The sequence below is a fragment of the Gouania willdenowi genome, chromosome 12, assembly GCF_900634775.1.
Source record: "Gouania willdenowi chromosome 12, fGouWil2.1, whole genome shotgun sequence".
NCBI lineage: Eukaryota > Metazoa > Chordata > Actinopteri > Blenniiformes > Gobiesocidae > Gouania > Gouania willdenowi.
In genome coordinates, this window is record NC_041055.1 from 27,733,394 (window position 1) to 27,861,112 (window position 127,719).

The window sequence follows — 127,719 nt, forward strand, 5'->3', positions numbered from 1 at the left end:
AGTGGCCAAAAAAATAAAAAATCATCAAATAGAACTTGCAAAAATGGACAAAAAATAGGAGAAAAAGGGATATTTATTGGCAAAATAACTTTTTGAAAAGGGGCAAAAATGAGACAAAGGAGGTTGTAAAATGGAAATAGGTAAAAAGGTTCAAAAGTTCTCCCCTTTTTAAGGTTTTATGGGTGAATAATAATGAAAATTAAGACATTAAGAGCCACATGTTGAGCATCACTAACTTAATAACAGCTGGTCTGGACAGAAAATGCCAGGGCTAATTTCTGTCCCAGTCCAGAACTGAAATGAACTGTTTGTATGGCTTTCGTTCCCATTATGGAAACTACAACTTGCTAGATCGCGTGAATTAGTGAGATCTCCTGAGTTCTTGCTGTGGTGGGAAATGACGTACTGCGGATTACGCAGTAGTTATGCAAAAAAGACGTTACGGAGCAGTTACACATCCAGTGGAAATCTGGCTCATCAAGGGCTGTGGTTTGTTAAAAACTAATTTAGCCAATTATTAATTGTACTTGTGATTCTAGATGATTTGTCATTTTGCTTGGAAAAAAAAAAATGGTCATCAAGGACTTTACTATGGGTAACTGAAGTTGCCAATAAAGAGCAACTCAAGCATAGTCCTGGGACAAACAAGCAGCCACGGGTGGGAAAGGCTGTAGTAAATCAGGACATTGCTGTGAACCTATGTGACTTTTTCTGTGATGTAATACCATGTTTATAAAAAAAAAGGGGACAAACCCAGAATAACCTCAAACACCATCTGTGAGTAGAAAGAGTTAAAAGCCAGAGTCTTTGACTAGCATCCATATAGAGAGAACTTAATCCTCTTCCTGAAAACGCCAAAGCCCAGAGTAAAAGTGAAAGAAATCTATTCATTTCCTGAATGTGTCTCTCTGGGAAATGCATTTACGTCCTGTTCATATAGTCCTGGACAGAAAATAGAGAGTCCTGTTTCAAACCTTTTGGATGTAATGAAAACTGAGCCGTGTTTTTGGCAGATCATCAAAGATTCGACATTAAACATGGCCAATGGTGTCTCCAGTAAACCCACGATGGCACACGTTGCTCACATCCCACCATTAAACAATTTATCATGTTATGATTCCACATAAAGTATGACGTACTGGGTTACTCACACCAGTGTGGTTCATATTACTTTACTGAATTATTTGCAGCATCATGCATTTACTGTCAGTTTTGTCAGAAAAAGAACTGCTTCTGTCTTTCATTAGCGCATTGATGAAGTAACTGAGTACAGTAATGAATTACTCACGTTCCTGTAACTGCATTGCTTTTATGGGTACTTGTACTCTTTTGAGTGAATCAATAATTTTACTTGTACTTGAGTATGTTTTAAAAGAACGAAAGTAATTTGTTACATTTCTGCACCCAAGAGTCACTGAGTAAATTATTATTTTTTTGTTTTAAAATGATCACCAGACATTGTGAATCTACAAAAAATGACCAGACAACAATCAAATGTATCACATCCGAGCCGACCACTCGGGCCCTTGGGTGGCCAAAAATGGCCCTTTAGAGCATGGAGCAAGTAAAATGACAGAGAAAACATAAATTATTTTGTAAATTACCAAATAATCCAGTTGTAGATATCTCAAATTCAGCAACTCTACATATATTTTCAGGGTCTTGCATTTTTCCTTTGTTTATATCACATGAATGAAAAGAACTTTCAATTTTACCACCAAATCTTGCAATTTCACACAAACCAATTCCACAAAATTCCTCTAAATCACACAAAAATCGGTAACAATATAATAATTTAAAAAAATAATTAAAACTATTGAAAACTAGGGCACAATAATGTTAGTTGTTCTTTTTTCCCAACCTAAAATCTACGGCCCATGACACCCCTGACTTAGAGCCTGAGACTTTTTTTTTTATTTTGAATTATTATTTTCTTAAATTGTACATTTCTAAAAACCTTTTATTTTATTCAGATTCCTTTGTGGAAAATAAATTAAGTTCCAATTGTGCAAAATTTTCTTCCTTTTTAAGTTTATATATGAGATGTTTACTGTATGCAAGGGAACCGTGGAAAGATTTATTACCAAAAATAAACGTGGGGGTGAAAGTAACTATAGTAACTTTTACTTTGAGTACTTTTTAATTGAGCTACTTTTTACTTGTACTTGAGTATTTTATGTATTAGTTACTTTGAGTATAATTTAAATCAAGTAAAAGTACTTCTACTTGAGTAGGATATATCAGTACTCTTTACACCTCTGATACCATGTAGCCTTAGTCTGCCACCTACTGACATGGAGGACTATCTAAATACTATGCATTTGATAAAAAAATTACTCATAATAATAATAATATAATTTTACGATATCTTCAGACCACTCCAGGCATATTTAAATCCAAAATTAAACATTGCAGAGCGATGCCATTGGCCCTTCAGTTTACTAGATACTATCTAAAGTGTATTTCTCTGCAGTAATTTCACATTTCAAACTAATATTTCCCAACATCTAAATGTAACACAGGCTGGAAAGAGGTTTCTTCGAAGCATCTATATTTACTTTTCTGTCATGCTCTCAAACATGTGCTTGTCCTCTTGTATCTGCACTGGCAGATTGCATCACAGGAAAGGGGAAATAATTGCTTCCATGTGCAATCTTCTTCCCCCTCCTCCTTTGCACGTACCTTATTTTTTCACTCTCATTTATTACAGTAATCACTGTCGGAAGATCGTGGCACAGATGTGGACCCGAGACATTTGGTTCCTTTGAGAAAAGAACTGAACCTATATGCCATTATATGCTATTTTCCTGCTTAATGGGAGCACCTGGAATAAGACTGAAGGGAGCACAAAGCTCTGCTGTTCATGCTGTGAAAACAACTACTATACACCCTGTCTGTTGAGGAGCGATTTGTTGTGACACCTTGAAGAAAGAGCGTGTTTTGCCGTGACACATTTGTCACAGATTAAATGAGTGGATGATGGTTTAAATTAGGAGCTGAGATCACAACAAATGCTTCCAATGCACCAATTTTTTTTTCCCACACCACATTGGTGAATCAGATATTTTCCTGTCGCACCTTTTCAATGTCACTTTGTGAAAGAGAGGCTTTGGCGAACATTTGCAGCAACTTTTCAAAAACTACCCTTTGACATTCACACCAACTTTCTCGCCTCGGATGATCGTCTGTGCAAAAATGAGAGTGCAGTGTGAACTTCATTTCAGCTCACATTTTTGGTCCATTACACAAGCATGTCACCTCAGAACATTTAGTCTTCCACTAAAAAGCAAGAAATGCATCGTGAATAACGCTTTAAATATAAGGTACAACCGTCACATTTTACACCTCATATGGTATCGCACCACTTACCCTATGGAGTGATTAACATACACACTCACACACACCAAAGGTAAATGCAAAACAACCACTCCAACAAGGCTCAAAATGACAGGAAAATATACAAAGTCACAACAAAAATACACAAAATGACTCCAAAAACACACAAAACAACAAAAACATACAAAATGAGAGAAACATTTACAAAACAAACACACAAAATGACTCCAAAAACACACATTATGACTAAAAATACTCAAAATGAAATGTAAATATATAAAGTCACAACAAAAATACACAAAATGACTCCAAAACACAATGACTACAAAGATGGACAAAATTACAGGCAAAAAACACAAGACTCCAAAAACACACAAAAACACACAAGAAGAGAGAACACTTACATGACAAAAATACAAACTATGCAAAATGACTTTCAAAAACTAACAAAATGAAAGAAAAACCTACAAAGTGACAACAAAATTACTCTAAAAACACACACTATGACAAAAGTACTCAAAGGAAAAAGGAAAAATATATAGTCACAAGAAAAATACACAAAATGACTGTAAAAACACAAAACAACAAAAACACAAAATGAGAGAAAAATGTACAAAACAAAATACAAAACAAGCAAAATGACTCCAAAAACAAACAAAATGACAAAAAAAACACAAAGTACTAATAAAACTACTTAAAAACACACTGACAAAAATACAAAAAATGACTAAAAACACACAAAACAACAAAAACCCCAAAAATGAGAGAAAAATTTACAAAACCAAAATACTAAATGCAAAAATGAGTCCAGCAACCGAAAACAACAAAACGCATTCTGGTACAAAGATCTGGCTTCCATATCTGTAGGTAATTAATTAGAAAAATTGATACATGTTTGAAACACTGTTCATGAAGTTAAAAACGTAACACACATTCCTGCGAGCTCCTTTAATAATGAATATTCTGCTAATATTCTGTATATGAGATCAGATAATGAGCGCATACAGTATTTAAATCCACCCCCTAAGCTTAAGGTTCTTTAACTCTAACGTTAATTTACTCTCAGAACAAGTTGGAAAAACAGTCAGACTTTTTGATCATTTTTGTCAGAACCCAAAATAATAAATAGGTCTGGTTGTAATACTGTGTCTTTTTCAAGGAGAATTTAAAAAGAAAAGGAAACCAGCTGGTTCAGTCTAAAAAGTTAGTGACATTACAGCGGCTCACGTGGAGTGGACAACACAACAAACAAAACCTCATGACATTTGTACAGACATGGAATAACAGTCATTACTCAGATTTAAGAAAAGGGAATTATGCAACTTTTGTTTGACGGGAAGACTTTTTTATTTCCTAAGTTAGTAATAAATATAAATGATGGCAGCTTTGTGAAATCATAACAAAAGCTTTGGATATTAAATCCTGTGGTAAGCATGACTGTCTTTAGGAAGATTTAAGGGCCTTTGCGTGGATGATCAGGGACATTACTAACGTCACTGGATAAACAGTTGATAGACATTACAACACCATCATTGATCAAAAATGTGTTTCAGACCAACAACACTCTTAATCTGTAGCAGTTTTGCACTATAGACGTGTGGAGGAAATGCAGAGGTGACAAGTAACGAAGTACAAATACTTCTTTAATGTACTTAAGTAGTTTTTTTTACTGGTATCTGTACCAGAAAAACTAGTGACTTTTTACTTAAACTTCTTACATTTTTAAACAAATATATGTACTTTCTACTCCTTACATTTTAAAAATGTGCTCGTCAGTGTTGGGAACGTTACTTTAAAAAAGTAATTAGTTATAGTTACTCACTACTTGTTCCAAAAAGTAACTGAGTTAGTCATTGAATTACTCTATAATAAAAGTTACTCATTACCAAGAAAAGTAATTATTTCTTAACTATACTGGCAAAAAAAAAAAGTTGCTATATGTCAAAGAATTCAGATTTTTTAGATGCGTGTGTCGTTGTGAGGTGCTTCATTAAATTTGAGTTGCTTACAACGGATGTGGACAAAGTCTTCACTCGTGGATATAATGAACACTTCACATGCACGTTGTTGCCTTTGACCACAATTCATTTAAAGTAATGTTTGTATCGCCACCTTAAAAATTGCTAACTTTTCATCAGACTGCTCCCTTTGTTCCTATTTTGTGTATTTCTTGTAGTTCTTTTTGACATCTTTATCCAATTTTTGTCCGTTTTTAATTTTTTTGGCCACTTTTCATCCAAATAAGTTAACTTTTGCCTAATAAATACCACTTGTTTCCTTTTTTCCCAACATTTTGACTCTATTTGTTCTATATTTTTCACTTTTATTTATTGATTGCCACATTTTGCCCATTTAAGCTATCCTTTGCCATTATATACCACCTGGTTCCTCTTTAATTGCCCATTATTTGGCAACACTTGACTGCTTTAGGCCAATTTTAGTCACTTTACACTCTTTTCTTGCCACATTTGTGCCACTTTTGAACCATTTTAGACCTTTTTTGGCCACCTATTACAATGTCTGCCTCCACTCAAAAAAAAACGTACCGGACCGGCCCGCTTCAGGTCGACGGTCCTCCGGAACGATGCCCAATATGCCAGATGGCCAGTCCACCCCTGCTTTTACAAGTCACTTTCTTTTCAAGTATCTATACTTTTACTTGAGTACTGAAGACTAGTACTTTTACCACCTCTGAGGGAAATGAATAAGGTTGTATGTTCTAATATTTCGGAGAAATCCGATCAGGTGTAGGTGAGACGTTGAGTCAGATGAAAGAAATGAAAGTAAAACCCATCCAGTTGTGAGTGATGGAAAAAGCAGCTGCATTGTCTGAACTGATCCGAGTGCGATGATCCCACAGTTGTACACATGGTAAAACCATCACCATTGACTTCCAATGGGGGCTTTACTGAGATGTTCAGTTACACTCCCTCTATAGACACTGAACCGCATTGTTGGTTTTGAAAGCGATAGGCTCCCGGTGTGACAGAAGATATTCTGAGAAGTGGTCTCTGCGCCCACCATCAATCTTCTTGCATAAGAACACCAAATTCCAGTCAGTGTCTTCAAGAGAAATGGCCTTGAGGGATTTTTAAGGATGGTAGGAGGTTGAAATACCATTTTTTTTTTGTTTTTGCAAGTTTGTGAGCCAGTTTGGAGTTAAAAACAAATCCTTATGTACAGCTGAGACCAGTGGTTCTCAAACTTTTTTGGCTCAAGTACCCACTTTGTCCGACTACAACATTTTGCTCAGAATTCTGTGAAAAAACAACTATAGAGCATAATGATGGAATGAACAAGTGATAAAACACACATTTTAAAGAATCTCATTTTGTAAATAAGTGAATGAAACAGTATGTACTGCCTCCTTAATATATTTATTTTTATAGTATTTATCATGTATGGTCATTTCCCTCCTCATGTGGGACCAGTTTTATGTCGTTTTGTGTGATTTTGTGCATTTTGTTGTTTGTTTTTTATTATTCAGCATATTTTTCTCTTATTTTGTGTGTTTTTGGCATTTTTTTAATTATTCTATGTCAGTGTGTGTGTTTTTGGTGTCATTTGGTTGTTTCTTGTGTTCGTTGATGATTTTAAATGCTTTTACTGACTATTTTAATGTTCTTAAAACCCCATCGTTTTAATTCTCTCTCTCTCTCTCTCTCTCTCTCTCTCTCTCTCTCTCTCTCTCTCTCTCTCTCTCTCTCTCTCTCTCTCTCTCTCTCTCTCTCTCTCTCTCTCTCTCTCTCTCTCTCTCTCTCTCTCTCTCTCTCTCTCTCTCTCTCTCTCTCTCTCTCTCTCTCTCTCTCTCTCTCTCTCTCTCTCTCTCTCTCACCCAAAATGTGTTCCTGTGAACAATTCCAGGGCACTTGAACACTTAATCCACTGTGACAACCCATTTGGCTCCAGGGTTTTCCAACTAAACATTTTTAGGGATGTGAATCTATTTATTAAGCGTCTGCCTGAGGTTGGGAGTTAAAGTCCGTCTAATACCAAAAAATCATACCACTTATGCTGTAATTTTGGGTTTGGAGCAAGTCCTGAGGCCAGGTTTTTATAGATGCAGCAGATTTAATGAGGTGTTGAATTAGACCCCTCTGACTCGCTGACTGGCCTCTGTTACATAACTTCATCAGGTAAGACAGTGTAAAGCTTGTAAGGTCCAGCGTCCCATGGTGTAATGAGCACTTAAGCACTCGGTGCAGAGGCAGCAAGACGAATGTTTACCTCCAGCTATGGCAGTAAAAGTCTGTGTCCACTTCTCAACCATGAGACCTCAGAGCTAAGCGTTTTTTATGAAAAGAACATCTTGTGGGAAACAGCATACAGTGGTGGGAAAGATCTGGAAGGAAATAAGACGTATCCAATAGACAAAACTCATAAAAATCACTTGAAACCATCATGAATCAACAATGTGCGAAGGAACAAACTGACTTAGATGTTTATTTTTGTAACATTTTTTAAATTGGATCTTAAAAATAGTTTTAAATAACAAACCCTGTTTCTGATTTTGTCAACTAAAATCTATAGACTGTAATATTAATTGGCCATTAAACGGGAGAGTCCCAATTCCCAATGTCCAACTTCTGATTGGCTGATTTACTGTATCACCACTTCTAGCCCTTTTTACACCAACATTCCCCTTCCTCAAATTTAGCAACAAATATGGTGAAATTAGCGTAGCTTCAATTTAGTCTTAGTCTAGTTTTTGGTCAACAACATTAACAAATCATCATTAGCGAATAACAAAGACGACAAATTAGATTATTCGACAAATTAGTAAGTCTTGTCTTCAAGAAAAAATTAATCTGAATTCAGGTGAAACCTCAAAGTAACCATCAAAGGCAATCAGCAAAACTTCTCTGACGAAGACTGACAGTTGAAACAATGTCAGAAGGTTAAAATTTCCTGAAAAACTTTTTCTGAATAAACAAAACCTTAGCTTAACATACTATTAAAAAAGAAAACTAAATGAATCTTGCTCAAACTATTACACAGAAGTCAAGTGAAACTTCAAAGGAATCATCAAAGGCGATGGGCAGAACGCCTCTGACGAAGACTGGCAACCTTGTCTGAATAAATATAACCTTACATACTATTAAAAAAAGACAAAATTAATCTTGCTGGACCTATTACACAGAAGTCAGGTGAAACTTCAAAGGAAGTATCAAAGAAGATTAGCACTTTTTACACCAACTTTCCTCTTACTCAAATTTGGCAAAAATTAGGTGAAATTAGCGTGGCTTCAATTTAGTCATTCTGCTTTTTCTTATATTTAGTCTTAGTCTAGTTTTTGTTCAAAAACATTAACAAATCATTATTAACAAATAACCAAGATGACAAAATAGATTATTCGATGAAATTGTTAGTGAGTCTTGTCTTCAGGACAAAATTAATCTTTTGTCTTCAGGACAAAATTAATCTTGCTGGAACTATTACACGGAAGCCAGATGAAACCTCAAAGGAATCATCAAAGGTGATCAGCAGAACTCCTCTGACGAAGACTGGCAAATGACAGTCAAAACATGTCAGGAGTTGCTGAAAAACCGTGCCTGAATAAACAAAACCTTAGCTTAACACACTATTCAAAAAGAAGACAAAATGAATCTTGCTGGAACGACAACCAATGCAGTAAATGAGGGTGAATTTCCGCAGCAGCGGTTAACTCAGATCCTCCTTTCTGCCAATGTGGCATGATGAATATTGTAATCTTCTATAAACATTGGCTATTATCATATTTCATTAATGATCCAAAGTTATATTTAAAATTACAGGCATAACTAAAACCACATGAGACCAAAAGTAATCCCCAATGACGTTCAAACTTAAGATGAAATTTTTTTTTTTTCTTTTTGTAATGAAAACGACTTCCTGTTTTAGCAATGTTGGTTTGGTTTTGCTGTTTAACTCAACTAAGCAACAACATTCTCATGCTTTTTTTTCTAAATGTTTTACACAATCACATGTCCTTCTCTCCAATGCATTTCTCATTAGTAACACAAGATGTTTCATTATCGTTGTGGTTACGGCAACGCTATAATCTTTCCTGCATGTTACAACATTAAATTGGACTGAGTTGCGGTCTCTTTCACTGTTTTGGCTTCTACCGTATCACTAATAAAAATAGTCAAGACATAGTGTCAGACACGTTTGGGGTTTGATTTTCTTATCTCGGTGCCAAATGCAACTGTTCACCATGGTGACCTCATCAACCACAGCATAATGTGAGCGTTCTCAGGTCCTGCTTTAATCTGATTGGGTCAGCTGAGCCCCAGTCCTGACCGCAGCTGCCAGCTCTGCACGGAGGTCTGCGGGGGCTTTTTGTCTTCAACAACCTTCAATGCCTGTAAAAAAGATCTTTCTGAAAACCAATCAGGGCGCAGAAAAACCCTAGACTGGATGAAGTGGCTCTTAGCGCATACAACAAAACACAAAAGGCTGTAAACAAACCAACTGCAAAGAACACCTGTGGTACTGTGGAAAACGTATGGAAACTATGACTCATTTGTTGCGGTTTGTTACTATTTATACTCTAGTGAAGTGGTTCTCAAACTTTTTCAAGAACCCCCTTTTTCTCATTTCTGAATCCAAATAACCTCATTTAATGTGTTTGTGAATTCAATTTGTATTTTTTTTTTTTTTGTAGTCATTTTGTGTGTTTAAGCAGTTGTTTAGCGTATCTTTTTGTCATTTTGTGTGCTTTATGACTCATTTTTTGTATTACTTTTTATCTTCTTGTGAAGTTTTTTGTTACTTTTTGTACTTTTCTTGACACTTTGTGCATTTTACTGTTATTTCCTGTGTTTCTGGAGTTATGTGTATTATGTTGTTACCCCCATTTGAGAAACAATGCTCTTTACCAGTGGTTCTCAAACTTTTTTGGCTCAAGTACCACTTTCTTTTCTTTCTGAATCCAAGTACCCCTTTGGCCAAACTACAACATTTTGCTTATAGAAAACTATTTAAAAACAACTATAGAGCATAGCTGAGTGATAATAACACACATTTGAAAGAATCTCATTTCCTAAATAGGTGGAAAGAAACAGTATTTATTGCAGTGGTTCCCAACCTTTTTTGGATCGTGACCCCATTTTGACATCAAGAATTTCTGGCGACCCCAAAATTTTCTGGAATTAGTTTTTGATATATTTGAACTTAGAGAATTTTTTTAACTGCGTTTTAGTTGAACTAAATTTATATTTCACAAAGTGAAAATATAGAAAACAATTGTTTAAGATTGTCTATTTAAATGTTTTTGAAATTTCAGGCAACCTGATTTAAACTCCAGGTGACCTCACATGGGGTCCAGACCGCAAGATTAAAAAACACTGATTTAGCAGCTCCTCAATAGATTTATTTCTATAGTTTTTTATCATTTAGACCAAGGGTGTCAAACTCATTTTTGTTCAAGGGCCAAATACGGACCAGTTGTGATCACATGTGGGCCACAGGTTTGAGGTTAGAAAACAAACAATCTCAACTTTAATGTGCCCTAGTTTGCACTTCCAGTTATAAATTAGATATAAAGTATGGAAGGCATCAAAAATATCCAAGCAATAATTGACAGATACTTAGATGTCCTTTGATTTATTTATTTTCTCACCATTTTTTATTTAATTTGGAGAAAGTTTGTGTAATAATTTGCACGATTCTGAAAAAAAAAATGAGTTCTGTCAACAACAATTTACAACTGAATTATTTGGTAATTTACACTATGATTCATGTTTTCTCTATGGGCCGAATCGGATGCTCTGAAGGGCCGGATTTTACCCCCAAGCCTTGAGTTTGACACAAGTGATTTAGACTGACAGTTTATTTGTTCATTTTACTCTCTCTCTATCTCAAGTACCCCCTCTGGTGCCATCGCACACCCCTAGGGGTACACGTACCCCCATTTGAGAAACGCTGCTCTAGTATGTCATCTTGTAGCGATTAAAGCATTAACAGAAAGACGAATGGAATGCAAACCAAATGAATGCATGTTCTGTGACGTTTTTAACCACCTGAATGGTGTTCAAAACTTGCAACAAGAATGGAAAAAAAGTGGAGGAAAAGAAAAAACATCATTAAGAGCCGTCAGGACATTTCTGGCAAAAAAGAAGCAAGTTGAATGGTGCCAGACATGCTGACGACCAGGAAGCCGAGCGAGGCAGCAGTCTGTCTGAATCTTTGCGAGCCGGAAAACATGGCAGTAAAGACGCAAGCTCGTTTCCTGAGTTGAATTCAGGGGAAAAAGAAGAAAGAGCACGTGGGAAGGTGTTTTACCTCAACCCCAAAAGAGAAAGGAAAGAAATGCATTGTTTGTTTTGGCAAAACCTTTGGAAAATGAAAAAAAGATGGCTATTGCTGTAGGCATGATGTATATTTTAAACCATGTAATGTAGCGTTTACTCAGAATCAGAATCAGAAATGTTTTAATGGCCAAGAACAGTTTTAAGGACAGTACAAGGAATTTGTCTCGGTAGTTGGTGCACGAAACAAAAAACAAAGAAAAACAAAGAACAAAAAACAACCCAGCAACAATAATAATAATAAGGATAAATAAATAAAGGATAAATAGAAAATAAAGGATAAATAGAATAAATAGAAATATATATACTATATATATATATATATACAGTGCAGCAGATAATGTCATCATGGAGGTGGTGATCGGGTGGTGGTGGTGGTGGTGGTGGTGGGGGTGTCAGTGGGTGACTGGGGGTTGTGTTCATGTGGATGGTGGCAGAGGGAAAGAAGCTGTTTTTGTGTCTGGAGGTTCTGGTCCCGATGGACCGAAACCTCCTTCCAGAAGGGAGAGATTGAAACAGTTTATGACCGGGGTGGGAGGGGTCGGCCACAATCTTTCCTGCCCGCCTCAGAATCCTGGAGGCGTACAGGTCCTGGAGGGAGGGCAGTTTGCAGCCGATGACCTTCTCTGCTGAGTGGATGATACGCTGCAGTCTGGCCTTGTCCTTGGCCGTAGCTGCAGCGTACCAGATGGTGATGGAGGAGCAGAGGATGGACTGGATGATGGAGCTGTAGAAGTTCACCATCATCTTTGTTGGCAGACTGAACTTCTTCAGCTGCCGCAGGAAGTACATCCTCTGCTGAGCTTTTTTGATAAGGGAGCTGATGTTCAGCTCCCACTTGAGGTCCTGGGTGATGATGGTCCCCAGGAAGCAGAAGTACTCCACAGAGCTCACTGTAGAGTCTCCCAGGGTGAGGGGGGTGAGGGGGGCTGGGTTCTTCCTGAAGTCTGCTATCATCTCCACTGTCTTACTAGTGTGCATATCTCCACGGTTGGGGTCAATCATAATTGTAATTGCGTAATTGATATTGAAATACAATGATGTGATTATAACTGTAATTATGATTGAAAACATGCTGTTGTTCTCGTAACTGAATTGAGTTCAGATAATTGACTTTGTGATTGTAATTAGTATAGAAATAGACAAAACTGAACTAACACAAAACTGGGGAACAACGTTACCGTTCTATAGCTTTCACATGTGTAGTTAACAATTGTGAAAATGTGTTTCAGGTCAACTTTTCCCACAACATGTCACTTCTCTAGAGGATAATCTTCCCTTTAGAAAAAAAATAAAAATAAAATCAAGGGGTATACTGACAGAAAAAAGGCTCAAATGCCCACACCAAAAATATTAATACCAATATTTACATTAATTAGGAAGACTAACAGAGAGATGAGAAACAAATTTCATGATAGATGATATATTTTAGTGTATTTTACAGTTGATTCAAGACATGGGCCACAACCGACCCGTTACCATATGAGATGCTAACAGAAAGCTAACACAAGGGGAAGGTAACATTTTATGAGATTTATTTATTAAAGGCTCAGTAATTGTAATTAATTGAATTTGAACTTTAGTAATTGAGAACATAATTGTAATTGACTTTCAGGGGGAAAATGATTATTGTAATTGGAAAAAATGCTGGTCTAAGTAATCATAATTGAGCTGAAATTGACCATGGATAATTGAAGTTGTAATTGTAATTTGAAAATGTAATTAACCCCAACCCTGGTAAAGACGCAACCACGTTTGCTGAGTTGAAATCAGGGAAATTAAAAAGAGCAGGTGGGAAATAGGGCTGAGCGATATATCGGGAATTAAGATATTTTGACTTTTCTATTTTGGCGACATAGGAAATCGCCAATATCGATATACATATTTTTTATCGCTTATTTTGTTTAAAAATACTCACTGCTTTCACTACTTCTCAGAACATCATGTAACCAGCCACACTACAGAACTCACTCACACATGCTGTCCCTTATAGGAGAAAAAGCCAAAAGTGGCACAAATTGTGCAGCTGTTTGTTAATAAATGTGCAAATTTAACCTTGAATTGTCCTTCTGGTCAGAATTCATTTGAATTAAAAATAAAGATTTATATCGTACATCGGAATATCGCCATTTTATGGAAAAAATATAGAGATATGAGTTTTGGTCAATATCACCCAGCCCTAGTGGGGAGGTGTTTTACCTCAATTCAGACATGCATTGTTTGTTTGGCTAAGCAGTTGGAAAATGAAAACAAGATGTCTAATTGCTGTAATGTAGCGTTTATAGTTTGCCTATCTCCATCAAGCGCTAATCACGTAATCTTGTGGTGGGGGGGGGGGGGGGGGTTAGTAGCAGCCAGAAGGAGCCAATGCAAAGAGTTTCTCCAGGTCACTCCTTTCGATGCGTGGGGCCGTCTGAGGAGGCTCTTAAAGGCAGGTTGTGGCCCTAATGCTCCTCCTTCGATCCCTTCCTAACATTCACACACACAACTTCAGACCCACTTCCCAAAAAACAGCCATAACAGATTCTTTTGGGCTTAACATGACAGGTTCGTGTTAGCGTTCATAAAAGAAAAACAAGGACACGGATGAAAGCTCCAAGGGCAGATTTTGGGCAAAAGATGGAAGTGTGGACACTCGTGGTTCTTATTTCACAGCTGCTGTTAAAACTCTGCTCACGAGTAGAGGCTCAGGCTTTGGGTGAGTGTCGTTCAAAGTGTTTTATTACCATTTATTCCAAATGTGATTAAAATCCCAATGCATTAGTAATGATATAAGAGATTATTTTAGCTGATGATGAAAAGCCGAATGATAACACACACACACACACTAACACACAGACAGAAAAAGAAAGATATCTTTCATTCTCCTAATGTGCTGCTTTCTCTGATATTCTGCCTGTGATGTAATCCTTCATTTTTATTATCTGCCAAAAAGATCTAATGTCTCCAGGAGTGAGGGCTTTTTTTCTTAAACAAAGTATGTATGGGTTTAATGCATAATGGAAGAAGCAGACACAGTGAATGAGAATATCATAGCAGACCCAAAAAAACACAAAGGATTAGGCACAGTGTGTGAAACTCACTGAGGTATGAATACATTGAATAAATATTCCTTTCAGTTGAAGGAAAAAAAGGGATGAAACACAGGGATAGTTCTTTGTATCCATCTATTTCTGTGTGTCTGGAAGAAAAGAAAAAGATAAAAGCTGGCAAAATGTAGATTTTGAAGTTTACTTTCTTGCTGAAGTAAAGTCAGCCTGTCCGTGTAGTTTGATGGGCCTGATTACTGCGGGAGGTGCTCGACTTTAAATCCAAAATTAAAGCCTCAGCCTGGTCGCACACATGGGAATAATCAGCAATCAACCCTCTCCCTCACTGCTTCCCAACCACACGCACATTTGTTCAAGGTCACGCTTTAAACAAACGAGAAATAGGGGTGTTTCGAATTTATCAGCGTCTTTCAAAACAGCACCAGAGGATGGATGGCATGGCTTTCAACCCCCCCCCCCTTCCCCCCCAATCTTTTAGCAAAAGGCACCTTATGTTATCTATAAAACAAGTCTAGATTAATAGAGTTCATCATTTATCATTCCCTCTGACAAATGGCTCGTTGGCTGCATGAGTGGAATTCACTGCGACTCTCTTAAAGATGAGATTAAAATGGATTTTAAAGGCAGAACAGCCATCATACCATGTCACGATTACAAGCATTATTGATCAATTTGACAAATAAGGGTCTTAGTGATGACTTCACTTAGAGAGTCACTATCTGCTAAGTGCAAAGACAGGAAATAAATGGCATTAACTGTATCACTCTGTGATGCCTATTGAAAACCACAGAAACAATGATGTCTACATGTTTAGTCTCATAATCACCTAATCTCTTCTTTTGGGTGAGATACCAAAATGACTCTTTGTCAGGCAACTAACAGCAATTCCTCACAAAAATAATGTGATTAAATAACAATTATTATAATGATAATCCCATCCCATTTTATGTGCCACCCCATGAATCTGATTGACCACCCAAAGATTCTCATTAGCCACATGAACATGATTTTATTGGCCACCCCATCTGATTAACCACCCAAAGAATCTCACTGACCACCCCAATAATCTCATTGGCCACCTCAAGAATCTCATTTACCACCCAAAGAATCTCATTGGCCACACCAAGAATCTCATCACTCAAAGAATCTCATTGACCACCTCAAGAATCTCATTTACCACCTAAAGAATCTCATTGACCACCAGGGGCCACTCCTAGCACAGACCCAGCTCTGATTTGTAGTTGGTTGAGTCCATCAACCTGGTAGCAACTGAATAGTAACATGGGAGGCATGACCGCTCAACTGGGCCATCACTGTGAGATGTTGAGCAAGTCCCTTAACCCTAACTGCTCCCTGGGCGCTATACCGTGGCAGCCCATTGCTCTTCAGGGATGGGTCAAATTTCATGTATGTAGCTCTACATTGACCCTTGCTTATCCTTATCCTTATTCTATGCCTATGAAAGTTGGTGATGCGCAAGAATCCAAATAATCCGACTCAGCAAATAGCAAAAATCAATTGTAATAGCCGCCGTTCAACTCGTAGAGGAACTAAATACGCAAAATTGTGTGTCGAAGTGTCCTTAGGCAAAACACTGAACCCTAAATTGCTCCCAGTGGTTGACCAGTGCCTTGCATGGCAGCTCAGTACCATTGGTGTGAGAATGGCTGAATGAGCTGATATTGTAAAGGGCTTTGTGACTACTTCAGTAAATCAAGTCCATTCATCTAAATTAAAAAAAAAGTTTAACTAAAATGTTAAAAGTTGGACAAGGATCCTTCAACAGCACTACATAATGACCAAATACATTAGATTCAGAAGAAAAAAGTGGGTTCATGGTTTGGTATTTCTTTCTGTTTTCTTTAAAAAGCAACTAAAGTCATTTGTTACTTTAGATCAGACCTCTAAATTGGGAGGAGCAGTACTTCATAGTGCTTGGCTATGTTTTCAGCTTTTTGAGCATTTTGTCTTTGCCTTTTTTAGGTTTCATCACCGAATAATTCTACAATTCATTGTCTGCCAACGAGAGCTGAGTAAAAAAAAATCAATCTCATTGGATTTTTACAAATCAATTCATAGGTGCTAAAATCTTTTTTTTTCCTTACACTAACCCCAGTAGTCTCGCACTATAGTGTGGTGTTGGCAAACAAAGATCTGCTGGATAAGCTGCCCCAACTTAAGTCAGAAATGTGGAACCATCTTATTAATATCCAAGTAAAATTTTAAAAATCAACAATGAATCAAAATCGAATCATGATTAATCGATTCAAAACCTTAATAATCAAAATCGAATCGATTCAGGGAATTGGCCATGATACTCAGCCCTACTGCCAATAGTAACCAATTTCAGTTTACATACAACAGCTTCTCAAATGGGCTCCTAAAATGACTATAAAAAGTCATCTCATCATTATTTTGGGAAACTTAAACTTTAGAGTTTAAGTGTGAAACTTCAGCACAAAATAAAATACACAACAGCATTTGGCAAACTTTGTCTCAATCTCACTGTGACAAATGTTTTGGTGGAGTTAGATAAGGGATTATTAATCTTTGGTTTTCAGATCAACTAGTTTATGACACAGGGTGTTAATAAGGAGGTGCAGAGAAACCCATCTCAGGGTCCTGTTGGCCTTCTAGACCACACGTGTCAAACACAAGGCCAAATCCGATCCTTTAGAGGATCCAATTCTGCTCGCAGCAGAAAACAAACAAGTCAGAAAAACCATGAATCATTGTGTAAATTACCAACTAAATCAGATATCTCCAGATGAATACCAAAATTCAAAGAAACTCCATAAAAATGGGTCACAAAATCAAATAACATGAAAGTGAAGATCCTGTAGAGACTGATATCTGTCACTTATTGCTTTGACATTATCAATGCTGTATATATTTTATCATTAATTTATAAGTGGAAGTGCAAACTAGAGTACAATAATGATTACATAACTTATTTCCCACCTAAAATCTGCGACCCACTTAAGATAAACTGCTCTGTAACACTAAAATGAGTTTGACATCCCTAGTACATTTGTGTATATGTCTTTGACAGCATGAAGCATGTGTATAAACTCAGCTTTGTTTTTGGTGTTTTGACTCTCAGATTATTATCCTGATGATGATAAATTAAAACATAAACTGTCTAGAAATTGGGGTGAAACTTCACTTAAAAGCAGAGATTTTTGGTGGCTTAACCTCATTTCAGTGCTCATTCATGGGGAGCTACAATGTTGAGCCTGATGAAACAAGAGGGACCACAGACAGAGAAAAGAGACATTAAAGAAACAAAAAGCGATCTCATCTTGGGCAATCTTGGCTAAAAACAGCCCTTCTCTGCTAGCATTTGGGACCAATCTTTCTGGCTCACGGCAGAGGGTAACTGCACGATACTTGAGGAATACTTGTGCATTCATGATGTGTTCAGATGGAGCGCTGAGCTACACATTCCCTGCACATCCTCCTGTGAATCGCAGCTCCCAAGTCACTTTATTATAGTGATACTTAAGGAGCGTGCCGCTTCCTTTCCAGAAGCAGGCTGTTAGTTGATTCAATGTGTCGGAATACTGACAAGCACATTTTAGCTCAGATTTAATGAGAGTATGTACGCAAAACAGGCCTTTGATTCACTCAGAAACTCTTCAACGCTGCCAAGTGAGTGACTCAGGGCTTGGCAAGGCCAACATCCTCTGGGTCAACATCATCATCGTCATAATTATTTTCCTATTTCTTGATGTATTTCCTCTGGGAAATACCGGTACGTCAATAAATACTCATAACACCTCTCTCTCTCTCTCTCAACAGTATACAATCTGCTAACATCACCTGATTGCCTCCCAGACCTGCTGCAGGGGGGTCTGGCTGAACAAGGGGTGAATGAAGCTTTCATCCTCACCACCTTCAAGTTGCAACCCAAAACTGGAACCACGCTGTTTAGCCTGTACAACCCCCGGGACAACAGCAAGTACTTTGAATTTACCGTGATGGGGAAACTCAACAGAGGTACGACATGAAAGAGGCTCTTCAAAGCCAATCCGGTCCATAATGTTTACATATTTGAACTGTTGCTTAAGTATCCCAAATAAATCTGGTAGTTCCACGCAGCATGTTTTCAGCACATTGTTTTGTTTTTAAACCTCACATCTCTGACCAATCTGGCCTCTCATCACAGCTTTTCATTAACTGGTGAATATAATAAAGTACTCAGATATTGTCCTGTGTTTCTGACTCAAGCCAAAGTGAAACCAGATTTAACTTAATCATAATTCACTAGTAGAGATCTTTTTTTCTCTACTAAACTTAAAGAGCCGAAACAAAATAATGGCATGTTGTCTCTAAAGTAGTTTGAAATGTCTAATTTTAGAAAGATAATCTGTGGATTAGAGTGGAATGTGGTATTTCAGTCCTAGCATTAAAGACGCTACCTCTGCCAAGGACGGAATGTACTAACTGGTGTTTATTGATTTGTTTGTTTGTTAGCAGCTCCATTCTTTTGTTCTTTATTGTTTGTCCCAAACTTCACAACAAAACAAAACAAATACATGTGTTCTAATCACTATACAACAAGAAACAAACAAGAAATAAATTGAACACAAATTGTACAAATGTATTCTTCAGTTTGAGAAGTGGCCGGGTGAAGCAAAAGCTTATCTAGTCCTGAGTCCTGACCCTCCTTACTATCAGTGACCAACTCTCAACATAAAATGGTCAACTCATGTCCATTCCAGCCAAATGCATTCTAACATACAGTAAACAATATTGTAACACACACACAAATAATAATAAGATAGGGATCTCCTTACTTGGTATGTTCGTATGAATCAATTACAATAGTTTTGTTTTTAATTATGTATGTAATTTGTAATGTTTTTTAAATATCACTGAGTTTTTACAAGACTTTAAACCATAATCACGTTTGTTCCGTAATTTTATACAACAAACAGAAGTGCACAAGGTTTTTGAAGTTGAGTGGACTTGTAACCATTGTCTCTTACTTTGAACAGCTTTTGTAGATTATTTGGTAATTCCGTAGAGCACAGCTTTAAGAATTAATAACACCGATTAAAAAGGAACTAAATCGAAAGATTTTACATCAAGAACTTTCAAATAAATTTTGACAAAATTTTAACCAAAGGTGGACCTTACGCCATGGAAGACTCCATAAATATTTGGCGAGTATCTGGATCAATACTGATTTTAGATCATTCAAAGAATCTCTATCTCATCACTGGTTAAATTTAAAAAACTATCTCGATTTGTAATTGACCGATCTTTATGGAGTTTGACTCAGTTGTGTCGAGTTGGTTCGTCAATTACTCCACCGAGTTTCTTTTGAATCAGAACTGGATTGCATATTTTATTTCTATCTTTTGGATGTACTGTTTTGTTAATCATGGGGATAGAAATGTCTTACAAGCCTTTAAAGTGTGATTGATCACGGTATCATCATTAGGATCATTGATCCATAAAACTGCCAATATCTGGCAAAAAGGAAATCAGCAACATTTTTGTAGATGCTCACCTACTGATTGAATTATGGTCAAAATGCTGCTGACCTTCAAACTTCCTTATCATGACACTGCAGCAGATTTGTGTGTTTTCTGAGTTCCTGTCTTTCCCCTCCAAAGCTGTGCTACGGTACCAACGTACTGACAAGAGAATGAGCTCAGTTACCTTCAACAACCTGGTGCTGGCAGACGGCCAACCACACCGCCTGTTGTTTCACCTGAAGGGGCTGCAGGGCCAGGGGCCAGCCGGGGTGGAGCTGCATCTGGACTGCAGGATGGTGGAGACGGTCAGAGATCTCCCCGCCGCCTTCCAGGGTTTGCCAGCAGGTTACGGTACCGTGGATCTGAAGACCATGCAAGCCAGAGATCAGGTGAGCCTTCACTTACAATATATCCATACAACAGTGACAATCCTATACTTCCTCTCCCGGGTTACAATGACTCTATGAGTATTCAAATGGTAAACTTTGACTGGCTTCATTTCAACAGGAGACTTTAGATGAGCTGCAGCTGGTGGTTGGAGATTCATTTGAGAACGTTGCAACTTTGCAGAACTGTCATTTCCAGCAAAGAGATTCTGTCCAAACTTTGGGTAAAGCTTCTTTTTCTTTCTTTTTTAAACATCTAGAGATGACTGATCTTCTCACACATTTATTGCCTTGAGCACAGGTGTAAATAGTACTGATATATCCTACTCAAGTAGAATGTCTGTTACTTGATTGAAATTGTACAAGTAAGCCATACATCAAATACTCAAGTACAAGTAAAAAGTAGCACAATTAAATAGTACTCAAAGTAAAAGTTACTAGTTACTTTCATCCCCCCCCATGTTTATTGTTGGTAATAAATCTTTCCACGGTTTCCTTGCATACAGTAAACATCTCATGTATAAACTTAAAAAGGAAGAGACCAAACCTTTGTTTATTTTCCACAAAGGCATCTGTATAAGACAAAAAGTTTGTCAAAATGTACAAATCTTTTTAAACTAAAATAACACCAATAAATTCAATTCAAAATAAATAACTTCTGAGGCTCTAATTATAACTACATTTATGAACTCTAAAACTGAGAAAATAACCTCCGTTCAGTACGGTTTTGGTGCGGTGCATTACAATTTACGTGTAATCTGATTGTTCGGCTATGATGTGATGCATTTTGATTGTTTTCTGGTAATTTCATTTTTTAATAAAGTGTATAATAATTTACTCAGTAATGGTTGGGTGTAGAAATGCAACAAATTACTTTACTTCTTTTAAAATGAACTTGAGTTCAAGAAAGATTGCTGATTTGATTTAGAAATGTACTCAAAAAAGTTGAAGTACCCATAAAAGCAACTCAATTACAATAATGTGAGTACATGTAATCTATTACTTTCACCTCTGGCCTTGAGAAATCAAAAGTTTGTGTTAATTTGGCGCAGGACGAACAATAATAGGTTGTCCCCCCCACTTCTGTTTAACTTCAATAAAACAACCGTCTCTTTCTCTCAGGCGTCAACACAAAGCAGCTGTCCAATCAAATGCTAGACTTAACAAAGGTGATAAACGAGCTCAAAGACGTTCTCATTCAGCAGGTAACGATTCCTCCGAGGCCAATTCATCCATTATTCCTCAACCCTGACCTCCCGCATATAAACATGTCACTGTTTGACCTTCTCCAGGTTAAAGAAACGTCCTTTCTCAGAAACACCATCTCAGAATGTCAAGCCTGCGGTAAGACGAACCCCCAATACCAGCAACTCAGCGTCACAACACTTTATTACTCAAAAAGCAAAAAAATTCAATGGAAAAATATTGTCTTTTATGTAAAGGTCTAGGTGGTGCCGAGGTGATAAAACCAAGGTGTGGTCCGGGTGTTTGTTTCCGTGAAGGCATGTGCATAGAGACACTGGATGGAGTAGAATGTGGACCCTGTCCTGATGGATACACAGGGGATGGCTTCAACTGTGATGATGTGGATGAGGTAAAATAAAAATAAAAACATGTAGGTCAAAAGTCATATCTCAAAAGGGCCTTATATGGGGGAAATACCCCTCACCAAGGTAGAACTAAACACAACTGTATTTTTCTCAAAGTATGATACATAAGAAGTCAGAAAATGATTATTGTGGTCACTGGAATTGGTGCCAGGAGTGTTTTGAGCACATTTTAATGATATACACTGTGGAAGATTTTTGCAATTTATCGAAAACACATAATTGTCAAATAAAATTGAAACATGTCAGGAGATCAAAAAAGTATATTTTCAGAAAATAAGTTGTCTGAATAAATGAAAGTGCAACATATTATTCAAAAAGATGATAAAATTAACGTCAACGACAGATCAAAGCCATCAGCAGATGCCTCTGAAGAAGTCTGACAGTTGACAGTCAAAAAATGTCAGGAAATCAAAGTACATTTTCTGAGAAAATGTCTGAATAAATGAAACCTTAACATATTTCTTAAACTTTGCCCACCTATGTAGGCTACCATAATGTTGCATCCACCTCTACCACAGTCAATCTAATAAAAAGATATCCAAATCAAGCTGATTTGATGATTGGAGAAGAACATTATTAGGTCTGTTGTCAGTACCAGAAAAAATAGATACATACCCCACCCCATGATAGAACAAAACACAACTGTATTTTTCTCGAAGTATTATATAAGAAGTCAGAAAATTATTTTTGCCCCCCCGCAAAATTGCATCGTCAATATACATGGCAAAGTATTATTTGAGGTGTTAAAATCATCCAAGTCCATTCCCCAAGCTCATGAAATAATACTTTCGGCAAGAAGAAACAATAATTGGGTGAATACAATTCCCTAATAAACATTACCCCTTAATTTACCAACAAAATTAACCAAAGTTAAGAAGTGTGTTAAGGTTTCATTTATTTATTATTAATTTTTTCAGGAAATTGACTTTGATCTCCTGACATGTTCCGACTGTCAACTGCCAGTCTTCTTCAGAGGCATCTGCTTATCACTTTAATATGTCCTTGACTTTCGTGTAATAATTCCAGCAAGTTCATTTTGTCATCTTTTGGAAGAATATGTTGAGGTTTTATTTATTCAGATAACTTATTTTCAGGAAATTCACTTTGATCTCCTGACATGTTTCGACTGTCAACTGCCAGTCTTCTCCAGAGGCGTCTGCTGATCGTTTTGATGTGCCTTTGACTTCTGCGTAGTAAATTCATCAAATTAATTTTGTCTTCTTTTTGAAAAATCATGGAAGTTTTCATTTATTACAGACTTTTTTCAACTTTTTTTTAGGAAATTTACTTTGATCTCCTAACATCAAGATCAAAGTAAATTTTCTAGGTCTGCTCCTAGAGCCCTTCTTGCTCGCTGAGTGAGAAGGGATTGCTTATTGAATGATGCTGCAGGTAGTCCTGTCTACTTATAGTAGACAGGACTACCTGCGGCGGATGAATACTTATCACCAGCCAATCAGGATTGGTGTGATGAGATAGGGCTTCTGAGATATGACGTGGAGGCGTATATCCCATAGTGAGACATCTCACTCATATTTCTCAGAGAACCGGGGTTATGTAAATAACCTACAGTTTTTGGGATGAATGAGTACAAGGCCATTGGACATGTATTTGAGCACTTGTGTCAGTAATGGTAGTGTAAGTTGAAAAGGCGAAAGTGGAAGTTAAATTATGGCTTTTTGGCACAATAACTGATATAAATCAAATAATCTACATATCAAAGTGGTCTCCCTTAAACAATTTCATCACTGTATCCCTTATTTTGTATTTTCAATGTTGTCCTCACACCTGAAGGCTTTTCAGGAGAATCCTGAGAGTTAAAAACAGCTTCTTTAAAGCTTCTGTTATTTTTTCTTCTGCAGTGTCAGTTCAATCCCTGCTTCCCTGGAGTCAAGTGCGTAAACACTGCACCGGGTTTCCGCTGTGAGGCTTGTCCTCTGGGATACTCTGGCCTGCCGATAGAGGGCGTGGGCGTTTTGTTCGCTCAGACCAACAAACAGGTAAAAGTGTTTGAATGAACCAGGAATGAATGATGAAATCAAAGTGTGTGAATCCAAGTATTACTTTGTATAATCATAGTGTACAATTGATAATGTACAATTGATAATGTACAATTGATAATGTACAATTGATAATGTACAATTGATAATGTACAATTGATCATGAGTATAAAATAATGGTAACCAACCAATAAGGCTTAGAATGCACTTGTGCAATTTGTTTTTCCAGCAGAATTAATAAGAACAACTTAGCATGTTGATTTTAATCATGATTTGTTAATCTTTTGCCAGGAATACAATTAGTTTCCCCTTTGTCTACATGTAGGAAGAGAGTATCGATTAAATACATTGATTTAGTTTCCTTGTATTTGAGGTAGATAATGTTGTTTTAAAAATGCATATAACTTTCTCCTTCATTACCTTAAAGTTAAGTCTGTAAACTAAAGTTAAATCAAATTACTAGATTAAATCTGAGCTCACCGACACATAATATAAGACCTTTTAAAACCTGACATCTTAGAAACACTACCACTAAAGGTGGGAGGGTCTTTGCCTCAAGAAAAACCTTAGAGTGACCAATTAGAAACCAGATCCAGATTCTGATGAAATCAAACTCCATTTGACCAACCCTCCACAACAACACGAGGAATGATGTAATTTAGATGTAATTCAGACAGATACATCAACCAAATGGTTTGTAATGAATACCTAAATTACATTTACCAGGACAAACAACAGATTTCAATCTCACTTGTATCATATTTGTGGGGTGGGAACCTCAGCGCCTTCTTATGATAAACTGGTGGATATTGTATTATCAGATGAAGATGACCAAGGATACAAACCAAAACTAAAACACTGTCCAGGGTTGGGGTCAATTACATTTTTCGATTACAATTACACCTTCAATTATCCATGCTCAATTACAACTCAGTTACAATTATGACCAGCAATTTTTTCCAATTACAATTAAAATTTCAATTATTATTTTTCCCCTGACAATCAATTACAATTAAGTTTTCAATTACTAAAGTTCAATTGCAATTAATCACAATTACTAAGCTTGAAATAAATAACACAATAGAGCTTAACCTTCCTCTTGTGTTAGCATTCTGTTAGCATCTTATGTCTTAAATCAGCTGTAAAATACACTAAACAATATTATCCATCATCTAATTTGTTTGTTTTTTTTATCTCTTGGTTAACTTGTTAGGCTTCCCAATCAATGAAAATATTGGTATTAATATTTTTTGGGAAATTATATTTTTTTAAAAGATAAAATGACCCTGAAGAGAAGTGATAGTGGGGAAAGATTATATGAAATGTATTTTAATAACTACGTATTTGTAAGACATAACTGTAACATGGTTTACCAGGTTTGTGTTTAATGAAATAGTAATTGACATTTTTTTTATCATGACAATTACACAATTATAATGTCAATTATCTGAACAAAGTTACAATTCAATTCTGATTATAATTATGTCATACTCGTAATTAATTATCACTTACACCATTACAATTATAATGGACCCCAACCCTGACACTGACCGACTGAGTGAGCACATTTTAAACACTTGTGTATTTCCATCAAAACAAGCTGAACTAAGTGTTTGATGCAACAATCCAAAAAAATAATTTTTTTAACCAAACAGTATTCTTTCCCCCATTGAGTTATATGTCGTACTATACTTGACTTGCTTCAAACTTCAACTTAGTCACCAATCATCCTAATACAAACCATTTACAAATGCCTGTCTTTTTTATAGTTTTTTTACACTCATGGGACCATTTGCTGTTCTACAAAGTTTCATTGTTATTAGCAAATGGTTAACAAACTATTAATAATGGAGGTGTAAAGTGTGAGCAATACATAATTTTAGTATTAGTAATTAACTTATATATGTTATTGGGACATTATTCTAAAGTTGCAACTATTCCTCATTAACTAGCTGTTAGTAAATGAGGAATAGTTGCAACTTTAGAATAACGTCCCAATAATGTATATAAAGTTTTAACTGACACAAGTCATTAGTAATTAGTTTACTAATGGCTAATTCATGATCTATTACTAATTTATAAAGTATAGTTGTAAATCATTAACATACAGTTAACATGTAATTTATAAATTGTTAACTAACAGCTTGTAAGTTATCTATTAACTATCTACAAGGCACAGTTATAAATCCTTAACAAACTGTTAGCAAATACTCAACAAGCAATTTACAACTCATTAACTAACAGTTTATTAATGATCTAATAACTACTTATAACGGATAGTTATTATAAAGTGTTACCGGGGAAGCTAATGAGGATCCAAATAACAAATATCTGTGTGCTTTGGTTCAATTCAGGTCTGCGATGACGTCGACGAATGCAAAGGTCCCAACAATGGTGGCTGTGCTGAAAACTCAATTTGTCACAACTCAGCGGTAAGACGGATGTAATAAATACCTGTCTAATAGCTACACTGCTGCTACAGGTGGGGCTTATTTCATTTAGGGACTGTTTTAAACCTGTTGCCAGGGTTCCTACCACTGCGGCAGCTGTAAGACAGGCTTCACAGGAGACCAAGTGAAGGGCTGTAAGCCTGCCATCAGCTGTGGGAACAGCCTGACCAACCCCTGTGATGTCAACGCACTGTGCAATCTAGAAAGAGATGGGACCATCACATGTCAGGTAGGGGTTCACACCATAAATTGAAACTGATATATAGTAGTTCCTTAAATGTTTTCTAAAAGTAAAGCTTTGTTTTCTATGTCAGTGTGGAATTGGCTGGGCTGGAAACGGATACCTGTGTGGCAAAGACACGGATATTGATGGATATCCTGATGACAAACTCAAATGCAAGGATCCGATATGTAAAAAGGTGAAAATAAATACATAAATAAAAAAAGCTATCTTACTATGGTAGACAGTGCGGTATATCTAACCTACTCTTCACAGGACAACTGTATATACGTTCCTAACTCTGGTCAAGAGGACGCTGACAGGGACGGTCAGGGAGACGCTTGTGATGATGATGCCGATGGTGATGGGATATCAAATGAGCAGGTGGGTAGATATAGGAACACTGTGTTGTTAAGTTAATAGTCAGAACTTCTGCCCACTCCCAGAGTGAAGAACTCAGACCAGTCTGTGTGGAGTTTGCATGTTCTTCCCATGCTTGAATGTGTTTTTACTGGATACGTACTGTAGATTTATACGTAGGCCAGTTTTTTATCCCTACAACCCCTAAACAGAAACAAAAAGTTACTATTTACATTTTTACTGATATTACAGTTGTGTAATTACACTGGTCACAGTAACATTGTTTGGTATGTTCTCCATTTGATTTTGCTAAGTTAGGTGGAGTTCCCATGTAAAAGTGAACACTGACCAAATATGTCAGCTGATTAGCTGTTCATAAATTTCCTACACTATTAACTAGGAATGTAACGACATTTAAAAATGGCAAAATACAATTCAAAGGTGCACGAAATAAAATCAAGTAAAAGAAAAATTTCATGAACGCAATGACATTTGATCCTCTTCCTTACCGTAGTAGCTTACACACTGCAGTGTTTACAAGATGGAAGACAATGTTGCGATAGTAAACTTTAATGTTTTTTTTAAACAGATTGGATTGGTATTTCGTATCGTATCGGGAGCGCAAATCGTATTTTGTATCGTGAGTTGATTATTTCGTTACACCCCTACTACCTTAACAATTTAAATCTCATTTGTGGTGTAGTGTGGTTTGTCTGATTAGTGTGTAAATACTAGTGTTATGTGATAATGCAGTGTGCATCAGCAGCAGAATCTGGTTTCAGTCTGTCAGCACTCGTTTCTCAGAAACACTATTTACTACATCACAACGGTACTTGGTCCGCGTTATAAAGATCATTACTTACTGGAATTAAACCAGTGTGCACAAAAAATGATGCACACTGCAATCAAAGCACACATAGACTTTAATGCACTTTGTGTTTTAATAAGAACATATTTAATTTGACTCTCTTTCAGTAGCTCAGTCAATTATCAGCCGGTACATGATTATTTAATGTATGAGTGGGGTCAAGTTTTATATTGTGCAGTGTTGGAATGTCTGTGCGATTTTTAATTGATGTATTCTTTGAAGTATTAATATCAAGCAAATTAGTAAACATTCAGAGCCATAAATGCAATGGGACTAATTTCATTTCATTTATTATTATTTTTTTTTTTTTTTTCGAGCAGGGACAAGAAAACAAAAAGGACAAGAAAACTCAACAGAGAAAAACAATCAGAGTTGTTCAAAATAATATATTAGATCCATGTACTCTTACAATTGCAATAATATGTCTGCTAAAAATGGAGTTCATTTATTTTATTTCGGTGTTTCAGTTTTTGGCCTTGGTTTTCTCATTTCGGTTTTGGACAAGATTTTTATTTCGATGAATCTTTAGTTATGACGTCCGTGCACAGTGGAAAGTCTGACCAAAAATTACCAAATGACACCAACAAAAGGATGCAGCTTTCTCGTTCTGCCTTACATTTTGCATTGTTAAAATAATGACGAATGTCTCGAGGAAGCAGATGTGTTGAGGTGTTCATTCAACAACTCTGTGTTGTTTCAGGACAACTGTTGGTTAAAGCCCAACGTGGACCAAAGAAACAGCGATAAGGACGGCCACGGTGATGCCTGTGATAACTGCCGCATGGTGGAGAACCCCAGCCAGAGGGACACTGACGGTGATGGCAAAGGGGATGCCTGCGATGATGACATGGACAACGATGGTATGGCTTTAAATGAAATCCCAAACAGTCCCAAACAGTGATACTTTGGTTATATAACTAGTGCCACTCAAGGCACTGCAGCAGGTTATGGCTTCTTCTGCTCGCTCTCCTGAGTGTGTTCAGCCACCTCTCACAGGAAATTATATAAGAGCTGCAGTCATCAATCTTTTTAGATTGTGCTGTTTAAATTTAATACTGTGTAGTAGTGTGAAAGATTTTTATGAACTAGTTGAAGCTTAATTAACAGCTTTTCCAACAGCATTTTTTATTTATTAATTTTTTTAAAGGAAAAGCCAATATCTGTCTGACCCATGAGCAAACCCAAGCTTTGATCATTCACCGACATGATTACAACTCCACAATCCCCACAGGACAGAAAAGTGTTTTTTTTTTCTCTTTCATATCTGCTTCTTGACCTTTATTGATTCATCGTGCTTTCTGCTGCTGCCTCCAAGTGATTAATAAAAAATACCATCTGTGCACAGGCTGCCCTCGCCTGCACCGAAATGCAACAGTGCAACCTAGTGGCCACATAACAAAGGACAGGCCTGATTATATAATCGTGTGTCTTTCGGTCAGAGGTGGCCAAAGCATTAGTCTTCAGTACTCAAGTATAAGTATAAATACTTGAATAAAAAATTAATGGCATTGAAGTTGCTCCCTCACTCCAGTAACAGTAAAAAAGTACATGATTCTAAATGTACTTAAGTAAAAAAGTAAAACAAACACCCCTTCAATAATAAGACAGGGTATTTAAATCAGCAAATTGCATATTTTTTAAGAACTTGTAGAATACTGGCACATGGAAACAAGTTAAATCTGTTACCTTTGAACACCTGAAGAATTTAGCACTCATAATAAATACAAATTGTAAATAAAATGTCAAAAAAAAAAAACACACAATAGAATCATGTTTTCCAGGTTTCTGGAATGGAGACGTGCCCTTTTTGGTCTGAAAATGAGTCGTGCTGTGCTGAAAAGCCATTGACTAGCACAAGCTTCTCCTCCAGCTTTGTGGTTGTTGGTTTGCATATTTTTACTTTGTGATGTCATCTTTGAAGGTCTTAAAAGTAACAAACTATTTTTTTTTAAATGTAAGGAATAGAAAGTACAGATGTTTGTTTGAAAAAGTAAGGAGTAAAACTTAAAAGCCACCAAAAAAATAATACTCAAGTACAAATAGCAGAAAAACTACTTAACTCATTGGCTGCCAGCCATTTTCAGAACAGATACCCCTCACTGCCAGCCATTTTACAGCATTTTGACTGATTTTTAAAGACTCTCAGAATATTTTGTACCATGACTATGTATTTGTTCTACTGTAATCAGCAGCTGAATATAGGTAAGTTTCACACAAAATGCCTGTTTCTGAACAAAAAGCTGCGAAAACAGCTTTTTTCTGAAAGAAACCTGTCAGTGACTTTGAGGCTATTTTTTTTTTTTTTTTTTTTAGTACCACCTCAACATTGGTTTCCTTCTATAAAACAAAAAAAACAACACTGGGCTTTTTATAGCAAAATTATTATTATTTTGCCATCTGGGTCAGAGTTGTATGGTTCCCTTACCACATTTTGTCCTTCCTCCAAGTCTCCCCCACCCCAGTCTCCACATATGCAACTTCCTCCTACTCCTCGACATGCCGAGTCTCGCCGTTTGGCCTGGATTGTTGATCGTCTTCTCTCACGATCGCGACAATCGACTTAGGTCCACACATTCTCTGCTCAAGTGTGCACTGCTGTGAGCTTCACAGTCTTCTCTTGTAGCACCATTTTCTCCCTGGTCAACTCTTTTCCTCTCCCTCTGACCTCTGCTCATTAAGGCTAATCTCTCATCCAAAGGTGCACTACTGCCACCTATATGGCACCAGTTAGTCACTACATCATAGTACTAGGCTGATATTCATGCGAGACCTCCGTCACAGTGTCTCCTAGCAACCCTCAATGAAAAACACATCTGATGTACATATACGTCAATGGCAGTGAACGTTTGTATTTGAAATGACGTCAACGGCAGGTCAGTGAGTTAAGTACAGTAATGAAGTATTTGTATTTTGTTACTTGTCATCTCTGCTTTCTGTGATGAACGTAGAATTGGGTAAGAGAATGAGATGAAAGGGATTTATTAGGGATTTAACGATTCACTCAACTCCCCATACGATTTGATTCACGATACAATTCTCTCACGATTTATTTTACAAAATGGGACTGTAGACATATGACTGAAAAACATTCCTTTATTTTTTTTGGAAAAAAAACTAGAAAATACTGTATTATTTTCCTTTTATTTTTCATTGTCAAAAGACTCCCTTGGTAAACTATTCAAAACAATGCAATTTAACTAAAAATAAATCTTGAATGAAATATATAAAGGAATAATACAAATGAAGAAGAAGCATATTAATTAAAATTCTGGTTCTATAGTAAACAATGCAAAACTGCATAATAGTTATTTTTCTTTTTAAAAGTGCAACTGAAAATGTATTTTGTTCCTTAACAATAGAAGAAAAAAAAAACGTCATTGCACTGATTTACATCAGATATTTGTTTGGACCAGCAGAGGGCGCTGGTATCCCAGTGGTCAGTTGGCATGGAGAAATTCTTGCAGTGAAGAAGAGATGCTATGCTAGCAGACAGAGCTAACAGAAAAACGTAACTTTTACAGATATTCACGTAATATTACAGATATTCTTTCGGTGCTAAAGGAGTAAGGACAAGAGAAGGGATAAATATATAGCGCCCTCTGCTATTTAAAAAAAGTACTGCGATTCAATTTTCAAAGTATCAATGTCAATCGTGATACCTATGAATCGATTTTTAACTGCCTTACGATTAATCGTTACATCCCTAGGATTTATTATCATTTAATTTTCCAAAGACAATTTTTATATAACAGGAATGTTAATTAATGTTCTTCTTAACATGAGCCCACTAAGTCTATTATTTGGTTTCAGGTCTGAAAAACTTCCTGGACAACTGTCAACGTGTGCAAAACAGAGACCAGAGAGACCGGGATGGAGACGGAGTGGGAGACGCCTGTGACAGCTGCCCAGATATTCCCAATCCTAACCAGGTTATTCCCAGACACATACAGATGACAAGTGCAAAAGGAGCATATTCGGAGTTGGGATGAATAACAGACAATTTATTTCCAGTGGGTTTAGGAACTACTTCCTTAACCCACTGGAAATAAATTGTTTGTTATTCAGGCTTTTCACATTTCTTTAACATTTATATATATTAGGGTGGTCCATCAAAGCATGGGGGAAAAGTTCCAGATAACCTTGATTAGAACCCTGCATTTGGTTTTGGCATTCAGAAGAAGACTGAGAATACATTTGAAAGAAAGAGGAGATTCTCCCTGGAAATTGACTAATTACATATACATTATACACAACATTAAGGAAAATGAAGATTCAAAAATTCCACCAAGGCATTGTGATGCCCTTTATCAAGCAGATTATTAAGGGAAGCAGATCAGTGATTTTGTCTTTGAAACTCTGGATCTACCGCAAGCATTCTTAAGAATTCCTCCAGTAGAATCAACAAAGCCGCAGTGGTTGCTGGACTTTCTCATTCCTCATTCCTTGTAACATTTTTATGAAAGTTTCAGTTTGTTTTTGAAGAACAAAACCACAAATTATTCCAATATGCCTTTTTTTTAATTTGGCTGGCTATATTATAGTATGGAGCAATTTTCAAGTGTTTTACACAACCTCTAAATATTAATTAATTTGCATAAAATCTGGACCTGAATAATTGGGCCAGATATGGAACCAAATGCAAGGTTCTAATGTAAAAATAATGTAAAAACTTTTTTGGACCACCCAAATATATATAGCTCCAAATGTGTGTGTATATATATATTACAATGTGAAATGTTCAGCCACCTGAAATTGGTCTTCTCTTGTTTCAGTCTGATATTGATAATGATCTGGTCGGTGACTCATGTGACACAAACCAAGACAGGTGAGGACAAGGTTAACAATTAAATGTTATTAAGCTGCTACTTCCTGTCCACGTCTCACATCAACATGTCTCTTCCACTGCAGTGACGGTGATGGACATCAGGACACTAAGGACAATTGCCCGTTTGTGATAAATAGCTCCCAGCTGGACTCTGACAAAGACGGACAGGGCGACGAGTGCGACGATGATGACGACAACGATGGGATCCCAGACACAAAACCACCAGGTCCAGACAACTGCAGGCTGGTACCAAACCCAGACCAAGTTGATGATAACGGTGAGTCTCCCTTTCAGATATTCGCGCTTGGTATCAATGTTAATTTTTACAGCAAATTGAGATTTAGTCAAAATTCGGTCATCAGGACTATTTCAGATATAGCCTGAAATCATTTAGTCAACTAAATGACATTAAGATTTCAGTCAAATTTATATGTTATAATTCCAGCAACATTGTTTTTGTCTTCTTTTTGAATAATATCTTAAGATTTAATTTATTTAGACAACTGTTCCTCAGGAATTCCTCTATGATCTGCTGACATGTTTCGACCAGTCATCTACTGATCTCTTTGATGTTTCCTTTGATTGTTCCTTGGCTTGCTGGAATTATCATGCAGAAGTAGGCCTGGAAGTTAAAACAATAGCAATATGTACCGAGATAGATCTGTGATCAATATCAATAGAAAACTTTTGTGATAGAATTCAATGAACTCCGTTAGAAAAGAAAACAGAAACATACCTGACCCAGAATCACAAGGCATTCTGGGGGATGTAGGCAGAAAAAGGCGGCACATTTTAGTTTGATTAAACATTTAAAGTTTATATTTGCACATTGACCAGTTTGTTTATTTAATAGAGGTTCTTAAAAAAACGAATCAATAATTATCGATATCGACTGATATGAAGCACTTTCATTGGGATACATTTTCCAAGCATATCTCCCAGCACTACGCGGAAGTCAAAAAAATATCAAAGCGTTCAGCAGATGCCTCTTAAGAAGACTGGCAGTTGTCAGTCGAGATCAAAGTGGATTTCCTGAGGAACAGTTATCTGAATAAATGAAACCATAACATATTAAATCTGTTACAGATATAGTTGACAAAAATATGCAGTTAAGGCATTTTTGCTTGGATGTCAAGGAAACATCAAAGCTATCAGCAGATGCCTCTAACGAAGACTGGCAGTTGTCAGTCAAAACATGTCAGGAGATCAAAGTGGATTTCCTGAGGAACAGTTGTCTGAATAAATGAAACCATAACATATTGTTACAGATATAGTCGACTAAAACATACAGTTTAGGCATTTTTGCTGAAATTATTTTGTTTTTATTAGTTAACAAAAATATTTATATTATTTTGATATAGTTTTTGTTCCCGTGGATTTCTTTTTAAATTAGTCATAGTCGACAAAAAGTATGACAAATATTTTTTTGTGAAAAAAATTATACCTGCTTGGTATCCTGCAAGAACAACAGCTTGCAGTGAACATATACCTGATAAATTTAATTTAAACGTCTGGGTTTATTGTGAACTGTGACTGTGCAACATTTATCTGCATCCTTTGTTTTCCTTGAGTAGAGAAAGAGCCCGTTTTTCAAAAAGCGTAAGCATCTATTTTCTGTGACCTTGTTTGGCTATTTTATGACTCATCGTGGTGATCAGTCTCTCTCTTTAATGGGAGCCAAGTGTGAAGTGGGGGGAGGCAGTTGGAGTTCAGTGGTGCAGAGCAGACAGACACCTTCGGGCGGTCATTAAGATGTTTATTACAGTTTTATCTTCTGCTACCACCTAATGATGTGTTTTCAATACGTACTCCAATAATCAAAGAGAGAGAAAAGTGGCCTTGGACAATTTTTAAATGACTGTACATCTGCATGTAATCTCTGCTTGTGTGAAAAAATATTAAAGAAACCCAAACCCACGCACAATGATGGCATTTATCAAAATGAGACAATTAAAGCAATAATCACATTTTTAATACTAAGAAGCACAAATTTGTGACCTTTTCAGATTGCTGTTTCTAATTAGACTGCGAGGGATGGGGGGAAATATTGCACACTTTGATGATAAACAGCCTCACAATTATTCAGAGCAGCAGGATGCAGAACACGCTGAGCTTCATTAATTCAGCACATTTAAACACAGTTTACCAAACCTAAAAAGCCATTTGACTGCAGGCATCGTTTGGGGCAAAGCAGAGCTCGGAGTTCATGAACAAAAACTCTAGTTTAGTCCCGCTTTGGTCGCTATAAATCATTCTTTGACAAGGTGGGAAAAACAAAATAAAAGGTTGGTCATTACCTGCATCCACAGCTTGTTTATCTTCATCCCAAAGCAATTGGTCACTCTCTTTATCTCACTGTTTCCTACTCCTCGTCTGTCACTCCTTAGGTCACACGAGTCCAACTCAAGGCCCGGGGACCAAATCTGGCCCATTGTAGCATCCAGTTCTGGTCACAGGAAAAAATTTAACATGACCAAGAAAACATTAATCAGTGAGTAAATTACAAACTAATTCAAATGTAGATATCTCAGCCTCTCCAAGTACACAAATTCAATAAATCTCCCCAATATTGGCAAATATCTCATAATGGCAGTCATTTTTAATCGCAAACTGTTGAAAGACCTTAAAATGTTCCCAAAATATGGCAATTTTCCCCAAATTATTCCACAGATCTCCCCAAATGTGGTCATTTCCATGTAATAGTTCCAGCCTCTTACATGGAAGTCAAGTGAAACTTCAAGGTAACCAAAACTCCTCTGACGAAGACTGGCAGTTGACAGTAGAAACATGTCAGGAGATAAAAAAATTCCTGAAAAACTTTGTCTGAATAAACAACACCTTAACTTAACATACTGTTTAGAAAGAAGACAAACTTAATCTTGTAGGAGCTATTACACGGAAGTCAGGTGAAACTTCAAAGAAACCATCAAAGACAATCAGCAGAACTCCTCTGACAAACTGGCAATTGACAGTCAAAACATGTCGGGGGAAAAAAAATTCCTGAAAAACCTGAATAAACGAAACCTGAGATCAAATTGATCCAAATTTGGCCTCTGAACTAACTTGAGTTTGACACCCCTGCCTCAGGTGATGGCATTGGAGACATCTGCGAGTCGGACTTTGATCAGGACAAAGTGATTGATCGGATCGACAGCTGTCCTGAGAACGCAGAGATTACCTTGACTGACTTCAGGGCCTTTCAGACGGTGGTGTTGGACCCAGAGGGCGACGCCCAGATTGACCCCAACTGGGTTGTTTTGAACCAGGTGAACACATCTGTATCCAAGTCTCTCTGAAGACATTTATGAGCTCACTTTTTTTATATATATATATATATATATATATAGAAACACTAAATGTGATCATATATACAGTTTTCTGTTGTTTGGTAAACTACACAAAAGGGAATTTATCAAACATCTATCTAGTATTATATAACTCCTCATAATATTTTCATGTTTCCAAACAGGGAATGGAAATCGTTCAGACAATGAACAGCGACCCAGGACTTGCTGTGGGTAAGATATTAGCTGTGTTCATATTGCATATGACATATTTCCCAGTTCTGTGGAATCGGAAAGCCCACTATTGCTCATAGTCCGTATTCACAGGTGCACCGCGGAGGTGGGTGTGTCTCAACACATAACGTGCTGCTGCTTGTTTTGGTGTCAGGTTACACTGCTTTCAGTGGAGTGGACTTTGAGGGGACGTTCCATGTAAACACAGTCACTGACGACGACTACGCTGGCTTCATCTTTGGCTACCAGGACTCATCCTCGTTCTACGTGGTGATGTGGAAACAGACTGAACAGACGTACTGGCAGGCCACGCCTTTCAGGGCCGTGGCTGAGCCTGGTATTCAGCTGAAGGTGCAGGAACTGTCCCAGAATCACATTTAGAGGAAGTGTTTCTGTTTACTTTAGGAGTTTTTTTCAATCTCTGTCTGCCAGGCTGTGAAGTCTAAATCAGGCCCTGGGGAGCACCTGAGAAACTCACTGTGGCACACGGGAGACACCAACGATCAGGTGCGTCTGCTGTGGAAGGACCCCCGGAACGTTGGCTGGAAAGACAAAGTGTCCTACCGCTGGTACCTGCAGCACCGCCCACAGGTTGGATACATCAGGTATGAAAAACCATCATGCTTTCAAACATCGTTATGCACACATTTACGTATTTTCCTATTACATTCCGTGTAGCAGCGATTCTGCCACAGGGTTAGACTGAAGGTTGGAAAATGCATCCCCATAACTTCTGGCTGATAAGAGCAAGGAAACGGTTTTTATAGTTTTTTATAATTAGCTTTTGATCAGAATTAGTACATAAAGTAAAAGATGCACCATAGCGCAGAAATATTTATATGTGTATTTTATAGGGGTGTTGAAAAATCAATTTGGCGATATATCGCAATATTATGTCGAGCAATTCTCAACTCTAAATTCATCAACACCATTTTTTTTTTATTAAAAAAATAAATGAATTATTTCATTTATTTATTTTAAACTTTATTTAACCAGAAAAGTCTTTTCCACTACAGGAGACATTGTAACAGCACAAAGAAGTGCTGAAACCTGGGCATGTTGACCAGCTTGTGCTTTTTCAATAAAATCTAAAAAGAAAGAACTAACTTTCTGCATTTATTTGTTGTTCTATGCATATACCTCAGTTAAGTTGCACTAAAGTCATGTTGCATTAAAGTCAAAGTTGGTTAAAAAGCCACAGGCAGATTGTATGGTTTTTTTTTTTTTATTTTAAGTTGTTGGCACATGACATGTTAAAGCCAATGTTTTGTGTAAAATATGCCAATAAAATATATTTCATACATAATGTTCTGTGTACACATTTACAGACTACTTGTTTCTTAAGTCATATATAATAATTAAAAAAAATCGCAATAATCGCCTTATACATTAATATCGGGATATATTGTATCATATCATGACCTATGTATCGGGATATGAATTGTATCACCAGATGCCAGGCAATACACATCCCTAGTATTTTATTTTATTTTTTCTGAAAGTGAAAATATACAATACAGTTGTTTAAGATTGTGTTTTATTTTGAAAAGAATAATGATAATGAATAATGAATAATGAAACTTTTTAATAATATTTGTAATCAATAATTGTTTTGTTTATTTTTGTTTTTACACATTCCAGGCGACCCAACATGCATGGGGTCACGACCCCAAGGTTGAAAAACCCTGAGTTACATAAAGAAAAAGGCAAAACCCCAAGCCTGTAAATAGTTTGCTGATGTCATCATACACATCACATGACTTTTCACACAGTTAAAACGCAATCGGATTAACTGGGAAATGCTTCACTTTTTTAGCTTTTTTTTAAAAAATCTGAATGGAAATTATACATAATTTGTTTCAGTAAATTGTTTTTTACATGTACGTAATGATGTCTGCTCAGCCTACAAACTTAGCACACTCGAAAAAAAGAGGCTTTCTTTAACCCCTAAATAAAACAATCTACATTAATAATGCAAAACTAATAATGCTTTCCACACCACTTTCAAAACAAAAGACCTAATGTCAAGTTCTTAAGCCTATTAGCCTTTTATGGCAATAGGTGCTAATAGCTTTTCTATTAATTCAGGGATGGCCATCTATTAATGTGTGTGTGTGTGTATATATATATATATATATATTAATTAAGGCATTGTAAGTAAATATTCAAAGTGACCAACCTACAATTATGAGTTTAAACGTTCTATTGAAACTTTCAGACTCATATCGTTTCTGGATTTTCCCAACTGACTAGTCTAGATGGGTTACCTAAGTTTGAATTTGAAATGCGCCAATTTTCAGTTTTTTTGTTTTGTTTTTTGTGTGCGTGTGTGTGTGTGTTTAGGGCACGATTTTATGAAGGAACTGACCTGGTTGCAGACTCTGGTGTGACCATTGACACGACCATGAGAGGAGGTCGACTGGGGGTCTTCTGCTTCTCCCAAGAAAATATCATCTGGTCTAATTTGAGATACCGCTGCAATGGTAAAAAACAAAAAAAACTATAAATAATATGAAAGCATTTGCTTTTTTATGAGATAATCTTCGTATGTGACCTTTATTGCACTGATGTGTTGCTTTTTTCTTCCTGCTTTGGTGTCAGTTAACAGTTCATTTGTATTTGCATGTAAAACGGTTCTGTGTCCTCTATCGTGACTTTTTCCTAGTTTTATCTCCATCAGTATATTGCTTTATCTTAAGCTGTGTGGGAGAAATGACTTTGACTTCTTTAAATCAACCTCATTTAATACTTTGCTTTTCCCCTCCACAGACACCATTCCAGAGGATTTCCAGGAGTTCAGCACTCAGCATGGAGTCGACTCGCTCTAAAGTCAGGAATATGACTCCACATATGCAAATAATAGAGCACAAGTGTCAAACTCGTGGCTCAGGGACCAAATCCGGCCTTTTGGAGCATCTAATTCGGCCCACAGGAGATAGTAAAAATGTGTACATGAAACTCAACAATATTTGCAGGGGCTCACAATTTTCCCGGTGCTTATATTGCACGATTGCTCATGTTTTAATAATTAACAGTTGAAAAAACTCAAAATTCTGACAAAATCCTTCAATTTTCAACAAATTATGACATAATATTTCCCTTAATTTAATAGAAATTGGTCACAAAATCAAGGAAATTTAATGTGAATATCCTGTTGGGACTGGTATCTGTCACTTATTGCTTAGATATGGTTGGTTTCTTACATATTTTGTATTTTATGTATACGTAGAAGTGTAAACTAGGGCATAATAATGTTGAAATGACTCGTTTTTCTTCATAAAATCTGTGGCTCACTTGAAATTAAACTGCTCCATATTTTGCCATTGAACTAAAATGAGTTTGACAGCCCTGTAATAGTGTTTTGGTGTGTGTTTCTGTTTGTAAGAAATTTAGTGTACACACCCTTGCCTACACATTCACACAGAACTGTGTGTGTGGATGCCTAAAACCCAATTTTTGTACTGTACATGAACTGTAAGTGCATATTATCAAAAAAAATGTAATACATGTGTTTTTCAGTAGAATAATTGTAACCAATATTGTTTTTAGCAGTTTTTATTGTTAAGTTATAATGATTTTTTTTTTTAAATAAATATGTAACATTAAATTCCAATTAGAGCGTATAAATTATAAACACAGGGAGGTGTTTACTCTGTAAATTGTTTGAATAAGTCAAATGTAATGACGTGTTTAAAAATGAAACATTACTGAGGAGAATAAAAGTGACTAAAACCCTCAGAATTTTATCGTATATGCTTTTAATTCACATTTAATCTACGCAGTTATTACCATTCATGTTTGTTTTTAACCAAAACATAAAGATTTATGCTTCAAAATACAGACCTACCTTATTTTTCTAGGTGCGGATCTGAAAACATAACAGGTGATAATAATTATTGTAAATTACTGGTAGCTTTTCTTTTTCTTCTTCTTGAGGAATCAAAAATGAAACGAGGTGCAAATGCGCACATTTCGGCTGCAGCGACCTCCCCTGGTGGAAACTAGTAGTACTGCAGGTACATATGAAGTCACGTAAAAATAATAGATTTAAATATTTTTGGGTTTTTGGAATAGTCAGGATTTCATACATATTTTCAAATAGCTATGATTGAACTATCTATAAGGGCTTTAAACAGAATAGAAGAGAATAGAATAGAACAGAATAGACACAACAAATGTGCAAATGACAATTTATTATTAAAAAAGGAGAATGACAAATACATTGTAAATAAAATAAATAATTTGATGTTAAAAAATAATGTGAATAATACTAATTTTAATACATGTTCAAAAAGAGTAGATTTAAATATATATATTTACATCCCATACACATGAATCTATTAGTATGCTTTACAATCTAGAATTTTATGTTTGGAAGGACAAACTATTCCAACCTGCTCAAATCTTCATGATAATAACGTACAGTACAGTTCGTTCTCCTCCTGTTATTTTAATTTTAAGTTAATGAACATTTCTGCACCATGTTTTCTGTCTGTGGTCATGAATCGAGTCAAACTAAAGAGCTTTCCAATTCAATTTGATTGATTTGTGACAGAAGTAGGACATTTTGGACTTTTTTTTGTTTCAAATGTAGGTTTCTACATTTACCTCCTTATGTAACTTCTCATCATCAGTCTGTACAGTTTCCTTTTTATCTCAGTGGGACAAATTCCAGTGTTTATCTTGATTATTTTCCCTGAGTTTAGATGAATGGAGAGATCGCTTGCTTTTTTTGGGGTTTTTTTGCACATTGAGAGGAAAATTCCAGAAAGTAGATTTATATCGGTCAACGTATGTTTTGGTCATTGAATTTTTTGTTCAGTAAAGGAAATCAAGAAACAAAAAACGAGTGGTTATGTAAATTTCGTTTTGAAATCGAAAAACTGAAATTGAAATTCAAGGTGTATTTCTTCATCAGGGACAAGAAGGGATAAACAAACCTTTAAAAATGTTCAATCTTTGTTTGTAAAACAAAAAAACAGGAATACCAGAGGACAAAAAAAAAAAAAAAAAAAAAAAAAAAAAAAAACTTACATTTTTCATATTGGTGAGACTAGAAGTTGTTCTTTTCAAAATAAGAGCATAATATGGCGACAGCTGTTTTTCTAGCACCAAAATATAAAAATTATGGCAAAACAAGGCTTGTCATTTGCCGAAATTGCTGCAAATACATCAAACCAAAGAGTGGAAGGGGTTTTTCAGAAAAATATGTGAGGAGATTTTGCACAGAAAATGGTTTAATCCGACTCACTGATAGAACATATGTAATATGTGCAATATATAGTGATTTTTGGTAGATGACAAGCCTTGTTTTGCCATTTAGAAAATTATTTCGGAGTACGGTTCCAAAGACATTTTAAACAGCAGAGAAAATATAGAGATAATTCATATATACACATACATATATACATATATATATATATATATATTTGACGCCAGAAAAACAGCAGCGACCACATATAGGTGCTCTTATTTTGAAAAGAACAACTTCCGGTGTCACGGTCTGCGTTCACATCGTAAGAGTTCCTCTTAAAATCTCAGTACGTGACTGCTACGTACTGAGATGTACCCGTACTGGGTTATACTGGTTTTAAAAAATAAAGTTACATTAGGTTAACTGTTTTTTTTTTTTACTGCAATGTATATTAAAATCATGTTTTTTTAGAAAATAAATAATTTGTTTTCGTATGGAGTTTTATTATAATCATGTTTTTTTTTTCCTACATGTGCTTTATTTTTATCCAAACAGAATACAAGTAATAATAATGAAAATTCAATTGAATAAATTATGACACACATTTGAGCAGTTGTACATTTCTGTACAAGAAAAAGAGCCATTCAGCAGTCGTCAAATAACATTAGCTTTGAACCTTAGCTTTGAAGAATCACAACCATCCATATGGCAAGTCGACTTTCATTTATTTTTCTAAAAATGGTGCCGGTGCTCAATATTTACAGTGGAACACAAATATTTACATCAAGAGAAAAAAAAAAACCACAACCTGGTCCCAGCTCTACTTCCAGCTGAGAGGCTTTCAGAAATGTTCAGGTACATTGCTCCCACATGCACCTCCAGAGAAAGACTGCCCTCTATGCAGCTTCCTACACTGCTTTTAACAGGTTAGCCCCTCCCATGGGTGTGGTTTAAATTAAACCAAAAACAATTATTAAGGAATACAAACAAAAACAATATTCACATCCTTTTCAAATGATAACTGATTTTCTAATAAACAAACGCATTTTTCAAATCACATCCTAAATGAATCCCCATATAAATGCAAAAACAATTAAGACAAAATAACCCCTGATCACCTTAGTTAACTCCGCCCTGTTTTGTCCGTCAGCTGTTCAGAGACGTCATGTGACCGGTAAGAGTTTCCGTGTGTGTGTGAGAGAATGTGTGAATGTTTGTGCAGCAGGTGAAGCCTAGAACAGTCAAGTGTTCACCCCTGGCTGACTCTAGCAACAGTTGGGGAAGAAGGAGATTAGTTAAATGCATGATGTGAGGAGAAATACGGAGGGGAGAAAGAGAACGTGTGTGACGTGTTTGTGTGTGTGCGTGCGCTGCTGCTCGGTTAGTGACGGCGCTGCTCCGTCACAAAATTACATTTTCCGGTAGTGCGCATGCTCAGAACCGATCTCAGACCGATGTGAACTCAGACCGTGACACCGGTCTCACCATTTTTTTGTTTTTGTCCTCTGATATTTCTGTGTTTTTGGTTTTAGAAACAAAAATTGAAAATCAACCATTTTTTTTTAAATGTTTGTTTATCCCTTCTTGACCCTGATGAAGAAATATACCTTGAATTTTAATTTTAGTTTTTCCAATTTGAAAACAAAAATCAAATAACAAATGGTTTAGGATTATATTACGTACAGAGAGGTCGGACATCTCTTTTATCTGAAGCGTTGCATGCACAGTGGGTTGAAATACCTCTGCTATGTATTGCATTGCAACGATCCATAAATTAGGAATAAGACGTTCCTTTAATTGACCAAAGCAGCTTTTAACAGATGTATAGTCGAGTTTGGTTTAAAAAAGCCCAGAATGTTTTATGAAGTTGAAGTGTTGAGCTTTGCTAACAGGCTGGAGCTGATTTCATTCAATTATTAAGGGAATACTGAATAAATGCATGATGTACTAAGACAGGGGTCTGCAACCTGTGGCTCTGGAGCCTCATGTGGCTCTTTGACTCTTTTGCAATGGCTCCCTATAGCTTTAAAAAAAACCTATTGAAATATAGAGTTGTTATTTTCCTACAGAGGCTATTAATGATTAATGAAAAATAAAATCAAGATATAACAATTTGTTAACCTAAAAATAAATCACATTGTCCAATGACTCAGCACCTTCCTACTTCACTTCCTGCAACATCTACAGACCATCAACTTTCCTGCACCTGTGGCTAACCTTAAGTTTTAAATCCCTGGTAAAATAACTAAACCAACAAAAACACTATTCTGGAAGAAAATAGAGATTTTAATTGTGTGGGAACAGATTCATTTAACCACCAACGTGCAGGTTAAATATGCATGTTTTATGTGTGGCAAGAAATGAGAAATTAGCATGTGTTGATCACATGATCATGTGTTATCAAACTTCAAGTTACTTTTTGTGGCCCTTTAAATACATTAACTAAAAATAATCTTCTTTATATAACATTGTGTTCATGTAAACTGAGATGTGTAAGAATTTGAAGATGCAAGATACTGTTTAGTTGTTATTTCTTGATGTTAATTTATTTCATTTTATTTTAATCTGTTTTTAAGTTGCCATTTACATGATCAATATAAATCAAATCATGAAATCAAACATTATTCTATGTCATTTAAACTGTATAGAATTTCATTCACTGTATTGTCTTCATTGAGAAGGTTTTTTTTTCCAGGTGAGATGAGGCAAAATGGCTCCTTTGAGAGTAAAGGTTGCAGATCCCTGTACTAAGAGTTATTAGACACTTTGAAGCCTTGTGGGAAAAAAAGCATGTCTCAAAGGTTTGATCATAACCTCGTTTTTAACCAATAAACCATGTGTTAAACTCAAGGCCTGGGGGCCAAATCTGGCCTTTTAGACCATCCAATTCGGCCCGCAGGATTAAGTTAAAAAGACAGAAAAAACATAAATTATTGTCTAAATGACCAAATAATTCAGTTTTAGATATCTCAGCTCAGATATCTCCCAATATCTTAATATAGAAATTCAATAAAACTCCACAATATTTGGAGGATCGCAATTTCCGCATGCTTTTATCACAAGTCTGCAGTCATTTTAAATCTCACATTGTTCAAATAACTCCATTTTTGTGACATTGTTTCGCATAATATCCCCAAATTAAATAAAAATGATTCCCAAAATCAATTAAATTTAAAAGAGAAAATGATTATGGGGACATTAATGTTGAAATTGCTTATTTTTCCACCTAAAATCTGTGGCCTACTTTAGATCAAACTACTTTGTATTAAGGGTGTAAGAAAAAAAATAGATTCTGCGATATATCGCAATATTTCACCGCGCGGTAATCGTGTCAATGCAAATATTGTCCAAATCAATTTTTTTAATCATGTTTTTTAAAGAAAAGAAAAAAAACACGTAAACGACCGATCACCAGGTGTCAGTGAACGCACCATCAGACCTCGTTAAACAACCTCCTCAATGCATTTTAGCTTTAGGAAGTAGATTGTTATTATTTATTATTATACACATACTTTTTTAAGAATTTGATATGGAGGTAGATTTGTGTCTTTATTATTCAATCAAAAATACAAAAAAAAAACTTCAATCAAAAAAATGTTTACTTCAATCAAAAAGAAATATTTACAATGAAAGAAAAAAGTGTTCAAATGCAAAAAAGTTATACAAAAATTATTATTATTATTATTATTATTAAAGATGCTGACAGCAGTACTTTAGTGGTGAAGGAAGTGAATCATATACTGTACATGTATGATTCACATCTAAAGTAGATCCATGTTTTATACCATAATGCATTGTTGTAAAATATATTGTTCCCGAACCAGAAGATACAGCAGTGTTTTTCAACCTTGGGATCGTGACCAATTATGGGGTCCCCTGAAATTTAAAGGAGTCACCTGAAATGTCTAGTAATTGATAAATAATAACAATAATAATAATAATAATAACTGATTAGAAATATATTTTATATTTGTTTTTTTAATTATCATGTTTTTAAATCTTTCTATCTCATAATCATGACTTTCTTTGTACCTTATTATGAGATAAAAACACAATTATGACAAAAACTGGATGTGTGCTCTTGGGAACACATGATAAAAAATGTCACTTAAGGTACAGTTGATTTAGTTTCTTATTAATTAGGTTTCCTTCAAAATATTACTAAATATGTTGAGATAGAAAATCATATTTATGAGATAGTCATTATTGTGACCTTTCTTTCTATATGAAAATTATGACTTTCCATCTCATAATTATGACTTTTTTTACTTATAATTATGACATTTTTACTTATAATGATGATTTTTTTTTATCTTATAATTATGACTTTCTTTGTACTGTATTATGAGATTTTTTTAAAAAAAAGTCACAATTGTGACCTTTATACTTTTTTTATTATGACTTGCCATGGCGATTTTTTGGTTTTGTTTTGTTTTTAGTTGCAAAAACGGTTTTCCATAGTTTTTTTTTATCACTTTTACAGGGACACCAGTTTCTTCTCTCCAGCTCTACCAGTCCCTATAGTATCAGTATTTCTGTATTTTTTTGCACAGAGCACATTCTTAAACATACATAAAACCTCATCAGTGGAGGATTAAAACATCCTCTTGTTGTAGTTGCTCTTTCTGCACAGACAATAATCACGTTCAGCAGGTGCGATGTCCCAACCTTTATGATTTTAGCATGTTTGCATATCACAGAGAGGAGATCACTTCCTTTTTATCTTCAAACCAACCCATTACCTTAATAGAGGGAGTAATGGTTCAGTTCCTTAGCATATTTCTATAGTGAATCAATGAAAGGCTTTCTATTGCTTCTGAAAATGTTAGTTATTCACATGACGTGACTAAACGGGTACTTTCACAGCTATTCTTGTATAAAGAAGAAAAATATCATTTGTAGCTTCGGTTCTTTAAAGGTCACCATGACATTATGGATAATTGGCCATATGTTATAAAGCAACACTTGTTGATGTTTCTGTTATGAGCAGCAGGACTTGCTTTGGCTGCTTCACACTTGCATTATTAGTGAGAACTGTTGGGTTATTACAGAACTCTAACAATGAGTATTCTATGTTTTAACACAGAAAAAACATGTTCTGGCTCTTTTATGTGATGGGAATAAGGATTATTCATGGAGTGCATGACAAGAAAAATGTCCAGTTATGGTTAAAACCATGGTTCTATCCAGATGTTTTTGTGCTTGAATGACATTCCGACCTCCACCCTGACAGCTGTGGTGAGAACAACCTTTCTGTCTGATGAATCTAATCTTCATCCTTCAGTCTATCAGTGTCCTCTAATGCTGAGGTAGATCTGCACTGCTGGAGAGCTCAACAAAGATATGCTATATACTGTACTCAAACATTAGAGTTATTTATAATATTTGTATTAATATTGTAGCACAACTGTAGATTTTTCCCTCTCCTGTAGTATTCATTTAATACTGCAGGGGGCAGCACAGCCAAAGGAGAAATGTAACCACACACAGTTATTATATAGTTTTTGTGTGAAATCTTATCACTGCAAAATATTTGGAAATATATTTATAATAATAAAGATAAAAAACTAAAATAACATGAAACACTAAACAGTGAGATGTGCTGGTAGCTATGGAAGCCACAAAAAAAAATAAAGACAGAAAGTATTTCATAATTATGGCTTTCTTTCATATCATTTACATATATCATTTACTAACTCATAACTATGACTTTATATCTCATAATTATCACTTTCTCATAATTATAACCTTCTTTCTCATAATTATAGGGACTTTTCCCCGTAACTATATGTTTTCTCATAATTATGACAATTTTCTCAATATTGACTTTCTATCTCATAATTATGAATTTCTATCTTATAGAAATAACCTTTTTTCCTCATAATTATGAGGAAAAAGTCATAATTATGACCTTTCTCCCATAACTATGATTTTCTTTCTCAATATTATGACTTTCTATCTCATAATTATGACTTTTTCCTCAATAATATGACTTTCTATCTCGTAATTAGGACTTTTTCCTCAATATTATGACTTTCTATCTCATAATTATGACTTTTTCCTCAATATTATGACTTTCTATCTCGTAATTATGACTTTTTCCTCAATATTATGACTTTCTATCTCATAATTGTGACTTTTTCTCATAATTATAACTTTTTATTTAGAGCTATGGCTTTCTGTGTCATAATTATAACTTTCTTTCTCACAATTATTACTTTATTTCTCATAATTAAGACTTTCTATCTCATAATTATGACTTTTTTCTCGTAATTATAACTTTTTATTTAAGGTTATGGTTTCCTTTGTCATAATTATAACTTTCTCACAATTATTGCTTCATTTCTCATAATTATGACTTTATACCTCATAAGTATGACTTATTTGAGCAAGAGACATAAATGGATAAAGAAATAAACACTGACAAGTATGGCACACACATAAAAACTCAGCTTTTCACAATAAAAGCACAAGATAAAGCAAATCCTGGATATAAAGATAAGCTCAGGAGAATATGATCCAGTGGAGAGTAATGAAATAAAACATGTACAGTAGGTGGAAGCTTCAAATCCAATTTACTATTGTAGAACCATAAAATTGCTGGTATTTCTTTAAAAAAGAACACATTAATTATTAAAATTGATGCACCACCTGCTAACTCTTATCATAAAGGAAATTATGTCAACAGTAGCACCTCCAGGAATAAGGTGTTACAATACTGATATCATCTTTCTGCACTTATACTGTATATCTGTAGTAAACTGTTTCCTCCAGACTTTCATTTCTCAGGGACATCAATTTTCATCTTACAAAAGCACCCAAAGTGGGTCACTTAGATAATACACATTAATGCATCTAATGCCATCTGCCTGTCTGGGAATCTAGCACACACAGTGACTTGGCTTCAGTTTAAGGCACTAATTCTCCCAGACGTGTGGGAGTTGCAGTACATGGAGGGGAGACGAGGTGTGAGACGAGAGAGGGGGGGATTCAAAGATGAGGACGTCTCATTTCTTTTGGATGGTGATAATTGTTGGTTATGTGTTAGTTCGGTCTGCCCTTTTCAAAGGCTGTTAGAAAATCTGTCTCTAAAAGCTTTTCTTACTTAAGGACAATTACATAATCAGAGAAAGAATTAACTCTATAAAAGTAAAAAAAAACAACAACACAAAGAGGTGAGTCATGTACAGTTCTGTGGCCTTTCTCACAATGTTGATTCATCCTGACCGTTGAAGGGCAGAATGTGGAGCGTTAACAGTGTGACCATGTGATCTGAGGGCATGTGTCACCTCCCCTGTGTCACTGCAGTGTGCTCTGACATTATGATTCACCTTCATCGGCTCTCGGTCTAATTTTGTGCAGCGCCCCCCCAAAAATGAAATACAAAAAATGACTTAAAACACACAGAAGGACAAAAAATATATACAAAACAACAACAAAAAATACACAAAATGAGTTTAACACCCCTGTCCTAATCCCTGAATGTTAAACCCTAAAAACACACAAAACAGCAAAAAAAAAAAAAACACAAAATGACTCCAAAAACAACTCAACTCAACTTTATTTATATAGCAAATTACACCAAAGTCATCTCAGTGTGATTAAAATATAGAGTCCATAGTAAGAAACACACATTATCACAATAATAATATACAAAATGATGGAAAAACATACAAAGCCAGGACAAAAATGAGTTTAACACCCCTGTCCTAAACCCTAAACCCTAAAAATACACAAAACAACAGCAAAAAATGCTCAAAATGACAACAAAAAACACAAAATGACTCCAAAAACACACATTATGACAAAATGAATACACAAACTGATATAATAATATACAAACCAAGGACAAAAATGAGTTTGACTCCCCTGTCCTAATCCCTAAATGCTACCCTAACCCCTAAACCCTAAAAAATACACAAAACAACAGCAAAAAATGCTCAAAATGACAACAAAAAAACACAAAATGACTCCAAAAACACACATTATGACAAAATGAATACACAAACTGATATAATAATATACAAACCAAGGACAAAAATGAGTTTGACTCCCCTGTCCTAATCCCTAAATGCTACCCTAACCCCTAAACCCTAAAAAATACACAAAACAACAGCATAAAATACAGAAAATGACAACAACAACAAAAAAATGACTCCAAAAACACACAATAAGAATAAACAAATGATAGAATTTGCAAAGCAAGAACAACAATAACATCAGGCACACCCTCAGGGTTAGGGTGTATTTTTTGGGTTTAGAGTTAGGATTTTTCCGCCTCACTTGAGGTCAAAGTGGGTCGTATGTGGCCCTTGAACTAAAATGAGTTTGACCTCCCTGCCCTAATCCCTAAACTGAAGTCCCTAAACCCTAATTTCTACACCCTAAACCCTACTCTCTAAACCCTAAATCTAATATTGTAAACCAGGGGTGGCCAATCCTGGTCCTCAAGAGCCCCTATCCAGCATGTTTTAGATGTTTCCCTCTTCCAACACACCTAATTCAAATGATGAACTCATCATCAAGCTCTGCAGAAGCCTGATAATGATCCTGGTCATTTCAATCAGGTGTGTTAGAAGAGGAAAACATCTAAAACATGATGGATAGTGGCTCTTGAGGACCAGGATTGGCCACCGCTGTCGTAAACCCTAATCCCTAATCCCTAATCCCTAATTCCCAATCCCTAACCCCTAAACCACAAACTCTAAACCACAAACCCTAAACTACAATTACTAAACCCTAATCCCTAAACCCTAAAACCTAAACCCCAAACCGTAAAACCCTAATCTCTAAACCCTTATATTTAGGGTTTACTTAAAGAACCATTAACCACTAACAGGGTGTTATGGCAAAATTATTAGTTATGCTTAATAATATATTTACTCATATATTTTAATCCTTAAGCCTTGGGTTGTAACTTTCCATTGTGTTATTTTCATGTCTTCAACTTTGCTTCTAGCTCTGGGTCAGGCCACCTCTTCAAAAGCACATGATGTCTTCCCAAAACAATACTGAAATCTCACAAGGTCGAGACGCACAGGCACCCTCTGTGTACACACTCACATGTACACACACTCACATAGTCACACATACACACCCCATACACATCCATTCACACACACAAACACATAAACGCACACACCTCCACTCCCATGACAACCAGCAGATACCAGAGAACTGGTTGTTTTGACCCAAAGAAGAAACGGTCTCTTTTCACCCTATTCTTTCTCCTCCACCCTGTCCTCTTATCTCCCGGGGGGAGGAGGGAGGGGGACTGGGGGGGGATATACGTGATGAGTTAGAATTGTGTTTCACTCTGTCCTCGGATCGCCTGGCCGGGCGATCACCAATTTTTGTCCCACGTTGTACTCTTTTTATTTAGTTTAGAATGAAATCATTTTTTATTAATTCACCAACTCTTCAGTCTGGTCTTCTTCACTCACCAACGCAGAGGGTGTCGTTACAAGCCAAAACGAGGTAACCTTCCTTTTTTCCACCGTAACAAGGGTAATCAGAGATAAATTCAAGCCTCCCTCATCCTTAATTGGGATTAGAGACTTTGAAAGATGAATAGACAGATATTTATGAGGGATTCATTCGAGGCCTTGAATAAGCAAATCTATACCTCTCATCTTTAGGGCGTTTATTACAGCCAATACTGACAGAAACTAATTATGATCACTGCAGACAGGCTCCCAACAGCTATCAACATTTACAAGAATGAATACTTAATTACCACAGAATGACTCTTCTGTTAACTAGTTTATATGCTTTTGTTTTGTAGGAGCTCAGCGAGTCGCCCCATGTCCCACCAATCAGTGTCACAGAACTTTAAGGTCCTGGGGGGCAGAAAATGTTGCCTCTTGGTATGGCCCATTTCCACCAGTAAAAACACAAAAAAACAAACTAGGAATAGTAAAATAATAATAATGAAAAAACACATATCACCAACTGTGATAAAAGCTGCCCATCTCTGACCTATGTGCAGTAACATAGAACAAAGGTAAAGACCAAAAAACTGTTTATTTTTTATCATTTTATAACCTCTACTCTATACTTTTTAAACTGTTTGAAAGGCTTTTAAAACTGCTCAAGACATCCCATCAATCAATCAGTCAATCCATCCATGTATGATCTAATAATCTTGCAATAGTTTATGTAACCACTGCAGCCACCTGCTAGTTTTACAGGGTTGGTTATGAAACACTTCACATTTGACTTTGGAATAAAAACACTAAGTCGCTGTGAGGCGAAACACAGCAGGAACAAACTGAAACGGAGCCGTTTGGAACAGCTACACAACATCACAAGAACACTGAGCTGTACTAAAGCTGTCCGCCTTCTCCTCACCCAACAATAATAACAGTGTCAGCGCTGTTAAGGGCTTTAATTAGCATGATTTTCTCAGAGATTGACAGGCAGCTTTGGAGAGAAAAAAAACAGCAAGAAAGAGAGAGAACGTGTGAAACAAACACACTCCGGCTGAGCCTGTAGGCTGCCTGTTCTGATTCACTCCATCCTGCTCGGTCTGGGAATAGCATGTAAAGAGGCACCATGTGGTACATGACGCTGCTGGCAAGGCACGTTTGCACCAAATTTGTCCTTCGTTTCCTGTATAGGACGAAAGGAGAATCCACAGGAAACTCCAACCCTGATTGGATGTATGAAGCATCCGACAGCAGGAAACACTGCCATGTATGTAAAGTAGGAACCCTGCGACACTCATTTACATATTTATGCATGGAGCCGTGTCGTAATTTCATAGTAGGATCTCTAAATAGATTTCAAAAGCAGAAAAAAATGCAACAGTGAAGGAAATATGGTTTGTGAGATCTTACATCTGCTGCTTAGTCTGGTCAATGGTGGGAAAAAAGGCAAAATATTTTTTTTATTTTTTTTCAATATTCATGTTGTACAGAGATAATAGGCAAAAATGAAACACTGAAGCCTTCACAGCTGATTCACATTAGAAGTAAAGCACACCTCGTAGAGGGTTGCAGTCCATTACAATTGGCTAACATATAGTACAGTGTTTCTCAAATGGAGGTACTTGAATAAGAGAGAAAGTGGAAAATTAACAACTGAAAGCATCAATATTCATATATATTAAAAAATATGGGATTTTATCATGTTTATTTATAGCTAAAAATGCTAATCATAATAATGATGATTAGAAATAATCTTGATTAGAACATGGACTGAAAATACAAGAGTCAGTCTTGGTCCCACACCAGGCAGGTGATGAACGGAAATGACCACATAAATAAAACCATATAAATGAATCTATTTGTGAGGCACTAAATCATGTTTAGAAAGTGGGATTCTCGTTCATTCCATCATTATGTTCTATACTTTTTTTTCATAATATTCTGAGCAAAACATTATAGTTGAACAAAGGGGGGGACTTGGATTCAGAAATAAGAGAAAGGGGGAACTTGGACCAAAAAAGTCTGAAAACCACTGATATAGTAGACATACATTGAGACATAGATATAAAGAATTAAAAAAAATGGAAGTTTTATTCAGTAATGTAAAGATCGTAGAGCAGAACATTAAAGTAGGTTTTACAGGATCAGGAAATGTGGGCCAATCACCGATCAGTGAGTTGAAAAAAAGAACGATCACAGATCCAATCATATGAGTAGGGGTGGGTACCAAGTTCTGTACCGACTGAATTCCTTTTTTGCTGTTCGTGCAATGGTTTTCACCTCTGTGCACAAATGAGTGTGAAATACTATAAAATTGTGTCACGTAGAGCAAACATGTCGATGGTGTGGAACGTGTTCGGTGTAAATGAGACGAATAGTTTTCATCACAAAGTTTTCATTACGACAATGACGTCATTGATCGGATTGGCAAATTAAGGCATTACAGCCAATCACAATAATTGCATAACATGCAAAATACAGGCCGATCCGATATAGCTAATCAGATCGGTGTAAAGCCTACTTCAAAGGAAGAGATCAAAGAGTAGACACTTCCAAGGGAGAAAAAGATCAAAGGGCACAGACAGAGTGCCTAAAGCTGCAGAGAGAATGGAAAACATTCATGGGACACAAGTTCAGGCTTGATCACCCTGAAGCTGACCACCTTTGACGAGAGTGTCTAGTGTTTAAAAGACCGAAACACCCCCCGATTCAATGGTACACTACTGATGATGAGTCCCAAAATGTACATCCTTCCCATGTCTTAAACACAGCTCCCACGACACTCTCAAATGGTAAACATCACGCAACAAATCACGTCCCGTGTTTAAAAATGCTCTGTAAATGTTCAAAATAAGCTTGTGTTTTCATCTACTCCATAAGAGCAAGTTTATTTCCCTTTAAACACAGAAATAAAGCAGGTGATGTGTTTGTTGCATATTCTGGCATACTTTGTTACACCCCTTCAGATATTTTGTATCATTTTTATTGTTCATCCATGGCTCTACATCAGTATCTGAGGTTTTCAAAGCAGCCCACGGTCCGTCAACAGATATTTGATGTGCTGCCTTCAGTTTTCACAAGTAATTTGGGAGGCGAACAAGGTGTTTTAACACTTTTTCTGTTACATAATTCCAGCCCTGTCCGTTAACACGCTCATTTGCATTGGGCTCGTTTCCACACAGCACTCACATCAAATACCACTGAGCTCTTTTTAATCAAACTTTATGCTTGGTGCAGTTTTTAGTTTCATCATTTTCCCCCCAAAAAATGATCTTTGCAGCTGTGATGAACTGGCAGTGTCACCCTGTAACCTGAAACCTATTTCAGCTCTCTCATCCATTCATCCAGGAATCCAACATCGGGTGAATTATAAATCGCTCATTCACTCTTAAAGGGAAGGTTTTATAGCTCGCTACTTTTAGCCTTTCTACAGTTTCTCTTTCAGTCCATTTGTCCATTCTTCCACCCTTCCATTGGTCTACCTCGCATCTCATTCAGTAGAACTGGGATGAATAGCTCCATTGTATAGTTGTATGTCCATTGAACTGAAATTATAGCTGCAGCTCCCTTTTCCATTAGGAAATAAAGAAACAGTATAATAACTAATCTGAAAAATAGCCCATGTTAAAGATAGTAAAAAAGAACATGATTATTTTTATCGCGAATAAAAAGTCATTACATCATCTTACAGGTGAAAAGAACTGATATGAAAGTATGTGTATGTGAAAGTAAGTGCCCCCTTTGTCCGACTACAACATTTTGGAACACGTACCCCCATTTGAGAAACACTGCTCTGTCTGACTCACATGTTCTTCTGGTGGTACATTTACCAAGTCCAGTCCCCCCAATAATGATTCTACACAAACATTCAGGTTACAACATTCTGACAAAGGAGATAAAAGGTTTGTGGTTTAGAGTTGATCATGTTAATAATACCAGAAAACCTATGCAAATGTTGAATCCAAATCTAAATGTTACATTTATATCTATATCTATCATATCGCCAAATGTAAAGCTAAATGTTTAGACATGTAATGCAAAGTGAGCAGGCTGTATGTCAACTCACTGTTGCCAGTGATGAAGACACCGAGGATGCAGATAACCGTGGGGTGTGGGCGGGGCTTCGTGATCAAAAGGTGCTTTAACATTTATATTTCACTTTTACATTTGGATATTTACTGTAACTTTTACATTTAGATGTAAAATTAAGATTTAACATTTATAATTAACTCCTACATTTTTATTTAACATTTATATTTAACTTTTGCATTTAGATTTATAACTTACATTTAACTTTTACATTTAGATTTAACATTTATATTTAACATTTATATTTAACTTTTACATTTAGATTTGACATGTACATTTACCTTTTACATTTTGATTTAACATTTATATTTCACTTTTCTATTTATATTATGTTCATACATTTTTACCAATGATATAGAACATGTTGTTTAACATGAATTTGTCTCAAATGAAAAAAACCATGAGCTTAATGTGAGGAAAGTGAGCTAAATATTCAAAATATGTTGGCTATGAAACAGTGACTAAGTTTTTACATTCTGTACAACATACCCGACCCTCCATGGATCTCTGCAAGACCATGGAAAACCATTGTAGATGCAAAATAGCTGAAGGAAAAGGGATTTTATGTCACCTCTATTTCTATATCACCCCTCTTCATAATTATTTGGGGACTGAGTGTGTATATGTAGGAGTCAAATGAGGACAGGAGCTCCACATTTTGTCTGAACATCCTGCAGTGCATGTGTGTGTGTGTGTGTGTATTTTTAAACTCTGTCTGTAAGCCAGGACTCTGAGTCGTGACTGTCTGCCTGGATTCGTGTAAAGATCTCCGGAAACAAAGCTCAAGAAGGAGAAAGGAGGTTGCAACATCCGCGCCATCATCACCCGGGCAACCAATGGCTGCTCACGCGCGAGCTGAGGACACCGGCATTCCCTGGCTGCGCGTGAGGAATGGGCGGTACCCAGGAAAGCTCGGTCACGGTGCGTGGGCGTGCGAGGATGGTTAAAAGGAGCTGCGGCGGAGGAGAGCGATCACTCATCACCATCAGCAGCCTTCAGCACCACAGCCGGTGGACAGCGACACATTTACACACTCGTTCACTCAGCCTCCCATTGACTCACTATGGTTCTCATCTGGACCCAGTTTGGTGTTAAGCACAAAAATGTCAAGTGCAAAGTGCGAGTTATGCACAGAGGGGACAGCTCTGGATCCTCATCATCAGCGGTGAGTACATTTAATTCTACTTTTATCTACTATTTATTATATTTGCTGGTGTACAGTGGAGCGCATGATCCATTCAAATGCAGGAAATGTCATTTACTGTAGCCAATCACAGTGGACTATCTCAGTTGTTGAGGGGAGACAGTCTGCCCTCTGCTCTTAAGGGGGTGTTCACAAGTGGATTTAATGCAAAAGTAATATCAAGAATAAGAAAAGTGGACCATTGAATGTCTATAATGAATGAAAGATGTGTATTGGAGCTTATGTTAAATTTATTCAATAACTTTTAGTGATTTTTTGTGTCATTTTTTTAGGCTACTTGTTTTGGCAGTTTTAGTTCAATTTTACTTCAGTTAACCTAAATATTTAATTTCCTTTATTTTCATTCTGTCATGGTAAATATTTAAATTTTTCCACAAGGACTCTTGAATTTCATTACTTTCCATGTCCAGAAAGTTACAGAATTATCCAAAAAAAAAAAAAAAAAAAAAGAATAAATAATACAAACATTAACAAATTCAAGGACTTATACTCCTACTCTCGACACCAAAATAGGAAAGCAAATAACACTCTAATCACCATAATCATATTGTATTAGGAGTCTCTCTTTGGACAGTCTCTTACACTGAAAAAGATAAATTAGCTTTAAAAAATGTAATCTGAAGTGTGAAGTTTACCATTTTTAAGGGTGTTTAAGCAGTCCTTTCTAAATAAAAGATGGACAGAAAACATTAAGTCTGTTATTGCAGCACCATATTGTTTTCCCAAAGAAATTCTTTAAATACAAGCTTTAACACTCTAGAGTGCTTTAGAATTTCTGCGGAGATGAATAATTAACAAGTCATCGTTGCATAAACATTGCTACAAAAGCCTTGAGATGCCCATGTCTTATGCAAACCAGTCCTTTAGATGTGTTTTGGGTCTCAATGAGAGTTTCTTCATTTTTTCTTCCAGGAGGGCATTAAATCTGAGCCAGAAACCCCCTGCTTGGCCATCAAACCCTCAGGTAAAGATTTCTACAAAGTCCTCGGTGTCTCGCCCGAGTCCAACGAAGACGAGATCAAGAAGGCCTACAGGAAGATGGCTCTCAAGTTCCACCCAGACAAAAACAGCGACGCTGACGCAGAGGACAAGTTCAAAGAGATCGCCGAAGCCTACGAGATCCTCACCGACCCCAAGAAGAGGAGCATTTATGACCAGTTTGGAGAAGAAGGTGAGCAAGATTTGGCATTAAAGTGTGTAAAGACCTTCTCTATTTGACTCATTACTGAATCATAGGCAACTAAATTATAAATGCATCCCAGCATCAACAATAATAACAATATTAATGTTCTGTGAGGAGATAATGACAACAACTCCCCAGGCCCTCATTTAAAGCCAATCTACATCAACTTTGGTGTATGAACTAGGTTGGAACTGGAAAAGCTTTCCTTAAATATTTTAAAGTGCTATATTTCATGTTTTTATTATCATACGTATACATATTTTGTATTTTATGTATACATTGAAGCGTAAACTAGGGCGCAATAATGTTGAAATTACTAATTTTTCCAAACAAAATCTGTAGTCCACTTGATATTAAACTGCTCTGTATTTGGCCCCTGAACTAAAATGACCCATTCTGTTTATTCTTCTTTCCAGGCCTTAAAAACGGAATGTCCGTCGCCGGGCAAAGCAATGTTTTCCGCAACGACCCACATGCCACCTTCTCCTCCTCCTTCCACGGCTCCGACCACTTCGACATCTTCTTCGGCAGCGACTGCGACGGCGAAGACGACCTCTTCAACCCCTTCAGACGCTTCCCCTTCAGCCATGTAGAAGGGCGGGGTCGCCAGCAGAGCGAGTCCGTGCAGCACGACCTTCTGGTCACCCTCGACGAAGTGATGCACGGTTGCACCAAACACGTGAAGATCACACGCACGCGCCTCAATCCCGACGGCCGAAGCCTCAGGTCTGAAGACAAGGTGTTGAACGTGGTGGTGAATAAGGGTTGGAAGGCGGGAACCAAGATCACCTTTCCCAGGGAAGGGGACGAGACCCCCAACAACAGCCCGGCAGACGTCACCTTTGTTCTCAGGGACCAGGAGCACGAACAGTACAAGCGAGAGGGCTCCAACATCGTCTACGTGGCCAAGATCACCCTCAAAGAGGTGAGTTTGGTGCCTTTCTGGTCTGTTATACTTATACCTAGGGCTGAAGGATATGAACCAAAATTCATATCTTGATATTTTTTATCAAAATAGCAATATACGATATAAATCTCGATAATTTTAATTCAAATAAAGTCTAACCAGAAAGACAATTCTAGCTAAAAAAATTAATAAATTAAAATAACATTTGAAACAAGAACAAAACAACTACAACCAAGGCATAAAAAAACACAATGTGCAAATAACAAATGAAGGAATATATTTGATATATGCAATATTGTAATTTTCTATATCGCCAAAGAAAAAAACTCAATATGTCTTCAATCATGGTATATTGCCCAGCCCTACTTACACCTACTCCATCTATCATATTTTTAAGTAACTACTGACTGTCCTCAATGCAGTGAGACCAACATCTTTAGATTTGGTAAAGTCTTGTGCTATGTGCACCTGAATCTGTGTCTGTTAGCGCATCTGCAGAACCAGAGAAAAATAGCAGGAGCTAAATTTAGCCCTTTGCACAAACTGGCCACCACGAATCAAGCTGCAGACCCCCCCCCCCATCCACCCACCTCCTCCGTTTGAGCGATGGAGACGGCTCCCTCACCCTCTGACTCTGGCTCTCGCTTTCTACCAACCCACGCACAGATTAGCAGAGTAGCAGTCACAGAGACTGGCATTTCAAAAGCACTCCTCCGCCTTCCTATGGCTCCCTTCAGTCACTAAAACACTTGACTCCCACTCACACGCAGTAAATAGAACAGTGAAATAACAGCTGTAACACTGGTTTTTTGTTGCATAACAGAAAAAAATCTGCCTTCAGAAAGATGGATGCTATATTTACCAATTATGTAACTTGACACATTTATGAATCATAATTCACATCTATTGTGTTGTGCATCCAATGAAGATTAATTATGAAACCAGTTTAAGACATTTGCAGAGTTTAAGTCAAAGGTTTTCATTACAGTTTTCCCAAATTCATTCGAAAAGATAAAATTCTGAATATAATGTACATAATAGACAAATATATTTACATAGTGCGAATCTCCAGACACTCTATATACTTAATTCTATTTTTTCTCAAACTCTGTTTAACACAATTCTCCAAGACTTATGGTTTTTCTCCCTCTTTTCTTGTTCCAGGCTCTTTGTGGCTGCACAGTCAACGTCCCAACACTTGACAACCGTATGATGCCGCTACCCTGCAGTGACGTCATCAAACCCGGTGCTGTGCGTCGGCTGAGGGGCGAGGGTCTCCCTCTGCCTAAGAGCCCGTCCCAGCGCGGCGATCTGGTGGTGGAGTTCCAGGTGCTTTTCCCCGACAGAATCCCACCACAATCCCGCGAGATCATCAAGCACAGCCTGGGCCAAACGTGCTAACCTGACAGTTTTTTTACACGTGTGAATAGACACGGTTATTCACAAAAAAAAAAAAACAGCCATGCCTATGGTGCCATTATGAGAAACCAATCACAACCTCTAAATGAGTTTTAGAGAAGGTAAACAGCGCTGTAGTTGGTTGTAGCTCAGACAAGAGGAAGGTTTAGGCATGTGTATGGCTCGATGCAGAACGGCTAAGATGCTACATGGATGGTCAATCAGATATATCTTCAACAAAGATATGAGTCAATGGAGTCAGGATGATCTGCACTCAGGGGTGGACTGGCCATCTGGTATACCGGGCATTGTCCCAAAGTAGTCCAGTTCGTTTACTGTTTTGTTTTTATGAGTGAATGAAGGCAGACACGGTAACAGGTGGCAAAAAATGGTCCAAAAGTGGCAAAAACGTGGCAAGAAAAGTCTGAAAAGTGACTAAAATGGGCCAAAAGCAGTCAAGACTATAATATATATATTATATAATATATTGACTATAATATTATTTAAAATTAAGACATAAAAAGCCACATGTTGAGAATCACAGACTTAATAATGGCTTCTATGTGTTTTGACCCAGTCCACCCCTGTCTGCACTGTTATACTTGCAGGTATGAGTGTTTTTTTTAAAAGTCTGTAAAGACTCTCTTAAGCCTCTGGAGTTTAAGAAGAAGAAAAAAAAAAGACAACTTTGTAATCATAGTTATATGGTGCTCATATGACTGATATTCTTGCATTGATTTATTACAATAGCAAATGTACTTGCGTACAAAGATCTCCTTTGTGTGCAAACATGAAAAAAACCATTGTCTCTAACAGAGATTCACCTGTCAAATGTTCTATTGAATTATTTGAAATGTTTATAAAATATTCTACTATAAGCTGCTGATGTATATGATATAGACATATTTAATGGACTGTATATTGAAGACAATCTTAATAAACTGACATGAATTTTATCAATGTCTGCACCATTTCTTTGTTTCAGTGATAATGATATATTGAATATTACAACATATATATATATATCCTTGCACTTCTCATAACACCCTCCCATCTCATCAAATAAATAAATAAATATAATAAAATCATTTTAATAAGAAAAATGCACAACCAACTATTCCACAAGAGCAAGAATAATCAAATATACAGAGGAGGAGAAAAACCACAAGCAACTGCAAAAATAATGTAGTTAGTAGTAAGTATTGATAAAGAAAACACAAACAACCTACTGTGAGCTATTACTATAACATGATAAAATGGGAGTCATCTGTGTTACAGATTTGCAACTTTCGCCAAGAACCCCAATACTAGCCCCCAGTACTGTTGTTTTTTATTCAAAAACTTTAAACGTATTAAACAGCACATCTTCAGACTGTTCTATACAAACAAACCAAACACATTTTGATCGTTAGAAAATTGAGCTTTGGGTGCTTTGAAATATTTGACTGTAAACACTGTTGGAGACATACAGTCCTCTCCAAAAGTATTGGAATGACAAGGTAAATCCCTTTGTTTTTGTTGTATACTGAATATGAGACAAAAGTTCAGAATTCCAGCTTCTATTTCATAGTAATTACATCTAGATGTGTTAAATAACTCAGAACAGAACACCTTTTGTTTGTACCCACCCACTTTTCAAGTGAGCAAAAGTTTTAGAACACACATTATTAAATTAACTTAAAGTGAATAAAATTTAATATTTGGTGGCATAACCCTTACTTGCAATAACTGCATCAAGCCTGCGACCCATTGACTTCACCAGACTGTTGCATTTTTCATTTGAAATGCTTTTCCAGGCTTTTACTGCAGCCTCTTTCACTTCTTGTTTGTTTCTGGGGGTTTCTCTCTTGAGTCTCCTCTTCAGGAGATAAAATGCTCAGGCCTGGTGACTGACTTGGCCAGTCTAAGACCTTCCACTTATTCCCCCTGATGAAGTCCTTTGTTGTATTGGCAGTGTGTTTTGGGTCATTGTCTTGTTGCATGATGAAGCTCTTCCCGATTAGTTTGGATGAATTTTTCTGTAAAGTGCCAGACAAAATAGTTTTGTAGACTTTCATTCTGCTGCTACCATCACGAGTTACATCATCAATAAAGACTAGTGACCGCATTCTAGAAGCAGCCATGCAAGCCCAAGCCATGACATGACCTCCACAGATGAGCTTGTGTGTTTTGGATCATAAGCATACTCTCCATACTTTGGTCTTTCCATCACTTTGATCGAACTTCATCTTGGTCTCATCAGTCCATAAAACTTTGTTCCAAAACTTTTGTGGCTCATCTCTGTACTTCTTTTGCATCTTGTGGTATGGCCTCTATATTTCTTCTCTCAAAGTCGTCTTCGAACAGTGGATTGTGATACCTTCACCCCTGCCCTATGGAGGTTGGCAGTGACGTCACTGACTGTTGTCTTTGGGTGTTTCTTTACAGCCCTCACAATGTTTCTGTCATCAACTGCTGTTGAGACCCTTGGCCGACCTGTTTCATGTCTGTTGCTCAGTACACCAGTAGTTTCTTTCTTTTTCAGGACATTCCAAATTGCTGTATTGACTATGCCCAATGTTTGTGCAATAGCTCTGATTGATTTTCCCTCTTCTCTCAGCTTCAAAATGGTATACTTTTCTCCCATAGACAGCTCTCTGGTCTTCATGTTTTCACAGGTGAAACACAAAGCCAAAAACAAGAACTATTTAATGTTTAAGCAACACTAGAAACACCCATCAGTCACATGTTTCAATACTTTTGCTCAGTTGAAAAGTGGGTGGGTTCAAACAAACGGTGCTCTGTTCTGAGTTGTTTAACACATCTAGATGTAAACACCATGAAGAATTCTGAACTTTTGTCTCATATTCATGATTTGATCTGAAACCCAAATGTCTTCAGTATACAATAAAAACAAAGGAATTGACCTTGCCATTCCAATACTTTTGGAGGGGACTGTATACATTCTTACTAAATACATTTTCATTGTAGTCATTTTTTTTTTTTTTAAAAACACAAAATTTTAGAGTTATGGGAGTTGAAGTTTGGAAAGTATTAAAATTGTATCACAAAAACAGAATTTGTTTTACAGCACAATTTGAGTCAATGCAAAAATTGCATTTTTAAACACCCGTTTTAAATTATGGAGCCAAAAAGTCATCGTTACATTCAACAACTTCCTGCACAAACTTCCAGGATCTATTCCGTGTATCCTGTACTACGTGGTTAACTTCCTACCGGGGTAAATCACTATGGTAACGGCTAACCTGGTCAGGGACTAGGTTACGTGCTCGGGTAAGATCTCAGCGAGTAGAAAAGCACTGCCTCCCGACCAATCAGTTCTCTCGGAAAATGACCTGTGTGGATCGGATCTGACAGTTGACAGAAGAGAAAGAATGGATAGATGCAATCCTTTCATTTACCCAATGACATTAGATAAACTGATCACAGTGTCTGTTTATTCTCCGATTTATTTTTATTATTATATAACCTCACAAATATATACTGTATATTAACAGTCATCAATTATCTGCCTGTATTTCTTCTTTCCTGCTTTTTCTGCAACAACTGTTTTTGGTCTGATTTATGGATTTTAATTCTTCATATTTTTAGGAATTATTCCTCAATATTGACGTAAGTTGTTCTGCATTGTTTCTCCGCGTTTTTGATGGTCAGACGCTGCAAAGTCAACCCGTTTCATGTAAACATACAAGGTTGGAAAACCCAGGGTTAAGTAAACATGTTGATAACCAGCTTTGTAGTACAGCTGTTCTGTGTTTGGTTAAGTGAAGCCTGCTAATGGAAATATATCCCGGATATAATTATCCAGCTTCATAGTACAGGCCCTATGTGTAGTATTAGTTTAGTGAGTCATTCAGTGTATTTTCTGCCATTTTAAGAATTTTTGCTGTCAATTTGTCAGTTTTTCGAGTCATTATGTGTGGGTTTTTTTCTGTAATTTTTTGATATTTTGTTGTTGATTTGTGTGTTTTTGCAGCAATTTTCAGCATTTCAGACTCAGAAACAGAAGTCCTTTATTTATCACTTTATTTGCAGTCATTTTGTGTGTTTAAGTGATTGTTCTGTGTGTCTTTGGTGTCTTTTAATGCATTTTTTAAATCTTTTTGTGTTTTCAGGGAGTTATTATGTACGTTATATATACTTATTTATATTATACTTTGTTGTCAATTTGTGTGTTTTTGGCATGATTTTCTGTATTTTTCTCGTAGTTTTGTGTTTTTGCTGTCATTTAGTGTGTTAAGTGGTTATTCTGTCTTTTTTGTCATTTTGTGTATTTTGAAATCATTTTCTGCATGTGTTTTTACTTTGTGTACTTTTGTTGACAGTTTGTGCCTTTTGCTGTCGTTTTTGTGTCTTCTGTGAGTTACTTGTGCATTTTTAAAGTCATTACGTGTGTTTTTGTTATTGTGTTGTCATTTTTGGATAGTTTGTTGTCTATTTGTGTGTGTTTTTCGAGTAATTTTCTGTTTTTTGTTGCTGTTTTCTCCTTTTGCAGTCATTTTGTGTGTTGAGAGCTTGCTCTGTGTGTCTTCTGTGTATTTTTCCAATCTTTTTCTGTGTTTGTTTTAACTTTTGTTGACATTTTGTGCTTTTTGGGAGTCATTTTGTGTATGTTGGGCTTCAAATACATTCCAATGTCTTGAATTACATTTTTAATTTCCTGAGTATTATCATAGCGTCATGTCTCCACCTAGTGGTGGATAAGGAAACTACATGTTTAGATTCAATAAGACACACCTGTTGATTAGTTGTAATTTAACTACGTCACACACACTCACTTTGAAAACACTGGACAATCCTTCCATAATGAAGAACAGAGAAGTTATTCACAAAGTTGACTGTATAATCCTAAAGGACAGGATTATATTAAAGAGTAAACATTACCTCAGTGATTGGGACGTTAGCTCAGCTGTGCAGACATCGTGAGAAGCTCGAGCAGAGAGTGTAGCGCCATTAAAGCGTTGAGTTCATGAGGTGAGGAATGAGATGTCGAGCTCAGGTCAGACTGGTCCATCTGACCCGGGTGAAGGACAGCCTGTGAACAGCCTGACTGTGGTGGTCCTGCTCCTCATCCCCTGTGTGGTCATCCTGCTGCTGTTAAACTGCGTCTTCCTGCTCTACAAGCTGCTGAGGACCAGGACCAGGACCAGGGACCACCCCCAGGTAGGGCTGGGCGATACGGACCTAAATTCATATCTCGATATTTTTAACTCAAAATGGCGTTATCCGATTTTTTTTTTAACAATTCTGGGTTAAATTTGTTGATGCAAAACGGCACACAGGAACATTTATTCACAAACAGCTGCATAATATGTTCCACTGTTGACTTTTTCCTCCTATAATGCAGTGGTTCTCAAAGTGTTGTGTCTCAATTACTATGGAGGTAGATGTGCGTCTTTATTATTCAATCAAAAAAAGTTTTCAAGCAAATAATAATAATAATAATAACTTCAATTAAAAAATAAATAAATATTTTCAATCAAATAAAAAGTGTTAAAATGCAACAAAAAATTAAAAAAATACTTGACCTAAATAAATGCATTTGAACACTTTTTGAAAACTTTTTTTTTAATTGAAAACTTATTTTTAATTGAATAATAAAAACACAAATCTACTTCCATAAAGTACCCCCTTCTCCTATTTCTGAATTGAAGTCCCCCCTTTGTCCGACTGCAATATTTTGCCTAGAAAACGCTTTAAAAACACCTATAGGTCATAATGATGATTGAACGAGTGATAAAACACATTTTAAAGAATCTCTTTTTGTAATTAAGTGGAAAGAAAACAGTCTTTAGTGCACCTTTTTTGTATTGTGGCCCCATTTTGATATCAATAATTAATAACTATTTATTTCTAGAATTAGATTTTGAGCTAAGATATATATATATATATTTTTTTTATTATTTTACTGCATTTAGTTGTGAAATTATAGAAACACAGTTGTTTAGGATTGTGTGTTTTAATTTTTTTTAAAAATAGAATAATAATAAAAAATGTCAATCTATTTACATTTTTCAGAAATTTCAGGTGACCCCATTTAAATTCCAGGTGACTATACATAGGGCCCCGACCCCAAGGTTGAAAAACACTGATTTAGTTGCTCCTGAATATATTTATTTCTATAGTTTTTTTTTTAGCATCTTTGGTCAGTGGTTGATGGGACCAACACTGACAATGTATTTGTTGATTTTCCTCTCTCTCTCTCTCTCTCTCTCTCTCTCTCTCTCTCTCTCTCAAATACTCCTAGGGGTACACATACCCCCATTTGAGAAACACTGCTCCAAGGGACAGCATGTGTGAGTGAGTTCTGTAGGTTTGTGTTAGGATGCACTCAGTGATCATCTAACTGAGCTTTTCATGTTCTGAGAAGTACAGAGAGCAGCGACTCCTTAATCTAGTGTTTTAATACAAAATAACTGTTTGACTCTATGAATAATAATAAATACATATATGATATGATTTATACTGTGATTGTATACATAGATATATGTATATATAGATATATCTCGATATAGGCGATATTGTCATTTCCTATATCACCAAAATAGAAAACTTGATCTTGAATGTCGATATATTGCCCAGCCCTACACCCAGGTCCAGGAGCTGCTGCTGCAGCACAGGAGAGCCTCCGGTTCTCAGTCGGAGCATCCCGTCACTTCCTCCAGGGCCTCGTCCAGGGACCACTGCAGGGTCCCACTGCTGCTGACCTCCGTCAGGGCCCCCAGCACCATCAGGGCCACCTCCCCCTCTGCTCCCCGCCTCACCCTGAGACCTGAGCCACCTCCTGGTCCTGGTAGTCCCAGCTGCAGCAGCACCAAGGCGGGGTGGTGCAGGAGCTCCTTAGCCCTGCTCAGGTCCACTGATTCAGAGGCTGAGGTCAGGGTGAACCTGGTTCCCCCCAACACCCCCATGGTGAGGGTTCATTAGAACAGTGGTTCCCAATCATTTTGTCCCATGTCCCCCCTTTGCATTTTTGTCAAATCATGTGTACCCCCTCTTCATATCATAAGTAATGTCTCCATAATCTCATATGCTTTTGTTTTTATGTGGAACATTGCGCTCTTATAAACCCCTAAATGTGTCTCAAACATTGGTTTCCTAAGGCTTAATCTACAAATTAAAAACAATGTGTGCAAAGTGTAAATGATTTAAAAATAATATATCATGTGATTACTTCAATAGTAAATAAATAGGGTCTCCGTTATAAAATGTAGCTAATTATTGTTTCCTATTGCCAGAAGTGTGATACAATAACCTCTACAGCATAAAATAATTCTGTTTCAACAAATTGCAAGAAAATATAGTAATTTATTGAGCAATATTACTGGTAGTTTGTGGTGAATTTGCTCAAAAAGAACTTGGAACATTTCCCAACAAGTACCCCCTGCAATGTGCTCATGTACCCCAGTGTTGGAACCACTGCACTAGAACATCATAAATAAACTGTGATTATGGAGGTAGATTTGTGTCTTATTCAATCAAAAACACATTTTCAATCAAAGAAAAAGTGTTCAAATTTTTTTTTTTTGTTGAAAAGTTATTTATTCATTTTTTACAGTACCCAAAATTATATGATTCAAGCCAATTAACAAAACACTGCTTAAATAAAAAAAAAATTAGTAACTATCAACATAAAGACTGTAAAGCCACTGATTAATAAGAAAAGGCAAACTTGTTATTTCAGGAAATACAATGTAAAGAAAAAAACGTATATTCAAAAATAAATTTGCTCAAATCGCTAATAGTGAACAATAAAGGCAAAATGTAACTGTAAACAACAAACTAGTGCACTTTAATGGTGTAAGAAAATTTGGCGGTGCGTCACGATATTTCACCGTGCAATTATATCAATCCAAAAAATGTCCAAAACAATTTTTTAAATCATGTTTTTTTAATGAAAAAAAAAAAAAAAAACATTTAATTGCGCTAACATATGCATAGCACATAAAAACACCCAGTCACTAGGTGTCAGTGAACCCCATCATACCTATAAAAAAAAAAAAATAAGAACATAACAGAATCTGAATCTGTTGTATAAGCAAAAGTTGAACTTTTAAAAAATATATATAATTTATAAACATAGCCACTTGGTTTTATATTGGTACTTGAATTACAGTTAGTTGCCATTTATCTTTACTCACAAATTTAAATACCATTCATACCATTTTGTACTTGTAAAGTACAGTCACTGGGCCATCACTGTGGGATGTTGAGCAAGTCCCTTAACCCCGAACTGCTCCCCAGGCGCCGCAAAATGGCTGCCGACTGGGTTAAATGGGTTAAATTACAGAGGACAAATTTATATGTGTATCAGTGTGTAACAACATATATAACATCATATACCAATAAAGTTTGAGTAAAGGTGAAATTTGTAATTATTGATATTGCAATTTATATTGTATCGTTTAATATCGGGATATATATCGTATTAATCAGCGATTTACAGCAAATCCAAAGCAGTTACCACTAGAGGGGGGAGGATACCCTGAATTTTGTAACTATGGGACATGAACATGTGGAGGTTTGAAAGCAGTTTGTTTTGTTCACACAGAACCCTCTGCGTGTCCATCAGGAGGCTGGACACGTAGATCTGATCAATAACAGCAGTGATTATGAAGTCCTTCCAGATGTTGCAGTGCATGTGTGTGACGAAGCAGGAACAGCTTTGGAACACACCAACCCACTGTCTCTGACCTCCTGGATCAACACGTCTACAGTGGGTCCTGGACTGGACAGTGACTTTGGGGCAAGTGCAGGTACTATATTTGGTCACTATAGCTGATATCTATGATTATTGAACGGAATAACCTATAAACATGTGATGTTAGGATATTTCAAGTTATGATTTTGAGCTATATCTTCCTGTTTTTTAGTTAAAGTTACAAATTTGACAGAAACTAACACCAATAATGAAGGTTAAAAGGAGCTTTAACACCAAATGATTTAAACAGTTGTTTTGCTGCTATTTTTCATAACAGTTATTGGCTATTGACACACTTTGTTTCCTTTTTTTTTTGTAGTTATTTCATTCAAAATTAAACATTTAAGGGTTTTTAGTATTTTTAAACACAAATACTATCAACAAACTTGATTTTGGAGGGTTTTTGTATTGCTTCTTAAAAACAAATTGTAAATTAAATAGTTTATTTGGCATTGAAGATAATAAAAGTACAGTATGTTGCTAAAATTACTTTGTTTTTGTTAATCCATAAATTCAACATATTTGAGGTTTTTTTTTTTTTATTCCTCTTGTCTAAAAAAACACAAGAATAGTTTTAAAATGTGACCCAAGTACTTGTTGCTCGACTTTCCTTTGACCAGTTTATTATTTTCACCATAGTATATATAGTAAAGATGTAAATCCTCGTTTTAATCACAAATAAAATGGGTTAAAAGGGACCAAAAATGGTGCAAAAGGTGGTGAAATGGGATTTTAAAAATACAAATGACAGTGGGCAAAAACAGACAGAAAAATTGGCTTCAAAGTGGCAGAAATGGTGGTGGTGGTGGGGGGGTGCACTGGGGTAATGTAATTTATAAAATAGGAACAATTAGTTTAAGCTGGCAAATAACATGACACATGATGAATGTGGTTAAATTGGCAAATATAAGTTTGAAATATGGTGAAAAGAGGTTTAAAGTGACAATAATGGATCAACATAAGCAACATTAGGTGGAAAAGCAGTGGAAAGTACATTTTTCAGAAAATGCTTTGAAATTTGATGAAGTGGCAGAAATGGGAGTAATGTAGCAAAAATGCATTAAAAAGAGCAAGAATATGGCAAAAAAAAAGTGATGAAAATAAGTTAAAATATAGCAAGTTTGGTGTAGTTGTAGAAAGAGTAAAAAATAAGAAAAAAAAGGTCTGAAATGGTTCCAAAGCTTGTATTTATTTACCTGGAATGATGTTAAACGTGTGTGTTTCGTGCAGGTGTGTCCCTGCGTATTCTATCAGCAGACAGCGACGCTCTGCTGACCTCTGCTCTAGAGTGGGACTATTATGACCCGTGTTACGTCAAACAGAACCACCTCCCTAAACACCAGCACCACAGACCTGCACTGCACACTAAACACTACTGGGTGTGAAGAACAAAGCTTTTAATATTAATTTATTTAAATAAAATAATGTATTTGTACAAATGTGATTGTTCACAAATGTAAGACACTTATGTTTACACATGTATTGTTAATAACTTCACTTTGCCACTGAATTATAGTTTCATTTGCACATTTAGTGTTAAATGTTTAGTCTTGTTGATCCTAGTCACTATTTGTTTAAGCAGCACATTTTGTTTAGCTTTTTGTGAGTTTTGTTCACTTATTTATACACAAGATTTGACTTTGACATGATTTCCATTTGAAGAAAACACAGTAGGTACCAGCATTTGTTTCGTCTTCCTATCCAAATTATGATTTAATAAATTATTTTAAAATAAAGGTCCAAGTGTCCAAAAACTGGTTGGGTTTAGTTTATTTTTTAATGGTTGAAATCTGACCTTTAGGTAAATTACAATGTGTGCTATGCGACTCCAGCAGGTAAAAATAATTAAAAAATGTTAGAATATTAATGAAATCACAGAACAGAGATGCTTAGGCCACTTTTAGGAATATTTTATTCTCCATCTAGAGATATCTGTACAGTAAAGATCAAGTGCAACTTGAATTCTTTTACAAGTTCATGGAAAAATGTTTCTCACATTGAACTAAAACCAAACACCAACGAACAAAACGTGTCGTTTTACTCAAAGCTGGAGAGGAAAGTCAACACAGTTTGCTTAAGTTTAACGTCAGATGCTTCTGAAATCTTGCCGTCAGCCCTGGAAAAAAAACACAAAGATACAGTTTACAACACAATAATCTGAAAAAGATTTAGGAAATAAAGAATAGATCTTTGTTACCTGATGGCAGACAGCAGGTCCTGGTGCTGGCTCAGAATGTGTTGTAGGAAAGCTTTCTCAAACTTGGTGATCTTTGCTGGCTCCATTTTGTCCAAGTGTCCCCTCACACCAGCGTAAATGACTGTAACCTGTTCCTCTATAGCCATTGGAGCTGAGTGGAGGAAGTACAGTATAATGCATCAGGTAATGAAATAGTAACTAATAGTGAAGCAGGAATACTTACAGTACTGTCCCTGTTTAAGGAGCTCAGTGAGACGAACGCCTCTATTGAGCAGCTGCTGCGTAGCAGCGTCCAGATCAGAACCAAACTGAGCAAAAGCTGCCACCTCTCTGTACTGGGCCAACTCCAGCTTCATGGTGCCAGCCACCTGGGAACAGGTAGGAGGGAATTTATTATTCAGAATTTAATTATTTGGATTACGTGCTCACTAGCGCGACAGGACAAGCACGCGCAGAACGACCCGAATTAATTTAAAGCGGAATGATCGTATACAAGATCAAGGAATTAATCAAATTTGGAATAAACCAGTTTAATTCTTAATTAGGCGTTTACTAGGGGTGTAAATTGTTATGAATTTGCATGTCACGCTACGATATCCCAATACAATATACATTGCGAACTATGGCAAAAATAAATAATTTCACATCTATAAGTACAAAATCATTTGAAATACAATTTATTTTATTTGTTTATAACTTGTGAGAACATGTAAAAACATCAAAAACAAGTGGTGTTTTTTATCAAACAGTTAAATTACATTTTTCTATTCTGTTAGTTCTTAATTTCTTAAAAAAAAAAAAAAACCACATCTATGAAAGTGTCCAGTATGTTTTATGAAAATAAAGTGCAATTAACTTCCAGCTAAAATGCATTGAGTGACGTACAGTAGTTTAACACGGTCTGATGTGTTCACTGGCACATGATGACCGGGCGTTTACGTGCTATGTATATGTTGGTGAAATGAAATGTTTTTTCGTTAAAAACATGTCTAATAAAATTGATTTGGACATTTTTTGGATCGATACGATAATAGCGCGGTGAAATGTCGCCAAATCATTTTTTTCTTACTAGGTCACGATAGGTCATTTTTAATATTTTCAAAGAGGACTGAATGTTAAAGCTCTCATGTAAACGTAGCCATTGTGGTAATAGTTTAGACATGAAGAACAAACCTGCTTCATGGCCCTGGTCTGAGCAGCAGAACCAACACGAGACACAGACAGACCCACGTTGATGGCGGGTCGAATCCCTTTGTAGAAGAGCTCAGTTTCTAAGAAGATCTGTGGGACAGGAACAGGAAGTAAAAACACATTCAAAGCCTTTTCAGCTGTTTCAGCATGTGCCGTACCTGTCCATCAGTGATGGAGATGACGTTAGTTGGAATGTAGGCGGACACGTCTCCAGCCTGGGTCTCAATGACGGGCAGAGCTGTGAGGGAACCGCCGCCAAAGTTGTCGTTCATCTTAGCGGCTCTCTCCAGGAGACGGGAATGCAAGTAAAAGACGTCTCCGGGGTAGGCCTCACGACCGGGGGGGCGACGCAGCAGCAGGGACATCTGACGGTAGGCCACGGCCTGTGGATCAACAGCCAGCAGTTAGAAACAACTTTAGTTTTTTTACAGTCACATTTACAGATTTTCTAGGTACCATTATTGTCTGAGAATTAATTGCTATATTACAATTATTTTTGCATTATGTAATTTCACACTACCATGAATACGTAAAAATCACATGAACACTTCTTATAGGTCTTAAATTTACATTATGTCCATCTTTGGATGCTCTAATAACATAATAAATCAACACTTTAAAATAACCATAAAAGTAAAAATAAAATAAAAATCTGCTGTGTAAACAATCAATAAATACTACATATTAATTACGGTATGAACTCTCAGAAAAAAACATAAAAGCTAAAGGAGGCAAGTATGTGAAATATATAAATATTGGAGATATTATCAATAAATATATTATAACTTAATATAAATAAAATAAATAATTATAATTAAATACTATCAAAAATATATTAAAGCAAAAAAGGTGATATATGTTCATTGACTGAGGGTCCAATTCAACCTTATTTTAGTTCAGGGGCCGAATACGGACCAGTTTAATCTATAAGTAGTAAAACAAGCAATTTTATCATTTTTGTGCTCGAGGTTCCACTTCCATGAATAAAAGTATTTAAAGTATGTAAGGCACCAACAATGTCCAAGCAATAAGTGACAAATCAGTCCCTGCAGGATCTTAAATTTCCTTGATTTTTATGAAATTTGGGGGAATAATTTGAGGAAAATTGTAAGATTTTGGAAAAATTTGAGACTGAAAATGACTGTCATCATGTGACATTGTGTATTTGGAGTGACTGAGATATCTACAACTGAATTAGTTAATGATTTACACAATGAGTCAACGTTTTCTCTACAGACCAAATTGGGACCTTTAAAGGGCCGGGTTTGGCCCCCGGGCCTTGAGTTTGACACATATGCTTTAGTTTGTTTGGGATTCTGACACGCCTTCATCTGCATGACACAGTTGTTGTGTAAGTATGATTTTGTTTTCCAGGCGAGATGCGCTAATGTACCAATATAGTTCCGGCATTACATTTCTGTGAAATTGACGGTATTTAGGAAACGCTAGGATTAATTAATGGTAATGTTTATGACTGCCACACTCACCTGCTTGGAAAGATCATCGTAGATGATGAGGGCGTGTTTGCCGTTGTCTCTGAAGTACTCCCCCATGGAGCAGCCTGAGTAGGGGGCCAGGTACTGCAGAGGAGCAGCATCAGAGGCCGTCGCTGACACGACGATGGTGTACTTCATGGCGTCTGCGTCTGTCAGTCTCTTCACCAGCTGAGCCACGGTGGACCGTTTCTGACCGATGGCCACGTAGATGCAGTACAGCTTCTTCTTCTCGTCCGTTCCCTCGTTAAAACGCTTCTGGTTGATGATCGTGTCGATGGCGATCGCAGTTTTACTGCAACACAGTTTAAACGGAGTTTGATAAATGCAGTTTTATTGTTGCATAATGCAGTGTTTCCCAAATGGGGGAAAGTGTACCCCTAGGTGTACGCAATGGCATTATAGGGGGTACTTTAGAGAGAAAAATTAACAAACGAAAGCATTAAAAATGTGGGGTTTTATATTGTATATTATTAGTTAAAAATTATAATCATAACATTGATGAAATTGATCTTGATTAGAACATGAACTGAAAATCCAAGTGTCAGTCTTGGTTCTACACCAGGCAGGAGAGGACTGGAAATGATAGAAACTATAGAAAAAAATCCATTTTGGAGGCACTAAATCAGTGGTTCTCAGCCTTTTTCTTGTCGTAACCCCATGTTTTACAATATATTACAAAACTTTAACTAAATTTATATTTGAGAAACTGAAAGTATAGAATACAGTTATTTGAGATTGTATTTAGCGTTTTATTTTGAAAAAGAATAATGATTTAAGCTCTGAGCTTTCTGTCTCTTCCTGCACTGGATATCAATTTCTGTCATAATATGTATTGTTTTAATTGTGCAAAGCAAATAAATAAAAAAAAACATTGAAAATAAATAAATTCTGAATTCAAACATATTTTAATCGGTATTTTTTAAATGTCATTATTACTTGACATTTCAGGCGACCCATTTTATTTCCAGGCGACCCCACATGGGGTCACGACCCCAAGGTTAAAAACCCTGCATTAAATACTGTTTCATTTCACTTATTTACAATGGGATTCTTCAAAAGATATTTTGTTATTCATTCCAACATTGTGTCTATAAATGTTTTTCCATAGAATTCTGAGTAAAATGTTGTAGTCAGACAAAGGGGGAACTTGGATTCAGAAATAGGAGAAAAAGTTTGAGAAGCGCTGGCATAAAACATGTAACAACACATGTTGAATGTGGGAGAACTGGTCTCACCCAGTCTGTCTGTCTCCAATGATGAGCTCACGCTGTCCACGGCCGATGGGAACCAAACTGTCCACGGCTTTGATGCCCGTCTGCATGGGCTCCCTCACAGAGATACGGGGGATGATGCCGGGGGCCTTCAGACCAACACGTCTACGGGTGTTTGATCCAAGAGGACCCTGAGAGGACAAATAGAAAAGAGTGGACTCTTAGCACCACTTAGATATTTAACGTCATTACAAAGGAAAAACTGATACCTTCCCATCGATGGCGTTTCCCAGAGCATCAACAACACGTCCCAGGAGCTCCTCACCAACAGGCACGTCAACAATGGCTCCTGTTCTCTTCACAATGTCGCCCTCTTTGATCAGCTTATCGTTACCGAACACCACAACACCAACATTATCAGGCTCCAAGTTCAGAGACATGCCCTGGAAAAGAGTTGGAAAAAAAAAAAAAAAAACAAACATTATTATGACCTTTACAGGTGTGCTATACAATTACAGAGGCAGGAATATAGCAGTCATGTTAACTGTACTATTCTAGGGACATTCAGGCACTCATTAGCTAAAATAAATACTATTACATTATCTTTTCATTTTTTTTTTTGCATTAATTACACCTAAAGCATATGCAACATAATCTCGATATTTTTACTCGGAATGGCAATATTAAATGAAAATATCTCGATATTTTAAGCTCAGAATGGCGATATACAATATATATCTAAATATTTTCACTCAAAATGGTAATATAAGATATATCTTGATATTTTTGATTCAAAATTATGATATGATATATATCTCAATATTTTTAACTTGAAATGGCAAAATACGAGATATATATTGCAGTATTTTTACTCAAAATGGTGATTTAAGATATATATCTTGATATTTTTAAATTCAATATGGCAATATACAATATATATCTTAATATTTTTAACTCGAAATTGCAAAATATGATATATATATATATCTGTATTTCTACTCAAAATGATGAGATCCACTACATATATCTCAATATTTTTAACTCAACTCTAGGTTAAATTTGCTGGTGAAAAATGCCACACAGCAGCACATTTATTAACAAACAGCAGCACAATATGGGCTGGCTTTATTCCTGTAAGGGACAGCACGTGTGAGTGAGTTCTGTAATGTAGCTTGTTTAGATGAAGGTCTGCGTTAGAACGCACACAGAAATCCATCTAACTGTGATTTTCATGCTGTTCTGAGAAGTAGTGAAAGCAGCCACACCTAAAACAACTATTGTAATATTCTATATCGCCAAAAATAGAAACATTGATAGATTTTGAATCTTGATATATTAAACAGGCCTAAGTTACATGTAAGCAACTTGAAACATCAATGAGCGGTCTGCATGGTAAATGCCAAATGTTTAAATAATAGAAACATGCTTTTAAACACCTTTATATTCTATAAACTGAATACTCACCTTAAGACCAGAGGAGAACTCCACCATCTCCTCAGCCTGAACATTCCTGAGACCATAAACTCTGGCAATACCATCACCGATGGACAGAACCCGACCAGTCTCCTCCAGATCAGCAGCTGTGTCGGCTCCAAGGATCTTCTCCTCCAAAATGGACGACACCTCAGCAGTGCCTGAAATTTCAACAAGGACACACATGGTGACCTCTTTCAGAACACTACTTTTTATTTTTATTTTTTAAATATAACTTCAGGTTCACGTTAAATGAAACTACCTGTTTTCTGCAGCCATGGGCGGCTGGTGTGTAGATTTTTGGCACCTACACAAGCTGCAGCAACATTCTTGGATACCTTTAACACAATATTTAAAACATAAATAATGGGTTAGTTTAGTTAAAACTAAGAAGTTAATATCCACCTGTTTGTATTATGGGGAGAGAGAAAAAACAGCTCAACAGGTAAATGTTAAATCTATGAACCTATATTTAAGTGAGGCATACAAATACAAATATTAACTAAGAAAAAAAATTGTATTAATGACTATACACATCAATCAAAAGAATCCAAATTATGGATTTTTGTTTCATATAATCCTTAAAAAGAACATCCCATTTTACGGTATTTTTAAAGTTTCAATCATGGTAAATTATTTTAGCTGCTTTTATTTTGAAACTGGGTAAATAAATGATATTTTTTTTTTTTAAAAAAAAGGTTCTCTATACTTTTACTATTCACATTTTTCCTTTTTATTAATCTTTATCACTTCTATTTTGCTGAAATGTGAACTATCCAGGACACTATACTTTATTCAAATTGCATTATTTAAATGACGCAAAAATAAAATAAATAAGAGCCAATTCTGAAGATAGCCAACATTGAAACCTAAGCACACCTGACCTTCAGCGTTAATTACATAGGTTATTTCTTTTTTAAAACGCACAAAAATCAAATATTACTCATTATCTCTGTTAATGAACTGCTGTGCTTTTCCAAATATGGTTTGTTCCTCTGTTTCTCAGCTGTTGTGATTGAGGTCGGCCTGAATGAAAAGCCCAGTGCCCTCCGTGCAAAGACACACCGCCATTAAAACACGCGTTTTTCTAATTAATAAAAGCAAAAATCCGAATTTAAGGTGGTATTGTAGGCTTACAAGTCCAGCTCTTCGAGGTAGGCTACGGGCAAGAGCCGCAGCAACACGAACCGACAGCATATTGGTGTCCTGAACAGTCTGTTCTGCTCCTGGAGCGGAAAGAGAAGGATGGCGGACACCACAGCGATCTGTGGAAAGGTCACAGTCACCCGGAAGCACTTCACAATAAGAGCGCACAAATAAAATAAAATAAAATAAAATAAAATAAAATAAAATAAAATAAAATAAAATAAAATAAAATAAAATAAAATAAAATAAAATAAAGTAGAGCTTCTAGGCATAATCAAAACAGATAAATTGCCATGTCTAATTTCCAGTTATTGTTGGGGGGAAAAAAACATGAGTTATCAGTGAGAGGATATTGCAAATCATTTATAGGCACAAAACCTCATTAAACCAAATTCAAACAATGTAGAACAATTCAAACAAAAACGTTTTCCAAATTTTAGACAATATATTGTCAGCAAAAGTTGTTGACAACACAAAGTGCAATGCAATGTACATAAAGAATATGATAATATATGGTATAATGATTTGTTGGATGCTGATTTTCCTTGTGCAGAGGACTTGATTGTTCTGATGTATTCTACAAAGATGCAACATTGTCTTTGATGAAATGGAAGTCTTTGGTTTTACTTCTCCTCCCATTAAGCATGTCAAGGATAATGTAGACATGGTGTTGTGATTGTGTATACGTATTTGTATGTGTGTAAATCAATGTACATATAATGTATGGGATATACCTACACAGGCAACATAAATGCTCAATAAATAAATGAATAAATAAAAAAGAAAGAAATATATAATATGTATTTTGATTTTGCATTTTATTACAGTGTGACCCATATCTATCTATCTATCTATCTATCTATCTATCTATCTATCTATCTATCTATCTATCTAGCATCTGAAATGTCTAGTAATTGGTAAAGTTAAATAAAAAAAAACGTATATTTATTTTTCCTAAAATTATTGTTATTTTTCAAATACACAGTAAATATCAAAAAACTCTATCCTATACTTAAACATTCTCAAATATAAATATATTTCGAATGAAATGCAGTTTAAAAATATCAGAGGTGGCGCACTTGTCACTTTGTGCACTAATCCTTGCTACTCTGTGTTTGTAACACACATTAATAAACGTAAAAAATTCTCGAAAAAAATGTCTTTGGTGTCGCTGGACATTTGTGATATCAAAATGGGGTCGCGACCCAAAAAAGGATGGGAACCTCTCAAGTAATGCCTTCCTTTGTGCAGTACTAACTTTCGATCGATAGAGGCGCTCAAAATAAAAACAAACACCGGAAATGGAGCAAACAGCCTGAACGTACGACATTTTAAACGAGCGCTAATGCTAACGGCTAACGTAGAGCGATCGGTCTGCGTCTAAAAGCGCTCAAATTTGTTGAAGTTGCCAACACGTAAAGCACGTTTTACAGAGTGTTGTTAATGCATCGCACACCAGACAAGCTGCAACACAACCGAAGATGTTGAGAAGTCTGACGTTAACAGAGGAAGAGAATAAGTGACTCCGGTAAGGTTCGTTTAAAATGCTACGTCGGGGATCCCGTTTGATTGTGCTAGCGTTAGCACTTAGCTGCTGACATTAGCCTGCACTTACAGGCTCAGGGCGGCTACTAACTGCTGCCATTTATAGGACTGTGAGGCATCTGTCCTGTGGTGTCAATTTGATTTCATGACTGGTTTTCGCCCAGTTTAGTTCGCTTATTATAAGGTTATGACCGATGTTTGCTCCACTGCGCAGTTTAGAGGTTGTGTTAGCCGCAGTTAGCAACAGAATGAAGATGTTTGTCTGAAAGCTAGACAACGCTAGTCCAAAGGCTTTTCAATAATGTAGACATTTATGTGTTTTTTTGTTTTCATGTTATAAATGTGCACTGTAAACCAAGTGACTGAAATTTAATTTCCATAAGTTAGCAATGACAACCTTCCTCCTTGAGTTTCTGAACATATTGTACTATAAATTTGCGCCTGTCAATGACATTGCCTTTATTTTCTAATATGTGTGCAATATCATTAGAACACAACGATATCTTATCAATAGATTAGGAACTTACCGAACTGTAAATCATTACAAATAAACTGCAGAAATAAGGGTTTAAATTTAAATTAAATTTATTATTATTATTACTGATAACTGTTTACTTTTTACCAAATAAATAATGCTGGGCGATATATCGAGATTCAAGATATATCGGATTTTCTATTTTGGGGATATAGAAAATTACAATATCACCTTAAAAAAAGTGTTGCTTCCTTCACTACGTCTCAGAACAGCATTAAAAGCTCAAACCCAGACCTTCCCCAAACAAGCCACACCACAGAACTCACTCACATGTGCTGTCCATTAGAACAGAAAAAGACTAAAGTGCCACATATTGTGCAGCTGTTTGCTAGTAAATGTGGCCTTTGCATTCAACCGTGTATTGTCTTTCTGGTAAGACTTTATTTGAAATCATACTATCGACATTTATATCGTATATCGATGTTTTGAGGAAAAATATCAAGATATGAGTTTTGGTTCATATCGCCCAGCCCTACCAATAAATGAAAAACATTATTATTAATTTTTAAGTTCTTTATTTTTCACTATTTTGATTTGAACAATCACACAAAGTTTACAAAGGGTGGTATACAACACAATATGACAAATAAAAAATAAAGTAAATATATGCCTGTGATCTTTACAAGTTCTTAGTCAGAGAGAAATGGAATAAAGAATAAATAAATAAATTAAATGAACCTGGAAAAACAGAAACATTTCTTTTAGGTTCAATCTTCCTCTTTTACATGTAGGTTTCCAAAGTACTATAATGAAATAAAACAAATGAAAAACAAAAGTGTACATAGTTTTATATATCAACATATATACCCACATTAAATAAAATTTGGGAAGCATTTATTAATTTTTTTAGTAAGACTCTCATTTGCAAACAAATGTTTGTTATAACCCTATGTGTTGTTTATAAATTTTGGATTTATGTTTGACAATTTAAAAAGCTACGATGACAAACGTAAACCAGTTTTTAAATTTAAAAAAAGTTGGCTACAGTTGCATCAATATTATAGTGCTGCTATTACACATCCTTGAATTTAAGTACATATAACCCAGAAAAACCCTTTTCTTCACTGTTTTCTCTTCAGCAGGTGACTTCCTCTCCAGGCGCATTGGTCCATGTCCAGTGGACCTTTGGGCTCTGGGCTCACATAGCATGAGGATGGCTGATTCAGAGAAAGCAGAAGAATTGGTAAACGCTGAGTGTCCCCGAGAGTGCCTTGATGAAGCACAATCAGCCATGGCATCTGTTCATGAGGAACAGGATGAGTACCTGAAAACAGAGGCTACCACCACCACCAGCACCAGCTCGCCCCCCAGAGAGAAGGAGGCGGACAGTCCTTTGAACACAGAGGGCGAACAGAGTCTCCTCTCCATGCCGTGTCTGATGAAAGAACTCCGCAGGGAATCTGGAGAGTCTCAGCATGCGTCTACCGGGAGCGACAAGCCTGCGTCTCACCCTATCTATGAGAGTGACTCATCAAATCCCTGCATGCTCTCCCCTTCTTCCAGTGGCCACCTGGCTGACTCAGACACTCTATCCTCAGGGGAAGAAGCTGCTGCTGCTCCTCCTCCTCCTCCTTTAGGGGAGGATGAGGGAAACATGGAAGCTACCGAGCAAGAGGCGGGAAAACAAACCTCCGCCTCGGCGTCCGGGGTCAGGAAGTCCCGGCGGTCACGTTCCGAGAGCGAAATGCTTCCCAACGCAAAGGCCGCGAAAAAGAACCGTTGCCAGCCCGCGGTGGCGGCGATAGGAGGTCAGGAGAAGCAAACCAATGGCAAACTGGGTAAAGTCAAAGCTCACCGGAGCCAGAAGCACAAGGAGCGCATGCGACTGCTTAGGCAAAAACGGGAAGCGGCCGCGAGGAAGAAGTACAACCTGCTCCAGGACAGCAGCACCAGTGACAGCGAGCTGACGTGCGACTCCAGCACCAGTTCCTCCGACGACGAAGACGACGATACTTCAGGGGGTAGCAAGACAATCAAGACAGATGCTGCAGGTAATATCCAAAAGCTGAAAAAAGAGTATTTAGTGTGAAAAAATGGCCTTTTTGATGTTCCATTTAAAAGTTCATATTGTACCGTAACAGTTCACTGATATTCAATGAATAAAATTATACAGTTTTTGATGTGCCTTCAAGCAACAGAGTTTCAATGGCTATGTTCACACTGTTGATTGGCCCAAATAATTTGTTTGTAATTTAAAAAAAAAGTCTCTTTTTAAATATAAATCCAATACCGATGGAAATATCTTTCAGAAAATAATTGCTGTTAAATTGAAATTTCATGTTGCATTTCATCTAATGATTTCCTGATCGGATTGGTACCTATTATTATTTTTGCAAAATTTCTGGCATTATCCATCGATAAAATTGTGCCAATATTCCAATTCCCTTTTAATCTTTAAGGTCAGCTGGTAAAATGAACTGGTTTGCGTCAAATCGGTGTTTACGGTGTAGAAATATTTAAAGTTTCTCCACTCAGTCAGTGCATTTGCAGGCAACTTCAGAAAACCAAATAAATTGCATCGGTCGATAGTGACTGGATTTTTATATACATGTAAACAGATTAGCTTGGCTAGAGTTGGACAATCGATTATCAAACCCAGATAATGTGATTGGCAATCAGATTGCGTACAGTAAACCGTGGTAAAACGGGGAACAGCATGGCAGCCGAGAAGGAGAAGACGCACTTTTGGACAAACAAGGAAACCAATGGAAGGAAAAAAACACAGAGCCGCCTTCATCCAAACACCAGAAGAAATCAGCATCTGATGAAAGCACGTGAAGCAAGGATTCCTAAAGGCGAGGAAGAACAACTCCACAAGTGGAAACAGTCCAGTTCTTTGTCTGTTCTGAAGGATCTGCTTGGAAACGAGCAGTGTGGAGATAGGATTGACAAGTGGTGAGTTTGTCTTCACAATAACTGAATGTTGCCCTATTCTAACATATTGTAATCTTCAATAAATGACATGGAATAAGGTGGCATAGTTGCTAAACGAAGGATTTATGTTTTTTGTAGAAAGTATTTTGGTGTGGTTGGCTCTGAACAGGCCCCTGTATCCTCACAGGCCTCTGAATCTCACTGTTAATTAAAAAACAAACCGACATTATCATTATTAGGCCTTAGCAATAAATAGAGATTCAAGATATATCAAGTTTTCTATTTTGGCGATATAGAAAATTAAAAAAATACTCATTTTACGCGTCGCTGCTTTCGCTACTTCTCATAACATCATAAACAGCCAGACCTTCTCCTAAACAAGCCACACTACAGAACTCACTCACATGTGCTGTCCTTTAGAGGAGAAAAAGACAAAAGTGGCACATTTTATGCAACTGTTTGTTAATAAATGTGCTTATGTGGCATTTTGCATCAACAAATTTAACCCAGAATTGTGTTTCTGGTCAGACTTTGAGTTAATATTGAGATTTATATCGTCATTTTGAGAAAAAATATTGAGATATGAACTTTGGTCCATATCGCCCAGCCCTACCCTATTCTAATGTATTGTAATCTTCAATAAATTATGGTATATAGAATAAGGTAGCATAGATACTAAACATTGGTTTTATGCCTTCTGTAAAAAGTACTTTGGTGTGGCGGGCTCTAAAGAGGCCTCTGTATCTAAATGTTTATAATATAAATAATTAAACAACTAACAATTAAAAAAAAAAAAATTTAAATCTCTGTGTAACTAGTCTGTAGATGTGAATTTTCACTAATGTACCATCCATTCAGCTATGTACCATGTTTCCTCTAATTTTATTTTTACTTTATATAAATTCTGTAGGAGCAAGACCACAGCAGTCTGGGAGGAGGCGGCGCAGCGACATAGTGGAGTTTGACTCTGTGTTCCAGAGGTTGGAGGACGTGAGTAACTTTTGGAATGTGCAGCTGCAGAGGAACGAGGAGAGAAACCAAAGCATGCTCAACAGGCTGTTTGAGGGCATCAGGAGCCTTCAGCATTCAGCTGTAGCACAACAGTTCACTACGGCCTCAAACCCAACACAGGCACCGTCCTACTGCACAGGCATGGAATAGAGTGAGCTCACCACTTATGGCAGACTATAAGTCTGCCATTGTGCCTCATCACTGTATGTTTATATATACAATATGTATCATTTTTATTACAGTGTTCACTATTGTAATGTTTTTGTTGTTGTTTTTGACACGTTTAGCTTTAATAAAAACTTACAAAAACAGATTGTGACAAATCTTTATTTAAGCATCGTTCTGAGTTGCAATTACAAGTATTTTATTGACGTCAACTGAATAATAATCTTTTGATCAAGTGATTGAAATCAGGTAAAAGCCTAAAGCTAGGGTTGGGGTCATTTATAATTCTAATCATATAATTGATAATTAATTACAATTATGAAGTAATTGTAATGGAAAATGTTATTGTATCTGAGTTCAGATAATTGACGTGATTGTAATTGGCATGGACATTTTCTGAAAACTAATTTACAATACAATTAAACTGTAACAGTTCCGACTTACACATACTTGGTTAACAATTCCAAAAAAAGTTTCGTATAAACTTATACGAATATTAAAATACGAATAATTTTCAAAACCAATAGATAAAAGGCATTCCTAACTAGGTAACCAAGAGATGAAAATCAAATTGGATGATAGATAATATTTATTAGTGTATTTTACAGCTGAATTAATATATGGGTCAACACTGACCTGTGAGCATATGAGATGCTAACATAAGAGGAAGGTCACGTTTTCTGAGGTTGTTTATTTCAGGCTCAAAATTTGTAACTGAGAATATAATTTAATTGACTTTCAGGGGGAAAATAATTATTCTAATTGGAAAAATTGTCTGTCACCGTAATCATAATTGAATTGAAATCGAACAAGGACAATTGAAGATGGAATTGTAGTTTAAAAATGTAATTGACCCCAACCCTGCACAGGGCACACCTGGCTAAAAACCTCAGGTGTAAACTACTGGTCTACACAGTGGAAGATTAGCCACCAAGTACCTGATTTTAGATGTATCGAAAAACATGCTACAGTACACGCCCTTGTTTATTGTGAGAAAACTATAAAAAGTTACTTGTGTCAGTTATTCACATTGTGTGAAAGTTATAATCTGTCACACAATAGTTTTTACATTCTCTACCTATTCATTCACTTAGCAAAACTTTCTGCGTGCATGTGAAACAGTTGATGACTTGAGTTGGAAAAGCACTTTAACAGAATAATTCTGGTACAAGAGAGCAATTTCTTTACTTTTGTGCAAATGGAAACTACTGTAATTAGGAAATATTTACTTCTCAATGACAGACATTTTTTATCATTGGATCAAAGGAAAAAATACAATTACGTAGCATTTAAATTATAAGGTCAAATAGAATTTTAATTACAGCCAACTATCAATGAGCGATACAACTGGCAGTGTGAACATAGCCAAAGCCTGTTTGATAGGAACAAAGAAAAAAGCACTAAGTCAAGTGTTCCTTATAAACTGTGCAGTGGTTTATCATCACAAGGCCTGCTTTGTTTTGTTTTGTTTGTTTGTTTGAATCAGCTTTTCATTCATCCATTTGTAGAATATATGTAAATGTCATGTCCTCATACATTGTTTAGTTAAGCCATCTTTTTTTTAAATTATCAGCCTTTTTAGCTTCATGGTTATGTTGGTGATTAAAGGAAAGTTGCATAAATTCAAAGTTATTGTCTAAATGTGGAAATGAGCATGTTTGGATTTTTGCTGAAGACAAACTGAAATGCATTATTAGGTAACTGCGTTGGCTGCAAGATAATGTTTTTTATTATTGGATTAAAATAAATATTTGATGCTTCAGCGAGTGCCAAGACCAGCCAAGCTCATCCGACCTTTGTCTTGCGGTGTTTGTCTCTTGTTTATTAATGTAGCTTTATTAAATCTTTTCTATTTGTGTAGTCTTCCACTCTGCCTACACAGATGATAGGGGAGTCGTTGATACTTGGTATTAGGTCGTTTGTATTGGGTTATCTTTAACTGAGATTTTTAATAAGGTTTTAATAGTTATACCTATTAAAGGGATCCTCCACTGTTTTTACAAATGTCGTCAAAAACCTAAAAGAAGATCTATGCGTAACAAAACGCATTATTTTGCACCATATTTGTTTTATTCACTTTTAAAACTGGGACTACTTTACCCTGTGCGCCGCCATGTTGAAATGACATCATCAGTGATGTGATAGCCCCTTTTAGTCCGTTGAGTTCTATAGAAGGTGAAGCATTTAGAATCATTTTGCCGCTTTTTCAGTCAAAATGACTTTGGCTTGCTCTAACAATCAGTAAAACTTTTAAAAAGTCGACGTAAACCTCTTTTGTTCACTGAGAGATGATAAATTAAAATTGTGACCCGAAATAATCAGTGGCCACATGGGGTGACATTTCCCACTCTGCTGTTTCGTAGACGCCATTAAGGAGAGAAGAAGAGCTCCGTGTGCATTAAATAAAGGCAACCAGGATTCACTGCTGCTCATTAGAATCAGCAGTGAATCCACAGCAGTAGGTTTACAACCCAAAGCAGCACAAATTGTCATGTTGACTGAAAAAGCTGCTAAATGATCCCAAATGTTTCACCTCCTATAGAACTCAATGGACTAAAAAGGACTAATCACGTCACCAATGACATCATTTCAACATGGAGGCACACAGGGTAAAGTAGTCCCAGTTTTCAAAGAATATGGTGCAAAATAATGCGTTTTGTTATGCATAGATCTTATAATAAGTACATTTCAAAGGTTTTAGGCCACATTTGTAAAAACAGTGGAGGATCTCTTTAAAACGTGGGAACCTTTATTACGCTACTTTAATGCTTATATGCTTCTAATAATTGTTGTGATGTAGACAATTGATTTTATATAAGGTGCACTGCACATAAGTTTTTTTTTAATTTATGCCTTTCTGGAGAGTTTTCTTGTTAAGAAGTAGATTTATGCAGCTGATCTTTACATTTGTTTATTCTGACTTTTACTAGCCTTTATTTTTATTGTAATAAAATGTTTTCCTTCGTAGCTTAGTGTACTATTTCCTTCACTTTTATTTTAAGTTGAAGGATTAAAGCTGCTGGAGATGTCATTTTTTTAATCAGATAGACATAGTGTAGGCCTCATAGGTCAATAAATCGAAGATCATTTGCTCGATAAAAAGATGTAAAGGTTGAAATTGCCGCTCGAAAGTTTGTTTTCATTGTCACTGTTAACACTTCACTGTTTGTTGACTCCTTCGGAAAAGTTTTGGAAATTGCATTGTGGGATGTAGAATCCTGTAAATGGTTGCGTTAAAGTGATTTTACTTCATTGTTATTGTGATTTATCGGCAATAACACCATTTTGGTTCTAGTTTGTTTCCGGTAGTCTGCGTAATATCAGCTTAAATTTTGGCCTGATTCAGATATTTTTGTGTAAATCCAAAAAATAAACTCCCGCCAAATGTCACTTTGGCAGAGTTTTTGGGGGCACACTTGAGAAATACAGTAAGAATTAGGGATAGGCCGATATGGGTTTTTTTAGAGCCGTTACCGATACTGATTTTTTTTTCCCGTCAGCCATAGCCGATTACCGATACGGATTTTCTTCAGCCGATATTTGGAGCCGATACTACTTTTGCTCCCTCAATTTACATTATAAAAATGACATGATGATGACAAATGGAGTCTCGATTTAGAACATTTATTGAAATTAACAAAGGTAAGGTAGGAATGACAAGTAAAAAATATTCAACAAATATTAAAAACAGGTGATGTTGAACAAAAACAAGTAAAAAATATTTCTGCTCTCTGTAAATAATGTGGAGCGGTGAACGCAGCAGTCTGCATCGGCCGATGCCGATACACGTGAAAAAATGCAAGAATTGGCCCATAATATTGGTCTGTCACTAGTAAGAATGAAGTCAAAACATGTTGATGCATCCATCCACAAGACTTAAAATCACACAACGCAATAAGGGTGTGCATTGCCATGAATCTGACAATACGATTTATGATTTGCATGTCACGATACAATATATCCCGATACTAACCAATACGGTATACATTGCTATATATCATGATATGAATGATTACAAATTTCACCTTTACAAGTATGAAATGGTATGAAATACAGTTTGAACAAGTAAATGGTAATTAACAGTAATTCAATTACCAATATCAAAAACAAGTGCTATGTTTATTAAACTGTTATTACGTTTAAAAAAAAAAAAAGTTGAACTTTTGCTTCTACAAGAGATTCTGATTCTGTTAAGTTCTTAAATTCTTAAAAAGTATGTGTATGATAATATTGTGCAAGCAACTTCCTGCTAAAATGAATTGAGGAGTGACGTAGTTTAACAAGGTATGATGGTGCGTTCACTGACACCTAGTGACCGGGTGTTTACGTGCTCTGCATATGTTAGTGCAATGAAAATTATTATTATTTTTTCATTAAAAAACATGATTTTAAAAAATCAATTTTTGACACTTTTTGGATTGATACGATAATCGCACGGTGAAATGTCGAGATGTATCGCAGAATACATTTTTTCTTACGCCCTTACAACGCAATGCAAACATTTTTTTAAAGATGTTGCCAGTGGAGATGAAAAGCAGCTAACACTTTCAACCTTTTGATTTGATCTTTGATCTGTTGATGTATGAGGCCAAAACTATGTTGTTATCTGATTAAAAAAAGAAAGAAAAATGAGTCTCCAGCAGCTTTAACAAGTGTCTCGGCTGTGGACGCAGTTTGTTTTGACACGTTCTCGTTTATTCTTAGAACGTTGCTGGGTATTTATTTTATTTTTTTTCTGTTACAGTAGTTTAAAGTCACCTTAAACACAACAGTTAATGTTTCCAATCCTCAAACATTTAAGTTTTTTTTCCTTCTGTAGAGATCTGTAGTACATGAAATGTTTTCTACCATTGTTTTTACATCCCGCGCCCAGACCTGAGAACCACACCTGCATGACGTAGTCCATCAGCATGAAAGAATTAATCTGCACGTAACAAAATGAATCCTGAACTGTCATTTTTCTCTTTAATGCAAAAGTCCACCTCTAAAAAGCATAAAAGTGCTTCTGTATTTTCTTATGGCTTTGGCCTCAATGTCTTTAAAGCTGGCTTCAGACGTGCATCGGAGAAATCCAGAGTGGGCGCCCAGATTCATGGGCTGCTGGAGAGCGGCCCGTGGGACAGGAACGGCATCGGCAGTGTTCTGGAGGAGGCCATGACACGCTTTGCTGTGATGCAGCGTCAGACTGAGGAGCGCTTCCGCGTGTGGATGGAAAAACTCGCGCACCTGGACTCGGACAACGATTCTTCCAAGCGCTCGAGTGACGCCCCCGAGGGCCAGCAGCCCCTCATCCAGGGCTCTCGACTTTCCCCGCCCAGTTCCTTTTTGCCATCGTCAGAATCTGCAGAGACTATGGCCGCCTACATGTTGGCGCGGGAGAGCAACAACCTCAACTCCACACCCATTAACAACGTGTTGCCTGAAGTTGCCGCTCAGAATGGGAATCTAGGCGTTCCAGACCCGAGTGTTTTGAATGTTTAGATTTCACTGCCTATCATTGCTCACCAAGCGTAGAACTAGTTGTTGCTGTAAGCATGTCGGAGCATTTAAAGGTAATGGGTATGAGGCGTAAAAAACTGTCTGCCTGCAGAATGGAGGAGCTCGATGAATCACTGTGAGATTCAGCACTCTGATTGGTTCAACTCACCCTGACAATGAAGTCGGAGCTCCTTTAACGCTCAGTGTATGGCTCATTGGTTTATGCTTATCTGTGTGCGCACACACACACACACAACAAACACACCTATTGACTTCATTCATTCAGTGTGAGCCTGCCAGCACCTGGACAGCCATCACTATCCGTTCCAATACCAGGGCAGGGGGTTGCTGGGTAAAAAAAAAAAAAAGCATGTGCCTTGGCGTCCTGATCTTATACTAGGGGAGATGGACAAAGCAGATCAGTGCTGTTTCTTCAGGAATCCGGTTTACCAACACTTCCATTTCAGGTTCAGGAATTACATGTGACGACCCTTTTATTTTTGGTGACATAGCTTTACTAACAGCAGAACATTTTAAAACATAGATGAGCTTAATTGTGCGCAATATACTCATACAATTGTCTTCTTTTTGGAAAATTGTTATCTAGATTAGCTGTTTACACTTTGAATATTAGCCTTTGTAAGTACATTTGCTGCTATTACTGCAATTGTGCAGTTACAAACTAGCGAGGGGCTGGTTAATGAACTCCCAATGTTTATTTTGAGTAGCTCATGTGTGGAGCGTAGTTATCAGACGTCGTAGCTTCTTTTGTTGAGAAGATCTTTAAAAGATTTGTTCATATATCGAGTCTCTTTTCTTAAATTTGCACTGGTTTGCCAGCTCAGCCTGTCTTCTCCAAGCACTGTGGTTTGGTTTCACAGTTTCAGTTTTAACCACTAACCCAGTCATCAAAAAACAAAATGTTAACAGATTCTTTATAACCTGGTTAAAAAACACTTATCTGTGTGACCAAGCTGCCTTCAGTGGTTCAGATCCTGTGGTCTTAAAGGGGAAAACACTCCTCTCCCCTTCAGTCATCACCACACATGACACTAGTGTCACCATTCATGCTAACACTATCAAAAAACTGAAAAAACTTAGGGATTAATTAAATATTATTATAGTTCGGATGTTGAAAATGTTTTGTGTGTATATGTAGCCTTATACAAGTCAGTTTTACACAGTTTAAGGCAGCGTTTCCCCACCTGTTTGCATGTCAATTATACTACTATATAGAATGTGCAAGGCCAACGTAGTTTACATCAGCAGCATGTGTGCCTATGCTGATAGTGTGATCAAGAGGACATTTGAGTATCATTGGTTTTTCTTTGGAATTCAAAAAAATTGTATTGCCTTTTTTTCTTCCCTCATTTAAGTTAATTTTGTTCTATTTTTTAAAATAATTTGTTCAGATTTCAACTTTTTTTCAGTAAATTTACTTTGAAATTCACTTTGAGCTTCTGACATGTTTCGACTGATTGCTGATTGCTTTGATGTTTTTCTTGACTTCCACGCAATAATTTCATGAAGCCAAGGAAACATCGCTTTGATGTTTCCTTTGATGTTTTCTTGATTTATGCGTAATAATTCAGGAAGCCAAGGAAACATCAAAGCGATCAATAGTCGCCTCTGAGGAAGACTGACAGTTGGCTATCGAAGCATGTCAGGGGATTAATGTAAATTTCAAGGAAACATTTCTTTGATGTTTCCTTTGATGTTTTCTGGACTTCCACGTTATAATTTCAGGAAGCCAGGGAAACATTGCTTTGATGTTTCCTTTGATGTTTTCTTGAGTTATGCGTAATAATTCCAGGAAGCCAAGGAAACATTAAAGGAAACATCAAAGCGATAATAGTCGTCTCTGAGGAAGACTGACAGTTAGCAATTGAAGCATGTCAGAGGAATAATGTGAATTTCAAAGTCAATTTTGCAGAAAAAAGTTGTTAGAATAAATGAAACGCTAACATTAAATCTATCCAAGTGTGTAAAAACTTGAAGTTACCTTTAAATCAACGCCATGCAGACAGCTTGGAGCATACAATCAATTTATTCTTTTTTTGCATTTTGAACACCACTGAGGACAGTCCATTGTTTACCAAAGAGACTATCCTGTTTTACAGTTTACAATTTCTGTCTTTAATACATGGCCTTCCTTCACTGTGGCAAGTGCTTTGGTTTCTCAATGCTCTCTTTGTACCTGCCTGTTTCTGCCAAATCAGCCAATGATAGATAGGCAGGCAGCGGCGCTACTTCCTTCACAATTCCAACAAATGTCTGGAACGCTACAATATTTCCCTCTCTTTCCCAGGGACTCCTAGCAGGGTAAAACAAAGTATGTTATGTTCCTGATTCTGCTGTTGTGTTGTTTGGATTTAATATCCACCCACCCAATTTCATTTACTGATACTGGTTATTTTCAAGTGATTTGTACTGGTTGTACCTTAGTGTAGTTTGTATGTGAGTGGCTGTTATTTTAAAAAGCAATAAAATAAAGAAGAAAAAAAAGGAATCTGCAGTTAAATAGTCATTCCTACATGCATTGCAAACACAGTATTATGCCTTAATAGTGTTATTATTACAACATACATCATTATAAATAGGACAGAAAACTGAATATTTTACAAACAACTTAAAATCATATCTGTACGAGACAGTCCCACTATTCCCAGACATGATTTGAATAATGACGTGTTGTCTTTGTATTTTCGCAGACGGGCCTCCAGTAGTGGGTCACTATGATATTTCAGACACTGATTCTAACCAGGAGGGTATGAGTGCGGAGAGAGTCCGGCCCACGGTGATAAAGCATGAGCTAAAAACACACAGAGGCCGTGATTTGGCAGCTTACTCTGGGTGTATAAGAGCTCTGAGCTCGACCTCAGGTCAGTTCAAAATCTGGTACCATCCCAAACGTCTTATGTCTGCAATAAAAACTAGAGTACTATGAGGAAGGAATCAGTTTCACCCTCTAAAGTGCTTCTGATGCAGCTCTCCTGGCTGGAATCGGATGTTGTTAGAGATGTTTGAATGAATCTGTTGTGAGAACAACATGAATTATAAGTCATCTGATATTTCACTCTAATCTTTTTTTTCTTTCTTTTGTCTCATGTGAGCTGGGCCTTAAGCTCTGCTGCTTTTCACTGTGTGACTGCTGTTTTTTGTTTTTGTTTGATTTGTTCTAGGCCACGGTGAGGCTGAGCTGGTGCACAAGGAAAGCATTCAACAAAAGGGCAAGATAAATATCGCTTCATCCGACAGTGAGGTGGAAATAGTCGGAGTACAAGAGAAAGCACGGTAAAGACTTTCAGTAAAGGAAGATTTTCTTTTTGATTTATTTTTTTTAAAAAAACATTTCACATTTATTTCTTTTTTTATTTTATTTTGTATTTTCTCTCTCTTTTTTCTTTTTTTTTTTTTTGAGAGAAAAGAAGGGGGAAAAAGTAAAGAAAGATTTTGTCTGGGGGGTTGTTTTTTTTTTTTCTGCCACGCATGATTCAACTTTTTTTCTCATTTTTAATCTTTCTTCTATTTTTGCATTTCTTTTTTTTTTTTTTCTCTTTCTTCATTTTTTCTGTCTTTAATTTTTTTAGAGAAAAAAGTAAATGAAGATTTTTGGGTGGGTTTTTTCCCTCTGCCACTCATGATTTTTTCCTTTATTTTTTTGTTTTGTACATTTTTCTCGTTCTTTTTTCATTTTTTATTTTTTATTTGAGAGAAAAAGTAAAGGAAGATTTTTTTTTTTTCCTCTGCCACTCATGATTCAACATTTCTTTCTTCTTTTCCCCCATTTTTCATTTATTGATTTTTTGTCTTTTTCCCATTTATTATTATTTTTTTTTTTCATTTTTTTCTCTCTTGGTTTTGCATTTAAAAAAACATAAATGTTAAAGGAAGATTTTTTTGGTTTTTGTTTTTTTGTCCTCTGCCACTAATGATTCAACATTTCCATGTTTTTTTTATTTTTTTCCATTTTTTTATCCAATCCAGATGTGCACACCCATGTGGAGGGGTAATAAAGAGTCTTTCTTCCTGGAAGGAGAGTTCCCTGGAGCAATTAAACAGCACAAATCAATCCCAGCACTGGACTAGTGTTTCCCCACAGCAGAACTGGGCGTCCCCCCCTGAGGTGGTGGACCTCACGCTGGACGAGGACGCCGGGCACAAATACCTTCTTTAAACACTGAAGACTCCTCATTTCTTCTTCCTTTTCACGTCCATCCCGTTTGTGGCTTCACCTGTGGTCTCTTTGCTTAGGAACACCTTTTATATACATTTTCAATGAACCTCTTCCTTCAAATTAATGACGTAATTCTACACATTTGGTTTCATCAGTTCAAGGCTCAGGTGCAGGTGAAATTGTACTTCAGTAATTTTATTATTTTTATATATACTAGCAATTTTCTCTTGGTTCAATACCTCAGCTAACCTACTCAGCAGGTCATTTAGTGTTGACTGTTTTTGCTAAACTTGGATTATTGAGCTGCTTCAGGCTGGATGAAGCAGATCCGTCCATAGTCACGGCAGCTGCTTCATCAGCCATTGTACAGAAGAGCCTAGGATATGTTTGGGTTTAATTTCTCAACATCTTGGGTGGTTCTTTTATTTTGAAAAACCTAATTTTTAATGTCTCACCACTGGATTTGTCTTCAGCTCAGTATGTCACACTTAAGATCATGCTAGGTTACAATGGCACCAGGGTTGGGGCTCAATTGCATTTTTCAATTACAATTACATCCTTCAATTATCAATGTTCAATTACAACTCAATTAAAATATATATATTATATACAATTATAATTAATTAGCTATTATTATGGCCTCCCGGAAAGTAAATTATAATTATGTTCCTTAATGACTGAAGTTCAATTACAATTAATCACAATTACGACCTCTTTTATTAGCTTTCTGTTAGCATCTCTTATGATAACGTCATATCTTTATCTAATTTTCATGTCAATAACAATTACAAAGTCAATTATCTGAAGTGAATTACAATTATGATTACGACAACAGATTTTTAAAATTATAATTACGCCATAATTTGTAAGTAATTATGAATTACGTGATTACAATTCTAATATTGATTCCAACCCTGGATGACACTATCAACTACTTCCATGCAGAGCTTAATTTCTGGTACACATTGACATGTTTTTTGTTAGTTTTGTTGAGTTCAACAATTATATTTTAATTTTTTTTTTTTTTTTTCGATCTTATCAGCAGAATTTAATTCAACTGATTGTTGGATTTATTCTTTAATGTGTTTTTCTTTCTGTTACACAGATTATGTTTTTTAAAAAAGCATCATTTCATTTCATTTCACACATGTTTCTCCAGTCTGTGGTTCTCCAGGTGTGTACCGGTAGTTTTAAGTGAATGTATGACCTTTGCAGTGCTGACTGATGCATGCTCCTCCTGAACCCACAAAAAAAAAAAAAAAAAAAAACCAGGATATGTAACTTCCATTAGATACTATACAATATGGCCTGGATGCCTTGAAATGTGCACTATCTTTAACCACGGTATAAAACTTATTTTTGCTCTTTTTTTTTTTGCTATCTGAACAATAGATATTTTTAGTAATGGATGTGAATTCAGCACTTATGCTTTATGTCTCTATTGGTTTTTTCAGCTTATGTTCATCCAATCCTGCAGCCATTTTGATAGATTGTCATTTTGAAACACAGCAGGCAGTTTCCATTCATCAAATTTCATATTTGTTTTTTCTTAAATATCTAAGGTCACTGTGGGTTACAGAAAGGGAATTTCTAAATAGGAATTACTAAACCAAAGGCTGCGTAGTTTTCATGTTCTCCGTTCTAATCTATTTTCTGGGTCAGATCCACATATCTAAAACTAAATTTATTTAAAATTATGTGCTATTTGTATAAAAATCGTGGCATGAATTAAAATTTTTCCTTTGTTTAAATTTTTACCCACCGTAGTAATGTTTACCCACACTATTTCAACCTGTTTAAAAGATAATTTTCCCTGTTTCTATGAGATGTTTATGAAGTGTCAGTAAGACGTAAATAAATGACGTCTTACGTGATGATGGACGACAGGTCAGTGACGCTCACACACGGCACGTTTATGGAGCGTCTTGTTCTTCCTCGTCATCTGTAACTCACCTTTGCTTTTTGTTTTTGTTTTACTTTCAGTATTTTTAAATTAATCAATTACACACAAATGTGTTTTGTTTTTGTTGCTTCTGAAACTCCTCAACTTCCTTGAAATTTCTATGTAGAACAAAAAGAAACTATTTTAAAAACTAAATAAATAGAGTGTTATTTAATGATCTCTTGTGCACTGGTTTTATGTCGGAAAGCTCACATTATTACAGTCAGGGGTGGGAAACTGTTGTGACATCAAGGGCCAAAATCTGGGCCCCATTATTAACATGTCAATAGAATTACTAATCAGAGCATTAACTAATTTTTTGGTCTTGTGTGTTAATTCAGTTACATGTGTTTGTGGTGTCAGTTGTTTTGAGAATTTTTCTCTCATTTTGTGCATTTGTTGATATTTGTTGCCATTTTGTTTTGTGTGTTTTGTAACCTTTGATCATTTTGAAAATGGTTTACATCCCTTAATACCGTTGCTCTAGACCAGAGATGGGCAGCTTTTATCACAGTGGGATCCACAAAAATGTGATTGCGGGCCACATTATCAACATTCACATCAGCATTTAGAATAACAAACTGCATTAATATGGGGAAAAAAACACTTTCTGTGTTTATCTTGTCATTTTATGTATTTTCTGAATCATTGTGTGTAGTTTTTGTTGCCGTTTTTTTCTCATCTATTGTCATTTTGCTTCTTTCTGTTGTTATTCTGTGTATTTTTGTTTTGTATATTTTTATTGGATATTTGTAGTCATATTGTGTATTTTTTTAAGTAAATTTGATATTTTTGTGTCGTGTATTTTTGTTGTCATTTAGTGTCCCTTTGTATGTTTTATGCAGTCATTTTGTGTGTTTTTTCTTGCCTTTTTGTCTAATCTATTGACATTTTGCTTATTTCTTTTCTTTTTTTGTGTGTTTTTGCTGTTTTGTATTTTGTAGTCATATATTTTAAGTAAATTTGATCATTTTAATTGTCTTATGGGTATTTTTTGTTGTCATTTAGTATGTTTTTATGGAGTTATTTTGTGCATTTACTTTTGGGGCCACAAAGGTAAATGCACAATGATGATGATGGGCCTTCATGTAAAGCAAAGATAATAAAAACAAGAGGTAGCCATCCATGCTGTTACAAAGTTTTAAGAAGGTTTAAATCCACTGGTCTAGACAATCTCCTCACTGTGAACAATACAAACTTACCCTCACCCACTCTAGTGCCATGAAAGGTCAAAGGTCACACAGTGACACCTGCCACCAGGAGGACATATGGAGTTCACAGGAGGGAGTGCAGCTATGTGGTCTGCTTTAGAAATTAAAACTCGTAGAGCGGTTGTAGTGTTCTCGCCCTGAGGCGGAACATCAGCTGTATGCTAATTATTTACAAGGCAGCAGCTGTGGAGGAGGGAATGAATGTGCTGCACATGTCTTTTCACTTTTCTATAATAAATACTGTTCTGCTCCAGGTTTGTTTGAAATGGAGGCTCAACTGTTGAAAAGCAATTGTTGTGATCACCAGCAGAGGGCTCATTAAATACAAAGCAGGATGCACTTCATTAAATGGACCCAACATTGGCCTTTGATATCCAAAATAGTGCACTTTGAACCTGAGATTACAGATGATCACTTCAGTGACAAAAAAAGGCAGGATAATCTAAGTGTGGTGATGCTAGGTGGAGTTAAAAAGACTGAACTCATTTAAAAAGAAAAGAAGTATGGTAAACTAATTCTCACAAAATATGATAAAATATTCTCACCACCTATTGTATTGTTATAATCATTTACCTTTTAGGATCCACGACCTACTTTTAGGTCCTGACCCACATGTTGAGAACCCCGAGACACAATTGTACGTACAAGGACTCACAAAAACACAATATTATATTATAACAGGTCATTCTGAAGGAAAATGCTTTGTGATACTTGTATATTGTATAAAAGTATGTAGGTAATATAAAAATTGCATTTTTGGGTGTAAAAAATCAAAGCAAATCTTTAAATCTTGACTTAAAAACCCTACATGCATCCTCTGGGTTTTACAAAGGAGGATTAGGTACAATTTTGATGGAGAAAATAATGTTGTGCAAATCAAGAATAAAGTTGACATTTCGAAAATAAAGTGGAAATGTTGAAATTCAAGTTGAAATTTCGAGAATAAAGTTGAAATTTTAAGAATAAAATTGAAATTTTAAAAATAAAGTCAAAATTTGTTGAGAATAAATTTGAAATGTTGAGATTAAAGTCAAAATTTTGAGAAAAAAGTCCAAATATGTCAAAATTAAAGTTTCAAGAATAAAGTGGAATGTTGAAATTAAAGTTGAAATTTGGAGAATAAAGTCAAAATACTGTATGTTAAAATTAAAGCTGAAGTTTCGAGAATAAAGTTAAAATATGTTGAGAATAAAGTTTAAATGTCTAGATTAAAGTTGAAATTTCAAGAATCAAATTGTAAAAATAACGAGAATAATGTCAAAATGTTGAGATTAAAGTTGAAATCTTAAGAATAAAGTTGTAATATAATGTTGAGAATGAAGTCAAAATGCCGAGATTACAGTGAAAATTTCCAGAATAAAGTTGAAGTGTTGAAATTAACGTTGAAATGTGGAAAATGAGCTCAAAATTCAATATCGTGATAAAAATCAAAGGTTTGCTGATGAAGTCAAATCTACAGAAGCTGATGAGGGCCAGTTCACCATGTACGACACAAACAGCAGATCGTTACGTGGCTGTCTACAAAATACTGTGTATTGAGTTAAACTATACTTTGAAATTGGGTTGAATAATAAAGAGACAATTTTTTTTTTAACCCATAAACACAGCGTTGTAATCTCTTTAAGGAATTTGAAGAGAAATTGCCAAAAACGTAATCTGTTCAGAAGGAAAAACTGGTGAAGTTTGGAAGAGGCGGAGCCTTCAGTCCGTCTGTGGCTATTGAGGAGCTACGGAAACAGATTAGGGCCAGTTTTGATGAGACTATTACAGTGAATTGTCCCTCGATATCTCCTGTAGATATGACTTTACTAGCCAACCTTTGACTTTTATTACAATATTGTAGTTTGAGTTTATTCTCGAAAATTCAACTTTAATCTCGACATTTCAACTTTATTCTTGAATTGCCCAAAATTATTTCCTCCATCAAAATTGACCCTAATCCCCTCCCGTAGGATTTCAAGCTTGATTCGATTTGAAATGATCTGGAGTTCAACACTTTTTGTTGTTGCTCTGCTCATTTTCAGTTGTTTCTACAATAAAACTCATGAAAATTCAAGGCGTAAATGCTGAGAAAAGTCCTCTCAGCGTGAAGAGGCATTTGGGCAGCAATAAAAAATCAAAGTTGTGCTAAATGTCAGTGTAGTTAAGCCGATTGCCGCAGTTTGACCTGCAGTGATAGTAAAGCATTATGAAAGGCCCTTTGTGTTGCACTGCAGGCGGAGAGCTTTAGTGCTGTAGATGGTGGGAACCTGAAGATATAGGGACATATGGAGCCCGTCGTTTGATTTGGAGCCCCTCGGCTTCCATCGCTTCCATCTGTTCCTTCATCCTTCAGGCTAGACTTGGAAGGCATTGGCATTGAGGATTATTGCTGCACTGTGGAACATTTCTTAAAAAGATCCAGTTAAAGTTCAATCACGTTAAATCATATGGAAGGAATTATTACGCTACATTTTCCTAAGGAGAGTGTTTGATGGTGTTTGCTTTCTGGACGTTAACTGGTAGGAAATGATGTTGAAAATACCCAAGAGGCAAATAAAAGTTTAATGTTTGCCTTTGACGACATGTTTTCATGATATAGTTCATTTGAGGTGTTTTTCTATTTTATTGCAGTTTACATTGTGGAAGACACTAATATTATTCTGATTTAAAGGCGTCATCATGTAAATTGTTATTGAACTGCTTGTATAATGTATGTGTCTTACTTTGCGTAAATCACTAATAACAAAGAGAGAATCAGAAAAGGACTATGTAGCAATGTAATAAAAGGAGTCAGGTCTAATAAATAATATATATTCATATAATATATTTGAATAAAAAGGCAGTGTGATGCTTTGGATAATGTGCTGCAAAGAAAACTTGGATTGCATCAAATTTACTATAATATACTTAATAATAAATGTAGGATAAATAAACCACTACGATAAGCTGTAAATAGTGTTTTTGAGACCTGGTTAAACAAACTACATACAGTAATTTCGGACCAGTCAAGTGCAGGATTAAAGAAATATTTTATAAAACATGTTTTGAATAAATTACAAACAATTTATTAATAAAATAAGATAGAAAACACAAGATAGATTATAGAAAAACACACAAAAAAGGCATTAAAACAAAGTGATAACAATTTGTTTTAAAAGAACACAAGTCGGGGTAAGATAAGATTCTACAATAAAATTAAATAAAAGACTAGACTAAATAAGAATCGTTTATTTTGTTAAACAAAAACCAATTGTCATTAAAAAAAAATTGATGAGGCAACTGGTCAATTTTTGGTAAAAGTTTCTACACACTGGCGTATTAACCTCTAAAAACACACAAACAAACATTGTACAGTAACAGATTTTGCTGGTTGATAAGTGCAGCTGCAACATAAATCAGCAGTGATCTAATACTTTTTTTTTTTTGGTTAAAAGTTTGAAATTTGAGCGAGGAAAAAGTGGAAAAAATGGTTAAAAAATGTCAATATTAGAATAATTAGTAGTAACAATTAGTTGAAAAATTGTGATTGTGGCTAAAATGCCAAAAATAAGCATAATATATGGTGAAAAGGGGTTAAAAGTAACAATAATGGGTCAATATATGCAACGTTAAATGGGAAAAGTGGTTGAAAGGGTTTATACATGACATGCCAAAAATGACTTGAAAGTGAAAAAAATGTGCAGAAAATGCATTGGACTTTGATGGAGATGTGGCAGAAATGGGAGTAATATAGCAAAAATGCATTAAAAGGAGCAAAAATATGGCAAGAAAAAGTGATGACAATAGGTTAAAATATGATAAGTTTGGTGTAGTTGCAGAAACAATGGTAAAAATATAGAAAATTACAATATTGCCTATATTGATAGTTTTATTTTATAGCTTATTTTGTTTTAAAACACTTGTTTTAAGAGTTGCTGCTTTCACTACATCTCAGAACAACATGAAAAGCACATGTTAGATGGACTTCTGAGTGTGCCCTAACCCAGCACTTCCCCCTAAACAAGCCACACTACAGAACTCACTCACACGTGCTGTCCCTTACAGGAGAAATTGCCAAAAGTGGCACATTTTGTGCAGCTGTGGCATTTTACATCAGCAAATTTAACCATGAATTGTCTTTCTGGTCAGGCTTTACTTGAGTTGAAAATATCGACATTTGTATCTTATTTCGCCATTTTGAGAAAAAATATCGAGGTTTCAGTTTTGGTCCATAACGCCCAGCTCTAATAGTAACCTGTCATTATATTGTCCCTATAGTTGTCATGTAAGTTTTTAATTTAAGTAAATAAATAAAATGTGGCAGAAGGTGTCTGTTTTAGTGTGTCACACACTGTTCACTAATAAATAACTTGTTTTAAGTGACTGTGGAGTGCTTGATATGATCCAGGCTTCAGTCATAGTAGGGGGAGGGGAAAACTGTCTAAAACAACAATAACTCCGCCTATGCGCTTAAATCATTGGTCAACCCGAGTGGCAGAGGCGGGTGCTAAGCCTCGGACATGCCCGCTGATTGGCTGCTGAGTTGTGCGTGCTGAGGCAGTCTTTTGAACGTAGCTGGAGGACTAGGGATCATTTCCATGGACCATCTGTCTCTCCCTGACTGCGCACACACACACACACAACAAAGAAGGACGCAGGATGGTGTTGGTTCATGTCGGATATCTGGTCCTGCCCGTCTTCGGCTCGGTTAGACAAAGAGGTATGAACCAGTTCTGCTGTTTTTACGCCTTATCGTTAAAAAAAGAGAAGCCGTTCGGTTCTTCATGGCCGTTATTGATGTAAACAGACTTGACACCTGCTAGGTTTTCATTAAAGCAGTCAGTCTTTGTCAACTAGCCGCAGTTTATCAGCTTCTACGTGTCGTAAAACGTACATACAGTGCTGTTTAAAGACATTTAATGTAAAACAAATCAATGTAAAGCGATGCTAGCGGCTTATTGTTGACCTTACTGTCAAATGGCAACCCAGCTTTTTTTCCCTTTTTTTTTTTTTTCCTTTCCTTTTTCTTTCTTACCCTCCTTTAAACGGTCTGCTTTATCTCCACTAGCTGCACATTATTAACACCGTAACAAACTCAACTCCTGTCCCGATTTTAATTCACATTAATTTTGGCCAAAAAGCAAAGCAAAGCCTCTTTCTGTCTGTGAATCCAACACGACAAACAACAAGGGTTTTTGTTTGCTCCTTTGTGTGCAGCTGGCATCCACCACTGTTGTTGATTCCTATAGGATCTCATAATAATAATAATAATGTAATTTCAGATTTTTAAATTTCCTAACATACACCACATCATACACCCACGAAATGACCTTAAACCAGGTTAGAAGGATGACTAGCTAGTGCACAAAACCAAACACATTGATTTTAAATTGGTAAATCACAACATAGCACAGCAGCAGCCGGCTATCTGTGTTTGATTATGTCATATTATTAGTATTTTTTATTTTTATTTTTTTTAAATAAATATTACATATGATGCACTAGCACCGATAATTTCATTGTGCTTTTATTTGTGTTCTTTTTTCCTGTTCCATAGTATCGAGGCTGGCTCCACATACTGCATTTCTCAGACCTTTGTCCCCTCCATTGTGTAGCTAACGATCATCTGCTGCTGTCTGCCGTAGCCTCTGCCTGTTCTCTGCATCTAGCTGTATTGTGAACCCCCTCTTCTTCTTCTTCCTCATTTCCTCTTTCCATCCGAAGACGACATTGGCATTAAAAAAAAAAAAAAACCCAAACCACCAAGTTCCCCCCACTCATACCGTACCGTATCTTTCTGTGTATATAACCAACTAAAGAATAACACACACTCTCTCTATCTCTGTAGAAAATAGTTTGTCTTAATTTGAAACATGTCATGTTGCTCTTTTATAGTGAATAACACCATTTGTAGTCAGACTTTTACTACAGAGTGTCATTGTGATTCTCTTCCTCATTCAGTGTGTGGATAGACTACATTCTTGCTGTAAATTTCTGTAAAGTGGATACATTTTGATCGTTTCCTCCCCCTCTGATTCGATTACAGCCAGGCTTAATCGAATACTCCATCCCCTCTTTTTTTGGCGAAGGTGCATTGTACCAGAATTTTTGTTTTCAGAATATCACATGTGCTGAGATTGACAGTCATTATTAACAGTTTTTTTTTTCCACCACCCTCAATGGTTCATTGCACCTGTCACCGTAACATCCAGACCACTGGTCATAATCCTGTCCATGTGTCAAAAGCCTTTTGTTCCTGGAAGTGGATTAGGGCTAATTTTGACGGAGAAAATGATTGTGGGAAAATACAGAATGAAGTTGAAATGTTGAAATTTCAAGAATAAAGTCAAAATGTCAAGAAGTTGAAATTGTGAGAATGAAGTTGAAATATATTGTTGAGATTGAAGTCAAAATATTGAGATTGAATTTGAAATGTTGAGATTGAATTCGAAATGTTGAGAATGAAGTCGAAATGTTAAAATTAATGTCGAAATTTCGAGATTAAAGCTAAAATTGTGAGAATAAAATTTGAATATAATGTCGAGATTAAAGTCGAAATGTCGAGATTAAAGTCAAAGTTTTGAGATTAAAGTTGAAATTTTGAGAATAAAGTTGAAATATAAATTTGAGATTAAAATCGAAAAAACAAGATTTAAGTCAAAATTTTGAGAATTAATCACCTGGCCCGCAGAAAGATTTTGTTCAATGTAGAATTTAGACTTTTTGTTAATTACCATATATGTTGTAGGTAAAATATGATAGAAGATGAAATACTACATTATTTACAGTGATAATGAATTGCAAATATTTTTAAAAAGAAAGAAAATTCTCACACGTTAACCCACAGAATTCTGCCAAATTGCTTAACATTCTAGATTTTGTTTGAATTTGTGCTTTTTTACTTCACAAAAACTCGTTTTTTTCTGGTCCGGCTCACTTGAGGTCAAACTGGGTCATACTGTACGTGGCCCTTGAACTGAAATGAGTTTTACACCCCTAATATACGACAGAGATCTCCATCCGAATTGGCCCTAATCTGTTTCCGTACAGCTCCACAGACGGACTAAATGCTCCACCTCTTCCAAACTTGACTTGTTTTTCCTTCTGAATAGGTTTAAGTTTTTCGCAAAATCTCTTCAAAGTCCTTTAGGAGATTACAACGCCGTGTTCATGAGTTAAAAGAGAAATAATCTCTGTTATTAAACCCAACTTCCGAAACATAGCTGTAACGCAGTCATCATTACACAGCATTTTGTAGATGGCAACGATCTTCTGTTTGTTGTCGTATATGGTGAATTGGTCCTCGTCAGCTTTATGAGCAAACCTTCGACTTTATCACGATATTGTATTTTGTACTTTTGTATTTTATTCTTGAAATTTCAACTTTAATCTCGATATTTTTGATATTACAGAGCAGAGGTCAAGGACCTGGCAAGCTGGAGAACATTAATATTCATATTTGTCAATTTGGTTGTTTTGTATATTTTTGATATGGCATCTACTGGATTGCTGTAACAGTATTTTGTTGTACTTGTACTGTGACAATAAAAATATCTTATTTGATCTTATTTCGACTTTAATCTTTACATGTCAACTTTAATCTCGACATTTCAAATTAATTCTTGAAATTTCAACTTTAATCTGGACATTTCGACTTTAATCTTGATAGTTTGACTTTAATCTCAACATTATATTCCAACTTTATTTTTGAAATATCAACTTTAATCTCGACATTTTGTCTATTCTACATTTGCCAGGAATTCTTTCGTCCATCAAAATTGGCCCTAATCCTATTCCGTAATTTCTCAATAATTTGGCGAGACATTTTTTTTAGCTCATCTTGCCATTAAAAAAAATAAAAAATCTCTACCATTCACAGCCCCCCCACCCCCTCCCCCACTCAAATGCTCCAGAATGCTATCCATTTTACAGGGATGTGTATATCCTGCACTGCTGTAGATTTCCTTTAGAATCAAATGTCTTTTTTTTATTCTTTGGTTGTGATTTTTCTACCTTGTGTTCTTGTATTAGATTCTAATGCATGATCATTTTATACTTTTTTTGTTTCATATTGAACAGCAGATTCCAATGTAATTGTTTGTGTAGAGATGTCCCTGCTGTACTGAAATGTGCTGTAAGCATACACATCTACTCATTGGATGCTGCTTCTGTTCTGTTAACCCTACAGAGAGCATGGTCAGGCTTTGCCTTTGGTCTTTATTTGCATGGGATTATGGTTCTATTACTCTTATTGTTATTTTTTTTTTTTTTCACACAGTGCCAAAAAAAACTAATTTTTTCCAATAAAGACTGTAGTTTTCTTCCTAACCTTCAGTGTGCTTTTTGCTGATTTCCATGTGTCCTCCCCTTCCTCCTACCCTCCACACTGTGCTGTCACTGAGACGGTCCCTTCACTCTATATGTGCTCTCATTTCTCAGCTGTCTCTGACAGTTTCTTCAAGGTGCTGCTATGCTTACTTTGGAGATAAAGCAGCCACAATTATTAACTCTTGAAAAGCTAACATAGCAGATATTAGCGGTTATTGTCAAAGTCAGCTTTATTGTTCGATTCCACTCTACATACAAGACATGTAGAGGAATTAAAATTACTGTTCTCTCTGCCTGAAACATTTACAATCACAAAAACACGACAATGTAGAACATGTGTCAAACTTATGGCCCGGGGACCAAATCCGGCCTTTTAGAGCATCCAATACGTCCCACAGGAGAAATTATAAAATGACAGAGAAAACATGAATAATTGTGTAAATGAAAATCAACACTCCATGATTGTAGTCATTTTTATTGTTTAACTGTTGAAAAACCTCAAAATTGTTAGAAAATCTTTTGATTTTCCTCAAATTGTTACATAATATTTCCCTTAATTAAATCAAAATTGGTCACAAAATCTAGGAAATTTAAAGTGAAGATCCTATTGGGACTGATATTTATCACTTATTGCTTGGATATTGTTGGTTTCTTACATATTTTGTATTTTATGTATACACAGAAGTGTAAACTAGGGCATAATAATGTTGAAAGTACTCGTTTTCCAGCATAAAATCTTCCCCCTCTTGAAATCAAACTGCTCCGGATAATTTGGCCCCTGAATTAAAATGAGTTTGACACCCCTGAGTTACATTGTGAAGAAGAATTGCGTAGCAGAAGAAGAACCAACCTAAAGTCTCAAAAGTTACAAAATAAGCTAGTTGTAGATATCTCAAATTCACCAATTTAATAAAACTTGACAATGTTTATAGGGGCTTGCATTTTTATTTTGTTTATATCACATGAATGCAGTCATTTTTAATTGCAAATTGTGGAAAGAACTCTCAATATTTCCACAAATCTTGCAATTTCTCACAAACAATTCCACAAAATTCCTGTAAATTACACAAAAAATTGGTAACAAAATTGAAAACTAGGGCACAATGATGTTAAAAACACCCCGATGTAGACTATGTAAATATAAGGACAGAACAAGTATTTACACTAGGTACAGTGAGTGTGCAGATATGAATATATAAATATAACTATGGTGTAGTGCATAAGTATGAATGAAAAGTATTCATTTGTCTAGATTAGTAAAACAAAACAGTTTTACACACACATCTACTTCTTAGTTACTTTGCATTGAATCTATATAAGATATGTTTAAATTACGGTGTTATTTATTTTATAATACACATATTTTCACTGTGTATATTAAACAAAAAACACACAAGCTTGACTGCGCATTCAGATAGTTTCAAAAAAAAGGTCTCATTCTAATGATTAGTTTCTTTTCATGTTATCACATTATCACAGCATTCATCTTTTTTTTCAACATTGAGTCGGCTAGTTAATTGTAAAGGTCTTTGAAGTTTGTTACATATGAAGCCGGAATGTTCATGAATCTCTGCTTTTAAGTGCTTTAAATAAAATAAACCCAACTTATTCTATTGACTTTAAAATAAGAAGATAAAAACCATGTGAAAGTGTCTCATAGATTTGTGATATGTTTATTAATTAATTCCAGCAAGTTCATTTGTCTTCTTTTTTGAATAATGTTAAAGTTTCATTTATTCAGACAACTTTTTTTCAGGAAATTTACTTTGATCTGATATGTTTTGACATCTGCTGATTGCTTTGATGTGTCCTTATGAGTTCTTTCTGAAGAGGACTGAGCTGTAAAGTTGGCAACGCCCTGAAAGAACTCACAAGGACACATCAAAGCAATCAACAGATGCCTCTGAGGAAGACTGACAGTCTGCAGTGGAAACATGTCAGGAGATCAAAGTCAATTTGTTAAGGTTTTGTTTATTCAGACATTTTAAAAATGAAATTGTGATCTCCTGAGATGTTGCGACTGTCAACTGCCAGTCTTCCTCAGAGGTGATTGCTTTGATGTATCCCTACGAGTTATTCCGTAAAGAAAACCTTAAAACATCTTCTGATGGCTTTATAAGGAAACATAAAAAGCCAACAGAAGATGCTTTGATGTATTCCTTATGAAAGAACTAGTAGGGATACATCAAAGAGATCAAAGTAAATTTTCTGAAAAAGGTCTGAATAAATGAAACCATAATATATTCTATTAATTGATCAAAAATGACTCTAGCATCACTTCAGTATTTAAAAGGTTTTCTTTCCACTTTAATACAATTACATAAATCACTTTGCTTGTTAGGAACTTAAAATCCAGAGGTCACAGACAATTTTCACTTTGAAGTGATGGCTCTACTCTCCTTTGGTAATATGGAGTGTCTTTTGTCTTTGTCATTGTCATTGCAAACACACACACACACACACACAACTGTATTATAGTCTTAATTTCTACATGGGTCATCATTGGGACAGGCCTTTACCAATCCAGTGTGGCAGGGATATTTTGGTGATAAAAATATAATCTTCCTGACTCAACCATCATCATTTACCAGCAAAAAGATGGACAACCATGTGACAACTGTTGCAAATCCCTCAACATTTTGTCCTGAAATAATAATAATTAAAAGAGAAGAAAGGAGATGGTACCATCAGATAACATTTGGTTTGGTAAACAATATAATAATTTATTATTCTGGTTTTTTTTATTGTAAAGTGTCCTTGGGTTTTAAATAAAATTAATCATTATTATAAAGATGAAATATTATCTAACCTGTCTGAAAATTAGATCAAGAATTTAACTGTTTCCTGGGTGTAAGATGTCTGAAATGTATTAAACCTTCAGGTTTTCTTTTTACCTTATCATTATCCTATTTTACCCACCAGACATGCACATTTCAATTACGCGATTACAATTATAATTGACCCCACATAAAATGTGTTTAATCGCATACGTTTTTATAAAAATATAGAATAAAGTTTGAAGATTCCCAGTATATTAGATATTCTGTGGAACTACTCCAGCCACTTGAGCCTTACATCTGTTCACAATGTCAGAAATAGTCGGTTATTTATGTGCACACACACACACACACACACAGACACACAAGTTGTGCCTGAGATGTGCACGCTCTGCAAATTTCCCCCAGCAGCAATAGCTACAGTGTGCAGGCTTTAAAATAACTCAGCAGCTGTAGCTCATATGTTGACCCCCCCCCAGACGCTAGACCAGTGATTGGCTCAAGTACCCCAAATGTACTCCTATTTCTAAATCAAAGTAACCCCTTCATCCAGGTACAACACAAGGCCCGGGGGCCAAATCCGGCCCTTTAGAGCATCCGAATCGGCCCAGAAGGCAAAAAAGTCAGGGAAACTACAAATCTTAGTATATCTTCAATTTAAAATACACGAAAATCAATGAAACTCCACAATATTAGCGGAGCTCACATTTTCCCATCCTTATATCTCATGATGGCAGTCATTTTTAATCCCAAATTGTTAAAAGAACTCTCCCTAAAGTTTCCAAAATCCTGCTGTTTTTTTCAAATTATTCCACAAAATTTCCCCAAATTACTTATAAATTCTTGAGAGGAAAAATAATAAATGTGTCTATTTTGAGTTAAAAATGACAATCATATCAAATACTACCAGCAACTCGCACGCCTACACAAAATAAGAGAAAAATATTCTGAATAATAAATAGAACAGACAAACTGCAACAAAGACACGCTGAATGAGAGAAAAATACACAAGATCACTACAAAATACACAAAAATAACAGAGAAACATCCTAAACACACACACTGAGAGAGAATTATTGAAATAATACCAATAAAACAAAATGTTGTCCGACTACAACATTTTGCTGAGAAAAACTATTTACTAAATAAAAACAACTATAGAGCATAATGATGGAGCTCACATATATATATATATGTATATATATATATATATATATATATATGTATATATATATATATATATATATATATATATATATATTTTAATACAGCTGTTAAAGATTGTTGTTTTGATTTAAAAAACAAAAAAAAAAAAGTATTTTAAACATTTCAAAAATGTTATTTATTTTTTTGAAATTTCAGGTGAACCGATATGGGGTCCTGACCCCAAGGTTGAAAAATATCGATTCAGTGGCTCCTGAAGATGATTTCCATAGTTTTGATCATTTCTGGTCATATCACACCTGGTGTGGGACCAAGACTGACTCTTGTATTTTCAGTTCATGTTCTAATCAAGAGTATGTTTTGTGTCATTTTGTGTATTTTGTTGTTTTTTGTCTGTTCTTTTTATTATTCAACCCATTTTTCTCATATTTTGTGTGTTTTGTTGGTATTATTTACATTATTCTATCTCAGTGTGTGTGTTTTTGGTTGTTTCTTATGTCATTTTGTATGTTTGTTATTTTAGTGTATTTTGTAGTGTCTTTCTTGTCATTTAGTGTGTTGCTTATAATAGTAAGTATTTTTCTCACTTAGTGCATGTGTTTTTATGTGTCATTTGTATTTTGTTGTTAGTTATTTTTATTAATCAGTCTATTTTTCTCTGATTTTGTGTGTTTTTGTTGTTGTTTTGTGTCTTTTTTTGTCTCTCTCTCTCTCTCTCTCTCTCTCAAGTACCCCCTGTAGTGCCATTGCGTACCCCTAATTTGAGAAACACTGCTCTAGACAACCCAAATGCCCTCCAGTAACTATGTCCCAGTTTGACCAGCGTGTATACTGGCAAGGTCAAACCTTGCCAGTAAAAGGAGACAAACCTACATGTGTCAAACAGTGCTATTGATACATGGGACTATCAATCTGGAGGCTGGATGGGTTCACATCCCACTGTGTGTTAATTAGTGATATTAGCAGGTGTGGTGATGCCTTCACTGTCCTCCGCTACCTGACAGGATCACATTAGAGAAGGGCTGTAACTTGTAAAGCTGCAATGATGGAAGCAGGGAAAGGAGGGTGGTGTGGTCTGTGTGTGTGTGTTTGTGTGTGTGTGTGTGTGTGTGGTGGGGGGGGGGGGGGGTTTAGGGCAGACTACTGCAGTTGAAAAATGGGCGGGACTTAGGGGGCTATCAGTCACACAGACACGCCATGCCGCAGCCCTACAGAGGGGGAGGGGTTGTCTGTGCAGGCAGCTCGGAGGGTTAGGACAAGTATGGATGAATGGTGGTGTTGGGGGGGGGGGTGTCTGTTCTGCATAGATCAGGCATTTTAATGTCTCTACGTCAAAGCCAAAGCACAGAGGAAACAAAAAAACATAGCCGCTGCTAGCCAGTGTCCGCCGTGTGTCCAAATCATAACGTCAGCAGTTCAGCCCCAGAGACAAAATAATGTGATAGTTACGCCAGGTTTCAGACAATGGCCATTCTTACTGGGTCACAGGCTACACACAAAACTGATGGTGCTCAGCCTCCAACCCACACAAAACACCAGTCTGCCATTTCTGCTCTATTTATCCACACAAATGATGTTTACGGAATCAGAGTTTCTACGGTATTGTCCAAAGGTCGACCACAGAAAACATTCATGAAACCATTTAAATATGACGGTTGACATTTTAATTTGGGGTCAACACTCGACTGGAAGCGACAGAAGCCAACAACAAATGGTTTGACGATAGGATCTTTACAATGACTACTTTTTCTTTTACCATTTCCTACAATCTAAAGAAGAAATTAAAAAAGTTTGTTTGAACTACATCCCTGATGATGATGTAATGCAAGGTTAGGGCTACGTCCATCCATCTATTTTCTACACAGGGAGCAAGGTCAATGGCAAAGGTTCCAATCACTGCCACCATTTAAACCGATCATCTATGATTTAAGGCTTTGTATAGTTAAGTTTACAAGATTTATCTCCAAATAAACAGCAAAAATCAATTACAAGGCTGTGTTGGATAAGTTGTTGTCGACTACTGATAAATACCTTTCTCCACCAGTTATTAAACATTTGTTTAAAAACCTGAATTTGGTAAGTTAAGTTTTAGTTATTTATGTAAAAACAACATAATAATTAAAGGTAACACTTTACTTGAAGTTTTATACATAAAGGCTGTTATTATTATGACATGACACCTGTCATTAACATGAATAAGGTGTCATGAAGGCTGTCATTAAGTGTCCATTACCTTAACCCTAACCCTAACCCCACTAGGTACCCCAACCTAACCCAAAAATGCCAACATAGCTCCCAAGGTGTCACAATTTAGCGAATAATACTTAATGACAATCTTCATGACACCTTATATTCATGCTAATGACAGATAATGTCAGCCTTATGTATAAAACTTCAAGGAAAGTGTTACCAAATTAATTAAATATGTATTATTTGCAAATCTTAGAGATCAAACCCTTGTAAAAAAATTTAGGTGGAAAATCCAAAACAATTTCTCAAAATGATACGAAAAAAAAGGGAAAATGGTTTTCTTGCATCCAAACTACCTGTGTGCTGGTGCTGATGCAGGTTTTTTGTGATTCTATTAGAAATTCTCTATATTAGATTCAACATTTTTTTTCTTCTTTCTTATATATTCTTTTCATTTTTAGAATTAGAATCAGAAATATTTTATTGCCAAATAGAGTTTTTTAAACAATACAAGGAATGTGACTTAGTGGATGGTTCGGGAAAAAAAAAAAACCTAACAAAAAACAAACCAGAAACAGAATAATAATAATAATAATAAATATAAAGGATGAATATGAACATATATACAAGCAGTGCTGGTAGTATTGTTATCTGTTGACACATATAAAGATAAGTAAGATTATTAAAGTGTTGGTTACACCATCTCATTATGTTCCACAAAGCATTTATATGAATATTCTCACAATGCAGCTTCTATAGCCACCTGAGCAACCATATATAGAAAGACTTTTAGAAAAAAACAACACTGCAATGTTGCTTTTGTGCTGAGTTTCCTGACTCTCTTGGCCTCAGAAAGCAGCATGAAACCAGCACTAACTGTGTGTGCCCACCCAACCAACCTCCCAGCATTTCTATCAATTGTTTTGTACGAGATTCAGTACAATTTCACATCTTTAGAATCCTCCATGTTTGTTCCTTGTAAGTGTTCTCACACTTAAACTTGGGAAGCACTGTGCATCTTCCAAAAAACAAAGTAAATGTTGGGGGTGGGGGTGAGTTGGGGGGGGGGGGGATGTGTTTGGATGACAGAACAGTGGATCACAGACAGCATTCTGTGCTGTGGAAACACCTCAGGCTGTTTAGTGAAGATGCATCTACGCTGCCTGCTGCACAGAGAGGAGAGGCAGGATGCACACATGCAATCTGTGGGTTTGGATGGAGCTCCATGAGGATCTAAATGTCCATCTGTTGTTGTTTGTTGTGTCTCTTTCTGTCATTTGTCCTACTTTCATTATTGTCCCTGTGTGGTTGGTCTCTATGGCTGAGTTTGAAATGGCACACTCCGTACAATGCACTACAAACTCAATGAGTAAATACTGTCTACTAGGGGTGTGCATTGCCTGGAATCTGGTGATACGATTCATATCCGATGTATAGGTCACGATACGATATATCCCAATATTAAAGTATAAGGCGATTATTGCGATTTCTTTTTATTATATATGACTTAAAAAACAACTTATCTGTAAATGTGTACACCTTCATGAGAACATTATGTATGAAATATATTTTATTGGCATATTTTACACTCAAAACATTGGCTTTAGCATGCCATGTGGCAACAACTTAAAAATTAAAAAAAAAAATACAATCTGCCTGTGGCTTTTAAACCAACTTTGACTTTAGTGGAACATGATTTTAGTGTAATTTAACTGAGATATATGTTTAGAACAACAAATAAATGCAGAAAGTTAGTTCTGGTACTTTCTTTTTAGATTTTATTGAAAAAACAAGCTGGTCAACATGCCCAGGTTTCAGCACTTCTTTGTGCTGTTACAATGTCTCCTGTAGTGGAAAATACTTTCCTGGTTAAATAAAGTAAAAATTATTATTATTATTATGTATTAATTAAAAAAAAATCGATATGGATGCATTTAGAATCGATCCAAGAATCGCGTAACGTAATTTTGCGATCTATCGTCTAATCGATTTTTTTCAACACCATTGTCTACTGTATACTATTAGTATGATTAGGATGATGAGCGTTCCCACTGAAGTGTACTTCCACGTTTCCCAAGATGCATTTGGAACCCACAACGACAAAAACCTGAATCACACTAAGACTAAATATCTCTGTTGATTCTCCTCATTTGAGAGTTCTGAAAACATTTTAAGTGAGAAAGTGACCAAGTAGAATATCAACATGTGCTCATTTAATCCATAAAACTCATTTCATTCCGACATTTCAGAGATTTTCGGAGAACCTACATTGTGCTACTGACAAAACTTCTGGTTGACATCAAAACAAGAGCTTTATTTACAAAAACATTAAGAAACTAATGGAAGACAATAGGGCTTTGCATTTTGGCAATACAGAAAATTACATTATCGCCTATATCGACATGTTTTTATTTTATAGCTTATTTTTTTTATTAAAATACTCATTTTATGAGTTGCTGCTTTCACTACTTCTCAGAACAGCATGAAAAGCACAGTTAAATGGATTTCTGAGTGCATCCTAATCCAGACCTTCCACTAAACATGCCACGCTACAGAACTCACTCACACGTGCTGTCCATTAGAGGAGAAAAAGCCAAAAGTGGAACATGTCGTGCAGCTCTTCGTTAATAAATGAGCCTGTGTGACAATTTTCATCAGCAAATTTAACCTAGAATAGTTTTTTTCTGTTCAGACTTAATTTAAAATAAAATTATCCAGCATATCGCTATTTAGATAAAAAAAATATAGAGATATGAGTTTTGGTCCATATCGCCCAGCCCTAGAAGACAAGAAAAGATGCTTTTGTTTTGAAAAGGGGATGTTTGATTTTTAGCTTGAAGCTGTTCTCAGGACCATTTTATGTTCTGCTCGCAATGCATCATGGGGTGGTTGAGTAAATGGTAAATGGACTTGATTTATACAGTGCTTTATAAGCACCAAGGTAGACGACCCCTCTACCACCTGAGCCACGGTCACCACCTCTAGTATAAGTGTGCCCACTGTGCATACTTCAAAAATATCCTGATTCCGTAATTGATCATTTATTACAAATATGGCGTAATTATAATTGTACATTAAATAATCTGTTGCTGTCATAATCGTAATTAATTGTAAATGAGTCAAGATAGTTGACTTTGCAATTAGAATTGCCTTAAAAATTATATTAAAAATTCTCAATTGTAGTTTAATGCAAAACTGGGGAGCCATGTTACAATTCTATGTACAGTTGTACACATACTATATGTAGTTAACAATGATCAAAATACGTTTCTTATGTTTTACCAATTAAAAAAAACCGAGGGGTATACTGACACAAAAAAGGCTCAGACGCCCACACAAAAAATATTAAAACCTATATTTTCATTGATTAGGAAGCCTAACAAGGTAATCAATAGATAGGAAATAAATTAGATGATATATACTTGTTTTTAGTGTATTTTACAGCTGATTTATACCTGTTATTATAAGAGATGCTAACAGAAAGCTAGCACAAGAGGACGGTTACCTTTTATTAGATTATTTATTTCGGGCTCAGTAATTGTGTTTAATTGTAATTGAACTGTAGTGATTGAGAACGTAATTGTAATTGACTTTCTGAGAGTAAAAAATAACTGGAATTTAATTGTAATTGGGGAAAAATGCTGGTACCTGTAATCGTAATTTAATTGTAATTGAACATGGGTAATTGAAAATGTAATTGTAACTGAAAAATTTAATAGACCCCAACCCTATTGTATACATACAGAAAGTTCTTGCGTACTCTAGCTTTGCATACTATCTAAGTATGAACGCACTATATACTCATTCTGACGTCAGACTTAGTATGAGTCGTACGCTATATGTGATTTCAAACACAGCCTATGTGTTTTTTGTGTGTAAAAGTCAAGAAGTTGTTAGTGTTGTTTGTGTCCTTGTTCGTCCCAGCTCAGCCTCAGTGTTTCCTTTCTGATCTCTAACCGTTGTGTCCCCCAGGAGCACATTTCACCAGGCATCAGCACAGCCATGCTACCTCTTGTCGACACTTTCACCTGGGCTCACCTCAGGCTCCCATCTCAGCCGAGTTCCCTCTGGGACACTCTGGCCAACCGCCGCCACCTCAGACAGGCCTGGCCCCCCACCTGCCCCCGACCGCGCACCACCCGCCCCTCACCACCCTGCCCGCGCCGCCCCAGTTTCAGGACATGTCAGGGCCTTCATTCCTACCTCAGGCCATACACCAGCAATACCTCATCCAGCAGCAGCTCCTGGAAGCACAGCATCGCCGGATTCTTCCGCACTCAAGGTACCGCTGAAAAAAAATCAATGGTAATTTCATAAACAGCTAGAACCGAACACTAGCACACAGCCCAGATGTCTTTTACAAAAACTCAAAGCGTTCCCTTGGTCCTCTGGCCATTCAGTGTGAAAGTCGGTATAATAATCGGGGACCCTCACTGTACCTGAAGGTAGTTGAACGCAGACATGAACATTGAAGAACAGTCATGTGGAGACATGGTCATCTATAAGGGGGAATAAAGGGGAGAGATTTTTGGGGCACATCCATAAAGTCAGCAAAATGATGATCCATTGTTCTATGAATCTGTAATAACCACAGTTATTTATTGATCTGAATAATATCCACTGTTATCCAGGAAGTTTATTATTATTTTCTCCATAATATAGCCATCTTAAAGATGTAAATCCTTGTTTTAATCAGAAATTAAATGGGTTGAAAGTGACAAAAAATGCTGGAAATGGAATTTTAAAAACCACTGAAATTGGTTAAAAGTTGCAAATTAGAGGGGCCAAAAACAGACAGAAAAAGTGGTAGAAAGGTTCAAAGTGTCAATTTTGGCTTTAAAGTGGCAGAAATTGGGGGGGGGGGGGGTTTGGGGTAATTTAAAAAGTAGGAACAATTAGTTTAAAATTTGCAAATAATGGGCATGACAAATTTTAAATATAAGCATGAAATATGGGGAAAAGAGGTTAAAAGAGACAATAATGGGTCAACACATGTGACATTAGGTAGAAAAAGTGGTAGAAAAGGTTTATAAGTGCTGAAAATATCTTCAAAGTGAAAAAAATGTGCAGAAAAGCATCAAAATTGGATGGGAAAGTTGCAGAAATGGGAGAATTGTAACAAAAATGTATTAAAAAGAGCAAAAAATATGGCAAAGAAAAGTGATGAAAATGGGTTAAAATATTGCACTTTTGGCGTACTTGCAGAAAAAAGCTAAATATAAGCGAAAATGAGCTCAAGTCCTGTAGTGCTTTGTGTACAAACACTGCCTGTTATACGTGACTGCATGGGTAATAATGCAGGCCAGACTCGTGAACCAAAAAGATTAAAAATGTAAACTTTTGCATGAAAACCTGTTTGTAAAGTTATATATTTTTTGCAGAAGATCCCATGACCGTATTCCCCTGAACCCTCATCGCCTGCGTTCAGGTTATGAGTACCCCCACCCCCTGCACGTCCCTCAGCCAATGGCCCAGCAGCCGCGGTACCTGGCAGAAGGCACCGACTGGTGAGTCACTGTGGGAAACTAAAGAGAGTCATGTGGAGCTGAGAGATGATCGCCCCCTTCTCTCATCTTAGCCGCCATCTGTCTGTCTGTCACTTTGGGTTCTGTTGGGGATGTGTTGATTGAGTATGTACTCCTACAGGGACCTCAGTGTTGATGCTGGACTCCCCCATCACCAGTACCAACTCCAGCAGCTTCCACAGCACTACCAGCACTACCTGGCATCCCCCCGGCTGCACCACTTCCCCAGGAACACGTCGTCTGCACAAGTGGTACATTGATGACGCTCTTCTTCATCAGGATTAAATAAATAATTAGGATTTCATAAATCTTTTCTCTGATTCAACCCTTTATTACAGGGCTGTCAAACTTCCTGTAATTTATAAAAACTGCACAGTGCACTGATTTAAAAAGTTTTTTAAGTAATTATATGATTTACTATAGAGCCAATGGAATTTCTTTTTTTAAAAAAAACAAAATATTACTAATAAACCTAGCTACAAAATATTCCCTGTAATTTTCAGTCTGTGCAAAAACATTCTCAAAGACTGAATTTGGCTCCTGGCTCTTGAGTTTGACACACTTGTTTTGATAGATGGTAGAAAAACTCCTTATTTTGCTCAAATTAGTTTTTGAGATATGGCCAATTTAGTGAGGGAAGTATGTGTTGATTTTCAATCGTCTTTATTTTTGTTCCATTTTCAGCTTCTAATATCTCAGGAACTACATCACATAGGAAACTGAAGGTTGGTATAGTAACACAGCTCCACCTACTTTCTCAGAATACACAAACAGATCTGCTATACATCCTACCTGGTGGAAATACCAGCTTCTCGAAATTGGAAAAAAAGTTTATCAGGGTTTCAGGCCCAAAACCCAGACAAACTTTTTTTACAATTTTTTCCAAATTTCTTTGAGTATTCTGAGAAAGTAGGTGGAGCTGTATTACTATACCAAATTTAGGATACCTGTGCGGTGTGATTTTTTAAATATATAGAAGAAAAATAAGGATGCGCAAAAATCGATATACTGTATACCCCCCTCACTACATTGGCCATATCTAAAAAAGTATTCATCTGATCAAACTAAAAATGTACAGAGTGCCAATTGAATGATTAACGAATAATTGGTAAAAAAAAATCTGAAGTTTTCTAGGCCGAAGTGCGTGTGATGTCCTGAACATTTTTTGAAATGACTCCCTTCACTTTTCAATGACCAAGTTTCCCTCAACAGCGACTCATCATTGCTTCAGACTGACGGAGAACTTTGTCTTCCCAGGTTGTTCATGAAATCAGAAACTACCCTTACCCACAGCTGCATCTGTTAGCGCTGCAGGGTCTGAATCCTTCCAGGCATGCCACTGCGGTGCGAGAGAGTTACGAGGTAAATTTATCTCTATGTATTACTTTACGTCCACCTGCTCATCGGCTATTTTTAGACGCTGTTGGGTTACTGACCATCAAAAACCACCAATTGTCAACATTTTTTCTGACACTGAAAATGATTTACAAACCAAATAGTTCTGATGCTGTTTCTCTGTTTGATTTCACCTAACCTTAGAGTGCTTTTTGCAGGAACTGTTGCAGCTGGAGGACCGACTTGGCAGCGTCAGTAGCGGAGCCGTTCAGACAACCATAGAGAGATTCACTTTTCCACACAAATACAAAAAGGTACCAAATGGGAACTACTAGAAAACAGCAGCTACTGAGGACCATTTGCGTTCACGCCTCTTATTGTTCCTGTGTAATGTGACCCACGCACAGAGGAAGCCCCAGCAGCTAAAAATCGGGGAGGAGGAGGAAACAGATGTGGACGAGAGGTGCACCATATGTTTGTCAATGCTGGAGGATGGAGAGGACGTCAGGTAGGAAACACTTTGGAAAAGCCTGAATGTTAAAACTGAGGAATGAGCTTAATATTTGATAAAAATATATTTAAAAAACCACCAGCTTTATCTAAACCAGAGGTTCCCAACCTTTTTTGACTAATTATTTTTTTTTTTCTTCTTTTCTAGAATTAGTTTTTGATCATGTTTGGCTTTCTGTCAAACAAATACAGAGCAGCAAGGATTAGTGACACGATGCGTCAGCTCAGTTATTTTTATATTGCATTTTATTTTAAATAGATTTATATTTGAGAAAGTGAAAGTATAGAGTACAGTTAAGATTCTGCGTTGTTTTACATTGAAATATTATATTTTTATTCAACTTTTTTTTCAAATTCCTGACCCCAAGGTTGAAAAACACTGATCTAAATGTTGTCAAAACAGTCTTTACATTGTGAGTTCATCAACCAGGATTCATGAAACTAGTAAACGATTTTTGGTTGTGAATTTTACATCTAGTGATTTTATGACACAAGTGAAAAGAAGTATGTTTTTTTTTATTATTATTATTATTATTATTATTATTATTATTATTATTATTATTATTATTATTATTATTATTATTATTGTTATTGGTCAGCAATCGGTTGATAATATAATATTCTTAATCAACGAAAACACGTTTCACGTTTTTGGAGACTCTTCATTGTGCTAATGACAAAACTTCCAGTTAACTTCAAAACAAGAGCCCTATTTACAAAAGCATTAATAACTAATGGAAGACAAGAAGAGTGCTTTTGTTTTGAAAAGGGGATGTTTGATTTTTTGCTTGAAGCCAGTCCCAGGACAATTTTACGTTCCACTCGCAATGCATCATAAGGCGGTTGAGTATGACTAGCGTACAGATATAGTATACATCTGGGTATTTCTCGCATACTCAATCTTTCCATACTATCTAATGTGAACGCAATACATAATAATAACGTCAGGCTTAGTATGAGTAGTACGTTAGTATGCGGTTTCGAACACAGCCATAGTTATACTGCACTTGTTTGATAATTTAAATTGTTAGTGTTAAAAATATAATCAGGATGATTAATTCCTTCCTAAACTTGTTGGAGCTCTTGAGCCTTGACTGAGGTGTGAGATCAGGAAACAGGAGCTAGACTCTGAGAGAAGGACAGCATGTGCAGTCTCAGCTGTCCGGACCGATGACTCAGCAGAAATCCTCTCGACTCAATGAATAAAATTAACTCCCCGTTTGTTTCAGAACTTCTTTGAAGCACGTTGGCCGTGAAGTCGCCATGTGAATTCAATAACCCATGTTTCTCTTCTTTTCCTACAGGAGATTACCCTGCATGCACCTCTTCCACCAGGGCTGTGTGGACCAATGGCTGGCCACGAGCAGAAAGTGTCCAATCTGTCGAGTTGACATCGAGACACAGCTGAACCCCGACAGCTGATGAGCTCCGACCCGTCTCTGGTTCCTCATGCTTTTCTTCCACCTCAGCTCGTCGGCCCACGGCCCCTCCCTTCCCAAGCCCCCCCCCACCCACCAACCCAACCCCCCCTGCCCCCTCGCTGGGTGCTTTGCCAAATGTCTCTGGCGTTTGTTCATGTGACATCACCAACCTTCTGACTCGCTTTACTGAGCCAAGCACTGTACGACAGGCTGCTACTAACTCTGATATATAGAAACACACACACACGCTCATGTACACAGGGTTGACGGTAACACTTTACAATAAGTGTCCCTTAATTAACATTAGTTAATGCATTATTAAGCATTAAACAACAGTTAATTAATGCTTTTTAATTAGCTTACATTAATTGAGCGACCCTTATTGTAGTGTTAATGGGTTGACTTGTAGCTTTGCTGATTGTGAGTGGGTTGTCGTTGCTGTTGTGGTGTTGTGCCATTGGTAGCCCAGGCTGTGTAGCATGTCCTTTAAAGCCATGATGACTCTAATAAACGTAGGAAACGGACATTAAAGCGGCTACTTTATAGTCCTCGCCTGCTCTCGCATCCTATTAAACTAAGGGTATATAACATATATGACACACTCTGTTCAAGCCACACACGCTTAATACTAACTGAATGCTCTGATACCATTGTTTACCTAAAGATCATCTGTGATGGTAGTAGAGTAGCAGTCATAGGCGGAGTTTGAGATTCTTGGTGGGGTAAAAGAAAAAATAGAATTCAATATATAGACAGTTACATAATTGATAATGTTGTTTAAATAAAATCAGACTTTCTGCTTTGTTTTTGCGGCAGTATCATACATGAACTGCTGGGTGCAGTGTCGCTTCACCATTTACATCATGTGTCAAACTCATGGGGCTCAAATCCGGCCTTTTGGAGCATCCAATTTGACCCGCAGGAGAAAGTCAAAACATTACAGAGAAAACATGAATCATTGTGTAAATGAAACTCAACACTCCTGGTGCTTATATTGCATGATTGTAGTCATTTTTAATGTTAAACTGTTGAAAAAACTCAATTATTACTCAAAAATTGTTTTCCTCAAATTTTTATATAATATGTCCCTTATTTAAATAGAAATTGGTCACAAAATCTGCTTGGGATTGATATGTCACTTATTGCTTAGATATTGTCGGTTTCTTACATATTTTGTTTTTTATGTATACGTAGAAGTGTAAACTAGGGCATAATAATGTTGAAAGTACTCCTTTTCCCGCATAAAATCTGTGGCCCACTTGAGATCAAACTGCTCTGTATTTGGCCTCTGAACTAAAATGAGTTTGACACCTCTGATTTACATTTTGAAGAATAATTGCACAAACAGAAGAAGAACCAACCTAAAGTCTCAAAAGTTTGGGACATGAAACTAACAGTATTATGTTAGAATCAAAGCAGCACGGTTTTATATTTTTTCGAATGAATTTGGGAAAATTGATGAAAACTTTTGACCACTAAGAGGGGGACTCAGTGTTCACAACCCCCGCCCCGCCCCCCCAAACTCCGTGTATGGTAATCAACCAGTCACATCTAGCGCCTCCTTCCTCTCATGGGTTTGAACGTCAGTCGAGCAAAGTGTTTTAATTGCATCATGCAGCTTTGAAATTTTTGCAATACATGGTTGTGTATTTTCCTCTGGTTGCTGTTGTGTGCGAGCAGGTGTATTTCACTGCTGTTGGAAACCGAACCCAGTGATGGACTTAAAACTTAAAAATAATTACAAGTTTTAGGTGTTGTACCAAAATACATTTCGTCTCTTTGTAGCCTCGACCTGCACACGTTTTTTTTTTACATGTGTGCGTGCGTGTGTGTTTGTGTAGGTCCTTGCTATGTGAGATGAGCAATGTTTTTAACCATTGTGCAGGTGTGTTTGTTGGTTTTGAGGCAAGAGATAGGCTGTGTTCCAAATGGCAGACCCCATACTATACACTAAAAACTAAATAAGTATATACTGTCTACTATATACTTTAAGTATGATTAGGATGATGAGCGTTCCCACTGAAGTACACTTCTACGTTTCCACAATATGCATTTGGAACCTACAACTACCAAAACCTGAATCACTGAGGCTAAATATCTCAGTTGATTCTCCACATTTGAAAGTTCTAAAAACATTTTAAATGAGAAAGTGACCAAGTAGAATATCAACATGTGGTCATTTGATCCATAAAACTTGCAGAAGCCCATTTTATGCCAATATTTTGGAGATTTTAGGAGAGTCGCCATTGTGCTACTGACAAAACGTCATGTTAACTTTAAAACAAGAGCCTTATTTACAAAAGTGTTGAAAAACTAATGAAAGAAAAGAAGAGATGCTTTTATTTTGAAAAGGGGATGTTTGATTTTTAGTTTAAAGCCGGTCCCAGGATGATTTTACATTCAGCTCTCAATCCAACATGGGACGGTTGCATAGTGACTAGTGTGCCCACCATGCACACTTCAAAAACGTCCCCATATAGTATACATCCGGGTATTTCTCGTGTACTCAATCTTTTCATACTATCTAATGTGAATGCACAAAACGACTAAAGGTATGTTCACACCGAACGCAACCTTAGTGACTGTAGATGCTTAAATCGTCCGTAATGAGTCCCTTGAATATTGTCGCGCTTTTTGGTCGCTTCATCACTCCAGTGACGTGACGATCGGGGAATAGTATGAGTAGTATGTGTCTGCGGAGCCTGTGGTGGCACTGAAAGGGCTGATCACTTCTTCTCCGGCAGCACGTTTACAGCACTTATCATAGACAATGCCACTGCTACTTATGGGTTAAACGCTCAACTTACGGAGTTACTAAAAGATGAGATTACTCAAAATATACTTCAAATTTAAAAGGCTTATTCAAGGAGTATGCCACTTTCAGTTTGGCCCCAGTAAGTTGAGGAAGTGTGCAGCCATCTCGCTACAGCGAGACTTCCCGCACGACCCAATCGCGCGATCTCGTCACTGGAACCACGCACGTCGCGTCGTTTGACGTTGCATCGTTTGCATTGGTTTTGAATGTAACCTCGTCGCTAAAGTCGCGTTTGGTGTGAAAGCACCTTTAGTATGAGTAGTATGTTAGTATGACATATGACAACACAGCCGTAGACTTTTAACTCGCTGCAGGTTGCTAGCATAGCCACTGGAGTGCTTATACAACACAAGCCAAAAACAAAAGAAAAGAGGATAAAATAGGAAAACTATCATGCACTGCAGAGCAAGGCACTGTAGGAGGATTTAAACTGCCTTTGTACCTGTGTTTTAATCTGGCACTGGGCCAGTGGCAGCACAGCTGAACCTAGCTGCTACGCTACATGGTGGACTTGGGTTGTTAGCTTTGGAAGCTTTTACTCTGATTTTTAACGATAAAGAAAAGCCTGTGCATGACTTTTGTTAATCTGAGCTGTGACTATCGACTCGATCCAACAATAGTTTAAAAAAAGAAAAAAAAGCCAGTCAGCGGCTGAGCACCCTGACCTGTAGCGCATGTTCATCCTGTGTCTCCCTTTGGCGGCAACGATGGGATCCTGATGTTTACCTTATTGCCTAAAGAACAAGCACATGTTACAATAGATATAGCAACAAAAACAATATGATTTTTAATTTCATTTTATTTTCCTTCAGGTGTTGCATTTTGCGTTGGTTTCAGTGTTTCAGCTGGGAGAGGATCTTGCGTATTGATCTTGTGTATTATTTGTGTGACGAACCCTCTCCGTGTGGTTGCTATGGTGGTTGCTATGCTGTATTGCTAGAACACGTAGGACGTGGTGCGATGGAGGGAGGCAGCCTCTCTCTCACAGTGCACGCAGACATGAGACGACACAGGAAAAGAATCAGGCTGTTAAAAACAAGTCGGCTCCACACTTCTCCCTCTTCTTTACAGTCCTTCAACTCCTTTTTTTATTTCTTACTGTCCTAAGCACTGTGATAGAATAAGATCTTTCTGCAGTCCCTGTCCATACTCATACTCAGAGATATTTTTGGAAACTGAAGCTTTTCATTTTGGATTTACCTTCTGTGTAAGCATATTTGGCACTTTAAAATATTCTTAAAATATGCCAGAGATTCGTGGCGCATGAGCAGCTTTTAAAACTATAAAATGAATCATTTGGAAGGAAAATTTTTCACATAATTTGCAAGACTTTAACATGTATATTTTCTTCTCTTCCACAAAAAGTGCCAAATATTTAATGCTGTCAACTGAGGCTGAAAGTTTCCCGTTTACTATAAGCTAAACTAGAGGAAATTTAATTTGCCTTAGTAGACAAAGCTGCAAGAATATGAAGGTAGATTTGTGTCTTTATTATTCAATCAAAAAAGTTGCTTTAATCCAAAAAATAAATAAATAAAATAAAAATAGTTTTCAATCACAAACACAAACAAAACTGTTTGAATGTAAATAAATGTTTGACACCTAAAAAATAGCATTTTAACTTGAATTTTTCTTTCATTGAAAAGGGATATTGAAAAATAAATAAATACATTAAAAACAATTTGAAGTCAATTTAATTTGGATTTACATTTTTTATTGAAGTGATGTTTTTTGGATTGAATTTTTTTATTTTTTTATTGGAGTGATATTTTATGTGATGAAACAATAAAGACACAAATGTATGAGCCATAATTGGTTTGACATAGGGAAATTTGATTAACTCACCTTTCTGCCAATGAGATTGGAAGGGGGAGGGGCTTATATTCCATCACGTTAGTTTGTGTTTCTAATATTTTGCCCCTCATCCATATTGATGTTAATGTGGTCTGAAGTTGGATCAACACCACATTATTATGGCTGGTTATGTATGTTTATTTTTTGGTATATATAAAAACATTATTTCTATTTTACGAAGAATGAAAAGCTCAATTATCAAAAAATATATGGGATTTGTGTGGACAGTTTGCTGCTACGCTCTTAGCTTATATTTCTACTTCCCTGTCTGGAGCACTGCCAGTGTTGACACTGCCTCCTCCTGTAGTGGAGTCATCTGTGATCAAGTTGTCATAGTTTACACAGGGTATTGTCATTTGAAATGCCTTAAGTATTTAACAATCATAATTTATTACTAACTGTAGAAAATGTGGGTATGTATTTCATTTTATATAGGTTTTTATTTTATTTTTCCGTTGTTGTTTTTGAGTGGTTAAGGGGGTTCGGGGCACTTGAATAATTATTTATTTATTTAGAAATAACACAAAAAATGCTATGAAAAAAACGATTACCTCATTTCTGTCATTTTTGTTTTTAAATGGGAATACTTTGCATGCAGTTGTAGTTTTTGGGGACAATAATAGTTAAAAAAAAAAAAAAAAAAAGATTGGATTAACCCTGCTTTTTGATCTCCACGACCTGGCTGTGATGTTTACTGTCCAAGGCTGAGCTACTGAGCCTCTCTCTCTCTTTTTCTCTGTCTCTCTCTCTTTTTTTGGTGCTGTGGATCTTGGTTACATTCCATTCAATGCAAATTCTCTCTGATTTCCCATGCTGTGATGTAGTGAATGAACTGCAATATTTTTGTTTTTGTTTTTTTTTTTTTTTGGTTGTTTTAGTTTTGCACTCACTTGTTGTTTAGCAATGGGAACCCTCTCACTGGCAGAAAAATCTAGTTTAAATCAATACCAGGCTTTTATTTTCTATGCTCTTATTTTTCGCAATGCACTATGGGGTCTTAATGAAGAACATTTCTTTGATCATCCCTTTGTATCTTATTAATGTTCATCTCTTAGGGGTGGATTTTTTGTCTTTAATTTGTAGATTTGCGCATTAACAAGTGCCTCGCTTTAAGATATTTCTAAGATCATCAACAACAATCAGGCCACCATGCCTTAGTGGTTGCATAATCAATAAAAAGGAACAGGAACAAAGGTGTTTACAAAAAAAAAAAAAAAAAGCCATTTCCTTTAAAGTTGTTACCGTGTGGACGCATGTTTCACTCTTAGCTTTATTAAAAAAAAACACACACACACACATTTCTCCTTTTAAATGTACATTTGTATTTTTCCTTTTTCATGTCTTTGCTATATGTTCTTCCGTTCCTCTTGTTCTTTTTTTTTTTTTTTTTTTGCTTTCGTCGTTTTACGAGGAAGACAAAGATTTTAAAAGCACAATCTTGTTCAGAAATGCATGTTTTTTCTCAGGTTTCAACAGAATCTCAATGGTTAAAATAGTATATATGGTGGAAAAAAATGTATACAGAGTATAACGGAAACAAATATGGATTTAGTTGCTGCTTGAATTTGAACAACAAAAACTAAAACAGGAAAATATCCCCTTAAAGTGCCAGTGAAAGGGCTGCCGACATCCTTTGTGCGAAAAAAACAAAAAAAAACAAACCTGCTGTTTAGCTGTGACTGCGCAATGTTTTTCAATATAGGATATTTTATCTGAAAATAGAAGTATTTATCATTAATATTAAAGCAATAGCGCATTAATGGTGATGAGAGTGTTTGTGACGATATGGATGAGCTTCTTATGAGTACATGTTAGATTCACATTTGGTGGAATTTTTGTACCTTATTTATTATTACTACAAACTAATAATGATGAAAAGTTGCATTGCTAAACCCAAACTGTTCTGTTTTTTATTTCATGGCTTGCATATTATCCTTTTATATGTGCTCTTTTTTGTAATAAATCAGATAAAGTGTTGATATCTGAGTGATATTTGTGTTTATATTGTATGTGTCTGCTTTTACTGACTGAACAAGAAACCCATTATTATATATACAGTACATTATATATGCTTTCACTAGGTAACATTATCAGAGAACATAATATACATTGCCATTGCTATGCGGATGACACACAGCTCTATTTGTCAATGAAATTAGATGAAACTCATCAAAGACATCACATCATGGATGAGCCGTAAATTTCTCCTTCTTAACCAGGATAAAACTGAAGTTATTTTATTTGGTCCAAAACACCTTTGAATATTGTCGTTTTATTTTTATTTATTTTTTTACATATATTGTATTTTATGTATACGTAGAAGTGTAAACTAGGGCACAATGATGTTGAAATAACTTGTTTTCCTGCATAAAATGTGTGCTCCACTTGAGATCAAACTGCTCCGTATTTGGCCCCTGAACTAAAATAAGTTTGATGCTCCTGCTGTAAGTTTTGTAGTTGCAAACCATAGGTCGTTACAGTAAACAACAGCTATAGCCTTGTCAAATCAGCGTTCAAACTTTTTTTAACCTTTATTTGAAAATTGTACATAATGAAGTCCCTTGTACAGGCATGAACAATTCATATTGTAAGGACTCATTATTTTATAGCACAAAAAATGCCAAAAAAGCATAGTGCCACAATTGTAAATTATTAAAATTTCGCCATTTTCTAGTTTTCTGAGGCCATATTCAAGGAGTTGTTTGAACACCCCCAGTTTGCGTAGCCAACTTTTATTAAAACAAATACATGCATTAGTTAGTTTAGTTCGATAATGCTATTTTCCATCAATATCTTCTTTAACAGGAACGATGGTTCCCTGTCAATCATTCCCATAATAAATGTAAGGCTGACGCCCCACTAAGTTGAGTTACAACTAAAAAAATGTCATTCTCAAATCCTACATTTATTTTTAAGCTCATTAGGGATGAGGACTGGTATGTTTTATTCTTATGAAATGAACCCAATAACTCAGCTTTGGGACTCCCGTGTGGGTCACGGGGTCCTATGGAATTGCATGGTCCGCCTATAGCCAGAAACACCCATGAGTTCAAGTTAGACAGTATCTGATAAGTGACAGACCATAAGTTTTGACCTTTCTTGATAATTAACAACTACAAAAAACATTTAATGTCAATCTATTAGTTGCTTGATTAACCCACATTTTTCCTCTTCATTTCTGCTTGAAATTAAATGGAAAATGTGGCTGTATTTTAAGTACTATTTAAAAAGTTACCACCATTTTTGACATGGATGAGGTTTACTCCACAGAGTCCTATTGAGGAGTGATTTGTGTGTGATTTTAATAAATCAAATTAAAAATATCCCATGGTCTAATGACAAGATAAAGATGTGTGTTACATTGACATTGAACAAGGTTATACAAATAGCTCTTAGTAAAACTGCATTTGAACTGTAATAATGTAAACAATCATTTAAATAGTTTTGCAGTTGTGCGGCTAATGCATTTAAAAAAAAATATTACACTGAAATTTAAGGTCAGATTCATAAAATCAATGTAATATTCAGTAGGATGTCAGATTTCGACACCACTTTACATCTTTATCTCTGAAATAAAAAAGCTACTGCTTTGGTAAGGAGGTACTTAGCAGAATAAAGGTTTTATTGGAGTAGATGACAGAAAAGGGTTGAGAGCTATTTTTTATAGTGTTAAAATCACAATC

The 127,719-nt window shown here is 36.2% G+C and overlaps 6 protein-coding genes across 12 annotated transcripts; 5 read left to right on the forward strand and 1 right to left on the reverse strand.

The window, feature by feature from the left end:
- The first annotated feature begins 14,070 nt into the window (after nucleotides 1–14,070).
- On the forward strand, nucleotides 14,071–39,387 carry thbs4b (thrombospondin 4b). The gene is made up of 22 exons (XM_028462462.1): nucleotides 14,071–14,325; nucleotides 18,479–18,676; nucleotides 20,302–20,552; nucleotides 20,671–20,773; nucleotides 21,672–21,754; nucleotides 21,842–21,893; nucleotides 21,992–22,143; nucleotides 24,022–24,159; nucleotides 26,514–26,591; nucleotides 26,686–26,838; nucleotides 26,924–27,028; nucleotides 27,106–27,213; nucleotides 28,758–28,917; nucleotides 31,868–31,986; nucleotides 32,830–32,882; nucleotides 32,966–33,159; nucleotides 35,970–36,148; nucleotides 36,352–36,400; nucleotides 36,555–36,751; nucleotides 36,833–37,005; nucleotides 38,744–38,883; nucleotides 39,170–39,387. The coding sequence occupies exons 1-22, from the start codon at nucleotides 14,214–14,216 to the stop codon at nucleotides 39,226–39,228; spliced, it is 2,856 nt and encodes a 951-aa protein (XP_028318263.1). The 5' UTR covers nucleotides 14,071–14,213; the 3' UTR covers nucleotides 39,229–39,387.
- A 16,454-nt stretch (nucleotides 39,388–55,841) lies between these two features.
- LOC114473660 (dnaJ homolog subfamily B member 5) lies at nucleotides 55,842–60,261 on the forward strand. The gene is made up of 4 exons (XM_028463424.1): nucleotides 55,842–56,276; nucleotides 57,228–57,486; nucleotides 57,915–58,423; nucleotides 59,570–60,261. The coding sequence occupies exons 1-4, from the start codon at nucleotides 56,175–56,177 to the stop codon at nucleotides 59,804–59,806; spliced, it is 1,107 nt and encodes a 368-aa protein (XP_028319225.1). The 5' UTR covers nucleotides 55,842–56,174; the 3' UTR covers nucleotides 59,807–60,261.
- Nucleotides 60,262–64,654: 4,393 nt separating this feature from the next.
- On the forward strand, nucleotides 64,655–69,889 carry hwa (huluwa). The gene is made up of 4 exons (XM_028462265.1): nucleotides 64,655–64,966; nucleotides 66,386–66,715; nucleotides 68,355–68,559; nucleotides 69,735–69,889. The coding sequence occupies exons 1-4, from the start codon at nucleotides 64,790–64,792 to the stop codon at nucleotides 69,887–69,889; spliced, it is 867 nt and encodes a 288-aa protein (XP_028318066.1). The 5' UTR covers nucleotides 64,655–64,789.
- A 509-nt stretch (nucleotides 69,890–70,398) lies between these two features.
- On the reverse strand, nucleotides 70,399–77,356 carry atp5fa1 (ATP synthase F1 subunit alpha). The gene is made up of 11 exons (XM_028463392.1): nucleotides 77,210–77,356; nucleotides 76,335–76,410; nucleotides 76,064–76,233; nucleotides 74,869–75,042; nucleotides 74,624–74,790; nucleotides 73,380–73,680; nucleotides 72,051–72,275; nucleotides 71,875–71,982; nucleotides 70,925–71,069; nucleotides 70,702–70,852; nucleotides 70,399–70,620 (listed from the first exon to the last, which is right to left on the reverse strand). The coding sequence occupies exons 1-11, from the start codon at nucleotides 77,267–77,269 to the stop codon at nucleotides 70,542–70,544; spliced, it is 1,656 nt and encodes a 551-aa protein (XP_028319193.1). The 5' UTR covers nucleotides 77,270–77,356; the 3' UTR covers nucleotides 70,399–70,541.
- A 1,168-nt stretch (nucleotides 77,357–78,524) lies between these two features.
- ark2n (arkadia (rnf111) N-terminal like PKA signaling regulator 2n) lies at nucleotides 78,525–95,123 on the forward strand. Of its 5 annotated transcripts, none has more exons than XM_028462860.1 (5): nucleotides 78,525–78,746; nucleotides 80,378–81,289; nucleotides 91,538–91,708; nucleotides 92,009–92,120; nucleotides 92,814–95,123. In XM_028462860.1, exons 2-5 carry the CDS (start codon nucleotides 80,446–80,448, stop codon nucleotides 93,001–93,003), a joined length of 1,317 nt encoding a protein of 438 aa, XP_028318661.1. In that variant the 5' UTR covers nucleotides 78,525–78,746; nucleotides 80,378–80,445; the 3' UTR covers nucleotides 93,004–95,123. The 5 variants fall into 5 exon arrangements, with proteins under 5 accessions (XP_028318661.1, XP_028318662.1, XP_028318663.1 ...); XM_028462861.1 differs by having other exon boundaries at nucleotides 80,381–81,289; XM_028462863.1 differs by lacking the exon at nucleotides 91,538–91,708 and having other exon boundaries at nucleotides 78,526–78,746.
- A 5,519-nt stretch (nucleotides 95,124–100,642) lies between these two features.
- On the forward strand, nucleotides 100,643–120,116 carry ark2ca (arkadia (RNF111) C-terminal like ring finger ubiquitin ligase 2Ca). Of its 3 annotated transcripts, none has more exons than XM_028463552.1 (8): nucleotides 100,643–100,837; nucleotides 114,549–114,858; nucleotides 115,958–116,083; nucleotides 116,223–116,352; nucleotides 117,359–117,463; nucleotides 117,655–117,750; nucleotides 117,844–117,944; nucleotides 119,251–120,116. In XM_028463552.1, the coding sequence occupies exons 1-8, from the start codon at nucleotides 100,777–100,779 to the stop codon at nucleotides 119,366–119,368; spliced, it is 1,047 nt and encodes a 348-aa protein (XP_028319353.1). In that variant the 5' UTR covers nucleotides 100,643–100,776; the 3' UTR covers nucleotides 119,369–120,116. The 3 variants fall into 3 exon arrangements, 2 of the variants coding, with proteins under 2 accessions (XP_028319353.1, XP_028319354.1); XM_028463553.1 differs by having other exon boundaries at nucleotides 115,961–116,083; XR_003675294.1 differs by lacking the exons at nucleotides 114,549–114,858; nucleotides 115,958–116,083; nucleotides 116,223–116,352; ... (2 more) ...; nucleotides 117,844–117,944; nucleotides 119,251–120,116 and adding an exon at nucleotides 101,675–101,918 and having other exon boundaries at nucleotides 100,701–100,837.
- Nucleotides 120,117–127,719: the final 7,603 nt, after the last annotated feature.

What these genes read in the sequence shown, in the direction of transcription:
- atp5fa1 (XM_028463392.1), bottom strand. Translation starts at nt 77,269, where the DNA reads ATGCTGTCGGTTCGTGTTGCTGCGGCTCTTGCCCGTAGCCTACCTCGA. An exon ending in AGTTCTCCTCTGGTCTTAAG is followed by an intron (nt 75,043 to 76,063) that starts GTGAGTATTCAG and finishes ACTCTTTTCCAG; the next exon opens with GGCATGTCTCTGAACTTGGA. An exon ending in TCTCCATCACTGATGGACAG is followed by an intron (nt 71,983 to 72,050) that starts GTACGGCACATG and finishes CCTGTCCCACAG; the next exon opens with ATCTTCTTAGAAACTGAGCT.
- thbs4b (XM_028462462.1), top strand. Translation starts at nt 14,214, where the DNA reads ATGAAAGCTCCAAGGGCAGATTTTGGGCAAAAGATGGAAGTGTGGACA. An exon ending in CAATTTGTCACAACTCAGCG is followed by an intron (nt 26,592 to 26,685) that starts GTAAGACGGATG and finishes ACCTGTTGCCAG; the next exon opens with GGTTCCTACCACTGCGGCAG. An exon ending in AGGATCCGATATGTAAAAAG is followed by an intron (nt 27,029 to 27,105) that starts GTGAAAATAAAT and finishes TACTCTTCACAG; the next exon opens with GACAACTGTATATACGTTCC.
- ark2n (XM_028462860.1), top strand. Translation starts at nt 80,446, where the DNA reads ATGAGGATGGCTGATTCAGAGAAAGCAGAAGAATTGGTAAACGCTGAG. An exon ending in AGCTCTGAGCTCGACCTCAG is followed by an intron (nt 91,709 to 92,008) that starts GTCAGTTCAAAA and finishes GATTTGTTCTAG; the next exon opens with GCCACGGTGAGGCTGAGCTG. An exon ending in GGAGTACAAGAGAAAGCACG is followed by an intron (nt 92,121 to 92,813) that starts GTAAAGACTTTC and finishes TATCCAATCCAG; the next exon opens with ATGTGCACACCCATGTGGAG.
- ark2ca (XM_028463552.1), top strand. Translation starts at nt 100,777, where the DNA reads ATGGTGTTGGTTCATGTCGGATATCTGGTCCTGCCCGTCTTCGGCTCG. An exon ending in CGGCTCGGTTAGACAAAGAG is followed by an intron (nt 100,838 to 114,548) that starts GTATGAACCAGT and finishes TGTGTCCCCCAG; the next exon opens with GAGCACATTTCACCAGGCAT. An exon ending in CGGATTCTTCCGCACTCAAG is followed by an intron (nt 114,859 to 115,957) that starts GTACCGCTGAAA and finishes TATTTTTTGCAG; the next exon opens with AAGATCCCATGACCGTATTC.
- LOC114473660 (XM_028463424.1), top strand. Translation starts at nt 56,175, where the DNA reads ATGGTTCTCATCTGGACCCAGTTTGGTGTTAAGCACAAAAATGTCAAG. An exon ending in CTGGATCCTCATCATCAGCG is followed by an intron (nt 56,277 to 57,227) that starts GTGAGTACATTT and finishes TTTTTCTTCCAG; the next exon opens with GAGGGCATTAAATCTGAGCC. An exon ending in CCAAGATCACCCTCAAAGAG is followed by an intron (nt 58,424 to 59,569) that starts GTGAGTTTGGTG and finishes TTCTTGTTCCAG; the next exon opens with GCTCTTTGTGGCTGCACAGT.
- hwa (XM_028462265.1), top strand. Translation starts at nt 64,790, where the DNA reads ATGTCGAGCTCAGGTCAGACTGGTCCATCTGACCCGGGTGAAGGACAG. An exon ending in GGACCAGGGACCACCCCCAG is followed by an intron (nt 64,967 to 66,385) that starts GTAGGGCTGGGC and finishes TATATTGCCCAG; the next exon opens with CCCTACACCCAGGTCCAGGA. An exon ending in TTCCCCCCAACACCCCCATG is followed by an intron (nt 66,716 to 68,354) that starts GTGAGGGTTCAT and finishes TTGTTCACACAG; the next exon opens with AACCCTCTGCGTGTCCATCA.